At 40.9% G+C, this 144,179-nt stretch overlaps 2 protein-coding genes and 1 pseudogene across 5 annotated transcripts; all 3 read right to left on the bottom strand.

The window, feature by feature from the left end:
• Window positions 1–4,513: 4,513 nt before the first annotated feature.
• Window positions 4,514–16,346, bottom strand: PSMG1 (proteasome assembly chaperone 1). Of its 2 annotated transcripts, none has more exons than XM_045084496.1 (7): window positions 16,154–16,346; window positions 14,783–14,889; window positions 12,045–12,196; window positions 10,276–10,338; window positions 7,928–8,129; window positions 6,568–6,704; window positions 4,514–4,730 (listed from the first exon to the last, which is right to left on the bottom strand). In XM_045084496.1, the coding sequence occupies exons 1-7, from the start codon at window positions 16,339–16,341 to the stop codon at window positions 4,656–4,658; spliced, it is 924 nt and encodes a 307-aa protein (XP_044940431.1). In that variant the 5' UTR covers window positions 16,342–16,346; the 3' UTR covers window positions 4,514–4,655. The 2 variants fall into 2 exon arrangements, with proteins under 2 accessions (XP_044940431.1, XP_004762229.1); XM_004762172.3 differs by having other exon boundaries at window positions 7,931–8,129; window positions 16,154–16,345.
• Window positions 16,347–26,103: 9,757 nt separating this feature from the next.
• Window positions 26,104–131,309, bottom strand: BRWD1 (bromodomain and WD repeat domain containing 1). Of its 3 annotated transcripts, none has more exons than XM_045084493.1 (41): window positions 131,127–131,308; window positions 130,971–131,029; window positions 130,798–130,827; window positions 130,572–130,631; window positions 110,189–110,339; window positions 108,049–108,147; window positions 107,521–107,681; window positions 106,100–106,321; window positions 101,770–101,870; window positions 100,419–100,489; window positions 98,336–98,436; window positions 97,544–97,584; window positions 96,595–96,693; window positions 93,702–93,852; window positions 93,300–93,434; window positions 89,065–89,193; window positions 88,425–88,650; window positions 82,351–82,536; window positions 80,097–80,280; window positions 76,146–76,239; window positions 72,146–72,277; window positions 65,008–65,102; window positions 63,102–63,291; window positions 60,506–60,631; window positions 60,303–60,410; window positions 57,968–58,092; window positions 57,214–57,296; window positions 53,807–53,918; window positions 53,107–53,168; window positions 52,225–52,380; window positions 51,880–52,000; window positions 49,984–50,109; window positions 48,475–48,547; window positions 47,532–47,570; window positions 45,636–45,782; window positions 44,912–45,064; window positions 41,518–41,684; window positions 36,727–36,950; window positions 35,079–35,243; window positions 32,018–32,929; window positions 26,104–31,105 (listed from the first exon to the last, which is right to left on the bottom strand). In XM_045084493.1, exons 1-41 carry the CDS (start codon window positions 131,173–131,175, stop codon window positions 30,015–30,017), a joined length of 6,756 nt encoding a protein of 2,251 aa, XP_044940428.1. In that variant the 5' UTR covers window positions 131,176–131,308; the 3' UTR covers window positions 26,104–30,014. The 3 variants fall into 3 exon arrangements, with proteins under 3 accessions (XP_044940428.1, XP_044940429.1, XP_044940430.1); XM_045084494.1 differs by having other exon boundaries at window positions 72,146–72,250; XM_045084495.1 differs by lacking the exon at window positions 35,079–35,243 and having other exon boundaries at window positions 131,127–131,309.
• On the bottom strand, window positions 117,359–120,493 carry LOC106006771 (annotated as a pseudogene).
• Window positions 131,310–144,179: the final 12,870 nt, after the last annotated feature.

Genomic DNA, 144,179 nt, shown 5'->3' with positions numbered 1-144,179 from the left:
GAAGAGGCGAGCGGCCCCGGCAGCAGCTGGACCTGGTGCTCTGGGACGCCGGATCGGGCAGCCACAGCCTGGCGTTCCGGGAGCGCCGGAGGCCAGACGACCAGAGATGGGAAGGAGGATGGCTCCACCTCCTTATTCAGCAGGACTGAAAGAAGGTTCTAGAACATGGGGGAAGCAGGCATGGTTGTTGATGGAAATAGAGCGTCCTAGGGAGACAAACAGAATGAAAGTCTAATAAAAAACCTAAGCAGATCGTGAGTCAAAAACAGAAATGCTTTTGTGGTTACAACTAAAAATGTTAAAATAAAAAAAAAAAAAGGAGCCTCATTATCTTGAAAGTCCAAAGATTTCTGTGAACTTGCAATAATAATCGCGTGACTTTTTATCCGTTCCTCAAGACACCTGTAAAGTTCACTGCAGCGAGAAGATTCACCGTAAATCATTCTGTTTCCTTTGAAATAAATACACTCTGGGCTATTTTGGTATGGGGTCATGTTTAATTTAATCATGGTTTCACAATGTGTAGACATGAATACACGAACCATCTCACATTTGATATTACGAGATTGAGCAGACGGCCAAGTTACTAATATGTGATTTAAATCCACACTGGCCTTCTGAGAACCTGAGGCGGAATTTCTGAGCAATCGCCAGCAATGTGCACGGCCTGGCAGCCACAAGGCAACCCAAACACAGGTTGTTTTGTGATAAACATCAAAGGCCCACATTTGACCCAGTGGAGATCCCTGGGGTTCAAAGCGCTGGCAGAGCAACGCAGAGCTGCATGGGGTCCAGAGGCCAGCCACACGGCCTTGAGGGGTGCCATGGACCCCGCTGCAGGCCTGCAGGTCATGGACACGACAGGCTGGGGTGTCCTGTCATTCTGGGGCTATCTCTTGAAGTTGGAGGCATTCTGGGACTGGAGAGAGAGCCCTCGCCTCCCTGGGACAGGCCTGGAAAGCAGCAGAGACTGAGGCTGGCTGGCATCGAGCGTTTGCTCTCAGGCCTATGGGCCAGGCCTGGCAGGTCATGCTGTCTGGACTCTGACTCTGTGCCCTGGGATGGCCACCCTGGCACTGCAGCAGCTCCTGGCCAGGCCACCCCAGGCTCAGCCAGAGGAGCTGACATTCCCAGAAGATGCTTCCAGTACCATTTTGTGTCTAGAGTACAGTTCTGCCACCAATTCTTGGGTTTCTGGTGTGTTACCCTGCACTAAGTGCCTGCTGAGATCCTCTGCCCGGCAGCTCTCTGTGCAGTGGTCTACACGCCCTCTGATTTCCTTGCCAGTGTGACTTCCCTTAGGGACTCAGCTCTGCTCTCCTAGCCTCCTGCCCGCAGCACTCCGACGGGCACAACAGGAAACAGGTTCCGGGCAGAGACTTGAACTCGGCTAAGGGGGCAAAGTGTGAGGGGAGCCGGGTCTGCAGCCAAGTCCACACTGTCCCCAGGAGCCTGGCCTGGGACAGACCCCAGGCGCAGCAGCTCCACCCGACGTCATTCTGCTCTGTGCCCAGGGCCACCAGCTGGGGTTTGAGATGTGGTTCAGACCCAGTCCTGTCCCTGGGAGGCTCTTTGCTCATCGGGTTTTTGGTCTTCTGGATGGTTCCAGCCATGAGGCCCTGGAACCCTTCATCCCCAGCCTCAGGCAGGCAGTTTTGCAGGAACGCTGAGCCTGGTGCAACAGAGCTGGGCTGAAATCTACACCTCATGGGGGTCTGACCCTGTGGGACTCAAGGCTCTCCCTCGGCCTGTTTCAAGGACCATGTCAGACACCAACCATAAACCCGTCTAGACGTCAAGTGCGGCACAGTCCCCTTCTCTGTGGTCAGTCAATCACAGTAGCTCCTTTCCAGGATGCAGTCTGGGTCAAAGGGGACTAAGAGCATCTCCCAATGGCATTGGGGCCGGAGAAGGGACAGCAAGGGCTACTTCACACTTCTGTCCTTCTCCTGAGTAAGTGCACCGACATTCACACGGGTGAGTACGCTGTCCCAGCTTCCGCGCCCCTCCCCAGATCTGCCACAGTGAAACCAGACAACACAGGTACATCTGCAGGCAGCTCGGGCTCACCTTTGTGAGATGCGCTACCAACAATCAATATGATTTGATCTTCATCGCCTCCTTTCCTTGCCCCAAACACTAATGCAGAGTGACACTGCCTGGGATTCCAGGAGACAAAAAGAACTTGCCGAGAACAGGAAGACAAGGCTTCTGGGCGTGGCCGTGACGGAGTTTGTTCCAGCAGCACCAGAGAGCTAAGCAAAACACCAGAAAGAGGTGGCTGCTCTTCACCCAGAATGTCTGGGGTGGCCATGTATAATGTCAGGGGTGGAGCACGGAGGGGACACGGGTCGAGCTAGCCTGAGGTCAGATAATGAAATCAAGAAGCCACACAGCAGGGGCAGGCAGGCCAACAGTCCCTCCTGTCACCGAGGGCTCCTGTCCTGGCCTCCTTGAACTCGTCTGGAGAGCCACACACCTGGAGAGCCTCAGGGTGGTATCACGCAGACTGCCTACCCCCACCTCCCCAAACAAGCGGGACTGCAGGCAGCCTCGTGCACACCCTCTCTCTCCATCCCCCCTGCACACCCTCCTCCTCCTGCCCCTCTCCCCAGCCCAAATGAAGATCTCCAGGCTTGAATGCAGTTCACAAACGAGTGTCCGTTGGCATTAGAGAGACGTCAGCATTGTAGGTAGCCACCTGTGTTCATTCTGATTGCTTTTCTCCAGGAACCATCACGATTCAAATTGGTGGCTTATCTGCCTCAATGTAATTCCAGATTTTATGACTGTTGTCACTGTCAATGGATCTCAGTGCGAAGGAACATCCGACACACTCACCAACCCGCCACACTGATGAACCCACTCAGCGTCCCCCTCAGCGACTCCACTACTGGCCTTTATACTGCCAAGAACTGCGGTTCTTGAATGTGGCATGGAGTGTGGAGAAGGAAGGCAGGACGATGCCTGCGCCGTGAGGTCGTGTACACGGGGGTGGTACGTGGAAATACCCTCTATGTCCATCAGAAGCATTTTTGCATATTTATACTTCCAGCCACCCAACCACATAAGCAGATCGGTTCTTCTTTACTAAGCAGATGAAAAATGGAACCGGAGGGAAGAAACATTTACTGCACACTTCTATTAATCCAGTAATTTTCCTTTTCCTACCTCCAATTTACAGATGAGGAAACTGGCACGCCAGGGACCACCTGCCCTGTAAGGGTTGGCCTGAGAGTGGCTCTTTTCCGAGGTCGCGCTTCCTCTGTGATCAACGTACCCTCGGTGTGAGAGAAGGCTCCGGCTCCAGACTGGACCCCACAGTCACCACAGGGCTCCGCACACACATTCCTGAATGGACATAGACATTTCTATAACAAGAACGCTTCAACTTCTCTTCTCAAAGCATGTTCCCACACGCTGTGCCTGAGACTTCGGACACTCGAAAGGGGAGTGCAGAATATCCTCACCCCACCTCCAAACCCTGTCGAGAACAGGAAGCAAAATGAATCTAGAAGATACGAGTATGTTGTTACCATCTGTAATATACAGGTGGGTGGGGGATGGGCTCGATGGGGGACGGGCACTCAGGAGGGCCCTTGTGATAAGCACGAAGTGTTGCATGTAAATGATGAACCACTGGACTCTACTCTTGAGACCAATACTGAACTGTATGTCAACCAACTAGAATTTAAACAAAATAACGGTAACAACAAATCTGTAATATACAATGATTCCATAACTTATAAAGAGACCAACATTCCTCAACTTCACCACTGTAAAACTTATCTCCACTGACAGAGCGTAGCGTGTGGTTTCCTGCAGCAGGGCAGCTACTTCGAGCTCACGCCTCGGTCACGTTCTAGCAACAGCAGCCTGCCGTAGCCGAGTTGGTCCCGCCAAGACAGTTAACCCTGCACCAGGGCCCGGGAAAGTCTGCACAAAGAGCCTGCCTGGCAGATAGTACTGAGAAGTGATGAAATACACATTTCTTTTTATTTCATTTTAAGGAAATATCTAACTTTGTTACCTGATCCGTTTCTACCCACAAAAAAACCTGAAGAACCTATAAAATATAAACTTCACATATTAAGAATCACCAACAGGTACACCTCGGTGGCTCAGTCAGTTAAATATCTGCCTTTGGCTCAGGTCATGATCCAGGAGTCCTGGGATGGAGCCCTGGGGTTGGGATCCCTGCTCCCAGGCCTCCCTGCTCGGTGGGGAGCTTGCTTCTCCCCCTCCCCTCTTCTCCCAGCTCATGCTCTATCTCTTATAAATAAAATAATCATCATTAACAAATCAACTTTCAGATATCACACAGAACTACTGCACTAAAGTAACTCTACTTACATTTTACTAAACCTGTTGTTATCTGTAGGTTTTTAAAATTTTAACTAAATTAGTAGTACTAAATACTCAAAACAATACTCCCACCTAGTGGCTAGAGAAAAACTTCTGGCTTATCTTAGTCATCAAGAGTACCGCCATAAAAAAGGAACTAAAACTACAATGAATTTAAAATAAGTTTATTCTGTTTGTACATCCACAAAATACCCCCTTGGGGGAAAAAAAAATAATAACCAACAAACCCATACACCCTGCTCCCCTTGAAGGAATGGATGGTAATACACTTTACAAAACTATCTCCGGAATCATGTATAAATGTTACTCTGAATTTCATTTGTTGTCATCAATTTCTTCAGTATCTCTGTGCTCTGAGGAATATTCTGGAAGAAGAAAAAAACAGTCATCAATACAGTGTGATGGAGAACCCAGTTAGAAACAACAGGCACACTCCAGCCCTACACTCTGAGGATGGAAACAGGAAGGCTCACAAAGAAACGGACCCTGCCCCGAATCTCCACTTTCAGGAGGTAACACATCCGAGCGTCTCAGAGCTTCAGGAATTTGAAGTATTTAAGTAAATGAAACCCCTAAGCCCAAAGCTTTATGGTGACGCCTTGCGGCCTCCACAGGCTGTCCGAGCCCTCTAGTGGAAGATGACCCTCCCGGCCGGCCTCTCCCCGACAGGAGCTCTCGCAGCCCCGCTGCACCCACCGCCACGCGCCCTGGCTCTAAGCCTGCCCTTGTCCATGCTCCCGGCTTCCGTCTCGGATCCAGCTGCAGTGCCAGCCTCTCCTCAGACGGCCCCCACCCCGCTGTGGCAGGCCCGCGGGGGGTGCTCTCCTCCGGCCAGCGGGCACGACGGTGGCCTGTGCCACCTCCAGGCTGTGGCACTCACGTGGCTCCAGAGACGCTCAGGAGAATTCCACACGTCACTGACCCCACGCCCCCCTCAGACCAACTGAGACTATGAACAAACTCAGGACGACCACATCTGCTCACGTCTGAGAGACAACCGCCCTCCACAAACAGCCACTGTACCCGCCGCCATCATTACGTTTACAGGAAGAAATGAACAGGTTGCGAGAAGTTATCTCACTTTCCCCTTCAAAGAATACTCCTGAAAGCGGCAGGCGGACTTAGACTCCATGCAACGACGTCCAGTTCCCAGCGCGTGAGCGGAGCGCTGTGCCGCACCAGAACAAGACTGCTGCAGGTCTGCTCTCGCGCCGCCGCGGGAAGGGCCCTCAGTTAACCACACAAGCAAACCCAGCGGTTAGTTATGTCCTCTGAAAGCACCGCTACCGATAAAACTCAGCTGGTCAAAAAGCTTACCCATGACTCCAGCTGATATAAAATCATGCTTGAATTATACGAACTTAGTCTTAAGTTCTACTAATTCAACAAATGGCTGGGAAAGCATTCTCCTATCTTCCAGGTGCCTGACGACTGGGGGGCACCAAAATGGGAAAACGTGGTCCATCCCCACGGAGCCAACCGTCTAGCAAGCACACTAATTTAATGAGACAAGTACAATGAGCTAACTCTAAAAGAACTTGCCAGAAAAGATTTCCTAACATCAATGGTCATTCTACAATAAAACAGGACTCCCACTGTGGAACACTATTGTTGTCTCTTCCCTGTACGAGAGAAAATCTTACCCAGGGCACATACACTTTCAGCCAATCTCCTAGGGAAAGGACAGGACCTCCTAAACTACCTGAAACCACAGGCAAAACTTTTGGTGTACATGTTCCGATAGGAGTTTTTCCAGGGAAAGAGCCCAGGGATATACACACAAAGAGCAGGTTTATCTTGCCTTCACATAGCCAGGCCCATGCAAAATTAAGTGAATACACGATGATAATTTAATTCATGCTGTGCTCAAAAATTCCTTCTTAAATATTACAACCTTCCAAGTGAATTAGTTACAGAAACTTCCTGAAAAGTCAAACCATCCCTCTACACAGCCATCTGGGATTTGTATCAATGCACTGCACTGGTCTACCATGAAAAAGCTTAAATAAAACATCTCTCCAGTTACAGAAGTACATCTAAAAGAAAGGGCAGCAATCCAATTCAAAGTGCCAGATCAGAAAGCTTTACTTGGAGGAAAAAAGATCTCTAAGCATTCCTTAAGTTTTAAACCAGTACCATAAATTTACCATTGTTATTAAGTTTGTTGTAACTCGGTATTAAGTCAATGAGCTAAAACCTTACCTTAACCAAACCTTTCAAGCTTCTGGAAGAAAGGATAGGCTTAAAAGCTTCAACTGTGATTAGGTCTAACTTCATCACATCAGTGTAACACAAATACAGAACTGCAGGAATCCTCCACACTTGACAGTAACTCAGAACTGTGAATAACACAAGGGAATAAAGCACTTAAGTCTTCTACCGTATGATTTTTAAACTAAACACCTCTAAATAAAAAAGGCTACTTCTGGGTGCCTGGGTGGCTAAGTTGGTTAAGCAACTGCCTTCGGCTCAAGTCATGATCCTGGAGTCCCAGGATCGAGTCCCACATCAGGTTCCCTGCTCAGTGGGGAGTCTGCTTCTCCCTCTGACCCTCCCCCCCATGCCCTCTCTCTCAGATAAATAAATAAAATCTTTAAAAAAAAAAAGGCTACTCTTTTTTTTTCTTTTTTTTTAATTTTTTATTTTTTATAAACATATACTTTTATCCTCAGGGGTACAGATCTGTGAATCGCCAGGTTTACACACTTCACAGCACTCACCAAAGCACATACCCTCCCCAATGTCCATAACCCCACCCCCTTCTCCCAACCCCTCTCCCCGCAGCAACCCTCAGTTTGTTTTGTGAGATTAAGAGTCACTTATGGTTTGTCTCCCTCCCAATCCCATCTTGTTTCATTGATTCTTCTCCTACCCACTTAAGCCCCCATGTTGCATCACTACTTCAAAAGGCTACTCTTAAAAGTAGTTCTCTGTTGTTTTACTTAAAGTGTCTACTGTCATATCAAACCACTTATAATGTATATTTTCTTTCAAAGCCAATTTATTTTCGCTAAATAATTTCTTGCTTTTGTAAATATTGCTTATTTTACATTTCCTGAATATACTGAGACACATCATAGGTAACTACAAGATTAAAATTTTGCTGAATATAATAAAACAGATTAGCCACTTACTCCAGTAAACTTCACATTTAAGGGGAAAAAAACCTACTTACTCACAAATAGTAATTATATTAGCTACCAAAGAGTAAGTAACAATCTCACATTTGATGTGATGTTAGGGTATAATCAGTAACAGGAATAAAAAATAAAATATTCAAGAAACTTCAGTATCAGAACTAGAGCAACTCTGCCAGGCTGCAAAGTTAAGAACTCAGTTAAGAATTCTGAGCTGCTCTCACATGGTAACTGCGTGTGTGGACAATGTTAAAATTCAAAATACACACAACATACTAGCAACAAGAGACATTAAAGCAATACATTGGTATTGCTAATCATCATTAGCAAACTACTTTAAAAAAAGTCCCCTAATAATTACAGTAGTAACTAATAACCAATAAAGCATTAACAAGACACACGGTAAATGTCACAAATTTTAACACCACCTGCTGCAGGAAGGTCGTGTACGATATTTGGTTGTTCCAGCAGTGAACAGCATGGAGGCTCTTTGAAATTCTGTGTTTTCAGGGCTTTCAGGAAAGGAGAATGAAGGCTGCTAGTAGATTCTGAAGTTTTATAGTCAGTAACATGCCGACATGTGAGAATCGTCACTTGCATATTCTTCCTTGCACAAGAGCCAAAGACCTAAGGCAAAATTGACCTCAAATTAAAATACAAACATAATTTTGTTACAGAACAGAAACATTCCTCTAGCTGTTTATCTAACATCGTTTACAGTAATATTCCCCTTGAGAGGTGGACGTGTCCAATGGAAAAGAGAACACATCTGTTGTCCCCTTACCCAGGTTTGATCTTGATTCTGTCCCTTTCTGGTTTGCTGACCTTTTCTAAGTCACTTTCCTCAGCTGTGAACAGAGGACAGTGCTGCCCACCTGAGGGGGCTGCCGTGTGCAGTCAGTGAAGTCAGGAAGAAACACGGCTGGCACAGCTGTGCTAACACCAGGACAGGCTTCCAGGGTAAAGGAGCTGCTCAACTATGAGATCTATTCCAATACAGATATTTCTAAAAACAGCACATTACTTGCAAGCGACATTCAGACTAACAGTATATCGGCAAAAGGAAGTGATCCCCCTCCACTAATCCGTGTGTTCCTGCGTTCAGTAACACTTTAATAAAGATGTTTCTAAGCTGCAACCGTGCACTCACAATAGTGTTGTATCACTGCAATATTCCGTAAATGCATTTTTAAGTCTTTTGCTTATAGGCAAGTTTTAATCACTCTAGACCTTTATTTTCTCCTAAGCATGTATTTTGTGAAGTTCCAAGGACCCCTTCCAGCTTTTAAAATCTATGGTCTTGTAAACAAAAAAAAAAGCAGCTTTTTGGGTTTTTTGGGGTTTTTTAAGAACAAAAAGTAAACTTTAGGCCACCCTACCTTGTCTGAAGTATTTTACAAAAAAAAAGAAAATGGTGGGGCGCCTGGGTGGCTCAGTGGGTTAGGCTGCTACCTTCGGCTCAGGTCATGATCTCAGGGTCCTGGGATTGAGTCCCGCATCGGGCTCTCTGCTCAGCAGGGAGCCTGCTTCCTCCTCTCTCTCTGCCTGCCTCTCTGCCTACTTGTGATCTCTCTCTGTCAAGTGAATAGATAAAATCTTTAAAAAAAAAAAAAAAAAAAAAAAAAAAAAAAGAAAATGGCTATTTTTTTTTTTCTTTTTAAAGATTATTTATTTATTTGACAGACGGAGATCACAAGTAGGCAGAGAGGCAGGCAGAGAGAGAGAGGAGGAAGCAGGCTTCCTGCTGAGCAGAGAGCCCGATGCGGGGCTCGATCCCAGGACCCTGAGATCATGACCTGAGCCAAAGGCAGAGGCCTTAACCCACTGAGCCACCTAAGTGCCCCAAAAATGGCTATTTCTAATAATAACAACGGAACTACAAATTTTACACATCATTAATGATTTCTAAGACTAACTTCATCATCTCACAGCTTAGTAAATAAACACAAAATAGCTAACATCAGCAGGTACATCCCATTTAAAAAAACACATTACTCACTAGTCCTAATTTATTAACCTCCCTACAACACTCATACTCTGAATTCACACTTGACTACTCTGTTAGACTGTGTGTGTTTATCAGGATTTTGTGGCTGACATGAGCCAAACGGTAGGGGGATGCAGATTGTCCCTGAGGAAAAAAAAAATACTGATGAAAAAATCTGAAGTTCTGGAAAAGTTGTCCCATAGTACAAAAATAATAAAATATTCTTGACATAACAATCATGCTACTTAAATTGAAGGAACACAAATTGGGGTGCCTGGGTGGCTCGGCCAGTTAAGCATCTGCCTTTGGTTAAGGTCAGGATCCCAGGATCAGATCACTGGGATTCAGTCCTGCATCCGGCTCCCTGCTCAGCGGGGAGTCTGCTTCTCCCTCTCCCTGCAGTTCCCCCTGCTTGTGTGCGCATGCTCTCTCTCTCTCTCAAATAAATAAATTAAATATTTATTTATTTGTTTGTTTGTTTGTTTGTTTGTTTATTTAGAGAGATAGCTGGGCGCCTGGTTGGCTTTCTTTCAAACGTAACAATACAGCAGATGAAAAGGATCCAACTGTTTTATGCTTCTTTGGCCTATAATCTTCAGCACATTTGTTAAATGAGTTATTTTATTCTTTATATTCCATAACAAATTCCTATGATACTTAATTTCCTATGATAATTTTAAGAAAAAAAAACAAATACTTCCCTGTTTTGCATGTGACTGTGTAGGCTCAAGTGTTAAGACACGGAGCCCTTAAAAAAGGGAGCTCACCCGTCTTCATTTCTCTTACCTTTTCCAGCCACTGATACTGCTGATCTTCAGCTACGTAGCAGCTGCACTGACAGAGGACAACCTGGAAAATCACATCCAAGTGTTTCGTCAGGTCAAATGAATTTGACACACTCCGAACTACCACCATATACACATCATTTGAATCCTAATATAACCTTTAGGTAGTACTTGCTTTCTTAATTTGCTATTGGTTTATTTATTCGAATCAAACCACTACTGGCAGTTAACATGAGAATAAAGTACACATGAACGGAGTGACCACAAGAGTTTGCATAGGAGACACTGAAGACACTACCAATAAATGCTACCAGAATCTTCTTTATGACACAAGAATGATACCAGTCCTGCTTGCCCTTCTAGGGGTCATACACTGGGAAGGCCAAACACAAAACAAATGTAAACGCTATTAACATAAGCATTATACAAACTCTAGGTGCTATCAGAGTGAATGGCAGCCAGACAGCATCTCAACCCAAATGGCACTGTGAAACTGTACTGATGCCTCTGAAGACATGGTCTTATTTTAGAAAACAAGTTCTAACCCACGTACTCAAAGCAAAATAATCTGTAATGCCACAATGCTGTAAAAGGTTGGGTTCCTGATTATTAATGCTCATGGAATGATATTATCCACAGAACTCAACATCTACTAAAACATTGCCAGAAATGCTAACACTTAATTACCCAAAGGAAGCAAAGAAGGCAAAAAAAGTACAGTGGGATGGGGGACAAGAAAAAGACTGGACATAAACTACACACGTAGGTTATGCTTAATCAAGAAATATCTCATGAATGTACGACTAGAAAAGGTGATGGAAATTTCTCCTACTGGACCTTCACAATCTGTTCTAAAGTACAATCTTCTCAAAGATGAGATCAAAAACATGCTTACTTTATACATTATTTCCTATAAATGCTAGATGTGCATAAAAATCCTTATGCAATCTTAAATAACTTTGGATAGCATGTTAAAAAACAAACTAGAAGTATTAAAAGATCAAACTTTACAGTTTTCAAGGCTAACATTGGGTCTTTACCTTTTGAAATAAGCCCCATTACAGTATTAGGGACTCAGCAGCTTCTTTCACTGTTTAAACCCCTGTGCTGGCCCATGTTCAACAGCTCAGCAGCTGGGGAACAGTGCTCTGTCAGACAAGCAGGTGGGGAGACACAGCACCTGCCTGGCCACCTCTTTTGCCTGACTCTCAAATCGCCCCGTATGCTGTGCTCTCTGAAAGGACCCAAGATTAGGATCTGAACGCATAGGACACAAGGAAATCACTCGGTGTCAACTACAGAATGACTTTCAGGGCTTAAAAAATCAGGTTAGGGTAAAAGATTAAAGTCAAGAGAATTATGCTCAGAACGCATAAAGCATTCATTTGTTCAATCAACACTACCAGAGTTTCTAGCATGTACCAGGCATTTGCTAAATCCTGGGTATCCTGCCACAAAAGAGAACTCCCTGCTTTCACAGAGTGAACACATTTTTGCACATTCAGAGTTACCAGCTGAAATAATTTTTTGAATGAGAGCAAGGTGTGAATGTCTGCTGTCTATGGTTTTTCCTAACAAAGTTATTTCAGAATTTCCTAGGACTTTATCAACACACTGTGTTCGCCACACTAATATTTATATAAGTAACAGCACTGCCTACAGGTGCAATTCGTCAGCCCAGAAGCAGATATAAAGGAACACAAAATTCAAATGAACACCACACGAATGATGCCTAAACAGCTCCCTCTGAAGCATCCAAGTCCCACATACCGAGGGACTCGATTTCAGATGATAAAATACACAAAAGGCCTCTGCGGGGGACAGATGTGTCGTGTCCGTTGTTCTACACCATTCATTCCAGAGGTTAGCACAGCCAACTTCTTCCCAGACTCCTGAATTCATTACAAATGACGACAAAAACGCTGTGAAAAACAATTCACATCAGTTAGTGCCATGTCTGCAAGCTGAATTTTCTAGAATCAAAAACGATTTCAAGTTACTCTAGAATTTGAGACCTACAAGAGCCATTAAGACCACTAACCGTACACAGCCATTTTACAGAAAAGGAAACTGGGGACTCAAGAAGTTAAACAACCTCAGTACAGATGGTATCAGAGGCAAGAATTCAGAACACAGGTTTACTGCCAGGCTGTACCACACTGTCACAAGGTAAGACTTGCAGGGAAACTGTCGGCCAGGAGAACTTCATATAAATGAGTCAACAGTTACTTACCACTTACTTACTATGTCCTGCAAGCAAGGGCTACCTGACAGGGCAAAATCGACTTCCTAGAGGCTCCTAGGGCTCACCCCCAGAGCCTGTGCACCAGCCAGAATCACACAAGTCTGCGCACCTACATCCATCTGCTGTCCTAGCTGGACCCTGCACTGTTAGCCTACCAAATGGAGTCATACATGTACAGATCTCCAAACTTGAGTGCTCAAAAATGTTAGGGACCATCACTGGTATTTTTAGAGTTCTCATCCTGTTCTCAAAGGATCCTGTTACTTCAAAAACATTTAAGAACCACTGCTCCAAAGGGGCCATGTACACACGCCACCTTGGTCGCTCTGAGTCTGGCCCAAACAGTACCAGGACTCTGAGGACATGTGGATACCTGGACACACTATAAACTCAGTTCCTGTGATTTACAACTTCCTTAACCAAAGCACACGTCCTTTAAATCTTAATTTTTAAAAGTCTGTCAAAAAGACGGTTATCAACCATACACAAAGATAAACTCGAAATGGATAAAAGACCTCAACGTGAGACAGGAATCCACCAGAATCCTAGAAAAGAACATAGGCAGTAACCTCTTCGATACCAGCCACAGCAACTTCTTGCAAGATATGTCTCTAAAGGCAAAGGAAACAAAAGCCAAAATAAACTTTTGGGACTTCATCAAAATCAAAAGCTTCTGCACAGCAAAGGAAACAGTCAAGAAAACGAAGAGGCAACCCACGGAATGGGAGAAAATATTTGCAAATGACAGTACAGACAAAAGGTTGATATCCAGGATCTATAATGAACTCCTCAAACTCAACACACACGAAACAGGCAAACATATCATAAAATGGGAAGAAGATATGAACAGACACTTCTCCAATCAAGACATACAAATGGCTATCAGACACATGAAAAAATGTTCATCATCACTAGCCCTCAGGGAGATTCAAATTAAAACTGCATTGAGATATCACCTTACACCAGTTAGAATGGCCAAAATTAACAAAACAGGAAACAACATGTGTTGGAGGGGATGTGGAGAAAGGGGAACCCTCTTACACTGTTGGAGGGAATGCAAGTTGGTGCAGCCTCTTTGGAGAACAGTGTGGAGATTCCTCAAGAAATTAAAAGTAGAGCTTCCCTATGACCCTGCAATTGCACTCCTGGGTATTTACCCCAAAAATACAGATGGAGTGAAAAGAAGGGCCATCTGTACCCCAATGTTTATAGCAGCAATGGCCACGGTCGCCAACTGTGGAAAGAACCAAGATGCCCTTCAACGGACAAATGGATAAGGAAGATGTGGTCCATATACACTATGGAGTATGATGCCTCCATACGAAAGGACGAATACCTAACTTTTGTAGCAACATGGACGGGACTGGAAGAGATGATGCTGAGTGAAATAAGTCAAGCAGAGAGAGTCAATTATCATATGGTTTCTCTTATTCGTGGAGCACAACAAATAACATGGAAGATATGGGGAGATGGAGAGGAAAAGGGAGTTGAGGGAAATTGGAGGGGGAGGTGAACCATGAGAGACTATGGACTCTGAAAAACAATCTGAGGGTTTTGAAGGGGCGGGGGGTGGGAGGTTGGGGGAACCAGGTGGTGGGTATTAGGGAGGGCACAGATTACATGGAGCACTAGGTCTGGTGCAAAAACAATGAATACTGTTATGCTGAAAAGAAATTTAAAAAAATAAATAAATAAAGACGGTTATCATTTGAGCAGGCACAGATTTTACTCAGATACAAAGTTACCCTGCTACGACTTTTTCTAAAAAAGTAACAGACATTTGAAGTACCAGGATAAGAAGTAAGTAACAGGGATTTTGGTTTTTCTTGTTTAAATTCTTTATTTAAATTCAATCAATTAGGGGCACCTAGGTAACTCAGTAGGTTATAGCCTCTCTCTTCAGCTCAGGTCATGATCCCAGCATCCTGGGATGGAGCCCCACATCAGGCTCTCTGCTCAGCAGGGAGCCTGCTTCCCCATCTCTCTCTCTCTGCCTGCCTCTCTGCTTACTTGTGATCTGTCAAATAAATAAAATCTTTGAAAAAATAAAAGAATAAAAATAATAAATTCAATGAATTAACATACAATGCATTACTAGTTTCAGAGGTAGAGTACAGGGACTGATCAGTTGCATACAACACCCAGGGCTCAGTACATCACATGCCCTCCTTAATGCCTATCACCCAGTTACCCCATTCCCCACCCACCTCCCACGGATTTTGTTCTTTCAACAAAACGACCATTCTAACACATTTCTACTCACCTACTGCATTATTTCCTATAGCAATTATGAATTTGGAGCAAGGATATTTTTCCAGCAGAGAAACTTCCAAAGATGTTTTTGTCTGTCTTCGAAAGAGCCGCACCTCCCTAACACAAGAAACAAAAGACAAAACTAAAGCAACTTAAACATAATTAGTACCTATTATGAGGAAAACGATACTAGAGGCATGATTCTGTAATCGGCAATATGCAGGCTTTAATTTCATAAAGAATGTAATTACCACCTAAGGGAAACAACAGAGTCAGGCAACAATAACTAACAGATAAAACCATCTGATGCAGGGGTGCCTGGGTGGCTCCGTGGGGTAAAGCCTCTTCTTTTGGCTCAGGTCATGAGCCCGGGGTCCTGAGAGCTCTATGCACAGCGGGGAGCCTGCCTCCCCCCCCCCCTCTCTGCCTGCCTCTCTGCCTACTTGTGATCTCTGTCAAATAAATAAATAAAATCTTAAAAAAAAAAAAAAATCTGATGCAAAATTCATGGAGAACTCCAAAACAGAAATCAGGCTGTCCGCCTGACCCAGTGATCAACCTCAGCATCCCCCAGAGTGGCACAATCGCGTACAGTGTGCAACAAGAAATGGGAAGCACCACCGTCCCGCCAGCAGAGTACTGAGCTTGCACCACGCGTCCAAGAGGAACATCCATCCACAGAGAATGCAGGGAGAGAACGAACAGGATAAATCAGACAAATTCAGGGTGTGGGACACCCTACCCAACAACTACCTCGGCAGGGGTGAGGAGGAGGGGCTGCTCTAAATGACCGGCAGCTCGAGAGAGACAGAACGTCGAAAAGTAACGCGTGGACCTCGTCCGGGTTCTGACTTGGAGGAGTTCACCGAAACACCCGGCGTCTGACACTCCGGCGCGAGTCTGGTCCTGCGCCGGTACTACACGGTGTCAGACGACTACCTTCGGCAGGAGCTGTTCGCGCACACTCGGGAAAACGCCTCCGCCGTTCGAGGCGCATCGGAAAAGCGGGGACGTGCAAGGCCGCGGTCACTGGGACTCCGAGGTGGGGGGATGAAATACAGGCGGCGACGCCGTCACCACTGTCCAATCTACGTGCATGGGTTGGGGCGGAGGGTCATTCTGTATTTTCTTTGCTCTTTGTAAAGAGGCGGGTTTTCCACCTGGTACGGACACCGAGGCTAACGAAGAGCGGAGGATAGAAAGGCTTTGAGAGAGCTGCCTTACGTCCACGGACCACGAACCCCCAACGACGGCCTCCCGGGAACCCGCTTCGAGCGCGCACGGCGGCCCCCGAGGCCCCGCAAAGGAAGCCCCGGCGGTACGCACGCCGCGGAGGCCGCCGCAGGCCAGCGCCACCCCGCGCCCGACCCCCGGACCTCACCTCTTCCGCGCCAGCTGCCGCCGGACCTCCCTGTCCTCGGCCGTCTCCCTCTTCCCCTCCTCCTCCTCCTCCTCCTCGTCCTCGGTCCCAGCGCGGCACGGCGCCCTCACCACCTCGCCGAAGAACGTGGCCGCCATGGCAGCCGCGCCAGCGTCCGGGCCCGTCCGCGGCGCCCCAGAACGGCGCATGCGCCCCGCCCTCAGCCGCGGCCCGCCACGCCCCGTGCTCCGCCTCCGCACCCGAGCCACGCCCTCACACCACGCCCCCGCGCACGCGCGCGTTCCCCGCGGCCGCGCCAGTCTCTAGCTTCTTATTCTAGAGCCGGAGCGCGCGGCAACCGAGAGGTAGGAAGACTCCGGGCTAGAGAGGCCAGCGCGGGGCGGGGGCGCGTCCTGTCCCGGCAGGTGGCGCCCGGGAGACAGGACCCCGGCTCGGCCGGCGGCGCGCGGGAGAAGCCCGCCCCGCTCCCCCGCCTTCCTGCCCGCGGCGCCCGTTCCCCTTCTCCGCCGGGGCGGCGCTGCGGGCCGAGGGGGGAAGAAATACGGCGCTCCGTGGGGGGGTCAAACGCGGGTTTTACTCCGCGCTGAGAGTTCACAGGTCGGGGCTGGCGGTCCAGCCCGTCTCCGTCTACGCGAACGCGAGCATAGTTCGCTTCTCCCCGGAGCGCGGCCGCGTCCCGTCCCGGCGGCACTTGGCCGTCGGTGGCCTCCCGTGACGGAGCGGGGCGAGCGGGTTCGCGGAGCCCGAGGCCGAGGCCGAGGGGCGGCCGCGCCGGGTCAGAGGTGGGGCGGTGCCCGGCGCTGCCGTGAGACCCGGTCGGCTGCCCTGCGTCACTGCGCTGGAGACCGGGACCGGCGCGCAGTGTGAAGGCCGCCGGCGACGCCCGCAGCTGCTGCTGGGTCAGGCACGGCCTCCTGTTTCCCAGGCTCAGCCGCCGCGAGTACCTTGTCTTGACACGTGGAGAACCAGTATCAACAGCGGCATGTGCGTCAAATCCGTCTTGGCGAACGGAACCCAAACCGAAGTCTGAGTTTTGAAGCAAAATTGGGAACATTTAGAGCTAACAGTGTGACCAGATTGCTGTCCAGTGCGAGCGAGGGGCCCTTGCGCGTGCTCAGCAAGCTGACCAAGGTGGTGTGGTTAAGGGGCACGGATTCCCGGGCTGCTCTGGAATGGCTGGATTGCAGAAGAAAGAGGAAGGTTCGCTATCCCTGTGCCTAAGTCCTTTTTGTCGAATAAAGTAACTTGTCATTTTTACCAGGAAAATTTACTGCGATTTGATTTCACAATTACATTAGGAAGAAATCATTTCTAGAAAGCTGACTGAAACTCTGAGTAGGGTAATCATACATTTGGCAGTGATTTAAATTCTGTGTACATTTCACAGTTTTACGATAATGTTAAGTTTTTAAACAAATGCTTATTCCATGCACTTACAGTAAATTTAGGCCGAGCACTTCAAGAAAAGGCAAATAGATGTTCAATTTAAATACTAAACCAGCAGAGATCGCGTTATGAAAGAAGGCTGGTGGCACCTCAAGACCTGACGGAAAATAACCCCATCACAGAACATTGTCAATTCAAAACAAATTCTTTGATTACACGGAAGTTGACAAATTGTGTGAGAGTCTTAACTGAGACTTAAATATTTTCATTTTATGGTATTTGTTGAGGATATAGCAGCCCCAGTGAGAAATTTCTGTAGAATTAAGGGTCAATATGGGAATGGAAATAGATTTATACATTTTAGCAATCAAAAATCAAACCCCGTGTGCCTAAAAATATTAGCAGTTTATTAGGAATTCTTCCTTTTTTCACCTGTACTAGTAACAAGATACTGGTATCAGTATTTCAGATGAAAGTATACTATAAACAGAACAAAGGACACAGACTTTGTACGTTAGAAATATTCTGGCTTATGCCAAGGGAAAAAAAAAAAAAGACGACAAAAAGCCTTTTTTTTTTTTTAAGCAGACATGCAACCACAAACAAATTTCTTAAGTAATCTAGACATTTGGGTCTAGCTGTGTAACCAAAATATATGCATTACATTAGTTTGTTAATGAAAAAGGAATAGAAACTCTCAGGTTTCTGTATTTTACTTTTTCAGATTTACACATGCAAATCATATATTAATATTCACAGATATTTTTTAATGGGAAAACAACTTGTTTCTAACAATTCATTTTTCCAATAACATGTTACTATGTTAAAAAGATTCAACAGTGCATTCATTTAATCTGGTGATCTTCCTTTCAACAAATACCTGTTAAATTAAACCTCACTGCAAAGAATTCTTTATAGTATCAAGATTTCTAATCCTAGCAAAGGCCACAGTGAAAGAGCCCACACATGCTGCCGTTTAAGTTTGTTGTGATGAGATTATAATTAATTTGCTCAAAGCATTCATAAAGTACTAATTTTGTCTCACCCCAAAATATGACTGTTTTAATCTTCATCTATACCTTTTATTTTCTAACTGGTTAAAACTAAGACCTTGCCTCATAATGAGGCACATTTTGGCAACTCTGTAAATGCTGTTATGTGCAAATAAAAATGAGGAAAAGTTGTTGCAATAGTCACATTCATAGCCTTCATAGAAAAATATATATTCCCTGAATTAGTCTTATCAAGTGGTCACCATTCCATTTGAATTCCAGTATTATAAACAAAGTAAGACATTTAATGGGTTTTTGCTAATTGCCTGTTTGCCACTCTGCTTCAGAACTCGATTATCAGCATCCCCATCATTGAATCCCCAGGTCCTTCTAGTTTAATTGTTTTTGACTTTTAAGGTGGTGAATTCCAGGGACTGGATCTTATGAAAGGATTTGCTTTGCTCAAAAGCCAGGTAAGCTTTGTGGCACTTCTCTTGAAATGTGCCTACTTCCCCCCCCCCCTCTTACTGCAGTAATGACACACCATAGCTGCGCCCGTCTGAACCCTTAAAATTAGCATCAGTTTGCAATTTTGACATTTTTTTTCAGCCCTTGAAGTTTTTGCTACAGACCCTGTACACTTCCCATTATTTTCTTCCTCTAAGGAATCATGGGGTTTCTTCAAGGCCCTTCCTTTCTGAAGAGGAACAATCTTAGGACAGATTACTTGCCTCTGCTTTCTACCTCTCCACTCCAGCTCCACTGTCTAATTTCCCCCTCATCATCTCTGTAGGTGGGTGTCTGTACCAGGGCTCACTGTGACCCGCTCCATTATGGCTTTTAGAAAATTCCTCAAAAAAGGTGCCAACAAGGGATTAACTTTAGAGCTTGGAGCAGAACACAACTGCCGGTTTACTTGTGGTCCCCGATCCCCCTTCTACGTTTCCATAGTCACTATTGTGCTTTTGCTTTCCAGGATCTGAACTGCCTGAAAAAAAAAGTGCTTTGCTATTAATATCTTCTAGCTCTTTTTCACTGTCAGAATTTATGGTTGTATCATCCTCTTTATAAACACTCAGTCATTTTTTCTTAGCCACAGAAGCAGTTCGATGCGGCAGCTTTCTGCTGTTTTTCCTAAAACACACATTTTCTGGTCTTGAAATCGCATCATGAGATTGCTCATTATTTTTATCTTATTTGCAGCCACAGCGGCGTATCTGCTGAGAACTTTGTCAGGCACCATGCTTGCTTTCGGAGTTTCACTAGGCACTTACACTGCAGCCCTCTCATTATGCATATATGTTCTCATTTTTGTATTGGGTTCTCTGTCCCTAGGAACAGATTCTGAAAAACGAGTGAAAGTTCGTGTAAATGCAAAAACCTTGTAACACAAGTTTTTACTACTACTTACAATTCCTCAGTTACACATTTCCTAAACAATAAATTTAAAAATTACTCACATTGCTAAATAAGTAAAAAACGTACATGATTTCTCATCAGTGATACTACATGTTCTTAACATCGGTAGAACCTCCCATTTCCTTATCAACAAAAGAAGCCTTGAGTAGTAGGCCACCTGGCACGCTTTCTAATCTGCAAAGACAACTGCCACTTCGAACAGGAGCAGACTTGTGAGACTGTATCTTCAGCATCATAAAGCACTAAATTCTTGGTATCGTTTCGGATATTCTACGTTGAACTATTTAGGATATTCAACAGCAGTTCTGAAATGATTTCCCTAGAACCTCCAAGAGAAGGCAGTACCATCATGACTCGATGTGGCATCAGCTCTGCCTCAAGAAGGTCCTTGAAGTTTGAATTCCAACACCTTTAGTCAAAACAAACATGAACCAGTAGATAAAAAGGAATTGCCTGTTCGTTTTATCTAACTAAAATATGGTCTTAACCCTAGGTCCACTTTTTTAAAAATATTTGAGCATTTTTACATAACTGGAATTATTAAATCCTGGTTCCATTATTATTTAAATAATAATTTTCTGAGCTAGGTATATGCCGGCCATCCAGAGGATCAGGATAAAGATTCTAAAACACTAATTCTATACATATTAACTCTAATTATTCTAAGAACTAAGAGGTGTAGGGCGACTGTGAAAACCACATTCTAGAAACCAGAGTCACGGGGTAAGGAAAGCTTCCTTTGAGGACTGTTACTGTAGCTGAGAGCTAGGAACTGTGGAGGAATCAAACAGGCAGAAAGCACTGGCCTGAGATCCATCCCAGCTGTGCTGAGGATCCCATGATGTTGCACCCACTGCTCCATGATCACCAACCGGTGGGCTCAAATCAGTGTTAATTCTGCCAATGTCTCAAAGCCAGATTTTCACATTTCAAATATAGGATTAATTAATGCACTCCTAGGCTTTTGGAAAGTTCACATTATGCCGCTTCGTTTTTTACAACCTACCTGATTTTGCTAGCCAAAAGAAATCAAAGAGGATCTCACTTTTATTTATTTATTTTTTTTTTTTTTTAAAAAAGGGGCACCTGTGTGGCTCAGTCAGTTAAGCATCTTATCTGCTTTTGGCTCAGGTTATGATCCGAGCCCCATACCAGACTCCCCCTGCTCAGCACAGAGCCTGCTTCTTCTCCCTCTGCCTGCGGATCCCTCTGCTTGTGGTCTCTAATAAATAAAGTCTTAAAAAAAAAAAAAAAAAGTTGGGGGCCAAAAGCGCAAACAGGGTTTAGTGTTGGTTTTGCTGAGAACCTCTAGAGAGGCAGCAAACACCCTGAGCCGAAGAGGGGCCCACCGAGCTCCTCCCCCTGCTGCCAGAGCTCTTGTACTGTCTGAGCACCTGGGCTTGAGCCACACTGATTTTGTGCATCCGTTAGTAAGACATGTCCTAAGATACCAGAGAAGCCTGAGAGGTGATTTTTCAGAGTCTGCAAATGCCTTCAATTTTTTCCATCTATATTAATGGTAGCTGCATCTTTATTTTATCCCATATTTGGGCTTATGAAAGGTGATCACAGGAATGCCTTACTTTCAGAGAGCAGGCAAAATCTGTACCTTGATAAAAATGCACCTGAACTTCAGCTGCTGAGGGTTTGGTTTTATCTGTTGGCACTCTAGCCTTGCAGCCGTTAAATCAAGCTATCTAAAACTGTTTTAAAGGTACACAAGCCTTGCTGGGGGGTGAGTTTGGGGACCCCACCTCATTTGCAGACATTCAACAGTTGGTAAGAACAGGCTAGAGACCACCGAAACGATGGAGTCCACATCTGGGCTCTCCCACTCTATCCTTTTCACCACTAAGGATGAGAAAATAAGGACTCATTTTGCCAGCTCTCAAGTAATGCTATTCATTCTACCACAGTGAAACTCCCAACGATCAACAACCTTCCTGGTTTTTCCTTTATGAACAGAGAGGTTTGCCCTTCTGTCACCGAGCACAAATGAGTACAGGTGAAAATGGGCTACTGTTGGTTGATAATGTTCATTAAGAGTGAGAACTGAGGAAGTCTTCTGCTCTCAAAAGCTCTTCCAATTTTACCCTCAGTCTGTGAAACTAACTTTAAAGATGTGCTTACGCTTTCTCAAAGACCCAGCATAGGTTAGAATTCCTGTACTAAAAGCAACCCCCCCAAAAAATGCATCAAACCTTTTGCCAACTATGGGACTTCTATACTTTTCCAGTGAAATTCTATTTCTAAAGGTAACTCGTTTTATTCATTCTACGTCTCCAGGCATTGCAAAAATGGCCTTTTCACAGCTGAGTTCATCCTCAGACTGCTGGGCAGCACAGCCTCCCCTGCCTGGCTGGGCTGTGTGCGGTCACTCACACAAGCAGCAGAGACCATGAGAAAGCTCGCGTTTTCACTACGAAGGGCCTTTTCTGAGGAATGTTTAAAATTACCAACTAATGTCTCTGCAAAGCAACCCTAGATCCAAAGTCAATCTTCAGCACATAAAATCAATGTTAGCCAATACTAGTATGTGAATTAGTATGCTACAACAGACAAACGCTCTTAGAAACAGGTAACAAAATGAAGGTTAAATCTGACCTACACAGGATGAGGGCAACCAGCATCGCTCAACTATTTCCATTTGCATGTTGAAACCACATCAAAAGTAGATAGCCAGTTCACTCCCAACAATATAGCCACCTGATAGTATAGAGAAAACCCTAGCACACTAACCACTTCTGTGGGACAAAAGGACTTAAGTGGCAGCAACTAATTCCTTTTTGATGTACTGATGCAATTTAGGAGCCCAGTAAATATGAGCTCATTTTAACAAATGGTTACTTGTAATCCAAAATAAGGGAAAACAGTTAAGATTCTACAAAAGAAACTCTAAGTAGGTTTTTTAAAGTGCTTTAAGAAAAGCTGCACTTCAAATATGTAACTATGGGGGGTAACGGAGTCAATTCTACTTGTGTACAGCCACTCCAACCTGATGAAGCTGGAACTCGAGTCTTAGACCTAAAATGGGAAGGTCACAGAATAAAGATAAAAGCACTCTGAGAAAGACAGAAGAGTGACAGTGTGGGAAACTAAAAAAAAAAAAAAAGCATACATGTAAGTCAGTGTTCATTTTATTACTAAGAACTTGGTAAATTATAAAGTGCTTTATTTGCCTTGAGAGAACTACAAACAGTTTTTAGAAATATATACAGGATCATGCAGGGCTAGAGAGGAATCCAGTTTATGTGTTAGGGTACAAGCTTATAACTTTTGGAGGACACTGCTCTAACAATACATCTGTGATTGTGTCCCTTAATACTAACCAGTACAATCCCCAAGTCCTCCTGTCCCAGATGGTGTTGGTCAGGTGATTTGGAGGAGTTACTGAGCGCTTGAGGGATTGCTGCTTTCCTATAAATGATTCCCCATTTGGATTTGGCAAAAACCTCATCCACAGAGTAAAAATTTACATCTGTAATAGGACCCATCACAGTTCACCTGTATAACCACTTGAAATTGTATCACTGTGTGTTCTAAGATGGTCTGTGGTGAATAGAAATTTGGATGTAGACATTATACTTTTGATTCAAAGCAATTATCTCTAGTTTCTCTCTTTTAAGGACTAGTCCTATTCCAATTACGATACTTAATACAAAACTGTTTTCCTAGATCCAAAATAAACTTCACATTGCTGTAGAAGCATGAACATTTTTAATCTCATCAGCATTTTAATTGTGGAATATTAAAAACAAATTTGAAAATGGAAAAAAGATGAAAGCATGTCTGAATTAGAATGAACATGTACTAGCCTATTTCACATATTTTTGAAGTACTGGACATTACTGGTGGTAAATCCAGAGCGGAAACCTTGTTTGCATATCAACGTAACCTCTCGAGCAAGGCTTTCATCAGAACTAGTTTGAGATGCCTTCTTTCTTGTCTGCCCTTTGGGGCGTCTGGGTGGCTCAGTGGTTTAAGCCTCGGCCTTTGGCTCACGTCGTAATCTTGGGGTCCTGGGATTGAGCCCCACATTGGGCTCTCTGCTCAGCGGGGAGCCTGCTTCCCCTTCCCCCTGCCTGCCTCTCTGCCTACTTGTGATCTGTCAAATAAATTTTAAAAATCTTAAAAAAAAAAAAAAAATTCCTTGTCTGCCCTTCACTGAAAAGCAATGAAATGATCAAAATCTCAAGGCACAAATAGCATTTATCATGGATATTCATTCCTTCCAAAGCACAGGTTCCAAAAAAGACCCCATACACTGGAAAGCCTCTTTATGTGTTTTCTGTAACTCCCTGAGCTGAGCACTTTCCTGTTTTCTGGGGGAGCTGTTAACACTGCAAAGTCAGCTTCTACAGTACGGCCACATCAGGTCAGGAGATTGTCAGAAATGACTCCAGAATCAAGAGCTGTTCTTCACTAGCTTGGTCACTTTTACAGTTGAACAGATGAATAAATGCATCTATCAAGTCTTCAACACACTCCGTGATAGGAACCACAGAATTCTGTTTGGCTCTGACGGGTAACGTAGCTCATCACTCTGGCTTTCTCGCATCCCCAGAAAACTAGTTGTTAACCAGCAACTGTCCAAGACTTGTGATAGCTACTGCCATTTTTTTCCCCCTAAAAATCTGATAAAAGCTCTGTGAACTATCAATTGAGAGATCCTGTACCTGTCTAATGAAGTTTTTAACTTTTAAATTTTGTTGACGTACAGTGCAATACTGGTTTCTGGGTTTAATAAACTTCTTGAAAAAGATCTCAGAGCATTTTTTTAAAAAGATTTTATTTATTTGACAGAGAGAAAGAGCACGAGTAGGCAGAGAGGCAGGCAGAGAGGGGGTAGGGAAGCAGGCTCCCTGCAAGCAGAGAGCCCAGTGCGGGGCTCGATCCCAGGACCCTGAGATCATGACCTGAGCCGAAGGCAGAGGTTTAACCTGCTGGGCCACCCAGGTGCCCCAAGAGATCTGAGAGCATTTTAAACTGTTGGGCAGGATAAGGTATCAGGCATTAACCCTGGTTTTCAATCTACTTTATTACTTCCCTAATGAAAAGCAGCAGGGCACAAACAATCCAAGGACAACCCCTTTGGGGCCCATCTTTCAACCCCCTCCCCTGACCCCCAGCTCCTATGACAGGGTGGCCCTGCATTCTGCCCGAGAAAGCAATCACAAGAGGACAGAGGTTTGAGAGAAAAAATAGAGCTGTTCAAGAGTAAAGATGAGTTGCAAGGTAAATCGACTGCCTACTGCAGACCTTATAGAATTAATCAGCTAGAAGGCTCGAAGTTGTTTAAGATGGTAAGATAACAACATTAAATTTATTATACTCTTTTAGTTAGTAATTGACTTTTAAAAAGGTAAAGAAAACTGGTTCCTAGATGATAACTGAGTCGTGAGCTGTGACAATGAGTTAATTTTAAAAAGTCTGAGACCTTGTGTGGGAGTGAAAAAACAGGGATTTTTTTCATCCGGCTCCAGTGAAAATGGTCAGAATTTCACAGGTGAACTGAATGTGTGCCTACCGTCCGAGGACTAAGTATGGATTGACACTTCGAAAATTACCTTCAGTATATTAAAAATGAGATTGTTTCATGATGTAACTACTGATCAAAAAAGGTAGTAACTTTTAAATACTACTCCTGGAGGCCAGGCCGGCTGCTGCAGTCCAGGCAAACTGTAACTGGTTGTCCTGTTTCATTTAGGTCAATCAGAATCCCATTAAAGGTTTTCATAAATGATAAAACTTACCTTAAAAACTAAAGCATGACCAGAAAATATGCTCAAACACTGATAATTAAATTCAATGAAACAGTCAGTTGGTCGGACAAATAGATACATATTCTACAGTTACTTACATGCTGCCAGAGACAGACCTGCAGATTTGTAAGACCCCAATGTTGTAACTGGCTCCCATCCAAACTCCCTACATCAGATCCATACAAGCAAAGCTTAAGGAGACACCAGGTAAAGTCTTGATATTTTCCCACCAAATTCACAGTGTATTAAGGAACTAGCTTGGCAGGTTATTAGTGACTAGTAAAAACCTTCCAACTTTTGAGAATCCCCACGGACTGTTTGGCAACATCTATAATTTAAGAAAACAGCTACAAAAACCTCAATTAGAAAGTGAGAAAGGACAACACAGCCCTTACCATTAAGGTCTTTACACTTTAATCTCCATTCATTCACAACTTTTGAGCTACCAAGTGGTATTAGCACTTACTAATCTAGTTTGGACTAGATTTTCCCACAATGTTCCATTTTCTCCCTAGTGTTGACAATTTTACTTGGTTTGGTCTTTGCTCCCAAATACTAGAATTAGAGACAGTCTTTAAACAGTGACGTTGCAAATTTCTTAAGGTTTCTCCTTTATTCCATCCTGTTATCCACAGCAGGAGTTGAGAGATGGACTTACATAATAACGGAGAGTTCTCCCGCAGGGAGGGGGACTACATCACACCAGAAAATAACTCAACTACAATTTCCATACAACGTAAGACACTGAAGTGTTTGTGGACTACTCCAAGATGCCGAATCAAGGAAATATGCTGACTTAACACGGATGAAAAGGATGGAGCTGGTATTTCAGCTACAAAGGGCAAGGCAAACAGACCTGTTCTAGCCATTTAGAAGTTACTCAAAAAAACCCAACGCAATTGAGTAGAAAGGAAAAACCAAAAATACTGTAAGCACTGTGAACAACATTCTTGCATTGTAGTGATACACAAACCTCATTTTTCTCAGGTGGCACAATCAAATTCAATGTGCACTGATGAGAGATTGAAGTCCTTTCAATATAGTTTTTAAAATGATACAATTAAATTAACAAATTGTGTTCTGATTATTCTAAAGAAAAGAAGGCTAGAAGGACAGGGAATGTAGTATGAACCCAAGGCAGTCCTCAGAACTCTTATCTAAGACGTCAGCAACAAATGGAGTGTGAAGATTTAGTGAGAAGTCTTATTCTTATTTTTGGACGATAATACCTTAAAGATGGCATTTTTATTAGCTTCATACCTTCTCATTTGCAATTCTAGGTTTTGAAGTGCCTTTTCCCCAAACATAAGTTCTTTCTCCCCATTTTTGTGTACTATTTAAAAGAAACTTTTGTGTTGTAACTTAGAAGCTGTGAGTAAATGCTTTATCATTCTTTCCAAATAATTACTAAATTGAGAACGAATGTCATCAGAGATTTTTCCCCTAAAATAAAAAAGGGAGAATGACCGCCCTAAGAATTATCTGAAAATGGGATACACTTTCCCTTTTATTCAAAACTTACTACACATTGTTGGTATACCTTTTAAAGTAAGTCTGATTTAAAAAAAAAAAAAAAATGTTTTTAAACCTCACCTATTTCTTAAATGTTTGACATCTTTTTTCTTAATAGTCTTTCAAATGAATCAAAACTCAAATCTAAATACCTCAGCCCTTTTTTTCAACCATATATGAATAAACTCATAGGACCCTGAACATATACAACCACAGCAGTTTTTGTTGTTGCTCATATACACCATTAAGTGACTTCAAGTGCAATGAAAAACTATAGCACTTACTTCCGGATCAGTTCACATTCAGTCTGCAAGCTTTTGTCTTTTTTCATAAGTATATACAAACTGATCCCAAACACATTAAAGTACATCCGTGCATTAAATCCCTGCGCATTTCGCATAAAGAGAAGTAGAAAAAAAGTCAAACATGTTCTAGTGCTCAATGTAAACATTTTGAACTATTAATTATTTATTAATTTTCCTTAAAGTACTTAGGAGTGTGTGTCACATATTCAAAGTTAACCTTAGGAATAGCACCATGACCAAAAAAACCCATAAAAGTGATTCTCACTACAATCCCTTAGTTTTACTTCAGAACTTGAGAAGCTACCACTGTCAACCATATCTTCAAAGTCATGAGGCCAAATTCTTGGTTTGTTTTTTTTCCAGGTGAAACCCAAATACTGCTTTCTATACACAAAGGTCTAACAGTTTAAGACAAAAAGAAAAATTAGTAATTGGTTGACCAGCCAATCTATGACCAATTAATTCAGTCCAAAAGATAAGAATAGTTCTACTGATGAAGGCTAATGATCAAAGTCTCATTCTACCAAAAGAATTTATGTATTTATGAACATATTCTATATTTGTATTTATGGATTTTTTTGGTACCTTTTTGCAGATGATGGTAAACATGGAGTTATAACCCTGAGAATAGATATAAAACTGAGAAGCTTTAGAAGAGTTTAAATAAATTAATGGATAGGACATCTATCACCATTGCTTAAAACTAGGGAAGTAAAGAACATTCCATTAATGTTTTCAGGTCAAGAGTCAAGGCCAATTCTCCTGAATCACTCTCTCTACCATATACTCAACATGAACTCTAATAAGAAGAGCTTCATAGTTTTGAAGTAATCACAGCTCTCTCAACAACAAAGGATGGGTAGGTCTATCCCACCTACCGCAACTGGGTAATGTCCAAAAATATCCTTCCCCTTACATCAAAGTACCTTCTACCATGTCGAATGAACAGATAACTGAAAAGTAACAACACTTAAGAACATTCTCTAACACTGAACCAGAGTCTGATGCTTTTCCATACCTGCCACCTTTAGGATACACAGGAGAAAAACGTTAATTTTGTCTGGAACCAAACACAGGGCCAATAAATAACAAAGGTGGGAGTACTGTAACATACTCCTTCGCTACAAAATATGTAAACCATTTGAATCAAGTCCATCTTCAGGCACAAACAAGCTAGGAATGGCCACCGACACTGTATGGAGTAGCACAACCTATCAAGCAAAAATATTTGGCTCGAAAATAAGTGTACTTATTTATGTATTTGATGATGTGATAGAAGTTTCACTTTAAATGGATTTCAAAATTATTTTCCCACAACACATGACAGTTTCTTAGATTTAAACTAGAGGTCACTAGTAAAGATACACTTAGTTGCCCCCGCAAAGAACACCTGGGATTGCACATGGCAGCAGTAAGCTAAAACAAAGAGACAGAGAATGACGTTTAACTGTTTTCCTATATAAATGAGATTTGTGATTGCACTCTTAACAAAACAACTCTACAATCTCAGTGGAAAGGAGGGGAAACTACATATAATTTAAATACTCTCTTGGCCCTGTACACTCTATTAAAGAACACACTTTTCCTAAATCTAAGGCACACAAACTCCTCTATTTCACAGAGTAAGACTATGGAAGACCAAGATTTTGGTTAAATCCCTTACACAGAAACCAGGAGATCTTGAAAAGACAAATTATATAGCATTCTGTTAGTGCACAATTGAAAAGAAAATGCTAGGACTATGGTCTGGGCCTTAGAGGTTTAAAATATACAATCAAAACATTTTAAAAAATAATTTACCAGCACTTTATAAATTCAAGTTTATAAAATAAAAGTGATGACGTTTTCCTTAAAAATAAAGAAAAAGAGAAAAAAGACCCAACAGCATTTGGAAAGAAACCATTTCAATGAAAATGACCAAATCTAGTATAATGCATTCTGCTCAAGTAGCCAGGGGAAGGGGGGGGGGGGAGGAGGAGTGGTAGGTACCTCGCCTACTAATCATGGTTACACCTCCCATGATTATAATGTCAGTATGCACATAATATGTATGAAGAATCTGTAAACATTGGCCACGTGAAACTGTTCGACTACAACAGGAAAGGGGTTAGAAACTACCACCTCTTGACGGATTCAGGAAGTAACTGCGTGACACTTGCTACCATGAAAGTAATGCTTATCGGTTTCGATAACCAGGATGTCTAGTGTTGAACAGAGTTCAAATTCTTGCTATCTGTAGTTAAATACTGTCAAAGTAGATCTGCCCCCAAAATGAAGCATATTTTGGCACCTGTGCTGAGCGCTGCTACAAAGGCAAGCAAGTGCAAATAAAGATAACAGTCATGATTTAGTCACATTCATAACTTTTCATAGAAAAATATAAATATATTCCCTGAATTGTAGGACAAAAAATAATTTCAACAACCAACTTTCACCATAAATTCCAGTCCATTTCCTCTTTCAATGAACTGGCTTTCTGTCAAGGTCATAAGGTGCAATCATCCAAATCCAACACATTTTCTAAGCTTCTGTCATCATCCCCATCATGGTATCTCACGGTCCTTCTGCCCTGATTTCTCGTTTTGATTTTCGAACGTCGAAGACCTCTTTTCGATTGTGCATAGTCCAAGTCCTCCCAGTCGTTATCGTCCACACTCAGCCTAGGCCGTTTGCTCTGTCTCTGCCGCCTCGCGCCTCGAGCTGCGGCCGCGGCACAAGCTTTACCTTTTCTCGCCGCTTTTGCTTTTCCTCTCGTTTTCCTCTTTTTGGCTTTCGCGTCACCGGCACAGTCCACGTCGGATTCAGTCACAGACGCCAACTCGGAGTCGGACCCGGGGCCGCCTCCGGGCGCCGCCGCCGGCGGGCCGCGGTCGGGCTCGGGCCGCAGCCTCTTCCTCTGCGCGTCGGCCTCGGCCGCTGCCTGCGCCGCCCGCAGCGCCTTGGTCGAGCTGCACGGCGCCTTCCCGTAGGTCCGGAGCCGCCGGCCGTTCCACCGGCGCAGCCCGTAGTTCAGGTCGTCCTCAAAGGCGTTCTCGGCGCTCGCCTTCTGCGCCAGAGCGGCCCCCGCGCGGCCCGGCGCACCCGCCTCTCCCCCGGGCACGTGGCTTGGCCACGGCTCCGCCGAAGCCCCGGCCGAGCAACTCCCGGCGTGCGAGGGCGCAGCGTCGGCCCCGGGGCTCCCGCGCCTGCTCCTGGGCTCGGCGCTCGGCAGCCCGTCGGAGCCCGAGTCGCCGCGGGGAGACGGACGGTCGCCGGCGCGCGGCTCGCTGGGCCCCGGCCGGCCGCCGTCTCCCTCGGAGCCGCTCGCCGTCTTCCCAGCGGGCGCGCGGGCGGCAGCGAGGGGCTTTCTCCGGCCGTTTCTGCTCCTGGGGCGCGCGCCGTCTACGCGGACGTCCTCCGCGTCACTCCCGAGCTTGGTCTTACCGGCAGCGGCGGGCGCCCGTCTTCGCCGAGTCCTGAGGAGACCCGTTTTGGCTTTTGAGGCCTTCTTAGCCTTCGAACGGCTGTCCGAGTCACTGGAACAGACCCTTTTCCTGGAAGCCTTCCTGCTTTGCCCATGGTCCTGCGACGCGGGATCTACGAATTAAAAACGAAGAGCATCCTGTGAATCCGCAGGGGCGCGTGCGCAGGGATCCCTGCCCGTCACTCCAGGCCAGCGGAGCTGGCATTCCCCGGCCGCAGCACCCGCAGCACCGGTCACGGGCCCAGCGCGCTGCCAGCGCCGCCGCCCCGGGCCCTGCGACACACAGACACAACACACCGCACACAGACGTTTTATTTACACGAATACACACTAACTTCTCCGCACTCGTGCCCTAGCGAACGCAAACTCATCACTGACCCTCGGCCTCCCTGAAACTTTTCCACTTCACAACACTGAAGTCACGCCAACACCCTTAATCTTCGCTTTGGCCGCCACCTGCCAAGAATACACCCTTAAATCAACAGGCGGTCCCCCCCATGCTCCAGAGTTCTTCTGAGGCAAGTGGACAAGAATGACAGCCAGGCTCACAGAAAACATGCAGACCCAACGAGCCGCTACACGTCAAGCTCGGAGAGCAATTTCCTGACCCACAGGCCAGCTGGGGGGGCACTCTGCTGGGGGCTGCTGCTGTCATTCTTACGCATCCCTTCCAAGCAAACAGTCCTACCCTTTTCTTTCCTCCTCTTAAACTGACACCACAGCTTATAAATGTGCTTGCCTCTGCTTTCCTGAAACCCACAGCCAATACAAGAAGTGAAATCTCACCAGAAACAGCTGTTAAGGTCAAGACTGCCTGTTATGTGAATAAAACTAAACATGTTTGGCAACCAGTTATGCGTGCACACAGAACATCAGGGATGCACAGAACAGACGGAGAACGCATGCGATGGACAGAAAATCACCGGTGAAGAGAAGTTTCATGGGGGGAACAAAAAAACAAAGCTCTAAGGAGAGAAGAACAGTGAGAACACGCCAGTAAGCCAAGATTACATATTATGAATTACCTTTCATAAAATTGTTTGGTTTTCCTTTTGTATTGTCATCATCTGAATCCAAATCAGTCTCAGATACATGATCTGAGAAACACTGGGACCCGGCAGTGGGTTCACACTTCGAACCCCCTCTAACCAGGTTCATTTCCATTCTGTGGTAGCTGCCACCTTCTCGATCTTGCTCTTCAGATTCCGAGTCCTCTGAATCACTGAAGATCTTTGCTTTTTTAAGGAAAGTAAGATTCTTGCGACCTGTGTTGTATTTCCTACCAGCATACTTTCTTGGTTCAGAATCTGCTTCCTCCTCTTCCTCTGAGATGCTCTCTGCCTTAAGTTTCTGCCCAGAGGTGGATGGACCAGCAGTTCTATTATGTACATTATCGGAATCATGACTTTTAGAGTCTTCATCAGAAGACTCTATTTTCAGGAATTTAGTTTTAGAAGTTGCTGGAGCATGCGACTTATACCCATTAGCATGCCAATTCTTGCGGGCTACTCGCAAATCACTTTCTGACTCTGAATCCCCATTTTCAGACTCATTCACAGTATTCTGGGCAGCATGAGAACTGAACAGTGGTAATGGCTGATTTCGGTCTTTTAGTTCCTCTTCTTCAATTTCAGACTTTAAGCTCTGATCATCTTCGGAATTATGTAGTAATTTTTTTCTAGCCACAGCAGAAGCATTACGGTGAGGCAACTTACGGCCAGAACAGACACTTTCAGAGCTAGAGTTCTCCTCTACATCACTCATGAGCTTTATCTTATTGGCAGCCACGGCAGCACACTTTCGTAGCACTTTTCGGTTATTTCCAGCCTTGGCTTTTAGACTTTCACGGGTCTCCACTGAATTGTTATCAGAGTCACTTAAATAGACTCTCTTTCGAGTGGCTTTCCTGCCACATCCGTTCTCTAAAGAAACTGGACCTAGAAATAAAGTAGCAATAAGATTAGGAAAGTCTTCCTTATTTCAACATTTTTTTAAAAAATTTATTATTTTAGAACAGATGTTCCCTACCTTTTAATGCCAAAACAGATTTCCCGTCTATATCTAAAAAGCCCTAAGGATGGGGGTGCCTGGGTGTATCAAGTTAACTGTCTGACTCTTGATTTCAGCCCAGGTCATGATCTCAGGGTTGAGAGACCCAGCCCTGCCTTGTGCTGGGTGTGGAGCCTGCTTAAGATTCTCTCCCTCTCACCCTCGATCATGCATCCTCCACTCCCAAAAAAACCCCAAACCACAACAAAATAAAAAACAGAAACAAAAAAACAGCCCTAAGGATGAAACAGAAGAGAGCCCAGAATAAACCCACACCTACACAGTCAATTAATTTACAAGAGAAGAGGCAAGAATATACAACGAAGGACAGTCTCTTGAACAAACAGTGCTGGGGAAACCCAGCAGCCGACCAGCAAAAACATGAAATGAGATTACTATCTTACACATACACAAAAAATTAACATAAAAATGGATTAAAGACTTGAATGTAAGATCTGAAACCATAAACTCTCCTAAAAGAAAACACAGGGTTGGTCTAAGCTCCTTAACACTGATCTTGCCAATGATGGTTTTTTTTTTGATCTGACACCAAAAGTAAAGGCAATAAACCCAAGAATTAACAAGTGGGACTACATCAAACTAAAAGCTTCTGCACAGCAAAAGAAATCATCAACAAAATAAAAAGGCAACCTACTGATACATGCAAATCATGTATATGATAAGGAGTTAACTGTTCAAAATATTTAAAGACCTCATACAGTTCATCAGCAAAAAACAATCTGATTAAAAAATGCAGAGACATTTTTTAAAATGCAATCTGATTAAAAAATGAGTAGACATTTTTCAAAATATGGCTCACAAATAATGGGCAAAAGAATGCGAAAAGATATTCAACACCACCAATAAGGGAAATGCAAATCAAAACCACAGTGAGATGTCATCTCACACCTGTCAGAACAGATAAAATTACACAGGAACAACAGATGTTGGCGAGAATGCAGAGAAAGGGGAACCCTCATGCACTGCTCCTGGGAATGCTAGCTGAGGCAGGCACTGTGGAAAAAAGTACAGAGGGTCCTCAGAAGGTTAAAACTGTAACTGCCCTATGATCCCACAACTGCACTACTAGGTACTTATCTAAAGAAAATGAACCACTAACTTAAAAAGGTATCCACACCCCAATTTCACTACAGCATTATTTACAAAAGCCAAGATAAGGAAACAACCAAGGCACCCAATGGCGGATGAATGGAAGAGATAATGTGGTGTATCTCTACAACAGAGTTTTATTCGGTCATTAAAAAATGGAATATTTGTGACAACAAGGATAGACCTTGAAGGTATTCATACTAAGCAAAGTAAGTCGACAGAGATAGACAAATACTGTATAATTGCACTTGTATGTGGAACCTAACACACAAAATAACCAAAACTAAGAACCAAGCTCACTGATCAGAGAGCAGATCTGGTGGGGGAGGAGTGGTGAAGGAGATCAAAGACACGAACTTCCAGTTATAAGACACAGGGATGCAATGTACAGCATGATGACCACAGCTAGTGCTCCTGCATATCTGACAGCTTCTAAGAGTGAATCTTAAAAGTCCTCTTCACCAGAAATAAAGAAAAACTTTAACTATGTATAATAACTGACTGTAACTGTATTATTGTGATCATTCTGCAGTACATACAAATACCAAATCATTATGTTGTACCCCAGAAATATAATGTTGTATGTGTCAATTCTATCACAATTTTTAGAAAAATCTAAAATGGTGGGACACCTGGGTGGCTCAGCAAGTTTAAGCATGTGCCTTCAGTTCAGGTCATGATCTCAGGGTCTTGGGATCGAGTCCCTCATCAGGCTTATTGCTCGACAAGGAGCCTGCTTCTCCCCTTGCTTATGCTCGCTCTCTTCCTTTCTCTCTCTGGCAAATAAATAAAATCTTAAAAAAAAAAATCTAAAAAAGACCTTTAACCATATGTGTAGATACATTAAAACAATAAACCATTCTATGCTTAACTTAGGGATTCCCTTGATAAACACTCCTCCAAAGTACCAACCACTGAGTGTCTTACCACTTTTCCTCTGAGCAGCTCTGGTTCTTGTCACCCTGAGACTACTGCTTCTGGCCAGCCCACTACGTAAGGAAGCTTCACGCGGTCTTGACCTCTCTTTGCTTTCCTCTGAACTATTAGAAGCTGAAGATGAAGAGGTACCTAAGGAATCTTCCATTTCACTTTCTAAGAAAAAATAAAGCATCACCAGTTCGTCACACATATTCTCTCTGTTTCATAACAACAAGCTAAAAGCAGATTCTCAAAATACTTAGAGGAGATTATGTTTTTAAAAACTGTTTCAAAGAACAGGTCATAAAATTCTGGCATTAAAAAGTATGTCATCAGCATTCCAAATTCAGTTTTTTCTCTGCAAGGACCATATTGAATCCTGGATTGGATTCAGTAAATACAGTTTACGTATTCCTTAAACTTCCATTTAGAAATGTAATTAGCCCCCATCCACTTCTGTCCTGAGACCGGTATTTCCTTCAGGATAGACAACTGCTGTGTAGTCCCATGTCAGTGGACACACTGTGTGGACAGTGGACAGTGTGTCCACCGACAGGCCTTGTGCTAGTAGTAAACCCTGTAAGAGCACAGTGGAACCACACGTGCTTTCAGCTCAAGAGCCATTTCGACCTGTTCCACTGCAAAGGGGGAGGGAAGGACAGAAACAAACAAGATAAATGACTTGAAGAGTACATGTCACTTGTCCCCATCGACCTCACTGAGTGAGTGCGCGCTCCAGTGCAAACACGGCCCAGAGAAGCTTCCCGCTTTCGTCTACTCCATCCTTACAAACGTATCACAGAGCAAAAGTTTCATCAAAGTGAGTGGGAGCATGTTGCTAAAAGATAAAATTTTGCTCCACAAATACAACCCCAACTCTGTGTTAAAGTGGCTGCGTTAGGACACGAGTCACCAAGTTGTGTTTCTGTCTCTGAAACTGCTCTGCCATTTGCCATTCTGCCTGTCCCTATTCTATTCCGGTCCACTTCCCAGCACACTGACTAGGTTTCTAGATTCTTCCCTTTCCCTGCATATTACTGCCAAACTGACTGATCTTCCTGAAACAGAATTCATCATGTGATTCCCTTACTCATCCAGGGACCCAAATAAGTAATCCAAATTCTTCTGCAAGGCTTGCCACTCTACACTGCATTCTACCTCTTTGGTCCTATTATTTTAAGTCATAGTAATAAGTCATCAAAATCACTCAGAGCAACAGGGAAGTATACACCCACCACAGCCTCATTCCCACAGTGCTAAAAAAGGTTTAGGATTAGCTTTGGTTACACTACCAAAGAGCCAAGAACCATAAGCAGCTTGGAATTTACTAGGCTAACATGATGATGATAATGATGTGTTTTTTTAAAAAAAGAAGAAAAAAAAGCATCTTATTTTGTATATTAAGTGTGATATTTATATCCCATTATTTAAAATAGAGAAGATTCAAGTTTGCATAGAATGCAACTGCACCATTTGCAAAGACTAGCACTTATCAAACATATAGTAACTGCTGCAATTTTATTACTTTTGACTCTTTTGAATACAATTTCCTCAACTGTTAGGACAGTCTTATTTATTCCTTCCTCTGAAGGCACAGTAACTGGCAGTGCTACACACAGGAGTGATGGACAGTTAATTAACAATGCTCCCGTCTCACCAGATAACGTGGAGCCATCATGCAGAGTGACAGGCCTACTTCTCCTTCTTTCTGACGATCCTGTTGAATCCGAGGAGTCACCAGACGTCACCCCTGAAGAGACACTAACACTTGTCCTGTGGCTCGCAGAGTAAGCAGCCCTACTGGAGGTAGACTGGGTAGGAGAACCTACCAATTCAGGAATTACTTTTGTCTGAGATTTTAACCGCTTCTGCTTGATATTTCTGGTCAAAGACGGGAACAAAGAAAACAAAATTTAATTAAACCAAGACTTACTTAATCTGAGAATAATTTTATGATTGAAACACTGAAATATTCATTGTTAACATCTTATTCCGACATGGATTACTACGAATATTCTTATTCTAAATTGTACATAATTTTATTCCAAACTGGAGTAATGAACAAATGATCCAAGTAGCAGAGTTATGAACAGAGAATCAGACTAAATGTCAAAGTTCTTTGGAATAAAAGCCAATGTTCATGTAATACAGGCATTCATTCATAATACAAAACTGAGTATCAGTAAAACACAATTTTCTCTCTTGTCTATCTGTTCCTAAACTACAGCATAAGATTAAGAAGAGAAAGCAACAAAACCTAAACAGTAAGAACAGAGGCAAAAAAAAAAAAAAGATCAGAACAAGATAGTTTTTTCTAACACCAATCCACTCACTTCTAAGTACCAACGAGTTCACTATGCTGCGTACCTGAGCCATGGATTATGAAGAAAAAGTAGAAGTTTAGGACAATACAGTCTTTGGTTTTTAAATTACAGATCCGGGTTTAATATTCATCTTGAATAATCCTATTTTTGTTTAAAACAAGACAGAGCAGCTTTTAAGAATATCTAATCTGAGCTTAAAAATAACCACAAGGTTCTTTTTTTTTTTTTTTTAAGATTTTATTTATTTGACAGACAGAGATGACAAGCAGGCAGAGAGAGAGAGAAGCAGGCTCCTTGCTGAGCAGAGTGTCTGATGCGGGGCTGGATCCTAGGACCCCGAGATCATGACCTGAGCTGAAGGCAGAGGCTTAACCCACTGAGCCACCCAGGTGCCTCAACCACAAGGTTCTTTAAAGCAGCAGCTGTTTTGGGCCACCTGGGTGGCTCAATGCATTAAAGTCTCTGCCTTCAGCGCAGGTCATGATCCTGGGGTCCTGGGATCCAGCCCCACATCAGGCTCTCTGCTCAGCAGGGAGCCTGCTTCCTCCTCTCTCTGCCTGTCTCTCTGCCTACTTGTGATCTCTGTCTGCCAAATAAATAAATCTTAAAAAAAAAAAAAAAAAAAAAAAGCAGCAGCTGTTTTGTCATCATCAGGAAATTTCAAGCTTCTTATGTCAAAATATTAAACTTCCATTACTATCAACTGAGGGACAGACCAATAAATATAAAAAGAAATAGTTACATGCTCATACTCATCATACACTTCATTTTAAAACAGAAAACAAAGTGATAAATACCTACGGATTAAGACTGCTTCCTTTTCATCCTGACTTTTCATTGGTTCAAAAAGAAAGGATTTTTTTTTAAATTAAACTCCTACAATAACCGAAAAACCCAAACTGAGGTTCATTTTATAAAATAAATGGCCCATACTCTCCAAAAATGTCAATTAAGAAGACAAAGGATGAAATTAAAATTCCTGATTAAGACTAAAGAGGGGCACCTGGCTGGCCCAGTCAGTGGACCCTAGGACTTTTGATCTCAGGGATGTGAATCTGAACCCTTCATTGCATGTAGAAATTTACTTAAAAAAACAAAAACAAAAACAAACCTGAAAATAGGATCACGTGAGGATTAAATGAGTTAGTATTCTTTTAAACAACAGACTAAGAAACATATGTATCCATATATATGCAATGCAAGATCCTCCTTTGGGTCTAGATTGGAAAAAAAAAAATTTGCCCTAAGGACGTTATTGGGTCAATGGTAGAGATGCAATAAGGTATGGTTAGAACCTTATTTATGTATTTATTTTTTAGCAAATCCACACTAAGTATTTAGGAGTAAAGGAATAGGATGTCAGAAACATTTTTTTGAACAATTTAGAAAAAAAAAAAAAAACCTCACAACAAGATAAAGCAATGATAAAGCAAATGTGACATACTATGAAAAACTGGGGAGTCCAAGCAAGGGGTATAAAGGAGTTCTTTCGATTATTCTTCAGCTTTTCTGTAATTCTAAAATTATTTCAAAATTAAGAGTTGGGGGACGGGTCGGGGGGGGGGCAGGGAGGACTCACACCGTCCACTTCGTAATGCACATCCCGGAATGACAGGCTGCAACGCAGCTCAACAGGCCAAACCCACTCACTGAAGGAGCACGCGTTTCCCTGTTTCAAGGCAGCCGTCAGCCTAAACGAGGGGGCAGGGATGCAAGGGAGACTCTGGCAAACCCTCTCACCCAAAAAGCAAAGATAAAACTGGCAAATCATCCGAAAAAGTCATTTCACAACTCTGGAAGGTAATCACAGGCACTTAACAAATTAAAAAGCATTTATTCAAGAAAACCTTCTGAATCTAAGAAAAAAACTGACTGGAGTTTTGTGTGTGAACACAAATTTTTGACCACTGAGCTATGCTAAGTCAGAGGAGACATCCAGGAAGACACCCCACCCCCATCCAATTTCTTTTTTAATTTTTAAAAAGCAGATTTCAGGGGTGCCTGGGTGGCTCAGTGAGTTAAGCATCTGCCTTGGGGTCAGCTCATGATCCTAGGTTCCTGGGATGGAGTCCTGCATCCGGCTCCTTGCTCAGCAGGGGGCCTGCTTCTCCCTTTGCCTGCCATTTCCCCTGCTTGTGCTCACTCGCTCTCATTCTCTCTGGCAAATAAATAAATAAAAATTTTAAAAATAATAATAAGCGGATTTCAGTGGCTTAACACCAGAAAAGACAGACTACAGAACTGGTTTAGGCAACTCACTAAATAAAACCAGCAACAAGCACCATCAGTGAGGGAGAAGGATCAGAATCCAGAGTTTCTATAATACATGAACAAACAGCAACAAGAAAACCCAAAGAGATGGTATTTCCAGAATGGCAACATTATTTTATTAAGTATGTACTGTGTCCAACAAAACAGTACAAGGCCTATCAAGAGTCAAGGAAGTTCGCCCACACAGAGGTAAAAAAGCAGGCAACAGAAACAGTCTCTGAAAGGACCCAGAGGTTGAACTAAAGGTATTTAAATGAAATAATGTTTACAGAATAAAAGCAAGATGACAAGAATATCGATGAAGACATAGAAATTACAAAAAAACAAACATTCTGGAGTTGAAAAGCACAATAAACTAAAACAGATATTCAGAAGACAGGCTCAGCTGTGTCTGTGAGCTGGTACAGGAATCGGAGACCTTGGTAGGTGCGTGCTATCCCATCTGAAGAACAGGAAGAGAAGGGAAAATGGAGAGAACCTCAGAGGCCTGTGGGACACCATCCACCATATCCGCATATGTACAGTAGGAGTCCCCAGATGAGAGGGGAAAGGCAGGAGATATTTGAGTAATGGCCAGAAACCACCCAGATTTGATGAAAAACATTCCTCTAGAAAGCTGGAAAAATGCCTACAAACAACGATAGTCGGGTGCAAAACGAAGACAGAATTTTGAAAGCAGCAAGAGAAAAACCCTTCCGTGTGTACCAGGGAGGGACCGTCAGTAGCGGGATTAGAGCGGACCTCTCATGGGAAACAGACAGAGGTCAGCAGGCAGTGGAAGGCGATACTCCAAATGCGGGGGTGGCGGGGAACAAGCACCGACAACTAGGAATTCTACATCCAGCCAAACTAGTGTCAAACAAAAACCGGTCAGAATGAACTGCTAGCACACCCACCTTAGAAAGACACACTAAAGGACATCGGGCTGCAAAGAAAGGACACCAGAGGGTACTCACTCCACACAAAAAATAAAAACTACTGGGAAAGGTAATCACATAGGTAAATATAATTAACAGTATCAATGATTTCTTTTCTTTTCTTAAGCAATTTTAAAGAAAACTAGCTAAGCCATAGCATGTAAGGATGTAAACTGACAATAACAACACAAAAAAGGGAGGGAGGGAGCTAAACTAGAACACACTTCTTAAGAGAACGGTATGAATCTGAAGGAGGCAGTTCCGAACGGAGATGCAGAGTGCCAGCCCTGAACTCGCAGGAAGACCCCAGCCGTGCATCAGTGCGGATTCCAAAGATGCCCGGATACACACTAAACACGGAATTACTCCGTTTTCACACTGCAACACTCTCAAAGATTCTGAAAATATTAATGTAAGCTAAACAGTCAAAGAAGACAGAACATAGTATCGAATTCCTGATAGAAAATAATTTATAAAAATAAAAAATAAAAAAAATAAAAATAGATAAAATAAATTTTAAAATAACAATAAAATAAATATAATAAAATATAAATTTTGTATTTCTTTACAACTATTCCTCAGAAAAAAATAGGGTGCATAAAGTTTCAATGATATTTCTTTTCCCTTACTCAATCAAATGCTCAAGGATCACACAAAGTAATCACTTAACTCTGCATTAAAAGAAAAGGGTTCTTATGTAATAAATAAAACTTCAATCCTAAGATTTTTTAAATCTGCAGTGTTCATTAAATGCTTTAAAATTAACCTACTTACGAATTCTATAGTAGCTGTATTTATGCAGTGCTTTCAAGTCATAAAAAAACAAATCTTTCTGAATATACTATACTCCTAACCATTTTAGCATAATAAAATTAAAGAAGCATCACCACCTCAAATTTGTCTAATTGCACACAAAGCCTCCAATAACCAATTCACCTGATACTTTTGTTAGCCTGATTGACACGGTTACAATTTTGCCGTCTCTTGAACCTCTGGCTTCTTCGAAGTTTTTCATTGAACTTTTGACCAATTTTAAAATCAGAGGAGATTTTCTTCATTTTTTCTTCAAATAAGGCAGACAATCTCAAGGTCATACTGTAAATCTGCAAGGATATGAAAGCAAAACTAGAACTACAACATACCTTTCAAAATACTTTCACAAAAAAAAATGTGTAACACATTGGCTACGTGCAGTCTCTTCTATCACTATTCTAGAAAACGTATGTTCCTTTACCCAATCCCCCCCTTCCTTCAGAGACACAACAACAAACAGGCACCATCAAACATACACCTCTCAGACAAAAAGAAAGTCATTTTAAATCAAGCAATTCTCTGTAATCTAGGACTGATGTCTACATGTCTGTGGTTCTCATTTGGCTCTTCCCGTTTTCCCATTTACATGTACAAATCCAAAAAAAAAAAGGCCCCCTCTCCCAAAGTTAGATGTGAAGCTGGTGGGTTCTAGGATTGCTATTTAGACAGCAAAAGAGCACTGTCTCCTTGGGATGAGAAAACAAAGGCACTTTCACCCTCATCTCCAACTTGCAAAGTGACTGCCTTTGATGCCACCTAAATTACAGACGGAAGGCTATCATGCCCCGGGAGAAGAAAACACACCCTAAAACTTTAACGTGAAAGACTGTGTTCTAACAATTTTTACATTTAAATAGTATCAAATCTTTCACAGAATTCTGCAGTGTGATGTTAAGTGCTACTATAAATAACTGGTATAACTATGTGTTTACAGGAAGTATTCTCAACTCATTCACAATCATTCTTGGAAAATAAGCGAAAAAGTCTAATGTTCAAAAGCTGTGTATCAGTAACTCGGATGCACTTGGCAGAAAAGGTGGAGAGGCTACCATTATAGAATATTTAAAAAAAAAAAAAAAGTGTGTGGGATACATCAATTTCCTATACACTTTTAAACAAACATGAACATATATGACTTTAAATGTATATTTAAAATATATTTGTATTTAAATATATATATTTAAAATATATTTGAAAATATATGCACACACATGCATATACACAATGTATGTGAAATTCAAAATCCCACTTCATGTTTGACTATTATTTCCAGTATTTTGTGTAACTTGAATTTATTCTTTTCCTTCGCATCTGAATTCTAGTGCAAGTCACCAGTTTCAACAGGTGATGTTTTTTTAATCGTATTTAAGTTCAAAACCTGATTGTCTTAAAAACCATTACTTTCCTATTACCTGTCTTCTCATTAGATTTTACACAAACCTGTAATACATTTGCATTGAACACAAACATTTATCAAAAATAGATATTAATAGCTCTCCAAAATTTTTCATACATGAAAAAAACCACAGAGGTGCCTGGGTGGCTCAGTGGATTGAGCCTCTGCCTTCGGCTCGGGTCATGGTCTCAGGGTCCTGGGATCGGGCCCCGCATCAGGCTCTCTACTCAAAGAGCCTGCTCTCCCCGCCCCGCCTGCTTGTGATCTCTCTCTCTCTGACAAATGAGTAAATTTTAAAAATTTAAAAAATAAAAAAAAACACAGTTACAATCATACACAATGGTGAAAGACGGAAAATCATTCCCCAAAATGAGCAATGAGAAAATACTGCGGGCTTTTACCACTGCACTTTAAATTCTAGCCAGGCTAATTAGGTAAAAAGAGAAATAAAGATCATCCGGATGGTAAAGCTAGAACTGAAACTATCGCTCTTTGCAGATGACATGCTCCATATTCATGGCAACATTCCTCCTAATAGCCAAAAAACAGAAACTATTCAACTGTCCAACAGGAAATGAACAGACAAACAAAATGTGATATAGCCATATGATAGAGTTTTTAGTATTTATTCAGGCATAAAAAGGAATAAAGTTCTCATACGGGATACAACACAGATGAACCTCTCAGATGTCCTGCTGAATGAAAGAAACCCGACACAAAAGACAAATGCTGTGTGACTCCACATACATGAAACATCTAGAATAGGCAGATGCATAGTGACAAAGGACAGGAGACATTACTACCAAGGGCTGAGAGAGGGAGAGAGCACAGAGTTTGCGGAGTACTGCTTGGCAATTAGGGCTTCTGTTTGCATTGACCAAAGAGTTTTGGAAATAGTAGTGATGGTTAAGCAACACTGAATATAATGCCAATACCCTTAAAAGTGGTTAAGACACCCTGGGGATAAAAATACATGTTTATAAAAAATAAAAAAATTTTTTAAAAAAAGGTGGTTAAGACAATAAAGTTAGTTTATATGTATAACCACAACTTTGAAACTCTGATAATACACAAAAATCCAATAAATTGTACACTTTAAATGGGTGAGATGTATGATGTATCTTCAAATATATATTTTTTAATTAAAGGGGGAAAGAAGCATGAATGAGATTTGTTCTCTCTCTGGAAAGAAAGTGTCTCACTAATGATGAATACGGACAGTAACACAAGCTTGGGAAAAAGTCAGACTTGACATTAAAGTGATGTTTAAAAATTGATGTTAAATCAATGTTAAATTTGCACACTGAATGCAAGGAAAGAGTTCTCAAATTAAGAATTAAACAGGAGAGTCTGATAAATAATGAAGAGAAAGTGAATTTAAGGCAAAACAGTTAATTAGCAGTGATAATCGCTGATCAGAGATAAGGTGCTACAACATTAATAAGCAAGTGCTTTAGTTTAAGATCTTCTCAAATCATTGTCTTTTTTTAATTACCCAATATACACTGGCTACAAGGGTTTGTGCTATTTGTGAAAATTCGCTGAGTATATGTACCCTCCCTTTTGTACATTTATTATGCTTCAACAAATTTTGAAAAGTTATCCAATGTGTATCCAATGTATCCAACGTGTAACATTTTTATAATACTTCAGGGATGTCCTCTCTATTAGTACTCTAATAAATAAATAAAGAGTAAGAGAGCTCATGTGCCTCCTCTCTGCATCCAAAATACCGGTGTGGCGTCAGGAGTCCCACCCCTACTTCCAACCGTTCTTCACTCACTTGCAATATGCTCCCAGCCTCTCTCAGTAAATTTCTAATCCACTTTTCAAGATTCCTACATGTATGAAACACCGGATTTTCTCGTTCTATATATCAATTTCACTGGCAGCCTCACTCCCCCCAATTCCTATTTGTTTATATGACTTCAGGTAAAGTAAACACGAATTGCTGAAGGTACCAACACAGACATTCAGGCTGCAGCAGGGCACTATTCTTACCAGCGGTTGTCTCTCTTCCCACGTATCTGCAACATTCCAACACTGACTGACCAGCAAGTAGAAAATAACCATCAACATAGATTATGCATTTTTTTCTCTGACGACCACTTTTAAAATTACCTTTGATCTTTTGTTTGGTGTATACGCTTTTGCATTGCTAAATATCAACCGGATGTCTTTGCAAAATTCCAAAGGGCTGTCATAATTTCCTGCTTCTAAAGTTTCCCTTACTGTTCCAAAATCCATTGGAGTATCTATAATATCTCGGTAGTCCTAGGTTTTAAAAACAATAATTAGTTCAAAGATTTGATAGCTACTTTTAGAAATCCAAGTGCAACAGATCTCTAAAATATTCAAAAGGTCAGAAGGACACCTTAAGAATCATCCTTAACTTTAAAGAGACCAGATAGACAAAATAAAAAATATACCAAAATGATATACTTGGTAGGATGTGGAATGATTTTTTTTTTTCCTTCTTTACACTCTCATGTAATTGTCAACCTTCCTACAGTAAATTTGTCTATTTTTTTAAAAGGTCATTTCCCACTCCCGTATTGGAGAAATGAATACAGATGCTTTTATCCAAGTTAGTTTTCCCGGGGCTGGCCCCATGTAGGATCTTCCCATTATGATGTAGCAGTGATTAGCTAGGTCTCAGCCCAAGTTACAAGGGTGTCTATAGAGTCAAGAATAACTATGTAATACAACTCTTCCATTCAATGGTAAGAGACAAAGTTAACACGAAGCTAAGACATCGTACTCATTAAAGTTTACTTTAAATACCTTCACCCCAATCTCTATACAAAACAAGAAAAGGCCCAAACATTCAACATTGACAACTTACTGGATATTCAACCAAATCAACAGGTTGTCTAAATGGTTCAGAATCTTCACACTGAAAAATTAAGTTCACTAGTTCCTTACACTGTTTCTTCCAGTTACTTTCAACATAGTTGGTCGCTTTGATGCTCCTTTTTTTCCAATCATGGACCTAAAAACACATAGTATTAGAAATTTTTTCAGTTTTAGAAATGTAACAGTGTAGTTTGACATAGTATGGTGATAAAAATGCAAGTGAACTGTCTCTGTACTGTAACAATGTGGTTACTCTTTTTTCTTTTCTATTCTTTTTTTGAAGATTTTATTTATTTGTCTGACAGAGAGATCACAGGTAGGCAGAAAAGCAGGCAGAGAGAGAGAGGAGGGAATGCAGGCTCCCTGCCGAGCACAGAGCCTGATGCAGGGCTCGATCCCAGGACCCTATGATCATGACCTGAGCTGCCACCCAGGTGCCCCATATTGTGGCTACTCTTATTTTCTACCTACTTGGAAGAAACCCACTTTTCTGTAAAAACCAAGAGCATCCATCACTCTGAAAATATTGTTCATCCCACCACCTATCTTCCAAGTATAGAGAATATTTTCACAGAATATGAAGCATCACCTGGGATAAACTGGTAGGCTAAATAATGGCCCCAAAGATGCCCATACCCTAATCCAAGAACTCACGACTGTCACTTTACATGGCAGACTTGACTAACGGCATGGATCTTGACATGGGAAGACTGCCCTGGATTATCAGGATGGACCCAATGTAATCACAAAGGTCCTTTTAAGAGTGAGGCAAAAAAGGGGTGCCTGGGTGGTTCAGTCAGTTAAGCATCTGACTCTTAGTTTCGGCTCAGGTCAGGATCTCAGGGTCGTGAGACTGAGCCCTGCGCTGGACTCTGCACACAGAACGGAGTCCATTTGGGATTCTCCCTCTCTGGCCCCTCCCACTCGGGCTCTAAAATAAATAAATAATTCCCCCCCCCCTTTAAAAAGGGGAGGGGGGGCAGAAGAGTCAGAAGCCAGAGACTTCAAGCTGCTGGCATAAAGATAAAAGAGGTGACAAGAAGCTCTAGAAGGTGGAAAAATGCAAGGAAAGGAATCCTAACCCTAGAGCTTCCAGAAAGGAACACAGGAATGACACGCTGGTTTTAGCTCACTGAGACCCATGTCCAACTGCTGATCTACATAAGTACAAGACCATTTTTCTTCCCTTTTTTTTTTTTTTTAAATTTTATTTATTTAACGGAGAGCGAGAGCACAAACGGGAGGAATGGCAGGCAGAGGGAGAGAGAGAGAAACAGGCTCCCCACTGAGCAGGGAGCCCAATGTGGGGCTCAATGCCAGGGTACCAGGATCATGAACTGAGCCAAAGGCAGATGCTTAACTGAACCACTCAGGCACCCCAACACTATTTTGTTTTTAATTGTTTAAGCCACTAGATTTGTAATCTGCTACAGCAGTCATAGCAAGCAAATACTACAGAGATACTGAACACTTAGAGGAGTCTGTTTAAAAATGAAATTATATGAAAATGACAATAATTCAAGTTTAACTTTCTCAATGTTATTTGGGCCAAGCATATTAGGTAAATTACTATAATAAAAAACTGAGATTTAAGCAGCAAGCATCTGGGTAACACTTAAAATGTTAAGCATTTTTCTGAGAGAGAGAGCACGTACATGCTCACAGAGTCAGGGTAGGATGGGGCAATAGAGAAAGGATCTTAAAAGCAGGCACCACGGCTCAGCACAGAGCCCCACTCAGGGCTCAATCTCATGACCCTGAGATCATGACCTGGTCCTAAATCAAGAGTCAGATGCTTAACCAACCATGCCACCCAAACACCCCCTTAGATTGATTTTAAAACACAGAATAAGTAAACAAAGGTCAATCAGGAAGATTAACTTACTCTCCTTCCAGAAGATGTTTTAGGAAGATCACTATCATCCTAGGAATAAAAATCAGAGCAGCTTAAGTGTTAATATTCTCACTTGAAATATAATAATCTAAAAGCATATCAAAGACATTATGTTTGCCTTGTTTACAAAAATCTAAAAAGGCAGACCTTATCAGATGACCTTTGTGGCACCCAGACTCCAACCGACCATTCTTAATAATCCCTTACATCCCTTAAGAACATGCAATAATTCCAAGAGCTATAAAAAGTTGCTTTGTGCATGACCTAAATAGAACTTGCATAAGCAACTTTAAATTGGTTTTACCTCGATCCATAAGACCCTCGAAACCATCTCCTACATTTCCTGAATTTCCTACTCTACACATTTTCTTATTCTCTAAATCAGTATCTGTATCCCCATTTTTATTCCAAGATAAATCAGCATGAAAATCAGTGAATCACAATAAGGACTTATGTAGAATTTTACATTCCACTGACATGGGTGGTGTTTTAAAAGAATATCCTTCCTACAATTTCTGCAACTTCCTGTTTGATTCTGTATAGACTAAAATATTCAATACCACTGACATGTGCCTTAAACTTCAATACCATCTTGAGTGAAGAACCTGTGGGTACTGTGCACATAAGAAAGTTCATGAATTTTTACTTAGAATTAAATCCAACTCTCAGATATTGGTTTCAGCAAAAGTAGAGAACATACTCCACAGCTATGTTATTCATATAGATATACTTTGCTTATTTGGTATCAATTACTGGTTAAAACTAACAATTACCTCACTGAACCATCTAGATAGTTAAGAAATATACTTTTACCAAAATAGTTTTAATAGTTCACTAGACTATAATGAGAATTGATATTTTCTACTTCACTCAATATTTTTAAGTTACCATTTGAAATTAACAAAAATCATTATAAAATTGACAAACTTCATACCAAATCCTCAGCATTTTGCTCATCATTTTCAGAAGTGTTAGAAAGTTCTGAGATATTTGTACAGTCTTGATTCCTAAAAAACAATTTTTCACGTTTTTAAGAGTATGTAGATACAGTTATCGCTGTTGTCAAAAATTCAAACTGTAGGTTAAGATATAAATAGTCCCCCAAGTATGCATGCCTAATTTCAAGCAGAGGAATATCAGGGTTTTTTAATCTATCCTCTGCGGGAAAAACATACCATCTTAGAATATTAAAAGCAAGCTTCCCCCCCACCAGCTAGGTATGTATAAAAATTAAGCTGGTAATCCAGAAATAATACATACATGAGCTCAACTGGATGAACATCCAGATGAGTTTTCCTACACATCATCACTAGTAATACTCATACAAGTAACAAGAACATGGTTGATTGAGATAAAAGGGGGGAAAGTAGAAATCAAAGCAAATTATATTTTCACACACAGAAGAAAGAATGCGAAAGTAGGAACGTCCAGGCACAAGGAAGATGAAAATGGTGTATGATTTTCCGAAGCAGAAAGAAATGAAAATTCTGGAGAAGTGTTGGTAAGTCCAAGTTGTCTGGGCAAGAGGTAGAGTAACCCAGCCAAGTGAGCTAGAGGAGAACCAGTAATTTCCCAGGCTGTAGCCTAATGGCGCAAATGATGGCACAGTTTATCAACCGTGTTCTCCAATACATAATTCTTTCCGACAATTCATACGGCTATGGCAGAAAAAGGCATTAAGATCATAGAGCAAAACTCATTAATTTTGAAGGAAACAGGCTGAGTAATTTGTCCAAAGTGACAAAGAATGTTCACTCGAACAGATTAAAACTCAGATCTCACTTTCCAAGTCAGTTTCCTTCCTACTCTTCCAAACTTATCTCTCAGTGCAAGCATGTGCAAAGCCACACACAAACACGCTCATGTGATACAGTCCCAGAGATCAAAACCAATCTAATCATGACAACACATCTCTCAAACCCAAACTCAATACTCTCCACAAAATAAGAGGTGAGAAAAAATGATAAGGTCAGTAAAGAAGGGAAAGGCCAGGCAACAGAGGGAAAGGACACAGTGACATCAGACACATGAAAGCCACGGGGGTCTGAACTGGGTCCTGAGACAGAGCAAGGCTACTGGTGGAAGAACTAAGGAATTTTACAGGCAATCTGGACTACAGTCATTACACCAAGGACCATTTCTTATTGTTTCATGAGGACATCACAGGTACAAAAAATGTTACCCTAAGGGGACATCGGGTGAAGGGTATCTATAGGGCAACTCTCTGGAAAATTAGTTCAAAGTTTTAAAAAGCAGAAAATTTGTTCAATTTCTCATGCCTTTACTGAAATTACATTCACAATATATATGTAAAGAAGTGTCACTGAATGTAGCACATTAAAAGGGTATAATTCAGAGAGGAGAAATTATGAACTGGCTGGTTTCAAGAGGTACAACATGAAATGACATTTTCCCACAACATCTCTGATAGGAGGTAACTTACTTTATAAATTTTAAAAGTTGGTCAGTTATCTTCTTAGCTGATCTTGCAATTACACTCTCAGGTTCATTAAATGTCCTGGCATTGTGTTCTATGTATCTGACTTCCCAAACTAATGCAGATAGCCTCCTTCAAAACAAAAAGTAAGCAATTTAGGACATAGAAAATGAAAAGACAGAAACCAAGAAAAAAAAATTAAGCCAGCATATATTTATATATTAAATGTAAATGCAAAAGTTATAACAAATAATAACCTCCTAACACTATCAACCTGATCACAGTCACAAGCAATTATACCGGAAGCTAAACCGCAGAGAATACATGTAAACACCAAAAATCTTAACAGTTCACTTAATCACATCCAGAAAAAAAACCAGAGCAACCCTCCCTTTCACCTTGTCTAGATATACAACTGAAGCTACTAAGACTCAAAGAAAACGTGTTAAATACCATTAATCCTATGAGAGTAACCACGCAAAGCAGTTTCTGAACAAAAGCACATTCACTAAAACACCAAGGAGAGGGGCACCTGGGTGGCTCAGTGGGTTAAAGCCTCTGCCTTCGGCTCGGGTTGTGATCCCGGGCTCCTGGAATTGAGCCCCGCATCAGGCTCTCTGCCTGGCAGGGAGCCTGCTTACTCCTCTCTCTCTGCCTACTTGTGATAACTGTCAAATAAATAAATAAAACCTTAAAAAAAAAATACCAAGGAGAGATTAGTAAGGGCCACAGCAGAGGAGCTGGCCATATTTGGTGTTGGAGCTCACGTCCGGCTGTGGATACAGTGGGGTGGTGTCAGGGCAGGCTTTGTGGGCAGGGGATAGGCCATGAAGGATAGGACAGGGACACCAGTAGGGCTGGGGAGAAGGGCACAGATAAGTGCACAGGAAGTGGAGAAAGCACAAGGTGACCCTGAAGACCAGGAAGAGGAATGTGGGAGACCAAGGGTTGAGGGACTTAGGGTGGGACCGGCAGGTAGAAGCCCTATCACTGAAGGCCTAAGGCATGGGAATAAGGAGATTAAACTTCACCTCCAATGACAGTGCTCAGCACTGCACTTTGCTCACAATAGACCCTCATTAATGCCATGAAGCAAAATGTAGGAAGGCATTTGGCTTCACAAATGATGTTAAGAAGCCAGTTTTTTGTATTGGTAATTTCTTGAAGTAGATGAATTATTAAAAAAATACCATAAATTACTTAAAAAAATATATCACCAAGACCACGAAATTTTATTATCAGTGCTTTAGAAGCCAAATATAAAAAGCTGGTGACTCTGGGGAATTAATCTTTCAAAGGCCAATCTTTAACCAAGTTAAGTTTTATCTTTAAATTGAGCTGCTGATAAGAAATAACACGGAGGACATGGGGAGATGGAGAGGAGAAGGGAGTTGAGGGAAATTGGGAGGGGGAGGTGAACCATGAGAGACCGTGGACTCTGAAAAACAATCTGAGGGTTTTGGAGGGGTGGGGGGTGGGAGGTTGGGTGAGCCTGGTGGTGGGTATTCAGGAGGGCACGGATTGCATGGAGCACCGGGTGTGGTACATAAACAATGAATTCTGGTACACTGAAATAAATTAAATTTTAAAAAAATGAAATCTTAAATAAATAAATTGAGCTGCTAAACAGGAATGTTAACATGCAAATAAAAACAAATAAGGATGTCTAACTACTTAACATAATTCATAAGAAAAACAGACTACAGAAGATTGAGGAGTGAAACATGGTATTTGTCATCTGAACATCAAACATGTCTTACACATAAGACCACAAATTACCATAATGAAAGAAGAGAATGAAACAGAAAGTAATGCTGATCAGCTCCCACTGCACCACCATTCACTCTGGTCAGGATGACCAAAGACCCTTTCAGATTATTTTTAAAGGAGGTTTCTACCGACCTGTAAAATCGATTAACGAGTCTCATCCGAATGGTGTAAAGATCGGTTGGATAAGCTACTACAGTACAGTACTTGGGGTATGTACACAGATCGACTGGCCCTGCAAAAGCTGCCGCTATGTCTGTGGAGGCAGACAGAAGAAACCTTCATCAAAAAATTCGTTATTTTTAAGAGGTTACTTCTCTACAAATGATTAAAAATAGAGCTACGTTTAACACCACAGGCCCAACCAAAAGGTAGCAAACAGAAATTGTAGGGAAGAACACAACCACGGCTTGTTACTGTTTTTAAATACTTCTATAGAAAGGAAAACTTGAACATGAAACTTCACACTAAAACACTTACCAAGATTCAAAAGTTGATCGATGCCACTAATAATTCGTTCACACTCTTCATCTCTTGATTTCTGACCCCATTCACCATCTTGTGGTTTGTAGAGCAATTTCTCTAGCTCATCTGAAGTGACAGAAATACTAGCTCCTAATTCTTCAGGTGGATCAACTATGAATCCCATTAGAAAGAACAAAAAGAAAAATAATCAACCAAATATATATTACATTTAAGTTGTCAAAACTAATAAACAAGACACAACAAAGGAAAACATAGCTGCTTTATAGTGGAGAAACCTGGCAGACACCATCTTAATCACAAGATGAAGGTTAACATCTTCAGTAGTAAAACAAATGGATACCATGTGCCTCCAGGACTCACTGAGGACCACATACCACTTCTCTAACACTAGTGCCAAAAATGCAAACCCTGGATGATGAGTAAATGTGAATCAAGCCTACACTGAGGGAAATTCTGCAAAATAACTAGCCAGGATTATATGAGAAATGATCATGAGGCTACTAAGGTGCACTCAGCGTCAAGCTGGAAGCCTATGCTAAGAATTAATGAGCCGGGGTGCCTGGGTGGCTCACTCGTTAAGTGTCTGCCTTCAGTTCAAGTCATGATCCCAGGGTCCTGGGATCAAGTCCTGCTGGGCTCCCTGCTCCACGGGAAGCCTGCTTCTCCCTCTCCCACTCCCCCTGCTTGTGTTCCCTCTTTTACTCTCTGTCAAATAAATAAATAAAGTCTTAAAAAAAAAAAAAAAAAAAAGAATGAGCCAGACATGCATTAATTCTCTTGAGTTTTAGTAAACCTCACAGTTACCATAATAATTTAAAAACGTTTCTCAAACTGAAAACATAGGTAAAATATTTTCATCATTTAAAAATTATATACCATTATCAGGAATTGGTTCCATGTCCCATGGGCTAAGTTTTTCAATTTCAGTGTTGTCCCACCTGTTAAAAAAACAAAGTCATTAGCCTGTCATAAAAATGACTTGTGGCTAATAACTAGGTAGCCACTACAAAAGTAAAGAGAAAGAAAATATGAAAACCTCGTTGTAGCAATACAAATTTAAATATTAATAGTTAAAATTTTTTTAGGAAGATATATAATGAAAAGAGAAAGTATAAAAAAGTACGCCGGGTTCAAAGACAAAGCCAGAAATCCTGTGTGGCTTGTACCACAATGTAGGTCTAAGGAAAAAAAATACTCAAAGACACCATGGAGCCTTGAACGCACACTTCAGAATGGGACTTTATTCCACAGTCAATGGAAAAGCAGCACCGACTTCCATAAACAAGGGAAATGATGTAATATGTGCTCCTAAACAAGAATCCTGCAGTATTACACTGAGAAAACACCAGGCGGCTATAGAAATGGTCCCAAGGGTAGAAAGCAGAGCCCGCCTCCAGGGGGTACTGGTGAACAGGAAGCAGCAAGGGCATCCTAGAGATACCGCACAGGGGAGACAGACTCAATGAAAGACTAAATCGTGTCTTTAGTTAAAGACTAAATCGTCTTTAACCTGAACCTAATAGTTCTTCATAAAACCACCCACCAGTGGAGGATTAATTTTCCACTGCATACAGACCTAACGATGTAGCACTGGAAATGACTATCAGGGTACTGTGGCTGATACGGCTCTTGACTTAGCACTGTCCCGAACCACCAAGCATCATCAATGATGGAGCGGAACCTGTCACCTGTAAGAGAAGACCAAGTCTGAGACACCAATTTGCCAAGATTAACATTTTTAATTTATAAAATACAATGATACAGATAAAAATTATTTCTTGATCTTAAAATTAGCCACCTTTCCCCACTTTTCAGCAATCTTCAGTGATAAAGTCAATGTAAAAAAGATACAATGTTACAGGGGGCAGTTTACTGAAAGCATATAACCAAACCGTATAACAGATTAAATATTATGACTAGATGCTGTTGTTTGGTGCATCCAAACACCCACCCCCAAATAAGATGCATTACGTTTTACTACAAAAAACCAAGTTTAATAAAACTCAAAAACCATTTGTAACGATACGTACTATCAATAAATACTTGTTTAATAAGTATATTAAATATATACAGCTCTGAAATATATATTTCTTAAAGAATAAAACAGATTATAAAAGTTATGATGTGAATTTAATCCATGATTGTTCCAAAGTTGTTCCTATATAATGCCACATAAAACTGTCTTAATTGTTATGATTTCACAATAAGAATCAGTTCTAGATGCACCCTTGGAAATGCTTACATATCGATTATTTAAAATGTTAGGAGCCTGGGTGGCTCAGTCAGTTGAGCATCTGACTCTTCGTTTTGATTCAGATCATGATCTCAGAGTCGTGAAACTGAGCCTCACCTCAGGCATGGAGTTTGCTTAGGATTCTCCCTCCTTCTCCCTCTGCCCCTCCCAACTCCCTCTCTTAAAAAAAAAAAAAAAAAAGAAGAAGAAGAAGAAGAAATAATTAAACATCCAAACACTCCTTTATCTTGGCAGGATAAATAAAAGCAGGCAAGTAGGTATTAGGAGGACTCTACTACAAACCCAAATAACTGCAGAAAGTGCTCCAACCAACTTCAGTCATTTTGGGAATGATTTCTAAGAATGCGTCTAGAGGAACATGCTGTATGTGAGCTACTTCACATATGTTACAAAAGAAACACAGACCACTGTAATAACCCCACCTTTCTTTCCCATGTTCTTCACCATTCTCAAAACAAAATCACTGACCAAAAAAAAGTCACATATCTATCCTTGCTAGATTGGCAGTTCTTTCTTCAAGGAAATTTTTAAGGAAATGGTAGCAATCAAAATTAAAGTTACATCTCACCCCAAAGAAAGAGAATATTCATGTAAGAAAATACCCACAAATAATATTAACTAAACAAAGTATGCTTAAAACTAAATTCTATAAAACTGAAAAAAACAGCAATATCGCAATTATCAGATCTACTCGTTTTGAGGGATTTTGTTTTGTTTTGTTTTTTTAATTTGTCAAACAGAGAGAAAGTACAAGCAAGGGAAGCAACAGGCAGAGGGAAAAGTAGGCTCCCGGCTGAGCAAAGAGCCCAACGTAGCACTCGATGCCAGGACTCTTGGGATCATGACCTGAGCCGAGGGCAGACGCTTAACTGACTGAGTCACCCAGGCATCCCAGTTTTGAGGTTCTTAATATATTTTCAAATTCACGTAAACATGACTTTTTATGTATATTTCATATTTTTCCACATTATAAGAAGCCCTTAATTCCTTCACCCCTCTACCCATTTCCCTGCCATTTCATTATATAAATATTCTAAAACATAACTTCAACTTTAGAAAAAAATCTTGGTTAGTTCTAATTTTTTTTTTGAGTATTTATTTATTTTTTTGATAGAAAGAGACACAGTGAAAAAGGGAGTACATGCAGGAGGAGTGGGAGAGGGAGAAGCAGGCTTCCTGCGGGGCAGGAAGCCCGATGTAGGGCTCAATCCCAGGACCCTGGGATGATGACCTGAGCCGAAGGTAGACACCCAACAACTGAGCCTCCCAGGCGCCCCAAGTTCTCCTAACTTTTTAAATGAAAGGCATATATTAAAAATCTGATGGAACACCCTGGTTTTCATCTAATTATGTAATGAATTAACTTTATAATTTTTTTTATTTATCTAAAACTAGAAGATCCTTTCAGTTTGAACAAAAGGTTTTTTTCAGTGTAAGATAACACTTTTAATGAAAAGGAGCCTTAAGAAATCACTTTTCTGTGGGCACCTAGCTGACTCAGTCAGAAGAACATGCAACTCTTTAACCTCAGGGTCATGAGTTAGAGCCCCATGTTTGCTACAGAGATTACTTAAATAAATTTTTAAAAGTCACTTTTCTGAAGGTAAAACCTGGCTTTTCCTTAAGCACAAACACAAAAAAGGGACCTGTTTTTGCCTATACAAGAGTAGGATAAACTTGAGTCAAGAGTATGGTAGAACTTGAGTAAAGTTTTCAGAATCAAAATCAAGCAGCTTCTTTTAATAGCACTCCCCAAACTTCAAGAAAACAGGAAGATTTCATGGGGGAACAAAACTGAATTAATTAGAAGATCTGGTACATTCACTTCTCAACCACAAAAATAAAACAAACCCACTAAATTGTGAGAGGTGAGTAGGAATCCATCTCTAGAGCTGAGCTACAGAAAACTTCGTTTAAAATAATTTTTGGATGCACATGTTGGTGGAACGAAAGGACAGCTTCCAACAAAGACATCGTAGAGGTTGGATAAACATAATAGATGGGAAACTTCCAAATCTGGCTATAGAACTTGTTAACTCCCATACATTCCAGACGACTCAAGTTTGCTTTTGTTGTTTCTGTGTGTGGCTAGATGTGTTTTTCTTCAAGAAAAATTTCCTTTCCTCTAGTTCCAAAATAATGCTGACTACTTAAATGGATGTTACCATTAAAAATAGTCCAATAAGGTAATTTTATTTTTTTGTCCAGCCAAATGTCTCAGGGTTATAAACTGTAAATGTTCTATGAATTTATTTTTTAAAGGAACGGTTTCCTCAAGTCAACCTTTTTAAGACTGCGTGGATATGACATTAAAATATTCTGATATACCAGAATATTATGTTTGAAATCTGCATTATTTTTCAACTTTGATTGTTATATGTCATAAAATAATTTTGTGAATTATTAAAAAGACAGAAAAAAAATGCAATGTGGCGAAGTCTGAAAGTAAAGAAAAGGTCAACCCTAGCAAACAGTCAATGAGTAAGAAATAATCCCTTCAAAAAGTCAGGTACTATCCGAATACAAGAAATGGTGCTTGGCTAAAAACGATATTAAGGAGATGTAAATACCAAGCCCTAAGCAAAATATACTCCAGTTGCTTGTATCTTTCCACAACTTACGTGTTCGCATCCTCCATAAAAAGCAGCACCAGAACCACAAAAATAGACCAATAAAATAAAAAACATCATTTTTTAAAGGCATATAAAATTCAGTAAGGATGGACTTACAAGACTGCCAATTCCTCTGTCTTGCTTCATCATAAAATTGACGCAATACAAGAAAGTCAATAACATCTGGCATATCATGGTATCTAAACAGGAATATAAAAAATTGTTAAACTCCCTTAGTAGGTGGTTATAGTTTAGAGCAACAATGTCTAAAAGAAACAGGATGGGAGCTGCACTTGGGAGTTTTTATTTTTCAACTAGCCTTATTAAAAATAAGTAAAAAGAAGCTAATAAAATTCATTTTAAGAGTGTATTTTATTTAACCCTAGATACCTTAAATCCTGCTTCACATTGTTTTAAGTATAAAATAATGAGATATTTTATATAATCTTTTTCTTTGTATCAAGTCTTCAAAATCTAGCGTGTATACCTAACATCACACCCAACTGAAATCTGCCACACTCTAAGTGCTCAAGAGCCACTGTGACTAAGAGCTACCGTAACAGACAACACCGGCTTAACAGATTATTTACTCTAACATTTTCTCAAAAATAAAGACAGAAGAAATGTGCCCCCAGTCCAGAATTCTCCACACATTTAATTGGCACAGAGAAAGGTATACAACACGCCAACACGTAACTGTTGTTCTAACACATGATCTTTACTTCTAGCAGGCTCCCATCCACCAGAACCTCAACTCACAGGCTGTCCGCGGCGCTCTACTATTTACCCTACAGCTAGGGAAAGAACCTGCTCATCAGCAAGAGGAAAAATCTAAACTTAAATAGTTCCATAAAAAAATAGTAACACATACCTAATAGAGAAAGATTTGTCCATTAGTCTTCCAGTTGCAGGATCTATAAATGCAAGTTTGAGGCAACAGAGTGTAGGGGGCCCAACCTCATATCGTATTCCAACTATTTTGACCAATTCTTGATCCTTTTAACAGATTTTTTTTTAAAAAAGTGTTTAAAAATGGTTAAAACAGAGCAATTCCTCAAGACCATAATTCTCCACATACTGCCACATTAAGTAAACTCACAATTTAGCTTCCAATTTAACATTAATTATAATCATTTTTGCTATCATTTCATGACACAGCAATTATTAACTGCAATCATTTTGCTTCACATCTTTTTTTAGGACAGACACTTAACACTGTTTCTCACATAAGGAATATAGTCAACTTTAGAAAATATACCACAAGCAGAAGAAGGAACATGTAAGTCACTGACCAGCTCAATATCTAAAGATAACTGCTGTGAATTATCTGAATTTCTTTGCAGCTTTGTTCTCTTCTTAGAGATACACAATCCTGTTCTGTGTGTTTCTGTGTAAAGACACTTCATCTAATACATTGATTCATTAGCACTGAACACACAGCCCAAAGTAGTATAACTCACATCTCAACGAAGTTTATCTAACACACATTTTTCCCCATAAAGCACATGATCACTTTCTTGTGCTAACACAGGAGAGCACTTTAAGCACTACACTTGCGGGTTCTTTTATACAGCAAGTCACCAACAAAAAGCAAAAAAAGCATAAAAACAGTCTTTACTACTGCATTAAACAGACTCTGAAAAGGACCCTTATTTATGAGATGAGGCTCAAATAAGAAGGCATCACATCGCTCACTCTCAGTTGTAAACATGCTGGTCATGCAAATCAAATTTTCTGCCACTCTGTGAATGTTTGCAAGTGACCAGAAAGCATCATGAGCATTGATTTTGGGTTACAAATAACGTACACCAAAAGGCAAATTCAAATATGCAATCTGTGAATAATGAGGATCAGCTGTACTCAGAGACTCAGTAATAAGTGAGAAAGGTGTACATAAATCAGAACATAACCCAAGCCGAGTTCAAGAAGGACAGCCACTAAGTTGAAGAGTATTTAAGAACAGCTGTCTTTGCTAACACAGCTATTCTCATCATCTAATAGTTACTGAAAGTATCAGAAACATAAAAGCATAAAGAATAAAAAAAAATCAACTGTAATGCTATTCCACATATAATCACTATTGACTTTTTGATGTTTTTTGTTAAGACATGCATCTGTAAATTTTTATCATTACCACGAATATTTCACATCCTACTTTTCCTTAGTAATAAATTATAAAAAGTCAATAGTCATTCAAAAACAAGTATTTTAAAAGCCTCAATTACACAGTGGGCTCTACATAGTAGTTAATTCTGTGAATGTACCATGATTCGATTCCTTCAACACTATAAGATATTTGGAAATTTTTTGTTTTTATAAACAGTGAAATGAAATTGCCTTGCTCAAAAATTCACATGCATTTCCAGTTGTTTCCTAAATTACTGGAAGTAAAATCATAGAATTAAAACATCTAAATAGATATATATTTTTCAAAGATTTTATTTATTTATTTGATAGAGAGAGAGTGAGATAAGGAATATAAGCAAGGGGAGTAGGAGAGGGAGAAGCAGGTTTCCCATGGAGCAGGGAGCCCAATGCTGGACTCCATCCCAGGATCCTCAGATCATGACTTGAGCCAAAGGCAGATGCTTAATGGATGAGCCACTCAGACGCCCCAAAACATCTAAATATCTTTCATTTTGATTCCAACCATTAAAATAGCCTCCAGAAAGCCTAGGCTTTTTCATGGACCCTGTCCCCAATGTGAATAACTGGTAACAAACCAAAACCTTTGTTACCTGCTAAAATGTGGTAGTTTCTTTGTCAAAATGTTATTTTTTCAAAAAAATTATAAAACTGGTTAAGTACAGGGGTATTCTGTATTGTTTTCAGCAATCTAGTTTATTATGCATGGGGTCCAACCTTTTTTCCAATTTGTATTTCCTCTCTTGAAAAGTTGTACTTCTTTTGAACATGTATCCTAATACATGCATCTTAAGATCAATAATACATACCGCCAAGCTGCCTTCCTGAAAGACTCTGACACACTTAGTTTTGAATGCCAGTCAGCAATACACGAAGACCACCCACTGACAAACATGTCTTCCTGCTGGATCGTAAGTCTTAAAAGGTGATAGCAGAAAGCAGGAAACCAGTGGAAAGATAGTAAAGAAATATGCCTCTACTGGTTTATTTTTAATGGATTTGTAAATATTTTACTACCCATGTGCTAACTGTTTAATGACGTAATGACACCGTCCTCTTACCCTGAGATCCATTTTTCTCCACGGCTCCTTGTTGGGCTTCAGCTCATAGATGTTACTCCTTCTGACAGCCTCAATATAAGCTTCATGACCCTGTCGAAAATATATTACCTGCAAAAAGCATACATTTAAAAATTAAAACCTAACAGTAAAATATTTTGTCTTATGGTGTCCATATTCACGTTTTTAAAATTTATTACTCTCACCTCATCACCCATTTGAGGAACAAAAGGAGACTTTCGAAGTGTGGTGTCAGTTATCCAAACTGGAGGATGAAATTCATATAAATGTTCCATATTTGCAAGCTCTACCGCAGTCATCCTCCGCAAGCTCTGCCAAGGGGAACAGAACAAAGTTTAGTGCAACAGAAAGGGCATGCGTACACTGTTTAACTGAAAAACAGGGGGCGCCTGGGGGGGGGGGGCTCAGTCAGTTACGCAGCTGCCTTCGGCTCAGGTCATGATTCCTGGAATCGAGCGCCGCGTCGGGCTCCCTGCTCACTGGTGACCTGCTCCCCCTGCCTGTGTGCTACCACTCTTTCTCTGTGATAAATAAAATCTTAAAAATAAATAAATAAATAAACAGACAACAAAAGAAACTTCACCACTGAGAATGCCTATTTATGGGCACGTCACCTAATGATTAGTTTTTAAACGGCATACATATTTGGTTCCTTAACATATACAGGAACGTATCACTTGTGAAAGCATTGCAGATTTACCTAGCATTTTTCAAGCATCTCCTGAATTTCTAAGGTTCTTTGTAACACTTTATATCCTACAGAAGAGACCTAATTTCCAACCCAAATCCTCTTCAACAGAGCCTGCCCTACCGACACACCATTCTGAATTCTACCAGGGACTAATCAGCACAGTCTCCTCTTGACTGAGGTTTTTAAACTGGTAATTTTAAAACACGGCCACAAACTCTTTGATTCTCCTCCTCGCCTCTTCGAGAGATGCAGCCACATCTCCACTTGAGGGTGGGCTGGAACTGCTTCTAACAAACAGAATGAAACAGAAGTGACGAGAGGCTTTGAAGACTAGGCTGTCATAGGGATTCCGGGTCACCTCTTGCTTACACTTCAGGATCACTTGCTCGGGGAAAACCAGCCACCATGTCCCACAGATACCCACACAGCACTGCAGAGGGGCCCTGTGGTAGGAACTGAGTCCAGTGAGTAAGCTTCAGAGAAGATCAAACCTTCAGACAGCTGCCAACTCCAGCCACTGTGTGCAACCTTGTGAGCCACAAATCACCTAGCCAATCAGCCCTCTGAGTCCCAATCCATCAGAACATGAATACAAGTTCACTGTTTTTTGGGGTTCTTTTTTTTTTTTGACATTTACAATGAATAAGGAAATGTTTATTATACACAAAATCTTTCTTAGTACTGATAGCATGAATTCTTACCTGAATGTTAACACAGAACTTCCCTATTATTTTAACTAAAACAAATACCTGTAATATAGGGGACATGAAAGATCTGTTTTATTTTTGCTTTAGTTTGTTTGTTTTTTTATTTATTTATTTATTTATTTTTAATTATTATTATTATTTTTTATAAACATGTATTTTTATCCCCAGGGGTATAGGTCTGTCAATCGCCAGGTTTACACACTTCACAGCACTCACCAAAGCACATACCCTCCCCATTTTTGGGTTTTTTAAAGATGTTATTTATTTATTTAACAGACAGAGATCACAAGCAGGCAGAGAGGCAGGCAGAGAGGGAGGAAGGGAAGCAGGCTCCCCACCAAGCAGAGAGCCCGATGCGGGGCTCGATCCGAGGACCCCGGGACCACGACCCAAGCTGAAGGCAGAGGCTTTAACCCACTGAGCCACCCAGGAGCCCCACAAGTTCGCTGTTTTAAGGAGCTAAGTTTCAGGGTGATCTGTTACACAGCAACAGAAAACGAGTACAAAGATGGGGCATCTTTAAATAATGGCCACCACTGGCACTACACGAACCCTGTGCATATGGTAAGGAACAGGAACAGCATAGTTAAGAGCGTGAAGATGCCAAACGAAGGAGAACATGCCAGATGTGTCTGGGACACATGGCAGTAACAGATGAGAGAAGATGAAATTGCCCCAAAATGTCCTGAAGCGTATTTCTGGTGTTGATTAACAGGAGAAAATAAAGAGTTATTGTGGGATTTTGAGCAAACAGAGCTCCTCCTTTAGGTGTCAAACTGGGGAAGGAGTCAGTGCCAAGGCCAATCTGGGGCAGATTCAACAGAGAAGGCTTCACAACAGAGCAGCTTTTCCAAATATAAATTCCATTTTACATTTGAGTTGTGCTAACATTGTCAAAAGAATATAAAAGTTCCAATTTCCTAAAGATTTTTTTTTTTAATTTTTATTTATTTGACAGAGGGAGAGACAGCACGAGAGGGAGGAGCTGCAGGCAGAGGGAGAGGGAGAAGCAGGCTCCCCGTCAAGCAGGGAGCCTGATGTGGGGCTTGATCCCAGGACCCTGGAATCACGACCTGAGCTGAAGGCATACACTCAACCGAGTCAACACGCCAGGTGCCCCCAAGACTTTTAATTTTTTTTTTTTAAGATTTTACTTATTTATTTGACAGACAGAGATAAGATATGGGGCTCCCTGCTGAGCAGAGAGCCCAATGCAGGGCTTGATCGCAGGGCTTGATCCCAGGACCCTGAGATCATGATTTGAGCTGAAGGCAGAGACTTAACCCACTTGAGCCACCCAGGTGCCCCTTAATTTCCAAATATGGACAGAAACACCTCTATAAAAAGTGTAAAAAGATGTTTTTAAAGAAATACTTCTCTCACCTCTTTTTTAGGCTTATTTTCTTTCTTTCTCTTTCGTCTCCGCTTTGGAGGAGATAAATTTTCAGCAGACATTTCATCCTCTGAACTACTGCAAAAGCGGGTAATGCGCCGACGTGATGACGTCCGCAGAGGTGGCTGCAGATTGATGCCTGCATCAGCAGTCCAATCAGAATATCGAGATGACGAGTCACTGGAAAAGGAAAAATGTGTAAGTTGCAGGGAACCAGAATCTAAGCCCTGACAGCAAACCAGTCACATAACACTAAGAGAAGAGATGAAGTGGGAAGGAAGGAAGGATCATGGGAAAATTTAACTCGAACACTCTGCCTTCACCATCAGCGACTACTGAAATAACCAGGGATCATGCGAAAGAGAGAAACCTGCACTGATGCTGGAAATTAGGAAAGGATGTAAGCCTGAGGAATTATTTTAAAGTATAATACAGAGGAGACACTGTGGAACACAACATTTAGAGCCAACCATCGATCCCCTTTCAGAAGATGGAGTGTAGTTATGAAAACAGGAGAGATCACACAGAACTGTAAGAGCAGGCCCTCCTCCCACCCCAAGTGAGAGGGGGCTCAGGAATAGACTAGAAACTTTAACTGGAATGAAAAACCATCTGTGAACAGACCAAAAAGCCCAAGGAAAACATAACCACAACAAACAGAAAGCTGTAAGTGGTCAGAGCTTCTTGCCAAGAGGGGGACCATTACTTGATATGACAGAAGATTTGTGAGAGGAACTCGTAGCCCACCCCAGAGCAGAAGCAGAGTCCGACAGGAAACTAGATCCAGAAAATGAGCCCCTGCCCAGTGCTAGCTTCAGAAAATACAGAAAAGGATGACAAAGGACTCTATTGGGCCATCACTGGCCAACCACATACCTCTCAGGCTCAATAAAACATACTCACACTAACACACACATTTCTAAGAGCTGTTTATTATAAAAAGAGTTATTTAGAAAAAATTCAAGAGCACCTGCTTTGTATAATAAAATTTAAGAAAAGCTAAATTAAAAGATAATAATTATAGAGACAGAAAGCATAAGAGTGGTTGCCAGAGGACGGGGATGGGAGGTGGAGAATCACTGTTTAGTAGGTATGCAGTTACAGTTTTGCATCGAGCTCCAGAGAGTGTGTGCAAGACAGTATGAATGTACTTAACACTACTGAAACATACACTTAACGATAGTTAAGATAGTAAATTTTATTATGTCTGTTTCATAATTAAAAATGAATTTTAAAAAATAAAATAGACAAGTGTTCTAAAAATTACTCCAGCTCCTAATCATAATGGAATAAGAGAAGTCAAGAAAGAAAACGGAGTACAGTAAGGTGGTCTACACCAGGTGGTCTAAAACAGGACCAATGAAAATAGAAAGAAGATACTTTCAGTCCTATTTGGCAGAGGCACCTTCCTACATGTGGTGATGGATATGTTCATGAAAAGAAAAAGAGGTCCAGATTTCTGGCTTGAGCATCTGTCAAAGGTGAAGCTGACATTTATTTACCAAGAGAAGGAACAGATGTTAACATCTCGATCCAATGAAATTTCGATACCAAAACTAAACACAAGGTCAACACACGCATAACTAATACTAAACAGAATGATGGTGTTACCACACACACTTTGGATACTACTCGCTAGAAATGCAGCTCAAGACTGGACTGATTTGGAGTACACACACCCGACGTCCGGCCGGCTCAAATGTTTACAGTCAGAAATGCCTAAAATATTTTCTACAGATAAAGTTGTTAATCCGGTTTTCTTCTCCTTTTCAATGTACTAAAAAGTCAGTTGTCCCACAGATGTGAGCTCTTACGTCTCGAATGCCATCCGTGCCCCACTGCATCCATGCCTACGACTGAACTGCCGAAAAGATGGGAATAAGGAAAAGCAGATACCTTGAACTCTCGCTGTCACTCTCACTTCTTCGATCACTCCTCCATTCTTCCTCTTCAGAAGAACAAGAGCCTTCACTCTGATCACAGGAAGTCTCCTATTGGCCGAGGTCGGGGGGGGGGTGGCGGGGGGGGGAGAGATGTAGATAAAATAAAACTCCTGATTTTGGAGATTAAACAATACAAGTCAAGAAAAACTGTACTTTGTCCTGATCATCTTGGGCCATCGGGCAAGAAAAGAGTTAGATGGACTTAAAAAAACAAGAAATAAATGTTCTTACTATATTCTTTTTCTTATCAAGCATAAGGCATTAGAGTCTAAGACTTAACACTACTACTGTTGATACCGCCAGCCCTTCTGAGTGAAGCTCGTAAAAAGTCAATGTAGATGTCCTCAGCATTTTGTGGGACTTAGGCCACCGTGACAGGTATGCAACCGGCTCTCATCGTTCTACTGTCGCCCCCAGGACGGACGTTGTGCATCTTTCCATATGACCTATAGATATTCTTTGATGAGGGGTTAGGCATTTTGCTAATTCTTAAACTGGATTGTTTTCTTATGAATGTGTTTTAAGAATTCATGGTATGTTTTAAATACAAGTCCTTTATCAGATAGCAGTTCTACAAATATCTGCCCCCAGTCAATAGGACTGGGAGTCCTATTTTCATTGCATTTTCATTCTCTTAATGGTATCTTTCCCAGAGCAGATTTTAATTTCAATGAACTCTAGCCTGTCATGTTTTTCTCTATCAGATTGTGCTTCTGGTATTTTATCTAAAACGTCACTGCCATTGCCAACGTCCCCTATATTTTACTGTATGTTATCTTCTAGAAATTTCCATTTTGCATTACATTAAGTTTATGATCCATTTTGAGTTAATTTTTATGAGAAGTCTCAGTCTAGATTATTTTTTTTAGCATGTGGATATCCAGTCATTCCAACACCATTTGTTGAAACACTATGTTTTATCCACTGAGTGGTATTTGCTCCTTTGTCAAACGCTACTTGATGATCTGTGTATTAGTCTATTTCTCGGTTTCCCTATTCTGTTCCACTATTGTCTATGCTTTCACTGATCTCACATTGTTTTAAAAATTACAGATTTATACTAACTCTTAATGTCAGGTAGTGTCAGTCCTCCAACTACTTTCTTCAGTATCCTAGGTCTTTTACCTCTGCAAGTAAACTTTAGAATCACTCTGCCAACACCCACAAAATTAACTTGGGATTTTGATCGGGATGGTGTTGAATCTACCGATCAATCTGTGAACAAAAGACATCTAACAACAACAAACAGCAACAGGGTCTCTCCTTCATTGACTATGGAAATACAAAACACAACATGGGACTCGAGAAAGTCTGGAAGTCTCTTACAAAGCTGTCCAACAGGGCCTTATCATTTGATGCAATAAACATGCTCCTTGGTATTTACCCAAATGCATTAAAAATACTGTCCATACAAAACCGGAATGTGTAAGTTTGTAACAGCTTTATTCCTAACTGTCAAAACTTAGAAGCAGCCAGCATGTCCTTCAGTAGGTAAATATATAAACTGTGGTAAATTCAGACAACCGAATATTACTCAGTTCTAAAAAGAAATGAAACATCAAGCCACAAAAAGTTGTAGAGGAAACTTAAACCTCTTTTACTAGAAAGTAGCCAATCTGCAAAGGCTCCATACTATATAACCTAACTATACGGCATTCTGGAAAAGTCTATGGAAACAGTAAAAAGATTAATGGTTGCCAGTGGCTCAGGAGGAGGGAGAGAAGAGTTAAGTATAGCCCAGTGGGGTTTTAGGGCAGTGAAACTGTTCTGTCTGATGCTATTATGGGAGATACTGATATGGCAGACAATGCATTTGTCAAAACCCACAGAACTATACAACACACGGTTATCCCTAATGTAAACCAGGGAATTCACCTCACCAGTTAAAGCAAATCCACCGCACTAATTCAAGACATTACTAATAGAAAAGACTGTGTGAAGGGAAGAGAATATAGGAATTCACTGTACTCATTGTGTAATTTTTCTGTAAACCTAAAACTGCTCCAAAAGAGTCCTTTAAAAAAAAAAAATTTTTTTTTTATTTATTTGACAGCAATCACAAGTAGGCAGAGAGGCAGGCAGAAAGGCAGAGGGGGAAACAGGCTCCCTGTTGAGCAGAGAGCCTGATGTGGAGCTCAATCCCAAGACCTGAGCCAAAGGCAGAGGCTTTAACCCACTGAGCCACCCAGGTGTCCCCCCCACTTTTTTTAAAGGGAAGAGAGGGGAACAAACAACTTTTTGATCATCACAGCACCAATGGTTGTGATCCACTTTAAGTTCTGGCCATGAATCCCAGGCAGGTACTTTTAAACTGAGACAGGACCTTTTCCTGTAACAGCATTTACTTTAGGAGCTTTGATAACAGACCATGAAAATGTCAGTAAGATCCAAAACTCAAAAGGCAAAATATTAAGTTAATATCTACTTTTGGGGGCATCCAGGTGGCTCAGTTGGTTAAGCCTCTGCCTTTGGCTCAGGTCATGATCTCAGGGTCTGGGGATCAAGCTTTGCTCAGTAGGAGTCTGCTTCTCCCTCTGTGTTCTCCCCCTCTCTCAAATAAATAAAATCTTACCAAAAAAAAAAAAAAAAAAAACCTACTTTTGTTTACTTCATTTGAATAGGCAAAATGTAAAGTCAAAATATTCTACAAACTGTTTCTCAAAATGTCAGCCCTGTTTCTCAACACTATTCCAGGAGTACATTCTAGGCCTAGTACAACAGAACTACTAAATGGAATGTGCTTCACATGCTCAAATCAACTTTTTCTTAAAATCACAGTAATAATAACTCTTGAAAGCTATTACCTCGAAACCACACACCCTATGAAATGTCTTATATGTGTTATCCCAACTCTCCAAACACCTGTTAACATAGGCAGAATTAAGAACAAAGAAAATTAAATTAAGAACTAAGAAAATAAGAATTAAGAAAACTAACAACACTAAGTTTCAGAGATTCTGATTTAACTTGCCTATCAAGGTGGCATAATCTACTTGAAACTTTGAGGGACTTTTCTTTAAAAAAAAAAAAAAAAAAAAAAAAAAGTCCTAAGATTACACAAGCTTCAACCCCACACAACTTATATTCACCCTGCCTCTGAGTGTTTTGCTGTCTCCCAGACCCTATACATTACTAGCTCTTCATCTATAGGAACACCCAGGGATAAGAAAAGTAAAAGTAAATAACAAGCCTGGGGTCACAGGATGATAAGTACAGGAACTAGAATTAAAAATCTGGCTAACTTTCCTACCATGGGTGCTTTCCAAACCAAAATGGAATGGACCAACATGCATATACATAATGCCACAATCTCTATCCTACTGCCATACACATTACATACACACTCTCATCTCCACCCAGCCACAAGAGCCCCCACCCCCATTCCCCCTACAACAACATAAGTGAATGAATTCATATCGATGCAAGTAAAACCAAGGACACCAAACCACAAAATCATGATTTTAAAAGGTCAAGTGGTTTTAACATTCCACATTATCTATGCTTTCATTAGTTTAAAAAGTTCCTCATTACTTAAAAACACACCAAATTAATAAAGACAAAAATTCTAAGACTGATACCAGTGATGATTTAAAAAGCAAAAAAAAAAAATCTATAATCAATCCTGGTATTTCAAAAAGAATATAAGAAAATAAGCATTAGTTGATATCCCCTTAGCAAAAGACAGTATGTATGTATACTGTAGACACATAAAATAAAGCATCTTTCTTAACGTGACAGTGGTAGACTTGTGTCCACCAACAGGAATGCAGACCCATGTCTCTATAAGCACTCCGCGCTGCGCTGGAAGAACTGAGGAATGCCGTTAGACCAGAGAAATCCATAAGAGGCACAAAACTTAGGAGTGAAACTAGGTATCCGTGCAAAGGAGAAGAGATACCTGAAAACCTCAGAAAATTCAATGATAAAATTAACCCAAAAATTCAGGAACACATCAGAATGTGTAAAAAAATTAAATCTGCTGAAATCAGAAACCTTCATCTACGCCAAATAATAACTACTTAGAGGCCATAATGGCAGAAAACACCCAGCACCTTACAAATTACAGATAACTATATATCCCTAGTTATAAAGAACTTTTTTTTAAGATTTTATTTTTATTTCTTTATCTGACAGAGAGAGGGACAGCGAAGAGAGAGAGCATAAGCAGGGGGAACAGCAGAGGGAGAGGAAGAAGCAGATTCTCCACGGAGCAGGCAGCCTGAGGCAGGGCTCGATCCCAGGACCCCAGGATCATGACCGGAGTCAAAGGCAAGAGCTTAACGACTGAGCCACCCAGGTGCCCCAGTTATAAAGAACTTTTAAAAATTAAGGCAGGGAAATGTGCTTGGGTGGCTCAGTTGGTTAACCGTCTGACTCTTGACTCTTGATTTCGGCTCAGGTCACGGTCTTAGGGTTTTGAGACCAAGCCCTGCATTAGGCTCCATACTGGGCAAGGAGCCTGCTTAAGATTCGTTATCTCCCTCTGTCTCGCCCCCCGCCCCCCAAAAAAATAAAAATTAAGGTTCAGGGCAGGGTGAGGAGAGGCCAAAAACATGATAGAGAAATGACCAAAAGACATAAATACACGGAGCATGAAGATTTAAAAAAAACCACCCTAAATATATGAAGAAATGTTCAACAACTTCACGCATATTATGAGAAAGTCAAAATAAAACTTTCTGTGAAATAAACCAAAGACAAAAGAACAAATATTGCACAATTACACTTACAGAAGTCCCTAGAATAGGCAAATTTATAGAGAGAAAGTAGAAGGCAGGCTACCAGGGATGGAGAAGGGAAATAAGTCTCAGTGGTTAATGAATACAGAATGTCTAGGATGATGAGAGAGTGCTAGAAACATACAGTGGTAATGGCCGCACACATCATAAATGTAGTTAATGCCAATGAACTGTATGCAGAAAAATAGTTAAAATGATGAATTTTATATTTTACCAAACTGAAAGAACAGCCAAAACATAAAAATAAAACTATACTAGGACACCATCTCTCACCCACTAAATTGGTAAAAATTATCAAGTATAACATACTCTGTGGGCTAATGGATAGGGAAACAGGCACTCCTAGATGCCACTGGTAGAAATGCCAAGTTGGAACCCTCCTTCAGCAGGAGTTTTTTTCTATCACTCTCTCATACACCTCACAGACATCTATCTTTGGACCTGGCAATCCCATTCCCAGAAATGTACTTCCAAATTGCATCTCCGACAGGACAAAACTACATACAAAGACAAAAAGATTATTCACTGTAACACTATTTATGACAAAAACACCGGAAATGTCCTAAATGCCCATACGTGAGAAAGTGGTAAACTGTTACAAGCCCACAATCACGTGTGATGCAACTCTTAAAAAACAGGGAGAAGATATTTAAGAACCGATATGGAATGGGTTCAAGAATATTTTAAGTGAAAAAACTCAAGAGCAAAAGGGCATCTAAAGTATGCTCTATCTTGTGTACAAAAGGAGAAACAATAAAATGCACAGGTATGAAAAACACAGTAAGCATAAACCAGAAACTAGTGAGGATAGGTGGGCATGTTTATCGTAACTGTCCAAAACTATTAAGAAAGGGTTAAAACATGTTCAATTCACTATAAGAAACTAATGTAAAAACAGTCTCATCGCATAAAACAACGTCAGATCAATTAAAAGGCTGGTGATAAGAGCAGCTAGCATGACTGGATATTAGACACTATTTTAAACACTTCACAATCAAGTAAGTTCTCACATCTTTGAGGAATGCATGCTAACACTGACTGCTTTTACAGATCTGGCCAGAGCACATAAAAGGTTAAACAACTTGTCTGAGTGGAAGAATTTAGATTTAATATCTCCAACACTAACTAAACTACTACTGTAATGCTTTGTAACAGAATTAAATGAATAGTCTGTCCATCCATATGGAACACTTCAAACCTCAAAACGTTTACTGTTTAGAAAATATTAACATCCAATTATTAAATTTTAAAGACTCTACAAAAATATTGGCTTCCCCCCAAAAAATAAAAAAAAAGACCACTAATTCTACAGCATTCCTCAAAGTCAAGCAAAAGGGCTAAAGAAAAGCTTAGCTATGACAGCAAAAGCACCAGCAACTACGTTAGAAAAAATATCAACTGGATATTCTCAAACTTCATAAAACTTTTGTGCTTCAAAGGAAACCAACCATCCAATAAGTGAGACGTCAGCACTCTGAATGGAATATGTATATACCCTCTTATCTGCAAGGACTCCCATCCAGAATAAAAACCTTTTATGGCAATAACAAAAAAAGACAACCAAACTGAAAAACAGGCAACATATTTGCACAGACAAGAAATAAGCACATGTTCCACATCACTAATCATTAGGGAAATGCAAATCAAAACCAGTGAGCTAGCCCTTCACTCCCGCCGCTAGGATGGCTAAAACCAACAGTACAGACAATGCCAAGTGCTGATAAGGATGTGGTGAGACTGGAACCCTCACACATTACTGATGGAAATATAAAACAGTACAGCTGCTTTGGAAAACATTTTAGCAATTCCTCAAAAGATAAAAACATAGAGTTACCACATGACCCAGCAAACAGACTCCTAGATACCAAATGAAATGAAAGCCTATATTCAATCAAAAACCTGTCTGTTAGTAAGCTGCATTATTCATAACAGCCAAAAACAAGGATGGATACATGCCACGCAGGGATCAACCTTGGAAACCTTATGCTAAGTGAAAAAAGCCAGTTACAAAATCATATTGTATGATTCCATTCATATAAAATGCCCAGAATAGGCCAATCAATCCATATAGACAGAAAGTGGTTGCCCAGAGCTGAGTGAGGTGGGCTGGGAAGTAACTGCAAATGAGTGTAAGATTTCGTTTTAGAGGCAATGAAAATATTTTGAAGTTAAATAGTAGTGACGATAGCACAATTCTGTTAATACACTAGAGATACTAGATTATACAACACTGGTATGGTAAGTATCTCAGCAAAACTGTTAAAAATTCTTAGACTCTTGGCAGATACAACGGAAAGAATTAAGACAAATTACTGAACATTATTTTATATAATTTAAAGTTACAAAACTCACATGTCTCATAGAGCTTGAAGATTCATTTCCAGAAGATAAGTCAAGCCGGCCAAGATTTCTTCTACCGTAATTTGGGTATTTGCGCCTGCACGTCCTCTGCCTAGACTGTGACAGCAAAACCACCGAGTCAGACTGAAACATAAACATGCAAATGGAAATCAACACCCAAATGAGTACAAGCATCAGTAAGATGGGCATTCTTTCAAATTCCAAGAGGAATTTAAGGCAAAAATAAAAAATAATAACACTTCAAATACACACACACACACACAGTTAAATTAAAACTTGGCATTTTTACTTAGAAGACATAGTTTGCCATTAAGAATGTAACAACAACAATAACCCAAAACAGATACCTCTTAAAATACGTATCTTAGAAGTGAAAATATATATTCGTATATTATCATGCTGTCACCAACATTAAAGAACACAAGTATAGAGAAATATCTGAAATAATCCTCAAATATTAACCCTGCTTATTTCCAGATTTTAAATTTTTAGAGGACTTTTTTTCAGTACTTTTCAGCTCTGCTTGAATTTTTGAAATGTCATATTTTGTCAAAACAAAATAATTAAATAATCTTTAAAAATCATCCAAATAAAATAGACTGATTTAAAGGGTGGAGGGAGCCTGCTATTCCTCAAACACCCAAGTTGTATGAGAAATCACTCAAAACACATTTTCCTTGACTGATAAATTAGTTTTCACATTAGTGCCTTCTGTGTGATAATGACTGGTGTCTTATCATTTCAATACATCACTGGCTAACTTTTTTTTTTTTTTAAGATTTTATTTATTTATCTGATAGAGAGAGAGACAGCAAGAGAGGGAACACAAGAGGGAGAAGCAGGTTCCCATTGAGCAGGGAGCCCAATGTGGGGCCTGATCCCAGGACCCCGGGATCATGACCTGACCTGAAAGCAGACGCTTAATGACTGAGCCATCCAGGGGCCCCCAAAATATATAGGGAATCTACCTAAAACCCTACAAAGAAGTGTAGGAAAAAGAGAATGCAAGCAACAAAAGAAAACCCTAGAATTTCACTCAGGAAGAGAAAGCTGAAGGGTCGAAAGATAGGCAAAACACTGACAGACTAAACTAATTAAATTAGGCTCACAGAAAATTGCAATTCAGAGCCTTCTATGTGTGGGAGAACTCTCCAGGCTTTGGCTATTCGATCAAAGGGTACTGCCAAGCCCTATCAGTAAACCATATTAGAAGAGTAATCCAAAGTAACTACAGCCCCATCCTTGCTTGGATTAAGGCAATACAGGCTTGACAGTGGCCCTAGCAGTTTACCAAAAGCAAACATAAATCTTCTCTAGGGGAAAAAATATCCTAGACTTCAAATAATCTCTAACATTTAACATTCAATCAAACCACAGATAACAAAGAAAATGCAATGGTGAAAAATGAGAAAAAAAAAAATCAACAAGCAATGGAAACAGGGGAACAAGATATTAAAATAATGAAATTATCAGACATGGATTTTTAAAGTAAGTATGGCTGATTTTTAAGAAATTAAAATAATGAGAACTTTAGCAGAAAACTGGAAGCTCTAAAAAGGGACTGTATAAAAATTCTGAACTGAGAAAAACAATAACTAAAACTAAGAACTTACACAATGGGTTTAACACCAGATTACACATAGCTAAACAGAACTAACAAAAGTAAAACAGAGGTCAGGAAAAAAGTTCAGAAAAGCAGCAGCCTAACTGAAGAGAATCAAGGAGTAAAAGTTTAGTACACATGTAACTCAATGTCACGAGGAGGGAAACATATGCTATGCAAGCACTAGCCAAAGGAAAGCTAGCAGAGCTGTATTAAGAATCTGGAGAATAAAGCATTACTAGAAATAAGGGGTGAAAATTCACAATGAGAAAAGGTTCAATTCAGTAAGGAAAAAGGAAATTCTAAAGGTGTATGCACCAAATAATAGAGCGGCAAACCACATAAAGAAAAACAAGTAGAAAGAGAGAAATGTACAAACATAATGAATTTTCACACATACCTCACTACAGGTAGAAGCACACTCACTCTGAAATGCCACAGGGCATAAACTACCAAATGGAAGATACACATATCCTATAATCCAAAAATTTCACTCCAAGACATATACTTAAAAGAAATACACAGATACCAAGAGATATATACAAAATGTTGAAAGAAGAATTATGACTGATATTCAAACATGAAAACAACCCAAATGTCCTTCAAGAACAGACTAAATAATACCAGCATAGTCATCAAAGGAATACTATACAGCAATGAAAACAGAAGGACTTCACCTACTCACCACTATACAAGTAAATCTCATCTAGCCAAATGACTAACCCAGATCAAAAAGACTGCATACTGTAGGATTCCACTTAGTGTTTCTTGACATTTTTGCAACACTGTACCCCGTACAGGAAACTATGAACATTTTCCTAATTTGCTCCCCACTAAATGTAATGTCACAGATCTGTATGGTCAGTGTTTACACACTGTATCTAAGCACGCTTAGTAAGTAAGATGGTTAACTTATAAAGCTTAGACCTTTTACTCAATATAGGATTAAGAATCATTATTTTTGAATTAGAGATTAAACTGAAAATTTTAAAGCACTTCACATTTAACCATTTCTTAAATTTTAATATATTTTAATTGCACAGACTATATCAATATAACCAAATTAGAAAATTATAAATACACAAGGAACAGCAATGTAATCAAATTTTTAAAAATCTTCCGAAACTTACTCTTCCAGCAAAAGTATAACTGAAAAAATTTATTAGTTTCTTTTTTTTTTTTTTTTAAAGAAATTTTAATTTTATTTATTTGACAGAGAGAAATCACAAGTAGATGGAGAGGCAGGCAGAGAGAGAGAGAGAGGGAAGCAGGCTCCCTGCTGAGCAGAGAGCCCGATGCGGGCCTCGATCCCACGACCCTGAGATCATGACCTGAGCTGAAGGCAGCGGCTTAACCCACTGAGCCACCCAGGTGCCCTTATTAGTTTCTTTAAAATGATTTTAGTGAATTTAACTTTCAAATTTTTTCATGAGAAAACATCCTAACTCAGGCCAAAGATACTCATTCAGTCAACGCTTTTTCTTTTCAGTCTGACGCTCTCCCAACTGACCTATTCCGGCCGCCCAACACTTTTTCTTTTCAATATTCGACATAGTTAAATCACTTTTAAGTTAAAGACAAAAACTATTTTTACTTCATTCTCAAAGCCAAGTCATACAAAATTATCAAGGATCAAGCTGAAACAAGGCAGGTCATGGCAGCCAGACCTGCACAGGCCATCGGTCATGACGTACCCTCAAGGCTGAGTGGTGAACTGAGAGCAAGTCCCGAAAACACAACCACTTTCCAACAAAGTTCTGTAGCACTGATCTTGCAAACACTGTGCATCTACCATGAATCAATGTTATTGCTGCTCATGTGATGTTCATGAAAATCAAAAGAGAAACTAAGAATGAGATTAACGAATGAGATTTTCTCCAGCAGGATGAGCACTTTGAAGGGTCACAAACCATTGTTAACATCTAAGGTTTCTTTTTTTAGTTTATCATCTGGATAAACTTCAGAAAGAGATAAGGCTAACCAGCAGTTTTAGAAGTCAAGCAGCTGGCTAGCTGTAGAAGTCAGTGAGTGGGAATGGACTTGAAATGTTTGCAATAAGCCTGTAACATTCTAGCTCACAACCAGAATGATTATCAAAGAGTAGTTCCTAGAATCCTTCAGGAATGTTAGGCAACTTCCTTCCCTCATTTCTCCTTTCCTAACAGCTGTACAACCTTATGTCTACTATTTTTAAATCGTCCTAACAGTTGTGCTCTTTCCTAACAGCTGTACAACCTCATGTCTACTATTTTAAAATCCTGAACAGAAGACCTTGAGCAAGAAATATCCTACATCAGGGAAAAGTTACTAATATTCTCACTGATCCCCCCCAAAAAAGGTATAAATTCAGTTTTATTTCTAGTTATTGGATTTAAGAATTTAAGTTACCTTTTGTGTGAGCTGGAGAGTCTTCCTTTTTCTTCCTATTATATAAAGATTTCTTTCTTCTTCACCTTTCTCTATTCTGAAATCTTCCAATTTCCTACAAATACAAGTATCCAGTATATTGGTTAGTGAACTGATAAAGTAAACGATATAAAGAGGAAAAAAATAATCATTATGATTTTGGTCATCATAAGGTTATATACTCTTGAAATTAATACAGAAAATTTCTAAAGTTATAAAATAAAATCAAGCTATACTTTGTTAGAAATTTAATATAAATTAGAAATTTAATATAAATATAATCTGAGAGGTAGCTAGGAGGTCCTAAGATTTTATTTATTTACTTGACGGAGAGGGCGAGCACAAGCGTGAGCACAAGGGAGCCTGGTGTGGGCCTCGATCCCAGGACCCTGGTATTATGACCTGAGCAGAAGGCAGATGCTTAAGGGACTGAGCCACCCAGGTACCCCCTATGTTTCATGTTTAAGACAGAAATAATTATTTATATTTTCATTGACCTAATACAGCCAACTCATACCGGATCTTTCATTATTAGCTACTCAAAATCTTAGTATGAATTTTCCAAGATTGCAATTCCTTACTCTAAAGAAATAAAAGAAGAATCCTCCTCTAAATTTATTCAAACTGCATGTTTTATAATTTGTAGAAAATCAGAATAGCACTGTTACTAGTACTTCTAATCATGTCTCTCTCTCAACTCATACCATACAGAAGATTATTCTGTGACCGATTTCAAAGCAAGGGACCTTCCACCATGAGAAAGGTACCAAAGTTCATTTTCCTTTTCTATGGTTAGAGAATTCAAGTGACTAAAAGTCCTTTTTCTCTAATTTGAACATTGTTGAAAACATATGGCTTTGTTTGTGTTCACTTTAAAACCCCACTTGGGCCAGTTTCACAACTGGCATATTGGCCATGCTCCAAAATGTAAGCAAATGCTCTGAAACAATATGCACAAATGCCCTAAGGTAAAAACTGATTTCTACAGAAACTGCATTTTCCTCAGGGTACATCTGCAGCCCACGCTCAGTATACAGCAGAGCAACACTCTATCTATAGAGCAACTCTAAATCAGACTCAGTCCTTCAAAAGCTGTCTGTTTCACCAATTTCATGTGTATTTAAGAACTATATACGGTTTTTCACTCACAGCCAAATGGAATTCTACTCCATTGCTTCCCTTTGTTTTGAAAATGAAATACTACATACACTTCATTCTCAATCAATAATAAAGCAAAGGAACATTCTAGGCCTTCCTGAGTATCATCTTCAACTCTGTACAATTCCACGGTTAAAGTAGATGGTCCATTAAGAAAAAAGATAAAGATGACAAGATGGACAGAATTAGCATGAAAAAAATGAGAAGAGTTTCTACTATAACTGAATTAAGACAAATTACGTGCCTGAGTTCCAGCTCCCACCAGAACCGTGTCTAGTGCAAAGCAATACTATGCGCTCATCGTTCTGCACACCGGGGCCATTAACTGTCTTATGCTTTCACCTATTACCTAAATTTTTCACAACGGACACATACTACTTTTATAGTTGGAAAACAAAACTTTAATTTTTTTTGATCCGCATTAAATGCCACCCAAAGTGAAGTTATGTAAAATTCTCATTGCTCCCGCTAGAAGGACTATTCTCGAGAGCACTGGCCACTACTCCATCAATCAGCATCTCCTTTACAAAATCGCACGTGTGTTTTAGAACACAGTACTACAGTAAGCTGCACTCTTCCTTGGGAAAATTTCATTATAGCAGACAGCTAACTGATGCAAAAACTCCATTCTCCTTTTCTTCCTTCAAAACAGAATCTGTTTTGGGTGCCTGGGTGGCTCAGTGGGTTAAAGCCTCTGCCTTCGGCTCAGGTCATGATCTCAGGGTCCTGGGATCGAGTCCCGCATCGGGCTCTCTGCTCAGCAGGGAGCCTGCTTCCTCCTCTCTCCCTCTGCCTGCCTCTCTGCCTACTTGTGATCTCTGTCAAATAAATAAATAAAAATCTTTAAAAAAAAAAATTGCCATTTAAGAAAAAAAAAAGAATGTTTTTATTGTGACTCTTTGTTGTTCTAAATACAAACTATCACCTAGCCTCCTCCGTAGCTAAGTATGTCCAAATGACAACATTCTTATCAATGAGTTATGAACAGAAAAATGAGATGTGCGACCATTAAGGCTGCTTAAATGAAGTTCCTCAATAAGGAAAGTCCTTTTTGTCTCTTTCTTCTTTATTCTGGCCTATATCTCCACCACCATCACAAGTGCAGGTATGTGATGGCTACTATAGAAGTCCAGCTATCTTGGACTTTGAGGTGACTTTAAGCCTGGAAGCCATACTGTAAGATGGAGATCAGAAACAGCCTGAGTCCCTGATTAACCAGGGAACCATGGTTCCATCTCAAAACTATTTCCAGTCTTCAATGTTAAGAGAATAAATATATGCCTGTTTAAGGATTATTCTTCAGGTCTTTCAATCCTGGTACCTGTCTGCTTCCCTTATTTATGACAACAAAAAGTATCCCAAAATGACATTTTTGGTTCTGATGACTATGCAACTCAGACACAATTTTAAGGCTTAATTAGAGCATAGTACATACATGATAGTGATTTTCTGTATTTCTCATCCCAATTCTAGATTTTGCTTTTCATTATTTTACTGTATATTTGTAGACATTCTTATTTACCATACAATATGTAAGTACTACATTCCTCCACCAATCACTGAAACTCTTCTGCCTAAACACATGAAGCACATACCTTTACAAAATTATCTTCTAAGTATTAGTTATTAGGAGACATAAGAGAATACTGAACATTTCAGATTATCGGTGAAAAGGAACATTTGCTACCTCTGTTTCATTAACTCAAAAACTCAGCAAGTCACCTCAGTAGCAAAAAAAGACCCTAATGCCCAGACTATAATTATAAAATTATTTCCCACTATAAAAAAAACCAGGCTACTTCAAGAATGACTCCACATCCAGGATGAGAAATTTACATGATGAACCTATAACACCTTGCCAGGCCTGAGAGCAAGGGTGCTACAGAAGGGTGTTATCATCATTCAAAAAGGACTCAGGAGGCACCTTGAAGAGACTCCTCCTGGCCAGAGACAGAGAAACTTAATAAAAGGTTATCAGAAATGAGCTAAATCATAGCAGTGTGATTTTTACAGTGAAGAACACAAGCACAAATTGGTCATTCCTGGGGGTAGAAGGGAGTAAATCTTCAGTTTGAAGGTAAATAAAGCAAAATAAGCATATATCTTGTCTTTTTTATACAAACTTTCCCACTAGATAATCAAACAGTACATTTGGGTAAATTTCTTTTTTAGATATACCCACTGTAACAAATAAAGATTTAACAGAGTTGAGCCATCACTGTTTTATGGCCCCAGTGAGTTAATGAACCTAGCCACTGAGCACCAATGCCTGCCATCATCACAGAAAGAGTATACACATATGTGTCTTTTGACAAAATTACTGAAGAAACAGTCTTGCAAAAAACTGAAAACATGACATCAAACAAATGGAAATTTAAATGCTGACTGGACATTTGGTTCTACCAAGGTATTGTTTTATAAAGGTACCATAATGGCCCTGCAGTATCTGAAGACAATTCCTTATCTTTTAGAATTACAGAGACGTAGTTATAAACAAAAATATACGCCTGGCATTTACTTCAAAATAACACTGAACGGATAAAAGTGGGTATTTGTAAAGATGGAACAGGAATAGTTAAGAAAAAATATACCACGGTAAAAACTTAGAAAACAATTTCAACATTTTCCTACCACAATTAAAATAGATTCCAATCCATTACTAAAATATATTTATATGATTATTTATACCACTAATGCAGTACAAAAACCTGTAAATAACCATATAGATATATTTTTGTAGAGAGAAACAATATTAATAGATATCCTAAAACAAACCTAAATATGCCTAGTGGTACCTCTGGTACAACCACTCTTCGCTTCCAAGCCTGCAGGTCACGTTCTGTAGCAATCTGACTGCGAGGAGCGTTCTGATGCATCTGACGAACACCTTCAACTTGTCCGCTACGACGCAGACCAATATTTGGAGGGGACTGGATGTCTAAGCTCAGTCTTCTAAAACCTGCAGGAAAATTGTCAAAACTGATTCCAAAACAAATTTTAATCTAATATGTATTTTACACAAAACAGGCATATAGATACAGTCCTCCTAATAGCATACAAACCAAAAACACAAATCCAAAAACTTTGGAAAAAGAATCAAAATGTTAACTGAGATCAAAATACAGAATACAGAACAAACATTAACTTCAACTTCCATTTTTACCAGACTTCTTAAAATCTTTTATGGTATTTTCTACTATAATGCCGTATTTGCCATCCTAAAGGCTCTGCCTTCTTCAAAACTGTACACTAAAAACACATCTTTTTGGAAAATTTAGCATTGCAGCATAGTCTCCTCAAACTGTAGCGGCTTTATAACAAGAGCTCAAACACTAACATTACTTGTGACCTTAAGAGATAATCTGAGCCACTCAGGCAGGTAAGGTAAGCTGCCAGAGTGGCTATGAAAACTTCACAAAATGCAGAGTGGGGAAAGCTGGCAGCACTTGAACTGGAGCTGAGAGAGTGGAGGACAGGACAATGCAGACAGCAGCGAGCCCTAAGCCTGTGCAGAGCTGATCAGGTGGGCAGAGGAGACAGGGCAACCCCTCGTGAGTGGAGGTTAGCAAGATGAAGAATGGAGACCAACGTGGTGGCAGGTGTCACAGATCAAGTGCCTGTTCTCTTAAAATCCCAGAAGAAGGGGCTTCTGCTATTAACGCTACAGAGAAACTGGGGCTATATCCTTGTCTGCAGGAGGCTATAAAATTCTACTCCAACTCTGCCAGCTTTTCTGGGCCAGGGCAGAGTTGTGACTGAACACAAACCCCGAGTCCTTCTAGGTACAGCATTCTGTTTACCAATCAAATGTGAACCAACTTGCACTGCACCACACTTCATCTACTGAAGAGAACGTTCTATAACTCTATTTTTTTTTTTTTTTTTAAGCAGGCTCCATATCCAGTATGGAGCCCAACGTGGGGCTTGAACTCACAACCCTGAGACCAAGACCCAAGCTGGTATCAAGAGTTGGGACGCTTAACCGACTGAGCACCCTCAAGACCCCTAAAAGGTCCCTATTAATCCAAATATCTGTATTAAAATATACCGATATTTAAGAAACACATTTTGAATTAAGAACCAAGAATAAATTCTAAATTTAACTGCTCAAGTTATAGTATCAATCTCCAACAATGTGAAGAAACAGGTTATTTGTATCACTTGTAAATACCAAGTCTGAGAAATAGCTCAAATCGTCATAAACAGATTAGTCATAAAGAACAGTTATTCCACACACTAGAGTACTATGAAGCCATAAAAAAGGATGAGGAAGTGCTGTGAATGAATATGGACTGATTGCTAGAATATATTGTCAAGGTGGAAAAAAAGGGCACAGAAGAACACAGCAGCAACTTGCAGTATTCCTGCCCAAAATACTTAACCCATCTGTTGGGAGAATTTGCTTTTTCTTTTCTGTAGACACGTGGAAACACGGGTCAAGGACAGATACAGAAATTCGGGGACAAGTACCCTGCACAGTATGACATGGCAGGGATGACCTCTGTGGCACCTGCGGCTTCCCTCCTCTTCCACAGGCACTTACTTTCCCCATCGAGCTTCCATTGGCATAATCACGGTCAGCACCCCTCCATTACTCCCACTACTGAGGTAACTAATACTATATTCTAAGGTCAAGAACCTCACCCTGACAACTCACTTCAAGCCTTCTGGTTCCATAAGAAACATATCATGCTCTACGCAACTAATTTTTTTTTTTTTTTTTTAATTAAAAGCATTTAAAGGGAAACCTAGAATTGTATCCTTTAAAAAAAAAAAATTTCTTTACTCATTTAATACAATTTTGTAAATACTCTTGTTTTAGAGCAAAAAAGTTTTAACAGTCTTTCAAAGTACTTGAAAATCAAGTGTCCATTTGTCAGTACATCAACTTCATGCCTAATGAAGTTACCTTAAGGTTCCTAAAGTTAGAAAAATACACATAATTTTTCACACCTCATGTACCTAAAAATGACTTTGTTTACTCTTTGATTTCAGCATATTAAGACAAAACACTTCTCATACATCTTACCTCTTCGGGGTGTTTCTTCTCCACTTGGAAGTCCACCTGGAAGAGCGTCCTGATCTGCCCCCATTCTCTGATCCTGCTGCTGCTGCAACTGTCTAATCATTCCATCAAGAACACTGGGCTCTGGGCTCCGTTCACCATTATCATTGGTTTGCAGGCTTATAATCTGTTCAATTACCTCTCCATCACCTGTACAATCACAGCCGTAACACAAAATTATAATAAACATGAACAGGAAAACAAACCTTCAGTAGACTAAAATTAAAATTATATTAGCAATAATCAAATTTCTTTAAAAAAACATAAATGATTGGGGTGCTTGAGTGGCTCAGCTGGTTGAGCAGCTGCCTTCAGCTCAGGTCCTGATCCCGGGGTCCTGGGATCAAGCCCCACATCAGACTCCCAGCTCAGCACAGAGCCAGCTTCTCCCTCTCCCCTCAGCTCATGAGTGAGCGTGTGCTTGCAAATAAATAAAATCTTTAAAAAAATGAATAAGCAATAAAAAAATATCCTATATATTCATAAATAATTGGATCAGAGAAAAGATTCAAAGCAAACAAAACTCTTCCTATATACCAACCACCACAAAAACCTCAAGAGCCTCTGAAGTGAGCACATGGGAACATGTGAGAGTTTCAGTGGAAGCTTTATTTTGCTGCTTCACACTAACACTCCCCTTGCCTCACCTAAGATATATTTCATTAACTCTTTTTAAAGATTTTATTTATTTATCAGAGAGAGAGAGGGAGAGAGAGCGAGCGCAGGCAGACAGAATGGCAGGCAGAGGAAGAAGCAGGCTCCCTGCTAAGCAAGGAGCCCGATGTGGGACCCAATCCCAGGACGCTGGGATCATGACCTGAGCCGAAGGCAGCTGCCTAACCAACTGAGCCACCCAGGTGTCCCTATATTTCATTAACTCTTATTTCTCAAAGTCTCTGACAAGACCAGAGCAACAATGTATGATTTCTGATGTAGAGAAAAGCAGAGGTATTTCTCCTCTATTCTCTTAAGAAATAAACAAAAGTGTAATACTCTTCAACCAACTACAGCTGTAGCTCTTACCATCCAAGGGTCTTGAGGCAGGTATGCACACATACCTCTCCCATTAAGCTTTAAGTTACTCTGTTTCTTAGGTATGCTTTTAGCCTAGCCAGTACCCAAAGTACAAAATCAGATTTTTTTTTAAGTGCCTTTGCTTCTTCATTTTAGAAATAACAGGTTCGACCAACATTAATGGATAAAAAGTGTTAGATGGTTGTGGGGTCTGGAAAGTTATCTCAATGCTAACTTTTTCGGGGCGCCTGGGTGGCTCAGTGGGTTCAAGCCTCTGCCTTCGGCTCAGGTCATGATCCCAGGGTCCTGGGATCGAGCCCCTTATCAGGCTCTGTGCTTAGCGGGAAGCCTGCTTCCTCCTCTCTCTCTGCCTGCCTCTCTGCCTACTTGTGATCTCTGTCCATCAAATAAATAAAGAAAATCTTTAAATGAATAAATAAATAAATAAATGCTAACTTTTTCATGCAAACAATTCCTGACATAGCCTCCCATATAAAATGCATCTTCTTTGAACATAACATAGGATATAGACCATACCCCCAGCAACTTACAAAGAGAACCCTAACAGACTGAAATTGATAGGGTATTAGTCAAAAGAATGCAAAATATAAACTAGCCTCCACAGTAACAGATACAGAAACTAAAAAATGCCATGTACTAATTTCAGGAAAAAAATATTTGCATTCTACTATCTGAGTTAAATTCCCTTGTATCTATGGATAACATCTCCATTTTACCATGGCAATCAGTGAAGAACTTACAAGAGCTAAATATCCTAACCTATCTTAAAATCACGAATTTTTTTTGTAATTTTCAAAAAATGAGCTAAGAAAGCAAAAAGTGGAGCCCTAATCTAAAATGTTAAGAAGGTTTTAATTAGAACTGGGAATAAAAAAAGATTCCTAAGACCACAAATGGAACCTAGGGAAAAGAGTAGAAAAGGACACCTCTAGTCCTCCCCATCCCTGCATGATCCCAGGGTCCTAGAGTCGAGCCTCGGGCTCCCTGCACAGTGGAAAGCCTGCTTTTCCCTCATCCACTCCCCCTGCTTAAGTGTTCCTTCTCTCACTGTGTCTTTCTCTGCCAAATCAATAAATAAAATCTAAAATAAATAAAATGCAGGACTGAACATCATAGAAGACTGAATTGCACAGAAATCTCAAGAGATACACACTAAAGTTGAATTGATTCTTTGACTAAATAATGGTATGTGCACACACTGGGTGAAACTCCACCATACTAAGGAGAAAAAACATGAAAAGGCAGTTTCCCAAAAAATTTCCAGCGCTCTCACAGAAGTGGAAATAGTCCGCGTTCACACTAGCCAGAACAGATAAACTTTGGAATATACAGCAGAATTGTTCAATGCATACTTCCAATTCTAAAACTCAGAACAGTTAAAAATATGTGTTTAATGCAATGAAGAATGCAATGACTGCTAGTGGTGTGGTGCCAGAAGTTCCATCCACCACTGCTTCTGTAACACCAGTGCAATTGTCAACACTTTTAAAAAAGTAAATAATATTTCCATATTATTACAAAAATAGTTATGACCTTAAAGACTCCATAAAAAAGGTCATGGATAAAACCACAGATCTGCAAACCCACACACTGAAAATTCCTGTCCTGCCATTAGAAATAAGTAAGACAAACAGAAGACATTAGAAGAGATAATATGAAATACTAAAAGGTAATCAATTTCACACAAGGCAGGAAAAAAAAGGACAGAAAAGGATAAAGAGAAAAAAAGAGCAAAATGGTAGAGAATTAACCCTGATGATACTAATAATTTTATTAACTGCAAATGGTCTCCATTTTCCAATTAACAAATAGGTTGTTGAACTGGATTGGTGCCTACACGAAATTTGTTTTAATATGAAGACACAAATCGGTTACAAAAACTGAGAAGCTACACCATGACAATACTCATCAAAACTGGGTGGACTGGCACATCAATACAAAATAAAGAAAAAGTCTTCAAAAGAAAAAATAATACCAAGAAAAAAGAGGAAAAATTCATAATGATAGAAGAATTCACCCAGAGGGCAATCTGAAATGGGTCTGCACCTAAAAACAGAACTTTAAGTGATGTCTGGGTGGCTGAGTTGGTTAAGCGGCTGCCTTTGGCTCAGGTCAGGATCCAAGGGTCCTGGGATCAAGCCCTGCCTCAGGTTCCCTGTTCAGTGGACAGCCTGCTTCTCCCTCTCCCTCTGTCTGATGCTCTGCCTATTGTACTATCTAGCAAACAAATAGACAAAATCTTTTTTTTTTTTTAAGATTTTATTTATTTGTTTGACAGAGATCACAAGTAGGCAGAAAGGCCGGCGAGAGAGGAAAGGGAAGCAGGCCCCCGCTGAGCAGAGAGCCTGACTCAGGGCTCGATCCCAGTACCCTGGGATCATGACCCAAGCTGAAAGCAGAGACGTTAACCCACTGAACCACCCAGGCACAAATAAACAAAATCTTAAAAAAATAAAAAATTTTAAAAAACTTTAAAATAGGGGCGCCTGGGTGGCTCAGTGGGTTAAGGCCTCTCCCTTCGGCTCAGGTCATGATCTCAGGGTCCTGGGATCGAGCCCCGTATCGGGCTCTCTGCTCAGCGAGGAGCCTGCTTCCTCCTCTCTTCTCTGCCTGCCTCTCTGCCTACTTGTGATCACGGTCTGTCAAATTAAAAAAAAAAAAAAAAAACTTTAAAATACATAAAGCAAAAACTAATAGAACCAAAGAAGGACATAAGATAAACCCACATGTAGTCTGGGGTTATTATAAGGAATGATGAAGTATCAGAGTGGGAAAAAGCCAACTGTCCTTCAGCCGTTAATGAATGAATAAATACGGGTATACACATACCATAGTTCACTAACAAACAGGAAAAAAAACAACTGATTTGTCCAACAAAAATGAATCTCCAAAGCACCATGCTAAGAAACCAGACACTAAAGATTTAGTATTATACAATTCCATTTATACAAAATTCCTCAAAGAGACAAAATAAAAGTGACAAAACAGAATAGTCATTACAAGTGACCCGGAGAAGATTCCAAAAAGGCCTAACAGAACCTGCGCCCCAAGGTATACAGCAGTGACGTCCACAACAGCCAAACTATGCAAAAAGCCCAGATGTCCATCAACAGATGAATGGATAAGCAGATGGTGGGTGTGTGTGTGTGTGTGTACACATGGTGGAATCTTACTCGGCCATCAAAAAATTGAAATCTTGCCATTTGCAACAACGTGGATGGAACTAGAGGATATTATGCTGAGAGAAGTCAGTCAGAGAAAGACAATTATCCTATGATGTCACGCACATTTGGAATTTGAGAAACAAAACAAAGGGTCACAAGGGAAGAGGGAAAGGATAAAGACAAAATCAGAGAGGAAGGTAAACCATAAGACTCAATCACAGGAAACAAACAGGGCTGCTGGAGGGGGCGGGGGAGTCGGGGGATGAGGTGACTGGGCGATGGCCATCAAGGAGGGCTTGTGAGGTAAAGAGCACTGGGTGTTGTGTATATATAAGACTGATGAATCACTGGCTTCTACCTCTGAAGCTAATACACTGTATGTTAATAATTGAGTGTAAATCAAAATAAAAAATTAATTAATTTTGCTTTAAAAGGCCCAAGAAAACTTTTGAGGGCACTGGAAACATTCTATACCTTGACTATGGTGGTGGTTATGTGATTGTTTAACAGCTGCCAAACTCATGTGACCTGTACAGTTAAAATTCATGAATTTTATTTTATGTAAGCTATACTTCAATTAAGCTAATAAAAAATTAAACACTTAAAACAGTAAACACATAGTGATAACTGGTGATTAACTTTTAGTAAAATAAACCTCATCCAACAAAACAAGCATTTTTTTTCTTTGCTTAATAACATCTGTATGGAGAAACACTACACTGCTAGGAACAAATACAAAACATAAACTCTGCCCTTGACTAGGACCAAGAGCAAGATGGGACTCAAACATCTTGTGTCAGAAAGGAAAAAGTGTTCAAGGGACTCAGAAAAGGGAACAGTCAGCCTTTAGAGACTCTCACACTCAAATCTAAAACTAGTATGAGCAACAAATAATGACCATTATGGATTATAACCCCTTATATAACAATCCCTAAATCTGAACTACATAAACATATAAACTAATAAAATGCACATGGAATGACAACAGAGCTGGAAAACAACCATTCTGCAACCTTTAGAACTGATTCAGGCAAAAATCATCAATGGATCCTAAAACTTGAAGGTAAAGTTTGGTAAGAAACAGGTTATTTACATCGTATCTCCCCACAAATTTCTAATCAATTACAAAGAGGAAAATAACTCTGTACTGGAAAACTTGGCGGGCACCTCAACCAAGTTTGCAAAGACAACATCACCAACATTTGGACAAAGCACAATCCTCAGCACACTGACCTGACGCTCCAGGAAGGCGACATCATCATTTACACTGTATTCTATCAAAAACTGTACAACCTGGGGGTGCGCCTTGCTAGCTCAGTCAAAAGAGCACATGATTCTTCACCTTGGGGTCATGACTTTGAGCCCCACACTAGGTGTAGAGATTATATAAAAATAAATAAATAAAACTTTTTTTTTAAAAAAAGCACAACCTGAACTCCACCAAGGATAAATTTAAGGGGCAGTGCCCAACTGAGATCCACATCAGGGAAGAACAATAAAGTCTTAACAGGCACAGAGTAACAGACAAAATTTGATCACAGACCATGGACTTAGCAACAGTATTACATCAGTGTTAAATGATGGTAACTGCTTATGGTTACGTAAGAGAATACCTTTTTCTTAGAAAACACATATGAAGTATTTAGGGATAAATGATCATGCAGTCGAGAACTTATCACTCAAATGGTTAAAAACAATTATATGTATCTAGAGAGAGAATGATAAAACAAATACCGCAAACTATTAACATCTGGTAAGTCTAAAAGTATGTGAGTTCTGTATATTATTTTTTAACATTTTTCAAATAAGAAGTGAAAGAAAAAAATTTTTTTCACTTACTTGTTGCCACATAGCCTAGCTGTGGAACCAAATGTTCATCTGCAGAATTTTCTCGACCTGGTACTAATCTCTGATACTTAGTCGGGTGAGGATTTCCATCTACATCTACCAAGAATGGTGGAGGCATAAGGTGAGGAGCCTGCTGAGTTTGCTCATCTAAGACGTAATTATTAGAATCTCTAATCAGTGGTCGATAGTCAGTATGGAAGAACATCTGATCAGGAATCTGAAAAAAAGGTGTTTACAAATTGACATTTTGAGGTTTGTACATGTTAAAGAATACAAATATTAAAGTTACTTATAATTTGAAAAAACAATGAAACCAAATCAGTACACCTATTTTTAAAACATCCTTCATAACTACTTATTCTACTACTATAAAAAAGTACTAAGAATGACCTTTTCCAGACAAACCAAAAAACAGACTCCTACTATAGACAACAGATGGTTACCAGAAGGAGGTGGGCAGGGAGATGGGTGAAACAGATGAATGAGATTAAGAGTACACTTATCTTGATGAGCACGGAGTAATACACAATTGCTGAATCACTATGAAGCTAATATAACACTGTCTGTTAAACTACACTGGAATTAAAACTTTTTAAGAGTGGTTAAAATGCCACAAAAAAATTAAAAAGACCTTTTCATATGGCTTGCTGCATCCAAAACCAAATATCAGAAGGTGTCCATGAGAATCTGTACAGGCAAAATGCTGTCCATCCTGTGAAAACTTACAGTCAAAGACAGCTCCATGTCCTTGTCCTTCAATCTAGGAAAAGGAAGGAAAAGTTAAAACCAATTCTACATGAGTGCTTTTGCTTTATCAAAATTTAACAAACAGGGGCGCCTGGGTGGCTCAGTGGGTTAAAGCCTCTGCCTTCGGCTCAGGTCACAATCCCGGGGTCCTGGGATCGAGCCCCGCATCAGGCTCTCTGCTCGGCAGGGAGTCTGCTTCCCTTCCTCTCTCTCTGCCTGCCTCTCTGCCTATTTGCGGTCTCTGTTTGTCAAATAAATAATAAATAAAATCTTTAAAAATAAAAAAAATTTAACAAAATTTTTTGTTTTCATGTCACTATAAATACTACTTTTTTTTTCAATGAGTTCAATGAGGGGCTTGAACTCATGCAGGCTTGAGCTGAGATCAAGAGTCAGACACTTAACCAACTGAGGCACCAAGGTGTCCCCAAATGTATCACTTCTGAAAGAAAATATTTAAAAAGAACTTTTGCATTATGCACATGGTAATATTTTCAGAAAATAAAATTCATTTCAGATACCACTAGACTAGAAAAAATCTTGAAAGGTAGTCTAAGAATGGGTTCTCACAACCACAGAATGAAAGATCATAAGCCAATCCAAAGCAAAGGCTTTCTTCACTTCTTAGAAGTAAATGACAAGCAATTTCATAAACTTCTGTTTTAATGTATAGCAAAAGGCTATTGACTAACAACCCACAAGATAAAGGATTATAGATCAGTAAGTGTGGTATTCATGAACTAAAATCAGTACTTTTCCAGAATTTAAACTTTCCGCAAAGAGGACTGACCACTGTGCAAGGTGGAATGCTGCCAAGTCACATGGTGTGCAGAAATGCCTGCACCTACCTTACCGCAAACCACCGCAGACTCAGGAAGGACGCGCCAATTACATCGTGACTGCTGCCTTACCTGGATTGCTCTTCAGCTCTATTCTTGCTCTTAAACTGAAATTATGTGAATTTAGCACTACCAACTTATAGTTAAGTGAGCTGTTTCACTAACAGCTTAAAGCTATGCCTATTTGTTGTCTGAGCCTGTAACTGTGCAAAAACTAAACTTTAGGCAAGTTTGATCAATGCTGGAAAGTGAATCCTCCACTCACTCACTGCCCAAACAAACTCACGCCATGCCCAAACATCTGCTTGAAAAGCAACACTTCACACACAAGCAGCTACCAATTAACAAACTTAGAAATTAAGTTACTGGGATATTTAAGGCACTTCTCTATTTTGTGCACACACAGCATGTATATAAACTTGTATTCTCTAACATAAAAAGGCATAAATGGTATACATATCTTTCTTCCAATTTTTTTGTTAAAACACAGGAACACAGATCCACCACACAGTCCTTTGAGGTGCCATCTCCACCACAGCCCACCCCATGTCCCGGCACCACTTGGCACCCCTTGGGAACCTCCACTCCAAGGAAAGCAGAGGCGGGGCCCAGATCATTGGCTGGTAAGTCAAAGATGGTGGCAGCTCCTCTGCTGTCACTCACATGGACCTAAGTGCACCAAAAGTGTTGCTAAAGAACCTAGAGAGAAGGAAATTTTCCTGAGTAGGCTCTCACAGAGCAAGTCCAACTTGGGTTTCTATGTGTAGTTTGAAGAGTCCTCCACAATGATTCCTGACAAAATGCAACCTGCAACTGTTGCTTACAGAACTCGACATCACACTGAAAATTATGATGTATTTAACAAAATACTGTAATGTTAGTAATTTATAACCCTATGTAATCTCTCTAACAGAAAACTGGGAGCCTCTCAGCTGAGCAGTAAAATTAAGAACTCAATTCAGGGCAGCTCGGCTCGCTCAGACAGCTGAGCATCTGAGTCTTGATTTCAGCTCAGGTCATGATCTTAGGGTGGTGAGACTGAGCCCTGCATCAGGCTCTGTACTCAATGGGGAGTCTGCTTGAGATATCTCTCTCTCCCTCTGCCCCCCACCCACACAACCGGCTTGCATGCATATATGTGCTCTTTAAAATAAATAATATTTTTAAAAAAAATAAAAGAAGGAAAGGACGAACCCAGTACACACAGTGAAGTTTACATGTCTCACTGGAAGTAAGAGCACTAATGCCTACTTGAGACTTCTTTGGCTCAGAAATTGTTCAGCTTATATTATGCTTAAAGCCCAAATTAATGCAGTTTTCTGTTTTGCTAAGTTAAATTCAGGACATAATGTTCTTAAAGAATTCTAAAAGATAATTAAGAAGATGGAGATACCTATAAATTTTAACACCACAAAAAACTTGCTGAAAAAGGCTTTTTTCCAATAATTTGATGCCTCGTTACACATGTGCAATTCGGCCATGTTATTTGAGTTGTCAGTGCATTTTATGGTAATAAACAGAATACTGCATTTTAAAATGTTTTTCAAGAGGTGTCCAAAATAAGCATACTGAAATAAAAATTTTAAGGTTAAAAAAGAAACCATGGAACACATGGACTCAGATGGCCTTCAACAAAAAGGTCTAAGAACCACTCATCTACACCCTGCAACTAGACTGGCTCCAAAATGAATTACTCTTTGAACTGGAACTCAGTATAAACTGTACAGTAATTTTATAAAACATCTCATATGCATATCAAACATCAGTCTGGACAACACAGAAATCCTTTTATACAGTAACTCCCTCAGAATTTATCCTGGGAAATGATTACAGATCTACACAACAGCCGTGTACCTGGACATTCAAAGTGGTCCTGCTGTGCATACTTAAGAAACCACTGACAAAGTAACAACTTTAAGTTAACTAGGTATGTAACCTTCTGAGAAAGGCTGAATTGACAGTCAAAAATCTAACTGCAAATTCTTAAAAATATATGTAAGATTTTGGAAAACATTCTATACATAAGATGAAAAAGACATTACAAAACTGTGTGAGAATGCTAACTAAAAACTATGGAAAGAATGATGCCACTAAAAACCTTCAATGGATGCTAATGTTTTTGAGTTAAAGTTCAATGAGGAATAGGGTATTTACAGAGTCTCAAAATACCTCCTGAAAAAATTGGCTTAAAAGTTACAAAGAGGGGGAAAAAAAACAGTTACAAAGAGGAAAAACAACTATTTTATTGTGGGGGAAACCTGGCAAGTGCCATCTTACCAAATATTTTAAATTACCACCAAAAGGATACCCTGGGTGGTTCAGTCAGTTAAGTGTCTGACTCTTGATTTCAGTTCAGATCATGATCTCAGGATCTTGAGAAACAGCCCCGTGTATAGCTCCGCGCTGGCTGTACAGCCCGCCTGGGATTCTCTCTCTCCCCCTTCACCTCTCCAACCCACTCACACACTCGCAAGTTCTCTCTCCAAAAACAAAGTTATAAAAAATAATCACCACCAAAGAAGGTGTAACAGAATCAAATCATGATGTTCTGCAGACAAAACAGAGATATTCTGTAACGTTATTTGTCTGCACTCATCAAAAAAGTTAAAAGGTGAGAAACAGGGGAAAAAAGGATTGCTGAAGATTAAAGAAACCTAGAAATATACAGCCACTTAACATAGCATAATCCTGAATTAAATACTGCTCCAAGGGCCAAATATAACTAAAAAGGCATTACCAGAACTGACAAAATTTGAATATAAAGCTGATTATATAATGCTACTTTATCAACGTTAAATTTGCTGATTTTGTAACTAGCTTTGTGGTTATATATGAGAAATTCTAAAAATATGCACCAGGATCCCAATTTGGTTTTAGAATATTACATATGCAAAAAGAAAAAAGGCTGGAAAAACAAAATGATGTTTCTGATTCCCTAGATGACTTTACTGAATATTATGTTTTATTACCAAATATTTTAATAAATTTAGTGAGAATGTAATTACCATAATTTTACCAATTTATGCAAATTCAAACACATTCACACATATACAGGGGGCTAAATAAGTGACTTTTGAAAACTCCTTCCCTCATGTGACTCAGTTACACCCAGAATTTTATGAGCGTATATAAATATGGCTGTCAGATATTTATTAGGCTTTCAGTATCCTGATTTCTAGGAATATAAACTGCCAAAACATGCAGATCGGTTTCTGGCTTAACTTCACAATCCAAATACTTGAAACCAACGTAAGCATACAGGAAGGTACACCTCACTTACCATATTAAAATAATGTTTCATCTTGGTGCCCTTTGTAATATCCCATATAAATATGCTGCCATCATGTCCTGCCGATAACATAATTCTGGAATCAAAGGGATGTGTCTCCAAAACAAATACTTCATCAGCATGTCCCTTTATTCAACAAAGTCATAAGAGTCATAAGAGTTAAGGAGGGTGTGCAAGTTATTAAGTTTAAAAAAATTAAAAAGCCATATTGTCACAGTGTACAAGGGCTTTCAAAATGTATTAATGACAGTGACTGAACATTAGTATACCTACAAATTTCTAATCATTTGATCAACCAGTGGATGAAACATGGCTAATACGTTAATTTTATAGTTTCAAAAATCAAATTATAGTTCAAAAAAAATCTTGATTTATTATATGAAAACCACCTACCAATAAATTATGAAGCAGTTGTCCTGTGTAAGAATTCCACACTTTAAGGACATGATCATTCACAGCTGTGACAACAATGCTATCATTCTGATTCCAAGCGATCATTGTTACTTTGGGTTTCATAAACCTTTCCTCTTCCAAAGATAAGTCCCTAAGAAAAACATAAGCAATTCAAATTCATTTGAAAAGTACAATCAACACAAAAATAACTGAAGTAATGCAGTTCATGTCCATACATGATTATGTATCTAATATACATCTGACTCATAACAGATTATCTCTAAACAGATTTTGGCAAATACTGGGAAGGGGAGGGGATAATTATAGAAGCAGTTTGGGGGATGCCTGGGTGGCTCAGATGGTTAAGCATCTGCCTTCAGCTCAGGTCATGATCCAAGGATCCTGGGATTGAGCCCCACATCAGGCTCCCTGGAGCCTACTTTTCCCTCTGCCTACCACTCCTCCTGCTTGTATTCTGACAAAATAGATAAATAAAATCTTTAAAAACAACAGCAACAAAAACAGTTCAGGGATCTGGGACGCAGGGTGGCTCAGTTGGTTAAGCATCTACCTTTGGCTCAGGTCATAATCCCAGGGTCCTGGGATTCAGTCCCACATCAGGCTCCCTGCTCAGCAAGGAGCCTGCTTCTCCCTCTGCCTGACACTCCCCCTGCTTGCTTGCGCACGTGCACTCTTCTCCCGCTAACAAGTAAAATTTTTGAAACAAACAAACACTTCAGGGGTGCCCGGGTAGTTCCGTTGGTTAAGCATGTGACTGTTGATTTCAGCTCAGGTCATGAGCTCGGGAGTTCTGAGACTGACCCACGTATAAAACACTGGGCATGGAGTCTGCTTAAGTTTCTCTCTCCCTCCCGCTCTGTACCTCCCCCTGCTTATGTATGCTCTCTCTAATTTAATTAGTTTAATTAATTTAACTTATTATTTATTTGTTAATAAATAAAATCTTTTTTTAAAAAAGTTTGGTTTGAATAAAGGCATGTAGTAGGACATCACCACTGCTCATAAAAGCGAAGTTTTTTCTCTCTACCCCTTTTCTATTATTCCCTTCCCTTGACCCCAAGCCCTAACAGCAATAATTTTGTGCGTTCTCTCTCCAGGGAAGATGACAAGAAATTTTAGGAAGACAGAAAGAAGCTAATGCACCCTCACATCCCCCCGTGTCTAGAAAAGTAAACTGACACACAGAGAGTCAATCTTTTGAACTTTAAATAAAACTGTACTCATCTCTTCACACTCCTATACAGAGTGATACTATGGGGTCTCCTGGCAAGAATGGCCTTGGATACAAATGTCTACAATACTTTGCAGCTTTTATGAACATGAAGTGCAAAGTTTCTCTGTAAAATATAGTAGTCAGTAAAACACAGAGAAAAGGCAAAGCCCAACTGCTTTTGAAATCAGAGAATATATCTTAAGAGATTGTAACATAAAATAAACATATATTTTAATTAAAGAAAAAAGCTGTTAAGAATATAGAATAAGTGCCATGTAACACCTATCCATATAAGCATAATGGAAGCACTGGTCCGGTAAAAGTTTAACAGAAGAGGGGTGCCTGGGTGGCTCAGTCAGTTAAGAAGCTGCTTCACCTCAGGTCATGATCCCAGGATCCTGGAATAGAGCCCCACATCGGGCTGCCTACTCGGCTAGAAGCCTGCTTCTCCCTCTCCCACTTCCCCGGCTTGTGTTCCCTCTCTGTCAAATAAATAAAATCTTTAAAAAAAAAAAAAGTTATAACAGAAGAGACAAAATGGGGAGTAAAGGCTAAGATGCCATGCTTCATTTTAAACTAAAAGGCATCACCTGTTAGTAACTTTGAAGAAATAGACGTTGTTTTACTTCATCAAGTTGATCCCTCAAGATGAGAACACTAAAACAAATATACTCACTGATTTTTTTTTTTTTTTAAAGATTTTATTTATTAGCCAGAGAGAGGGAGATAGCACACAAGCAGGGGAACCAGCAGGCAGAGGGAGAAGGCTCCCCACTAAGCAGGGATTTCCCCATGCAGGGCTCAATCCCAGGACCCCAAGGATCATGACCTGAGCTGAGGGCAGAGAGTTAACCTACTGGGCCACCCAGGTGTCCCCCCATGAGTTCTTATATACAGAAAACTCTACTTCACAAGACTGGAAAGATGTAGAACTTTAAATGAGAAAAGAATTATTTCCACCTCTGGAAGGAATTACAGCCAGAGCACTCCACGGCAGTAAGAAAACAGCAGTTTCCAGCCTCGGTAAAAATGTTTGATTTAAGGTTTTTACACTGATATTCCTATTTTGCTTAATAAAATAATTGTTCACAGGTAAATGTGATTTCAAATTATCCTCTTAATAATGAATTAACCTTCATTATTTCAACCAGTCAAGGAGTGACGACAGCATTCATTCTCACACTAAGATGCTTTTGAGTATCTAGATAGAGCATTTTTAAATAAGAGTAGAGTTGTGATTTGTGAACAAGGATTATCAGATTTCTAGTATATATTCTCTCTACCACATTCCCGACCACAGATCATTTCACAATTTATTTTGATACCAAATAAAACTGTTTGAGTCACAGCAGAGGAGTTAATTTCCCCTGCAATTATTAAAGGATTTTCGAAGAACTAAATGTGAAAAACTGGTAAGAACTTTGATATGGTGCTACCCTAGACCAGGCAGTGTCCTAGAAACATAAACATAAGGATAAATTCTTTGGGATATATGAGATTTACATATCAACGTATCAGATATGTAGGAAGTAGCCACTCATTTAGATCACTGCTTTGTAATAGGAGGTGGTTCAAATCCCCTGACAAAGCTGTCAACCACCGGAGAGAAAGACCACATAACTATGATGCACCCGCTTCCTATAAACCATCTCCACTCACCCTGAGACTCGGGTTGCCATATCCAATAAAATGCTTCTCCACTCCAACTGCTCAAATCTCCAAATCCGTGCCGTTCCATCTCTGCTACCACTTAAGAACCTTAAAAAATTCAGAAAAAGATCTTATACTCACATACATGACAAAAAGTACAGTCAAAATCACAAGCAAAAAGCATTCTCAATGTAGCCATCCCGACCGCAGGGAAACGTACAGGTATTAATTCAAAAGACAGGGATTTAGAGCAAATCTGATGAGGAAAAAAATCTGGTTTGCTCTAATTTGCCTGGCCCTCTGCAGTTAAAGCACTTTTCAAACTCAACCAACAGCCTGTCAAATAGACTTGAGTTTTGAGAAGACAATGTACAAGTAGTACATGGAGGGGAAAACAAACAGGAATAATTAAAAGATGTGTGGGAAGATCAGTAAGAGCAAAATTCCATTGTAAGCATCTTCATTCTAAAGTCAAATTCAACTTGTAACAAAGGATGAACTCGACAAAGGATAAACTCAAACAAATACATCTTTTAACAAAGGAAAGTGTTAAAAACTGCAATTTAGGAAAGGCACCTAAAAAAAACTGGAGACCAAGAGAGTATATAATTAAAGTGACAATTCTGTCACATGACACAACATGGTGGCTGCTAGAAGAGATTTTTTTTACTTAAACAAGGAACTTCATTAGCTTTACACCTAATAGTTGAGCTCCTATTGGTCATAGGACCTGGTAGAAGCTACAATTGTAAACACCTGTGCTTAACGTGTTCCCCCCACTGCAGACACTTTTCATTCAGTTAATACACTTACTACTAAAGTGCCTGCAGTACATACAGCCATGTATCAGCTGTACTAGTATGAACCAGAGCGGATCGGCCTCAAAGCACATTCACACTGACGCGCTCACTCGCTCTCGCGCGCGCTCTCTCTCTCTCTCTCACACACACACACTTACCGATCACCATTGTTACAAAACTGGATACTATCAACTTTATCCTAAGGGGTGTGGGACGGGGCAGAAAACAAACACAAAGGTGATCACTCTCATTTGTAAATAAAACAACAACAAAAAAACCCACTCCATTTTTAGAACTGGAAGCACGGTTGAGAGTAAGAATGTGCACTTGTGCTGCTTAGCACCATCGTTCCTACATTTACACGCAAAAAACCTAACTATAACACGACTATAAAAAGAGAAGCTTTCCTTCTAAGTTTAAAACTGTATGTATGTGCTCGCTTCAGCAGCACATATACTAAAACTGTATTTACAAAGAACTACATTTGTTAAGAATTCACATGTAGAAAGTAATTAAAGCATAAAGTAGCTGAAAACAAGGCATTACTTTGATAATTATTTACATATTTTGGAACTATTAATTTCATAGAACTTCCTATGGGAAAAAAGACAACCTGACTACCAAGCAGTATTCCAGAATCCTAAGAGTTAACTACCTTACTATACATTAACAGCATTCTGATTTCATGAGTGTGATTAAAATGAGTAAGTCCCCTGAAACTAAACCCACCCAAATAAATTGTCATAATCAAGATTTTCAACTTAAAGCTGAAATAACCACAAAATACTAGCACAGTCATATACTTAGTCGTCAATAATAACCTTCACCTTTATATATGCAATCCCTCCTGCATTTAAAATTAGAATAACAATTTTGTTAGCAATATTTGACTATGGACCAAGAGGAATATTAATGATTAGTTTATAGAATTTTATAACATGAATACTTACAGTGTGGCTTTCAAGTTCTGCGATTTTTTCAGGTGCTTCAAAACCCAAAAAATACATTCTGATTACATGATCAGTACTACCTGTGGCTAAAAACATACCACCTGAAATAAAAATGTTAAGGTTTAAAAATTCAGTGTGTAACAAATATCTGAACCGAATTTCTATATCAAATTAAGATATTTTATTCCAAAATTACATTTATCTCAATAGATCCATTTTCTAACACACTATATAAAGACCTTTTAAAATTAATATAATACAGAGTGATGTAATTTATAACAAAAAATATATATGCATTTGGTCTTCATTCCTGTTTCTGGCACAGAGTTCCTAAAACCCTTGGGATTTCCCAAGCAACAACATTGATGAAAGTATCTTGATATTCAAAACAAATCCATTTCACCCATACCGGAGTTTATGTTAATAAAGTGACTCTTGGGGCGCCTGGGTGGCTTAGTGGGTTAAAGCCGCTGCCTTTGGCTCAGGCCATGATCTCAGGGTCCTGGGATCGAGCCCTGCATCAGGCTCTCCCTTCAACAGGGAACCTGCTTCCTTCTCTCTCTCTGACTGCCTCTCTGACTACTTGTGGTTTCTGTCAAATAAATAAATATAGTCTTATAAATAAATAAGTAAATAGGGAGAGCACCTAAGAATGGGGGTGCTGACTGCGAGAAGTACCAACCATGTTGAGAAGGTTGGAACTTCTGGTCCCACTTTTCTGACCTCTGAGGAGGAGGAGAAGAAGGGAAGTGAATCAATCACCAATGATTTAATCAACTGTTTCTATGTAACAGAACTCCATAAAAACCTAAAGGACAGTGTTCAGAAAGCTTCCAGGCTGGTGACCATGTGGAGATTTGGGAAGACCGGCATGTCTAGAGAGTCCATACACTTTATCCTCTGCATCCCTTCCACATGGCTGTCACCCAGTTATATCCTTTTATAATAAGCTGGAAATCTGGTAAAATGTCTGAGTTCTGTGAGCGGTTCGAGCAAAATAATCAAACCCAAGGAGGGAGTCATGGAACCTCTGGTCTTTAGCCAGTCGGTCAGAAGCACAGCTGACAACTGGGTCTGACCAGGGTGGGGGGTGGGGGTCTTGGAGGACTGAACTCTTAACCTGTGGGATCACACACTGTTCTTTAGAGAAAGGGTCTCAGAACAGAGCTGAACTGTAGGACACCCAGCTGGTGCTGAAGAATTGCTGGATGGTGTTGAGAAAAAAAAAAAAAAAAAAGAACCAAATACATATACATCAGATGGAACTTTAATTAAAAGTGTACTTCAGGGGCGCCTGGGTGGCTCAGTGGATTAAGCCGCTGCCTTCGGCTCAGGTCATGATCTCAGGGTCCTGGGATCGAGTCCCGCATCGGGCTCTCTGCTCAGCGGGGAGCCTGCTTCCCTCTCTCTCTCTCTCTCTGGCTTCCTCTCTGTCTACTTGTGATTGCTCTCTGTCAAATAAATAAATCTTTAAAAAAAAAAAAAAAAGTGTACTTCAATCTGGAAATGTTCACTATCTCCCACTGCTTTATTAATTGTGGCAATGACCATATGTGCTGCTTAAGATGCTTGACAAAAGAGGCCCTGCTTTCTAAATAACTTCACGTACCTAAACTTAGCTTCAGAATACAAAATTCACTCATTCAAGTTTTTAGACTTTTATGTAAAGGGGAAAATCTCTGACTTCCCCTAAAAAGAAAGATTACCACACAAGCTCACTGTACAAGAAAAGAAAATGTACAATAACTTCACCCAAAATGAGTGGAAAACAAATTTAAACTATAAAAATCTGCAGTTCAGCCTATTCAAGAAAAGCAGAGTTTGGGTAGTGCCGCACACAGGGGCTCCCGTGGATACCGCAAGCCGCCTTTCACCGACTCTGATTACCAAGAGAATCAGAGACTGGGACAATGAGGGAGTGAAAGACAAGGGGAAAAGCTAATGAAATAAACATCTTGGATTAAACCTAATGAAATGGGCGTAAGTGATTTACCATCCATCTGACAAATACTCTTAGCAATAACACGATCATTCAATAAATACTAAATAAAACTAAGAAGAAAAATTACTGAAGTTATCTTACCAACACTAAAAGAAGAACAAAGCATCTGAACACCCGGTCTAGGCTTTTCCGTGAACTTCAGAGGACGTGGACTTTAAAAGAAGTTGTTTTAAAACTCATTAGTTCAACACATTAACAGGGTTTATAATGTCGGCTTTAATCTAGCGTGGTTAGAAGTCATCACCTTATTATACAGTAGCTCACAGGCATTTCTGCATACGCTGTTAGAGCTGGACGGAGTCCAAAGGCTCTGCCCCATCCCGGTATACCCAAGAGCCTGACCCCACAGCAATGGCTTCACCCACCAACCCCATCTTGTAACTGAGGAAGACTAAAACTCACACTGCAAGTGAACCCACTATGCAGGCTGTAGAGCAGGGTACACAGCCATGAGGAACAGCACTGCTCAACAGAAACAATGCAAGCCACACATGTAACTTTAAATTTTTATAGTAGCCACATTAAATGTAGAAAGATAAAATCAGTTTTATTTCATTTAACCTAATATATCCAAAATATCATATGAATATGAATAAAATATTAATGAGAACTTCAGATACTTTTCATTCTCTATCTTGGAAATCTTCCAGAATATACTAGATACATACTACACCTTAATTTGAACCCTTTTCATCAAAGATAATTTATCTGTATTTAGGTTTCCTAAAACTCACAGCTGAGAAACTAAATTCACATAGTCTATTTGAAATACACTTACAGGTTTTGTGGTTCCTGAGTCAAGTATCAGTTTTTAAGATGAAACTAATAATTAAGTTCTTCCAATGCACCACCCACATCCAAGATGCTCGACAGTCCCATGTGGCTGGTGGCTACTGTCTGGGACAGCATAGGTCTACAACCTGTCTTCTGATTCTTAAGTAATCCTGCCTAAATTTCTGAGTATACATCTCTAACATTTTTCAAAACACTTCACATACATACAATCTCACTTTTTTCTCCCCATGAGATGTGTCCACTAAGAATAGCTATGCTTCTTTCACACACCTAAACAGTGCATTGTAGGGGCGCCTGGGTAGCTCAGAGGTTAGGTACATCAACTCTTGATTTCAGCTCAGGTCATGATCTCAGCATCATGAGATCAAGTCCCACATGCGGGTCCTCACTAAGTGTGTAGTCCGCTTGAGATTCTCTCTCTCTCCCTCTGCCCCTCCCCCTGAGCACACTCTCTAAAATAAATAAATCTTTGTAAATAAACAACACACTGTAAAAAGTCAATAGGCAGTAATGCTGTATATAATAGAAAAGTGAAAAGGCAATCACAATACAGAACTTCCTTTTATAATCAGACTTCATCTCATTAGACTAAATTAAACATTAAAGAAAGAGAAATCACACAATTACAGCCACTTACCTGAATTTCAGAGATTCTAAGTCCCACTGCCAGAAACAAACTGTTCCATCAGCACCAGTAGAGACCATGTATCTCTGGGAGCCTTTGGCCATAGGGCTAAACTAAAATGCAACAAGACGGACAATTCAGTTCCCTGAGCTTCTACTGAGGTCATAGTTCAATGGCTTTCCAAAGTTAACCTCAACTGACACACTTAAGTAAAACTTAAGAATTACAAAATACAGGCAATAGCATAGTGAAAATAAAAGGAAAAAAAAGGTCTAACTCTAATTTATAAATGTAATGTGATCTCAGTAAAAGACTACTTTCAAAACTAATAACCAAGAATAGCCAGAAAAGCTTTTAACAGAGAGAAAGTGAAGACCTGATCTTACCAATATGAAAGCATTATCACAAAGCCTCAGTAAGTAAAATTCAGGGGAATGGTAGGTACAGTGACAGAATGACCAATGGGAAAGCACACTCTGAAGTCCAAACTGGACCTTGACGTAAGAGCTAAGATGAATGTGCCCTCTCAAATCGTTTGGGAAACAATGGATCACTGCATAAAATGATTTACCAACTGTGCAGCAATCTGGAAGCTGTTCTCTGGACTGTACACCAGGATAAATCCCAAGGAGATCAACAACTCAGATATTTAAAAAAGAGAACTATAAGTGTAGTCTAAAAAAAACCACAAGAATTATACTGTAACTTCAGAATTGAGCTAGCATTTATGTTTAACAAAGTTCAACTGTATTCCACAACAAGCTAGACAACGTAAGACCAATTTGGACCAGGAGATACCCAAGAGGGCTTAATGGACAAAGAGGAAAATACAAAGAAAACAAGAAAAACACACTAGGCAAAAGAATATGAACAGAAGTACCAGAGTGAGAAGGAATATGGTATGTGATAGCAACAGAAATATCTATGTGACTGAAGTGCTCATTTTGCAAGTGGTGGAGGAATGGGTTAAATGGGTAGAGAATCTGGACCGAATAAGATCAAGAAGTAACTGCAGTCCTCAAGTAAAACCCTAAAATGTGTCGGACAGCAGTCCATCACAGTTATGAAAAGGAAACATAAGAAAAACAACTAAGAATCAATCCAGTTAATCTAAGAAGCTTAACTGGAAGGAAGTACTCCCTTCCTTTGCCCAGAATCGGGAGGAAAGCCACGGAGAACGCCAGGTCGTGCGGACTCAGGAGGCATTCGAGACAAAGGAGGTCAGCAAACAAAGACCAGTGAAAAAGGAAGAGCTGCGAAGAAAGTTTTTAGGTTATTTACATAATTGTTTACCATTACAGCATCGCAGAGAGATACAGTATATTATCTGATTTATTATTTTTCTCAGGATTATGCACTTGGTAAGGGAGGTAGATCTGCACCTAATAATTTTTCAAAGAAGCTTCTTCCAAGTTCCTGCTCTTCACTACAGGAAATGAAGTACTTTTTAAATGCCAAAAGTGATTACTTATATCAAAGCAGATGTGTTCCAGAATATGGACTAAAACTGAGTTTTGGAGGATATCCCATTAAAAGTAGTAACCGAAGGTACTTAATAATCAAGTATTTTTGTTAATTAAAATTCCACCATGAATCTGTACATCTGCTAAAGTACTTGAAGAATTCTAAACCTGAATTTCTGTGGAAAAGTAACTATTTTAAGTGACCTATGTTTTAATTAAATCCAATTCTTAGATACACAAATGGTGTTGCTCTCTATTCTGCCCCTAGCTCAACACCATACTGTTTTCTCTGTAATACCTCTAAAGAATTTTTATACCGAATACGGAAAAAGTTAAGGTCTCTTTTTTTTTTTTAATTTTTTTTTTTAAGATTTTATTTTATTTTATTTTATTTTTTTGATAGAGAGAGATCACAAGTAGGCACAGAGGCAGGCAGAGAGAAAAGGGGAAGCAGGCTCCCCACTGAGCAGAGAGCCCGATGGGGGCCTCGATCCCAGGACCCTGAGATCATGACCTGAGCCGAAGGCAGCGGCTTAAACCACTGAGCCACCCAGGCGCCCTGTAAGGTCTCTTTTGATGAGGGGTTTTTTGGGAGGGGGCAGGAGAAGGGCTCTATGTGTTTGTCTTCTTCTAAATGAACTTGATGGCATGCTGAACTCCATTCAAACAAAGCACCTGGGATTTCAAACATAAACACACTAACTTTCTACCAAGACTTGGAAAGATATGCTATCCTTACATCATTGAATCTTCTGATTCAGGAGTATACTAGACGTTTTAACTAATACAGATTATTCCCTCCCCCCTCCTCCGACCACAGACCCCAAGGCTCTGTCATTATTTTTAAGACCTTTCTTCATATAGACTTTTCCCATTTCCTGATAAATGTGTTTGCAGGCTTTTGTTGCTACTGTGAATTATGTTCTTACTCCATTATATCAGTGGTTTATAGTGAAGTTTTGATTTTAGGACACAGGTCCTATATCCATCCAGTTTACTAAGATCTCAGCAATTCTAGTAAGTTTTAATAGAATTCACCAGTGAGTCCTCTGAGCTTGGAGTTTTCTTTTTAAATTTTTTTTTTCTTTTTTTAAGTGCCCAACAGGAATTTTTAACCTTTCAAGCCTGTCCTTTACTGTTTGTAAGTAGCACCACTCCTCAAATGCAGAATCACTGACAGCCAGCCATGTTCCATTAATTAACCTCAAAGCTACTCATCAGTGACCATAATATGGATTTTTGGATATTAAAAATTAAGAGTCTCACTTTTCCAAGATGGTTTAGGCAAGTTCTGCATAAAGGAAAAGAGTAAGAAGTATGATCTCTCATAGTCGCTGGTGGCTTCGTGATTCTGTTCAACAATCTCACACGGCTACTTCCAAAGTCAAAATAGTTTTCTTGAAATCTATACATTTTGAGTAACTATTCAGCACAGAACATACACCTGGATGCATAATAAGTTCTACTTTTACAACTTGTTTAGTGGCAAAATAAGGACTTTTTAATGTATGCTGATCCTCTGTTTTGCTATTAAATAATCAAGTATTCAAAGGTAGTTTAGCCCTATTAACAGCTAAATGCACATGTTTCCTGTGTCTTTATTACATGTACATTCTAGACAAAGCTGTGGAGGGGCAATTTGTACAACATAAAACTCACCATTTTAGCTATTTTAAAATGTACAAGTCACAGAGCACCTGGGTGGCTCAGTCCGTTAAGCATCTGACTCGATTTTGGCTCAGGTCATAATCTCAGGATCCTGAGATCCAGCTCCAAGGTGGGCTCCACAGTGGGCTCCCCGCTTAGCATGGAGTTGCTTAAGATTCTCTCTCTCCCCTTCCCCCCCACCCCTCCTCCCTTCTCATCCTTTTTTTCCTCCTGTCTAAACTAAATAAAAATAATTAAAACGTACAGTTCACAACAGCACCTAGTAGATTTTCTCATTGGCTGCTATACTGGCCTGGAAGTTTGTATCAAATAACACAATGTCAACTGTGGAACACACAGTGAAGATCTGAATAAATGTTCAAACTATGAAAACTTCTAGAGAATTTCTTGCCTTAAAATAAACAGGCACAGCAATAAACTTGCTTAAAGTTTCAAAATATAACACTATCTCAATTATGTTTGTCTTCATTCAAAAATATATCTGTTATCTTTATTCTTCAAGAAAACTGACCAGAAGAGTTGAGAAAAGTGTCTCTAGTCACAGGACTACACACATCTATTTAGAGACAACTAAACATACAGCCTGGGTACAGTGGAACCACTCCCACAGTTTTATCCAAAATCAAATCGGAGGCACCAGTGTACCTTACAAATCAGTATTTTCCTAACAAAACATTCATTTTCAAAAAACAGACTGAATAGCACCATTTTCAGTTCTGAATGAACTAATGGCTCGAAGACTAGGATTTGCTTTAGATACAACAGGAGATGAACAGAGCAAAAAAAGACTGGCCATGAGTTAATGGGCATCTAGGGGTTCTTTATACTATTCTACTTTGTGTATACATAAAATTATCCTCCACAATAAAGTGAAGATTTTTTAAATATACTTCAGCAAACTTAATCAACTTAGAAAAATCCACAGGTTTTAAAGTAGAAAAATCATGAACCTATCCTGCTTCTAACAGACACTCCCCCAGCTCAACTATAAGCCAAATTAGGAAACAGTTAAGTTATCCATCAGGCCTTCATGTAAAGCCCTAAGTGCAATGGACAACATTACTTCACCTTTCCAAGATCCATGGAGGTATGATTAATTACATTTTCTCTTGATTAGTAAAGCAGACCACATAATTACTATTTCTCATCCCTAAGGAGGGAGTTTTAAAGGAAATGATCATACACAAATGTGCACACTAAAGCTAGTTTACCTGTAAAGATGTGATTGACCCCGTGTGTCCTTGGAGCACAGCAACTGGGGCACAAGTTCTCAAGCACCACACTCTAATTATCTTATCACAGCTCCCTGCAGCAATCATTGTATTCTCATAGTTTACTGCCATATCTGAAATTTCTGCAGAATGACCTCTTAATGTGGATAATAGGCGGCCATTGTGTGTTGACCAAATCTTCACCAAACAATCATCTGAACCCTGAGAAGAAATACACCCAAAGACAAATATTAAAACAGCAAATCTTTTCTAGCATTTTTTTTTTCATGTTTACAGCAGCTTTATTCACAAATGCTAATACTCAGAAGTAACCAAGATGTTCTAGCATTTTTAAAAATAACATTTCCAGGTCACTCAAATTAAGTATAACTCTTCTCTTTCCAACTGTATGATACTCTGTAAATTATGACTCATACAGTCAGAACACTTACGGAGCAATAGGATTTTTTTTTTCTTCAAATCAAGTAACATCTATATAAAGATACTATGGAAAAAAAAAGATACTATGAAGTTTTCATTTCTGTGGATCAGACCACATTACAAATACTAATTTCCCAAAATCCCCCATCAAGTAATGAGTTCAACTAAAAATTCATTGCTCACCTATTTCAATTAACAATGGTTAAATGTCACTTTAGCTCACATCAAGCTAAATAATTTGATACGCATCAGGACAGACCTACAGTTCACAAGGTAAGTGAGTGGCAACCTCAAAAACAACTAAAAAATAATGGGATTAGCATCCTCATTTTAAATAACCGAACAACACAGTCTCAAACTCATAGCCACCAGCCAGCATCCACCTAACTCAGAAAATTTTTTAGTATTTACTCTGAATCTCACAACTGAAAAAGGGAACTTAAACTTCTGACCCATTGTAATCGTCCCTAAAAATATTAAAATGTTAGATTATAAATTTTTACATATAGTTTCACAATAATAATAAAATAATCTTTCACTGTTCAAGTAATCAATTCCCTGGATCAATGAGTAAGCAATATGAATATGAATCGCCTGCAGAGATCTGGATTTTTATGGAAGCTTTTCCGGTCTGTTTTGGTTACTGAACATACTAGAAATTACCCTCAGCAGTAGGTCTAGAATGGGCTGGAAGTGAAATACCAGGCATGCGTATTTTTAAGATCCTTGATGATCATGCCCATGAACCACTCTCTAAGTCAGTGTCTCACAAACACTACACAAGGCCTGGCTATCTGCATCTGAATCACTTGGGATACTTAATAAAAATGCAAATTCATGGGCCCCACACTAGATCAATGAAGTCAAAATCCCTGAGAATGGGAACCACAGAATCTACATGTTTTATAAGATCTCCTACATGATTCTAATGTACACAATGCTCTAGATGATACCAAATTGAGTTTAAAACATTAACTCACGGTAAAGATTCTATGTCCTGTCCTGTCAAATGCTACACAGTAAACAGCAGACAGATGTCCGAGAATCCTTCTGTGCATTTTTATATGTTGATACATAGTTCCTGGAAATGCTGTGCTAAAAGTGGAACACCCTGTGAGTTGTTTTCCTCGATGTATCTCCACTAGGAAATAAAAACAATGAAAATGGTTAAGGAAAGAGCCAATATGTAAAAAATGAAGAAAAACTCCAAAACAATTTCTAGAGGGTCACAGAATCTACGTTCATGATATGCTAAGGACACAAGTTTCTCCCCAACTCTGTTCTACTATAACCACCATTATGAGCCTCTCGTTAACGTAAGATTATCTCTCATTAATTTTTATTACATTTAGTAATAACTTTAAAAAATATTAAGTCTGAAAATTGGTACTTATTACTACTGAAACAACACTACCAGTATTTCCCTTTAAATTTTAATATAGCCATTACAAAGTTAGGCAAGAAATTAAAAACATGGTTTCGGGCATCTGCCAAGCACACTCACTCACCAAGACTGGGTGGGGAACCATAATTCACTGGCATTTCTGGAGGTCTTCCTCTGTGAAGAGCAGCAAAGGCAGAGCCCTTCCAAACTGTGTGCCTGCAGTCTTTAAAACGAATTTTAGATACACATAAAATCTTGAAAGTTAACCCCAAGAAAGATTTTATAGAATACTTACGTATATTGTAACAAACTGTTTATTCAAAGTTTTACCAACTAATAAACTTTAACAGAAAAGCCCTAGAGGTTTATTAGACTACTTCTGAAGGGGAAAAAAAAATAAGACATCTCAGATACAACAACAGCTAACATGAGTATAGCACTTTACAATGTACAAAGTGCTTTCCACGTACATCATCTCATTGAATCCTCACAACAACCCTGTGAGGTAGGTGTGATCGCCAATGCACAAGTGAGGTAACTGAGGCTCAAAGGTTCTGGGACCTTTCAAGAGACCCACTGCCAATGACCAAGTCCAGACGGACCATAAAACCAAATCTTTTGACTCCCAAGTCCTAGTCAATGCCGAGTAAGTTTTTATTTATCAATGCAGAATTACACCACACAATATGAATGGTAAGAGATCTTAGTCACAACGGATCCAGCTTTCCCAAAATGGAAATTTTTGTAAGAAAAATTTTATTTGACTTATAGGAAAATCCTTAAAATGTTAATGGAGTTTTAAAATTAATTTTCGCCAATATTACCATGACTTTAATCTCCTTAGGAAATATTGACAAAATTAAATGGCTTTCCTCTTGTTTTAGGATCATGGATAAGCCTTTACCCAAGAGCACATACACAGGATCTGTGAGTGTGAACACTAATTCTCGAGTTCCGTCCCTCTTTGAACTATCAACAAATACACTAAGAAGAAACATCTGCCCCCTCTAGAGGAGACAGCAGGGAACACAGGTTATGCTGTGCCAGGAATTAGCTTCTTCACAAATGAAAGAGGAAGGGAAGGAAGGCATCATATAAACCTCTACTGAGCCTCGGGTGCCCCAACCTAACACGCATGTTACTTTTTACATGAACGGATTCATTACCACTATCATGACCGAAGAGCAGTTACAAGGCATCCTCTCTTGACACCAGTACAAAACAGAGAAATATGGGCCCCTACCCTAGAGCAGCTGGCTCAAGTCTCTTCTAAGGTCTGCCAGTTCTAAAGCAGTGCTCATCACAAAACGACACGGAGCTTGACACAAGTAAAGAAAACAGAGGAAAACAGGCCACTCAGGCAACTACTACATAACAACCTAAAATAGAATAATTACAAGGTGAATAGGGACACAGAGAAGGGAGAGGAAGAACAGTTTCCTGACCCAAGCCACAGTGTGGCAGGGCCACAGAGCACTAAGAAGTAACTAAAGCTGACAAACCAGTCTGGCATGGAACCAAGAAGGAGGGTTGTTCTTTCTCAGTCAAGCTTTATATGCTGCTGGCGCACCTAAGAGGCAGCACCGTATCAGCAATGGATCTTAAAGAAAATCACGGGTATACTCAGGATCAGAAGAGCCAACATTCTTGCCCATTAGCAGTTAAGCCACGTCATATACATAGATCGTATCACATACATATACTTAGTCTAAGTGATTTATACCAAGCTAACAGAAAAAGAACAGCAATTCCAAACATTTTGCTACCACATAACTTTGCAAAAAAATTAAAATCGATGAAAAAGAACCATGCAATTGTACATTTTTGGTGCTTGTTTCAAACTGCTACCAATTTAGAAAATCACTTCCCCTTATTACAAAGGGCTTTCAGAATCTAAATACCAAATAAAATACTTCTAGCATTTAAAGAGTTTATTAGACACATACAATTACATTCAATGAAGTTATAAGTGAGCTACAAAATGGAAAATTAAGAACTCACATCGGTAAAACCTCAAACACATCTCAGAATAAATTCAAGCTTTTTCACTTAACATCTAAACCTTAATCATTTTTTTTAAATGCAGAAGGACCCATTAAACACTTATGTAGTAAAATTCAATGTCTATGCTAAATGCAGAGAATTTTATAGTCCACAGCATGGTTTATAGTTACATATCGCCTTTCTTCCACAACGCTTACATTACTTCACAATTATAATTATTATTAAGCTACAAAGCAGAACACTTCTTCAAATTAAGGTACCTTTTGCTGTACGTAGCAAAGACTGCCTTCCTGCACCAAGTAAAGAAGTGACTCTTGAAATACTGGGTGGAATTTCTTTATCCAACATGGGACCAATGCGTTGGCAGATTTGCAACAGATGATCAGGAGCCACATGCTTATTGGACAAGACCTAAGTTGGAGAACAAGTTGTAAAAACATTATTTACAATATTATTCAATAAATATTAAACCTTTAGGGATAAGTCTGACAAAACATGAGAAAAACATGTACAATGAAAACTACAAATCATTGATGAAAGAAATTACAGAAAATCCAATGAACAGCCAGCTGAGACACCTGGGTGGTACAGTCACTGGGCATCTGCCTTTGGCTCATGTCATGATCCTGGGGTTGTGGAATTGAGCCCCACATCAGGCTCTCTGCTCAGCAGGAAGCCTCCCCACTACTGCCCTTGTGTTTCCTCTCTGTCTCTCTGTCAAATACATAAATAAAATCTTCAAAAATAAATAAACATGGGGGCACCTGGGTGGCTCAGTGGGTTAAGCCTCTGCCTTCGGCTCAGGTCATGATCCCAGGGTCCTGGGATGGAGCCGCCATCAGGCTGCAGGGAGCCCGCTTCCCCCTCTCTCTTTGCTTGCCTCTCTGCATACTTGTGATCTCTCTGTCAAATAAATCAATAAAACTTCTTAAAATAAATAAATAAACATCAAACTGATCTATAGGTTGAAAGCCATCCCAATCAAAATCCAAGCAGGCTTTTTTGCAGAAATTGACAATTTTACTCCAAAATTCATATTCAAATGCAAGTGGCCTACAAAAGCCAAAGCAGTTTTTTTTAAAAACAAAATTGATGTATGAAAATAATACCAACGTACAGGAATCATTACGTAAGGACAACTGATTTTTAACAAAAGCACAAAAAACAAAAGATAATCTTTTCAACAAACAGCTAGAACAACTGGATATCCATTTGCCAAAAAAAAATTTTTAAACTAGCTTCGATCCATACCTCACTCCATAAACAAAAATTATCTCAAGGCAGATCACATATCTAAATGCACAATCTAAAACTGCAAAACTTATCACAGAAATCACTAGAGAAATCTTTTAAGACCTGGTGTTAGACAAAGGTCTCTGAAGACAACAAAAATACAATCCACACAACAACCAACAGACAGACTTCATCAAAACTAACAGCTTCTGGTTTTTTTAAAGGCACTGTTCAAAGCATGAAAAGAGAACCCACAGACTGAAAGAAAGTGTCAACAAAGCTTATCTCTGCTAAATTACTTGTATCTAGAATATAAAAAACTCTCAAAACTCAATTATTTAAAAAAACTTAATTTTTAAAAACAGGCAAAGATTTGAACAGACATGTCTCTCTCTCTCTCACACACACACACACACACACACACACACACACACACACACACAGGAATACTACTCAGCCATCAAAAATAACTAAATCTTGCCATTTGCACTGACATGGATAGAACTAGAGGGTGTTATGCCAAGTGAAGTAAGTCAGAGAAAGACAAATACCATTTGATTTCACTCATATGTAAAATTTAAGAAACAAAACCGATGAACATAGGGGAAGAGAAGGAAAAATAAAATTAAGACCAAAACAGAGAGAGAGGCAAACCAGAAGAGATGCTAAACTCTAGGAAATAAACAGGGCTGCTGGAGGGGGAGTGGGTGGGTGGAGCGCGTAACGGGGTGATGGGCATTAAGGAGGGCATGTGACGGAATGAGCCCTGGGTGTTGTATGCAGTTGATGAATCACTGAACTCTACCTCCTAAACTAATGATACACTACAGGTTAATTATACTGAATTTAAATTTTAAGAAATTTTTAAATGAACCATTAATAACACACAAGGAGATGAAATCTCAAAATAATTACGCTGAAAGACCCAGAAAAAAAGCACACCCTCTATGATTTTATTTAACATAAAACTCTAGAAAGTGCACATTAATATATCATGACAGAAAGCAGATCTCCCTGGGAACGGGGAGAAAAGAAAAGCAGGAGAGATTACAGAGGGGAAGACGACATTCTGGGGTGTGACAGAAATGTTCACTATCTTCATTGTGATGGGTTCATCAGCATTAACACACATGCAAATTCATCAACATGAACCTTTATAAATATGCATGCAGTTTATTTCAGGTCATATATATTTCAAAAAATTAAAAACACAGAGGTACTGTGTAAGTTCAACTTCTAAAGATGCCTAATGTTACCTGATTTGAATTTTAATGCTGTGTTAAGGTTTCTCAATCATGAGATGAGGTCTCTCAATGGGGACATTACCAACATTTGAGGAAAGACAAAAATCATCACTGCACAGGACTGTCTGTACAGGCAAGGCACACTGCACCCCAGCTCCCTTCCATCACTGCCAACAGTATTCTCCATGCCGCTCTGACACCAACAGTGCCCCACACACTTTTTCAAACTCCCTGAGAAACCCTGCTCCAGAGAAAATGTGAAACAAACTTCAAGATCTCACTTTTGATGCTTATACATTAATTCAAATATAAAATAAGCCTGGATTCAATATAATGTTGTTGTGGGGTACCCGGGTGGTTCAGTCAGTTGAATGTCCGACTCTTGATTTCAGCTCAGTTCATGATTTTTTTTTTTTTAGCATAACAGTATTCGTTATTTTTGCACCACACCCAGTGCTCCATACAATCGTGCTCTCCCTAATACCCACCACCTGGTACCCCGACCTCCCACCCTCAGTTCATGATCTTAGGGTTGTGAGATCGAGCCCCACATAGGACTCTATGCGCAATATGGAGTCTGCTTGAGATTCTCTCCCCCTCTCTCTGACCTTCCCACTTCCTCCACTCTTTTTCTCTCAAGTAAATAGAATATTTAAAATTTTTGTTTGTAAGCCCTTGTGACAGAAGAGGCTAAATAAAAGATCTTCAACTTTTCAACCTGACTTTTGTTTCCTACACTGACAGATTATCCCACAGCAAAACTCCAAAAGGCCTATCAAAGCTCAGATAGACATCAAAGTGTTCCTTAATACTAATTAGCACTCTGTGCTTCAAAGTATCGCATGTGAAAGCCCAAAAACTTGTAGATAATGAGCTCATCACAGGAGGGAAGAGACAGGCGGAACTAGAAGGCAATTACAACAGGGCCAAGAATATTACAGATCTAAGAATTTGTCAGTGAGGCAATCTGAAAACAAAACCCCCACTGAAGTAACTTGCACTGATCCACCTAAATAACCTATCTAAAAAGCTTAAAAAAGACAAAAGGACTTTGGGCAATGGCAACATAGCTTCTGTAAGGCAGAAAATCACTCTAATAGTTGTAAGATTTCTACTATCCAGGTGGGATAGATAAGATATACTTGGCTTCAAGTTTTGGGGTTACACAACCAAGCCTGTGTCCTGAGTGGAGATAAGACAAGCTATGAGAGACAAGGCTAAAAACAAATTCTCTAACAGAAAAGGTACAGACAGAAAATTTTAAACAGAGTGCTTCCAAGTGCTAGACATGGTCTTATTTTATCTCTTAAATGATCGAGAAGGGGAACTTTCTAGATTATACCCGCTGCCTGAATTGAAGCAGCAATAAAACAGTTCATTAAAGTAATAGGAGCCTTCGACATAGGCATGTGTACTTAGACCAAGTCCAGGTGTTGTAGGAACATGGATCTCATGCAACAGCTGTAATCCCATAAAGAAAATTAGACTCGTTGCATTTCTGAGGATTCCAGCATAATCATCAAAGATTGAGGGGGAGGAGGTTTGTTAACCTATTTTTGTATAAAACAAGCTATTTCTGGAAAGTATGGTGGTTCTAGTCCTAATACAAACAACAAAAATGAACAGAGAAGGGTCCTGAGTATGAGCCTCACACCGGGCATAGAGACTGCTTAAAGAGAAAAGCTCAAAACACAAAAACAAGGGGCACCTGGGCATCTCAGTCAGTTAAGCATTAACTGACTCCTGACTTCTGCTCAGGTCAGGATCTCAGCCTGGTGAGATCTAGCCCCACGCTGGGTTCCACACTCAGCATGAAGTCTGCTTTAGATTTTTTTTTCCCTCTCCCTCTTCCCCACCCCCTGCTTGTGTGCACATGCACTCTCACTCTCAAATTATGTTTTTAAAAAAGAAAATGGTTCTTGATTATTATTAAAACTTAGTATCATAATGACCAACGATAAATAATGTTCCATCAGTGTTTTCAAATCCTCCACAGGCTGGTAATAGTCTCTACCAGCGACTTCAATGAGTAAGGCAGTTTTACAACGTTCTCAGAATTAAGTTCCTTCCAACATCAAGTATTTCTTGTAGCCACAGTCAGTATCATCTTATTTTTGTAGCCAGTCAGTCTCAAAGAGTTCGTAAGCCATAATCCTAGGACCACTGTGTTACTGTCACTGGCACCAAATCAAACTGTGAGCACAAGTCTCTTCAAGCCCAGGGCAGCAGCTGTAACGTGGAAGCAGAGTCTAGATAACAGGTCAAACTGGAAAGCTATGGGAGAGAGCAGCTTTTTCTGTTAAGTTTGGGATACCATAATCAGGTCTAGAATGAATGGTTAGTATCTTTAATATGTACATAATCTAACCTTTAGCTTTCCCTCCATTAAACTACATCTAGAAACCTTACAAGGAAAAATGTGAACTACCACATCACATCACAACTCCTATATATTTTTTTTTTAAAGATTTTATTTATTTATTTGACAGAGAGAGATCACAGTAGGAGAGAGGAAGGGAAGAGATCAGAGAGAGAGAGGAAGGGAAGCAGGCCCCCTGCTGAGCAGAGAGCCCGATGTGGGACTCGATCCCAGGACCCTGAGATCATGACCTGAGCCGAAGGCAGCGGCTTAACCCACTGAGCCACCCAGGCGCCCTCACAACTCCTATATAACGGGCACACAGTACCACAATGAAACAAGATGTGACAACAAAGTCTTTGATACAGAATAAAAAAATGGATGCCTTCCATAAGTAATTCTCCTCAGCCTCTGATGCCACAGAAGTTCTTGGCTTCTTTTCTAAGCTTTATCAAGAAATGCAAGTTTAGTCAATGGCAAGATAAATATTGCTATAGATGTAAGAGGGGAAAAGAACTTAACCCTTAGTTTATACAAAAGGACATAGGCAGAGAAATGGTCTAGTGTTGGCACGAAGATCCTTCACTCAAAAGCACTGCTTTTAATTCAGGAAAGACACCTAGTTTTAGCTTCCTGGAGACCAGCTTTGCTCACCCTATAGCCACTGTCTCCCCCACTTGGAAAGGATGCTCTTTTGTAACCAGGAGGCCATGTGAGGTGTCCTGCCCAAAGAAATGGAGAAGAAACTTTCTGGGGCAAGGGAATGTTCCTGAAAAAGTCTCCTCCCTAAAAAAACCCTTCCCTCCCAGCATTTCTAGGATAGCAACCCCTGCCCCAGAAAGTCTCTTCTCCTAATAAAAGAACCCTTTCCTCCCATCATTTCTAGGATATGACAGCAACCGTAAAAGTTTGAGAAAAAAACCAAAACATCAATGTGCCCAATCAAAAAGATAGAGACTAAGGCCTTAATGACACCATTAAATCTTTGTATCAATTCCCCTACAGACTTATAAGATCTCTTTATAACTTTATTATTTAGGCCGCTGCTTCTAAGCAAGGAAAGCATCCCATAAGCCTTCTATCATGTGCTACGCAATCACAACAATCCTACCAGTGCTGCCCACCAACCTGAAAATCTGAGGATAAGTCATCCACCAGCCATCCCATAAGGTGAGGCTTGGAAATAGCTTGGAAAATGCTATTCATGTTTCAGCCAATACTAAACGAGGACATAAAGCCTTAGTTAGTATTTCTGTGTAACCCATTAATATCATTTTCCTTTTCCCTTACTTAGCAAAACAGTGAGCCCTATTTCTAGTCTATAAAAGCTTTTCCAAATTACAAATTACTCATAAGAAGAGTATCTAAGATTTCCGATATTCCTGATAGGGAGTTCTGACTGATCATCACAATAGCAAGGAAGATCATCAGAAAGGAATAAAATACAAAAGGCAAACTAATCAGGGGCTTTATCCATAAATCAGCTGACTTCTGAAAAGACACCACTAAACTTGAGATTATTCTGTTGTAACATATGAAAATAATCAAATTTTCTAAGCAAAACCTAATTAAAATGAACCTGTGTGAAGACTAATCAAAGTCTGGGTTCTACACGGAACTTAATGAAGAGACAAATATGCCCTAAAAAGTCAACCCTCTTTTTTTATTTCACAAGATGTATTAAAGCAGAAGAGGCAGGACATTTCAAAATATAGGAGTTTTAAACACGCTACGGACTACAGAAAATACGAGCTAGTGATGTGCCAGTCAAGTAATAACTTCAGCCACATGAACAAAGATCATAGTTTTCAGTATTAGTATCTTCTAGCCAGACTTAGTTTATCACTTCATCAAGAAGTCTGCCATATTCCAAAAGACCAACAGAAATAAAACCTATTCATCTTAGCTATGTCTTTTTTTTTTTTTTTAAGATTTATTTGTTTGACAGAGAGAAATCACAAGTAGACAGAGAGGCAGCCAGAGAGAGAGAGAGAGGGAAGCAGGCTCCCTGCTGAGCAGAGAGCCCGATGTGGGACTCGATCCCAGGATCCTGAGATCATGACCTGAGCCGAAGGCAGCGGCTTAATCCACTGAGCCACCCAGGCGCCCCGATCTTAGCTATGTCTTGAAACCAAATTCATGAAACTCAACACAAAACAAGCTTACAGAGTCAAATAAAAGCCCTGCACCTAATGAGATTCCAGGTTTGGCTACAGAATCCTGCAGTGTAGGAAACAATTCTTAATACAGTTAAGGCTCTATTCAGAATAGAAGTATTAGTCCCCAAACGAGTAACAAGCCAGAAAGGATCCAGAGCTGCACAACTACTGGTTCAACTCATAGTTCAGAACCAATCCCTTCCTAACTGGCTGAAAGCAGAACACTGTGTATTTAAGGATCATCTTCTTTTTGAGCTAAAATCCTGAGCAAAAGGAATTTGATAAACCATTTTAATAAGAAATGTATCATAAATCTGATCACTAACATAGTATACAATGTTACAAGAATGGAGAAGAAAGTCTAGAAGAAAATCAGCAAAGGGCACTTGGGTGGTTTACACGGTTAAGAGTCCGCCTTCGGCTCAGGACATGATCCCAGGATCCTGGGACTAAGCCCCACATCAGGCTCCATGCTCCATGCTCCATGCTCCCTCTCCCTCTGCTACTGCTCCCCCGCATGTGCGCACGCTGTGCGTGTGATCTCTCTCTGTCAAACAAATACATAAAACCTAAAAAAAAAAGTCAGCAAGAATATAGTACATGATGATGACCACAGTCCCTGTACAGAAAGGACAGAAGACTCGAATGGTACATGCAAACTGACAGTTTGGAAAAAGCTGGATTCATACCTCACACTAACCATATGTTCCAACCAAACGAACATGAAGACATTACAAAGGAATTACAAATGGACTAGAAAAGATAACAATGAATAGATACATAATACCAACTTTTATAATATTAATCTTTGGGTGCAGAAATGCTTTAAGGACAACCCTAAACACAAAATAAAGATTAACATGGTTATCAAACTCTTAAACCTGTTTTTGTTTTTGTTTTTAAAAAAAAAAAAAAAAGTTCCAAATAAGGCTCCCAACAAAAGTAAAAGCAGCCTGCAAGCTGGGACAGGGACCTACAATACACGGCTGACTAAAGGAACCTAGAGAGATGAAGAATTCTTACAAAATGGTAAGACAGAAGTAGGAAAGCAGGTAAGATATAAAAAGGCATTTCAGAAAAGATAAATTATCAACAGCTGCAGAACAAACTTCCTTAAAAAAAAGTCTAAAGCATGTTAACTGCTGGGTCACTATCCTTATGAAGAATTTTGTCTTGTTTTTTTTTACTTCTACGATGGCTTAATTGCCAACTAGGAAGGATTACTGATTTAAGAAAAAGCCCCATATTAGCACTTTTATTACATCTTTACATCTTTAAAATATCATAAGTAAGGCTGGAAAATCATCTGGTATCTTCTGTTTCTGTAGCTAGACAACTTAAATCTTATTCATCAGCCTGCTCAACTGTTCCTTTTTCAGAAACACAGATACCAGCCGAAAATGCTCTGATATCCTTGTTTTTACAGGCTGTGGCTTGCTCAATCACTTGCTGAATCAAAGCAACTGAGTTTGATACAAGGTCAATGTCCTTTCCTTCAAGAATTAACTCCTCTTCCTTGGCTTGAAATACAGAACAAGCAATACCTGGCCATATCCAAACCCACAAGATGGGTGTATTTTTCACTCAAGAAACTTCCGATTTCCACCAGAGAACTGTTTTTCTGAATCATAACGCTGCCGGGGAAGGGAGCATACACAGACGTCATCTTGTAACGGAAGCGCAGTGTAATGATGCCCTTGATCACCTCGTGCGCAGAACTACGGACAGCAAGGACAGTGCGCAGCTCTGCTCTCCTTCCCGCCAGTCAACTCGGAGCCTTTTCTCCTTCCAAGGAGACTGAGTTCTATATTGATGTGACCCAACTCTTTTCTCAGGGTTCCCCTGGAGCCCTTCATAGTAACACTGTGTCAACTAGAGTGTCAACAGTCTGCCTGCGGACAATGGTCTTCATTCCCGCAGTAGACGTGGCAAAGAGCTCTGCAGGCTTTAAGACTGGCGGCCGCCGCTCCTTCCTTTGATCCTCTCACGGCTTCACGTCCTTCTTCATCCTTCAAGCCACAGGTCACCCCAAGGACAAAAGCTGTCCCCCCCCCCACCCTTCCCAATCCTTTCACCTACGTGAATTTGTATTACAGTAACTTGCCTGCTACTTCTAGTTCCCCCTAGAGTGTAAAGCCCCAGGAAACCAGGAGCTTTGTCCATCTCATCCACACTGGTCTCCCTGGAATCTTGAATACAACAGGCTTTCCTGTACTGAATAAATGCATCCCACATTCCTGAATGACTATCACACAAAGTGGGCTCGCTGCTGGGTCCACCCCTTACAAATACTACCTCACTGAAGTGACTTATCCCTTCCAGCTTCACCTCAAACAAGAATTCACAATACAGACAAGGTAACAGGATTGCTAAAAGTAAATGAAATTATACAGTGAACCTCAACTTTTGAGTAGTACTTGGCAAAAAATGACTCAAACATTAACTACTGAGGGACACCTGGCTGGCTCAGTCAGAAGAGCTTGGGACTCTAGGTCTCCCAGTCATGAGTTCGTGCCCCACCGTGGTCGTGTAGAGCTCATATTTACATATAAATAAACAAACAAAAAAAAAAATTTTTACTCAATGGTTAAGTTTCTAAAGATTTATGACAAGTGACAATTATAGAAGATGTAAATAAACGCACAGATCTTACTTTGGTATGCATAGAATCACTAACAGATAAAAACCTAGAAAACAACCAAATGCCCAACAAACAAAAGGTCAGATAGAATTATCTAGAGAAATGGAAAGGAATTCTCAAAATATTATCTTTTTAAAGATCCTATTTTGGGGGGCGCCGGGATGGTTGAGTAGGTAAAGCATCTGCCTGCAGCTCAGGTCAAGATGCAAGGTCCCAGGACAGAGCATCCCCTATACCCCGTAGGGCCCGGCTCCCTGCTCAGTGAGCAAGGAGCCTGCTTCTCCCTCTCCTTCTGCCCCACCCCACCTCTTGCCCTCATGTGCTCTCAAAAAAAAAAAAAAGACTCTATTTTTGTTAGAGTATATGCATGAAGAAAAATGATCACCTCTCATTTTCATGATTTTTCTATTTTTTCTTTGCTTTTTGCATTTTCTAAATATCCTACAATAAAAAGCTATTTTTATTTAGTATTAGAACACTTTTGGTCAGATTACATAGAAAAGACTAATAAACAAATTACATCGATTTTCAGATACCCCCGCCCCAATAAAGACCACTACCAACACCAAGATCCTCAAACATTTTACATGTAAATATGGGCAAAATTTAATATCGGCAAAATGTAGGCTTTACATTGGGGCTCTACCACAAGGTCTTTCTCCAACAAGTTTCTCAATGTGGAATCCAGCCTGAAATATACAAATGGTAGTTTAACTAGCAGGTACTTGAGTAAGGGGGTAGTAGACTCTTCCTGACCCTCAGGCAACGTGGTTAAAAGTACAAGCTTGCTCCACCTAACTAGTTATGGGACCCTGGACAAGGTACTTTCTAGAACTTCAGATTCCACATTCACAAAAATAGGTAATACTGCACATTTACAGGGGTGGGGGGGCGTGTGGGTGGCTCAGCCATTAATCGGCGGGGCTCAGGTCATGATCCCAGGGTCCTGGGACCAAGCCCCGAATAGGGGCTCCTTGCTCGGCGGGAAGCCTGCTTCTCCCTCTCCCACTCCCCCTGCTTGTGTTCCCTCTCTTGCTCTGCTATGTCTCTCTGTCAAATAAATAAATAAAATCTTAAAAAAAAAAAAGCTGTACACTTACAATGTACAAGGTACACATCTAAGTCTTTTAAGGTTTTGACTAATTTAATTCTTCACTACCTTAATGATAATAGCTAACATGTACATGATGATTTCTACCTGACACTGTTCTAAGTACTTCACACACACAGACTAACTTCCTTTATCCCCAAACTACTCATCTGCATTTTACAGATGAGAAAACGTAGGCACGGGCATTAAATAACTTGCCCAGAAGCAAAGATCTAAGAAATGGCAAAGCTAAAAATAAGAACCCTGGCTGTCTAGTTCACAATTCTCCAGCATCTCTGGGTCCCTGCAATCGGCTCTACTGCATCCAAATAAAAATGCCAAGTAACAACATAATCAAGGAATGTCTGAAGAGGTTTAAAGCCAAAGTGGCCCCTAGAAGTTTTTAAAGCCAAATACATGCAGACGGATTAAAATCAACACAGAGAATTTCTTCTATGTAGTTAAGATCCTCCCATCCAAATCTCGTTCACCTACCCCATCACAATAACAAGCAAAGTCTCCGCCAAATCCTGAATACTACACTCAGAATTCATCCTGTGCTATGGTTATTACCTAACTGTAACACAAAAGTTTTGTGTTCAAAATGTCACTTTCACATACTACATAACAAAGGAAAGAGTGTCAATATCACTGAAAGATTCTACTTCGTACCTTCCTAATGAAATGGCCTAAGGAACTTTAAAAAAGGGGAGGGGGGATGTACAACTTTCATGTCTCTCACAGCCATTCCAGTGCTGAACGCTGCTCTGACCTACAAATGAAGCACACGACTCAGAGAGATTTTAAGAAATCAAAGATCATAGAAAAAAATCACTTAATAACCAAACTGGTGATGACTGGTTCTCAACAGGAAAACATACTAAGCATTAAGCCACCCACATTAATTCTTCCAATGAAGAGAGAGCCAACTATGTGCCAGGAAGTACAAGTGAAGTGTACCCACAGAGGACTGCAGACAGTTACATGTCCCACATAATTCTGTTAAGTTGAAAGTAGTCATTTATTTCAACTATTAAAAGGAGAGAGTACATGAGGCTAGCACTCTCACTTTAACAATGAGAACAGGTTGGTCTAGCTTGAAAATAATTTTTACCCATCACAGAGCTGAGAAAACAAGTTGACATCAACTACACCCCAGAAACTGGTGAGCCCGTCTGTGACCAGAAAGATTCACAGCTGCTTTCACCCCTAGCAGGGAGGCAGGAAAAACTGACCACAGATGAGAACAAGGAAAAACCTGCCAAGCTTTTAAACTTCACAGTCACCTATGGGCTAGCATGTCTGTTGCCTGATGAGAATGCTGATGGCCCTAAGTCAGGGAGTGTCGACACCACCCCAATTCTACCCACGGGCCTTCACCAACTGCACAGGCCCCAAAACGGGATGCAGAGCAGCTGGGGAAGACGCAGTCCACTACAAGGGCACTCCAGAGGCCCTCTGAAGGCTCGGGTAGGAAAACAGAGTAGAAAGCCAAAGGCCCAACTGGAGAGCAAAGAGATCTTGGCAACCAAAAAGCTGGCAACTGAGCTAGAAAACAGAGCAAGCTCTTTCAAGGTTTGGGGAAGCTGGTAGCCAGGCTACAAAACATAGGCTTCGGGGTGTTCCCACCCTGTGCTGAGCTCCGTGCTGAATGCAAAGCCTACTTAAAAAAAGAGCTAGAGGGCTCACTCGCTCACTAAGGAATCTCACCGGGGCCCAAACCCCAAACTCTGCTGGAAGGTAAAGTCCTGATCCAGTCCTTAAGCTACATGAAGCTAGGGCTGAAGCGAACCAACTACGGTTCAGCAGAACCCAAAAAAACAGAACAGGACACAAATTAGATGCACCCAGCTCCTCACATTAAGAACATGAGAGAAAAAGGGTGCATCCTTTACTGGGGCTAACTGTATTACCTCAGCCTCTACTCTTTAATACAAAACGGCCCAGCATAATTCAAAAGATGATGGGATACACAAAGCCAAATGGACCCATGATCAAGAGAGGCAGTAGTCAACAGTGGACCCAGAGAAAGCCCAGAGGTTGAAAATGCTCAGCCATTATCTCTTCAAAATATTTCTATCCCATTCTTCCATTCTTTCCATTTAGGATTTTAATTACACATTAGACAATAGATTCAAGAGGCTTGAACAACCTCAAGAAGAATAAATACAAAGAAATCTATTCATTTAGGTGCATGTAGTAGGCAACTTCTGATGTGGCCTCCAATGATCCCCAAATACTGGTTATTGACAACCTGGTGAAATCCCAAATCCCTTCCCCTTGAGTAAGTTACTTCTAACCAACAGAAAACACTCAACACTGAGGGGATACCCATGTCCATTATTAGATTACAAAAGACTGTGATTTCTGTCTTGCTAGCAGACTATTATTCCCTAGTCAGCTTTCAGCTCTTGATGATGCCAGCTGCGTTGTTGGATAGACAAGTGGCAAGGAACTTCGGGCAGCCAACAGACAACTAGAATCGAGACTCCTCCATCCCACAACCTGAGTACTAAATCTAGCCAAAAACCGGGTAACACTGCAAACAGACCCTTCTAAGTCAAGTCTTCTGCTGCAGACCTGGCCAACACCTGGACTGCAACCTTGCTATCAGCTCGGCTGCTCCTGAACTTCTAGTTTACAGAAACTCTGGAAGAATAATAAATCTGCATTGTTTGAACCACTAAGTTTTGAGGTAACCTGTCATAAAGGAATAGGTAACAACTATAACACATCACAGTAAAACTGCTGAATATCAAAAACAAAATGAAAATCTTAAGCCGTCAGAAAAAAAGCATCATCTTGAAAGGAGAAAACAGTAAGACTGCCAATTTTTCAATATTAATGTACTGAAAGGGAAGGGGAAAAAAAGAAAAAAGCACCAACCAGAATTTCACCTTTAAAACGACTTCTAAAAACAAAGACAAAACAAAAATGTTTCAAACCAAAAATAAAACAAAATAAAATAAACAAGAAAAAGGAAAACCAAAGCCATTGCCAACAAAACCTCATTAAAAGAAATAACGAAGTTGTCCAGACTGAAGGAAAATAATCACAAGATAAGATACATGGGAAGATAGGAAGGAACTAAAAATACCCAAAAAAGGTAAGACAGTGGGTAAACAAATGAGTATTCACTTTATTTTCTCTTTTAAGATTTTATTTATTTGACAGAGAGAGACACAGTGAGACAAGGAACATAAGCAGGGGGAGTGGGAGAAGCAGGCCTCCCGCCAAGGAGACACACCAATGTGGGGCTCGATCCCAGGACCCTGGGACTCTAACCTGAGCCAAAGGCAGACATTTAACAACTGAGCGACCCAGGCACCCCAAGTACTCACTTTAAAACAACAGCAGTAACATCTGGAAAGATTTATAACATATGTAGAAGTAAAATGTAATAATAGCCCAAAGGACAGGAGGGTAAGAATTAAGTTTTCATTTCATTTATTTCGGATGTGGTAAAGTAACTAACATAAATGGTCAACAATTATTTTAACTTCCAAGGCAACCACTAAAATAATAACAAAAGGATATAATACCTAAAAAGAAAGAACAGTATAAAAATTAATCCAAAATAGAAGAAAAATAAAGAGATAGGAACATATATTAAAGATACCTGGTAGACTTAACACAATTTTAAGTATTTATATTACTTAAAGACTCCAAGTAGGAGACTAAATAATAAAACTATATGCTGTTTAAAGGAGACATACTTAGAAAATGAGAACATGGAAAAATATTTGCTTTACTACAAGTCAAAGGACAGAAAAAATGCACTATGCCATCAGTAACAGAGAGAAAACAGGGTTGGCTGTACTAAGGCCAAGCCAGACTTTGAGGTGAGAAGTTATGAGAGAACATTTCCTAATTTGTAAAAAAAAAAAAAAGGTCAAATTCTGGAAAAGGTAAGACTATGCAAACAGTAAAAAGAACAGTGGCTAGGAGGGAGGGAAGGACAACCAGGCAGAGCACAGGCGTTTTAGGGCAGTGTCTATATGATACTGCATTAGTGGGTATGTCATTTGTCTAAACCCGCAAAACACACAACACCAAGAGAGCACAGTGTAAATGTAAGAGAACTCCAATGTAAACTATGGACTTGGGTGATTATGGTGGGTCAACACAGGTTATCCACCGCAGCAGATGTACCATTCTGGGGGATGCGGAAAATGAAACAGGCTGTGCACTAAAAGAGGACAAAGGGAGATGGGAAAGCTCTATCATCTGCTCAACTTTGCTATGAACCTAAAACTGAAAAGTTAATTTGCCAAATGGCAAAAATCTGCAAAGAATTAGACAATGTGAAAGGAAAAAAATTCACGTGACTTTTGTCCCATGCAAGTAACTGTCACGATTAGGAGAGCCTCTGAAAAAGTAATTAATAACTATCGTCTTTCAAAGCAGTACAGCTGGGGTGCCTGGCAAGCTCTCAGTAGAGCATGCTCTTGATGTCAGCAAACTGAATTCAAGCCCTACGCTTCATGGGGAGCTTATGTAAATAAAATAGCACCGTCAAGGCTAAATGACTCATAGGTAACAATACCACTATCATTATTCAGCATCCAGGCAGAGGGTACCACTAGAGTTCCCCATCCCACAACGTGTTCATCCATTAATGGGTAAATACCAGGTATCATTCATTCAGACCTAAGAGCCAACAGAGACCGTATTTTGTTACCTCATTTAGACCCTACAAATATAAATGAAGCAAAGGGAAAGTCTACCCAATGAGGACTTTTCATCCTGCCAATGTTGCTACTTGTTAGTGCTGATCATTACTGTGTGCCAGGCGTTGTAAGCCATTTTTTTTCCCATGTTTACAACAATGCTTTAATAAAATTACTATTATCTCTGGGGTGCCCGGGTGGCCCAGTTGGTTAAACATCTGCCTTCAGATCAGGTCATGATCTCCTGGTCCTGTGATCAAGCCCAGCGTTGGGCTTCTGGGTCACTGGGGAGTCTGCTTCTCCCTCTCCCCCTGCTCAGGCTCCGTATCTCTATCGAAGAAATAAATAAATAAAATCTGAAAAAATAAATTACTGTTATCTTTGTTACAAAGATCAAGAAACTCAGGTAGATGAGGCGCCTGAGTGGCTGAGGCATTAAGCGTCTGCCTTTGGCTCGGGTCAGGATCCCAGGGTCCTGGGATCAAGCCCCACATTGGGCTCTCTGCTTGGCAGGAGGCCTGCTGCTCTCTCTCCCACTCCCCCAGTGTGTATTTCCTCTCTCGCTGTCTCTGTCAAACAAATAAATAAATTTTTAAGAAAAAGAAAGGAAGAAAGAAACTCAGGTAGAGATTAGAACATCTAGAAAGCAGCACAAGTCAGGATTACAGCCCAGCTACCTGGCACAAAAATCCAAGTTTCTAATTTCTATACCACTATATTGCTGGACTGTAACTTGTCATCATACCGCCATGATCATTAAGGGGTCCCAAATTATCAATGAAATGCCTACAGAACAATAGATCTCTGTAGTCAACTACAAGGGAAATGCAGAATTCAGACAGAAAGAGATTAGCTGTGTCAGTATCCTACAATTAAAACAGTGGAGTCAGTTGCAATACAATTATCCAATACAAAGTTGTTTTTGCTTGAAATGGGTAAAGTAGCCTTGCTACAAAAAAAAGTTCAACTGAACCCTCAAGTCTAACAGTGCACCTAAATTCTGGATTCCTTAATATAGTAGGGAGCTCACAACAGTAATACTGCTCTCCCCCTTGGTTTGGGCAGTTAATTCATAACTGAGGGAGATGGACAAATAAGACACAAGAAACAGAAAAGTGCATTGATACATTTGTGCAAATTATTCTGATATAGTAAGAGGTTCTGTAATGACTAAACTATTTTTAATACTTGGTATTAAAAATTATGATATTATGATGAATTCAAAATATATTTACAAGTGTTAACTTTTAGGGGCTCCTGGGTGGCTCAGCCATTAAGTGTCTGCCTTTGGCTCAGGTCATGATCCCAGGGTCCTGGGATCTGAGCCCCACATCAGGCTCCCTGCACAGCTCTCACTGTGTCTCTCACTGTCAAATAAATAAAATCTTTTTAAAAAAAATGTTAACTTTTAGAAATATTACATTTAGATATGACGAAGTTTGCAATCTTGTGGTGGCTGAAATAATCATATATTTGTAGTAGAGTATGAAATACTGAAAGAAATTTAATTAAGACAATTAAGTGATATTAAATACCTTAAGATTAAATTCTTATCGCAAATAAAGTCAATAAAAAATAAAATATACTTGTTTCTAGAAATACTACTGAATCTATAAATTAAAAAATATACTTGTTTCTAGAAATACTACTGAATCTATAAAACTTGTAACGATATAAAGATTTAAGAAAAATGACTACTTACAACTCTAAAAAAATTTGTATTTCTATATAATAGCTTTAAGTCTTTTCTTTAAAGGCCTACTAAACATTTAAAGAAAAGGCATAATGACAATAAATTCTCTAACAATAGGCTCTAGTGTAAGGATTTTTTAATTTCATTTATTGGTTAAGGAAGACAGTGGCCTGCAATGGCGTGTTACTCAATTACTAAGTCTATCCAATCCCATTTGCCGTATTTAAACATGTTCCTCCTTTACAAATTAGGTCCTTCCTCACTCCTGTGCCCCATTCTACAGTTCCATTTCCTTCTTCCTCTTTCATGTTCACCACCTATAAATCATCAACACCCCAATCACATTTTACAAATTCACAGGCCCAACTGCTAATGCAGAAAAGTAGTCTCAATTCTTTCAAGAATTATCAAAAATACTCTTGCTTCCAAAATACATGTTGGGAGTGACGACACGGTCCAAGTCTAGGATAAACTGTAACTCTATAAGCAGTGACGCTGGAATCAACTAAGGTTTCAAAAACTAGCAATGTCCACTCCCAACAGAAAAATTCTGATTTAACTGGTGTGAGACATGGCCTGAGTATCCAGATTTTAAAAAGCTCCCCAGATGGCTCTGATCCAAAAATAAGGACTACTGAAAAAAAAAGGAATAAATTTAACAACACAAGGAAACAAACACCACAAGGGAACTATCAAACAAAACCCAAAAGTGAAACATTTTACAGACTGACCAACTCAAGTGTCTTCAGAAAATCAATGGTACAGGAGAAAAAATATATAAAGATAAAGAGATGGTGGGGCGCCTGGGTGGCTCAGTGGGTTGGGCCTCTGCCTTCAGCTCAGGTCATGTTTTCTGGGTCCTGGGATAGAGCCCTGCAACAGGCTCTCTGCTCGACGGAGAGCCTGCTTCCCCCGTCTGCCTGCCTCTCTGCTTACTTGTGATCTCTCTATCAAATAAATAAATAAATTATTTAAAAAAAAAAAAAAGAGATGGAAAATAATTTCAGTACAACACATGGACCTTGCCTGAAGCCCAGTTCAACCTAAATATAAAAAGAAATCCAAGCAACAAGAGGAGAAACAAATTTAGCCTAGATATATAAATAAATCTACATATGTATCACCAAAGATTAATATTATTCTTTGGTTTTTAAGGGTGACACTGCCACTGTGGTGGTTTAAGAAACAGCCATCAGTTTTTACGAGATACACTTGGAAGAACTGAGAGAAAAAATACAATATCTAGATTTACTTTAAAATACTTCAGCATAATAACCTGTAAAATAAAGGAACGTCTGGAATTTGCTTTAAAACAATACAGCCTGGGGTGCCTGGGCGGCTCAGTGGGTTAAAGCCTCTGCCTTCTGCTCAGGTCATGATCCCAGGGTCCTGGGATCGAGTCCCGCATCGCATCAGGCTCTCTGCTCAGCAGGGATCCTGCTCCCCCCCCCAACCCCCTGCCTGCCTCACTGCCTACTTGTGATCTCTGTCTGCCAAATAAATAAGTAAAATCTTGAAAAACAAACAAACAGACAATACAGCCTAAGGGAGGGAGCTAACAGATGCAACATTCTTTGCTAATCACTCAGGCTGATAAGGAGTACCTAGTGGATGGTTCCTTACTCTTTTTCTATGTTTGAAGATTTCCACTGGTATTTATTAAAAAAAAAAGTGATATTTCAAACAGCAGCCAAAATAAAGGTAACAAATTGGCAACGGGATTTATTATGTTATTATTGTGTATATCTGAAATACTGCTTAATTTTTTTAAAAAGTGGAGTTAGGGGGCGCCTGGGTGGCTCAGTGGGTTAAGCCGCTGCCTTCGGCTCAGGTCACGATCTCAGGGTCCTGGGATGGAGCCTGGCATCTGGCTCTCTGCTCAGCAGGGAGCCTGCTTCCCTTCCTCTCTCTCTCTGCCTGCCTCTCTGTCTGCTTGTGATCTCTGTCAAATAAATAAATAAAATCTTTAAAAAAAAAAAAAGTGGAGTTAGTTTGGAGAACTAGAAGCTACTCATACTCAGACAAAAGAATAACTCTCCTGTATACAAGAAGCTCATCTTCCATCAGTTCTAGGAGAGGGTAGAGGCCGGGGAAGGCAAAGGACAAAGATACACACCATACTCAACCAGGCAGATGATGAGACCACCTGGCTTACAGCAGATTTGGGGTAACTTTATGCAGAATTTTAAGTAGGATTTTAAGCAATTCTAACAAAATTGCTTAATTACAAAAATGTAATATTTTAAAAGTTTTCCAGTAGTTATGGTAGTTCAAAATTTGCATAATTATCTCCTCCACAGTACAACTGCACTGTCAATAATGCACCAGAAGGTGTAAAACAAATAGTTCTTCAAAACGTTTCCTAGACTTAAGAATTCAAAATAACAAATTCAATTCTGCTATGATGCAGAATTTTTAGAACTCACTTTCTTGGAAATACTATTCACTTTTAAGTGTTTCCTTCAAAAAACCACTACATCAATGAATATTAAAATTGATGACTGAAACAGAATCCTTTCTCCAGACTTTCTCAATAATACTTAACCGTTCATACACAGATGAAAAATCCCCTTGTTTATTTTTTGTCCTTTTGTTTAATCCAAGAACAGTGATCATATTCTACTACCAAATCCTATTACAGGTATTAGAACTGCGATAAAAGATCACGTAGGGGGTGTTTTGCTCCTACGAGATGCGGCTACAGCCTGGCAACTCAAAAATCCTTTCTCCTAACACACGAGTTGGCAAAAATATTTTCCTAAAGAATGTTTTAAGTCATAGGGCAATCCGGTGCACAAGACCGAATTCTAGAACTGTGAAAGCAACTCCAGAGTGGACAAGGGGCGATGCAAAGTGTACTCTACGCTAACGGTGCCCCTAAAGGAGAAGCGGCAGAGCTGGGGCCAGCGCTAAGCCTGGTACAGCAAGGTCAACACAAAAATTCATCCAAGTACGTTTTCTAAGGCACTCAACAAGTACTGTACAGTTTAGAGAGGCAAAAGTACTGGAGGAGTGGCATACTGTCACAGCAGCAGGACTTTTGCGACGCTGCAGAGGGGAAAGAAAAACACGCTAAACAGAGGAACATTTCTCCACCTTTCAGAAACCAACGATTCTATTCCTAGGGAACAAGTGGTTAGAGGAGCTGGGCGGGGCAAAAGAGGGAAGACCAATCAGAGGTCGAGTTACAAGTCGGGTACGAAAACAGAAGGATGAGAGCAGCTCGCTGAGTGGCTGGAGCCCCGCCCGCGCGCACGCGCGCCCCCCGGCACTCACCAAAGGCAGCCGCACCTGGGGACCCACCCCACCGCAAACCGGGGCGCAGGGTCGCCCCCACCTCCCGCCAGCCGCCAGCCCCCCACCCCCGCCCGGGCCGTTTCCTCCCAAAACAAACCCGGCCGCCCCAAAACAAAACAAAACCTGCCGAGGAGTCCCGCTCTCCCGGGGTCGCCCCCGAGCACAGCTCGGCCGCTTCGGCCCAAGAGCAGGAGCCCCGACGAGGGGGCGGAGAGCGGGTGCTCGGAAACACGGGATGGAAATGTCAAAAACCTCACCAATTCCTCGTAGCTCCTGTTGTGCTCGTTGCCCTCCCAGTCCAACCTCTTCGGCAGCAACTGCAAAGGCACGAGACGCACACGAGTGACCACCGCGCGGGGCCGGGCGGGGGGCCGGGCAGGGGGCGGCGGGGGGGGGGAGCTGGGCGAGCGGCCCCGGCGGGGTAGGGAGGGGGCACGAGGGGACGCGGCGGGGCGGGCGCGGCGGGCGCCACGAAGCACAGACCTGGTACTGCTCCAGCTCCTGCACCAGCACCTGCAGCCGACGAGACGCGCAGTTAGGGGGGCGGGGGGCACCCGGGTGCGCCCGGCGCCCTCCACCCGCGACCCCAGGCGGCGGCGGGGCCGGGCCGGGACGCGGCCGCCGCCGCCGCCGCCGCCCGCGGGGCCCGCACTCACCTGGGCGGCTCTCCGACACGGGCCGGCCGATAGGTACCGGGCGATGAGGAAGTACAGCTCTGCGGGAAGACGGGGAGTCGGGTCAAGAGCGGGCGGGGAGGGGGCCGCGGCCGAGGCCGGGGGCGGCGCGGGGAGGGCGCGGACGGCGCGTCTTACCCGACTCGATGAGGGGCACCGGACGTCGGGCGGGCGAGGGCTCCGCCATGGCCGGGCGCGGGGCACGGGGCGGGAGCGGGCGAGCGAAGCGTGTAGGCCGCGCCGAGGCCTGAGCGGGCCGGCGTCCCTCTACCTCTGGCGCGCCGCCGCCGCCGCCATGCCGTGCGCGCCGCCACGCCGATGCCTCCGCGAAGTAGTCCCTCCGCGGGAGAGAAAGTAGTCCCCGCGCGGCGACCGCCAGGCGACCCCGTCCGACCGTCGGCCGGGCCGCGACCAGGGCGGCTGGCTGCGCCTCTTTCTCCCCAGTGTCAGGGGCGCCGCGACGGGAACGTGGAGGGTGGACAGAAGGCCCGGGCCCGGGCAGGCGGCGGGTGGGGGCGGGGAGCGCGCGTGGCCGGGATCCCTGCGCGCGGTGAGGCGGCGCCCGGCCATTGTGAGGCGGCGGCGCGGCGGCCGGGCTCGCGGCGGGGCGGGCGCTGGGGCGGAGGTCGGGCGGCGCGCGGGGGCGGGGGCCTGGGGGGGCGCGGCGGGGGTGGGGGCAGGTTCCCGGGCCCCGGCCGGAGCCAAGCCGCTCCCCGGGGGTCCGGAACGCGCCGCGTGTCTGGCGGGGTCGCCCGCTTCGGGCTCTCGGAAGGGACGTTTCTCGGACAGTCGTCTGGGGCCGGTGTGCTCCCCCCCGCGCCCCACGAAAGATCGGTCGCTTGGAGGACGCGAGGCCCGTAAAACGGAGAGTCCACCGCCCGCAGAGCGGCGAACGTCGGCCCGCGAAGCTTTCCCCGGGGAGGGGGAGGGCGGATGCGGGGAAGCCACAGGTTGCGGGGAGGCCAGGGGTCCGCGGACAGGTCGGCGTCTCGCAGGGCACGGCAGCCGTCCCCTGGGACGGGGGCATGAGTAAGACGGAGCCGCCGGCCTGGGAGAGCCCAGCAGTCCAGCCGCAGAAAGGGTTAAGGAAAATGCGGCAACGTCGCCGAGGATGTAAACCTCCCCAGTCAGGGAAAGCAGCCTGGAGCCGGCGAGGACTTAGCCGGAGGGGAGGAAGCGGGCAGGACCGAGGGCAGCTGCCGGTTCGCAGGAAGAGAAGCAGCAAACTGGAGGGAACACACGAGGGGAGCCGTGTGTCCTTGGGATTCGGAGCTGGAGCAGTGGGCAAGGACTTGGCCCTCTCTTAATTGCTCTGCTAGTTTCTGGCCTAAGTGGGGTCGTCGCTCAGCGTGTCCAGAGCATCCTCTCTTGAGCCCAGAAGAACAGCGGTGAGCAAAGCAAAAAATCCCTACTCTCCACGGAGTGTACACCGTCGTTCTAATCCCTGCTCAGTGTGATAACCCCCACCGCCTGTGGAGGTTAAACGCCGTGGTTCAGCTCAGGTTCAGGGGGCACAGACCCTGGGTCTTGGGCCACGATTAGATGAATCACTTAGCCTCTGAGCCTCAGTTTCCCCTCACCTGTAAACTGTAAATCATATTTGTGCTTGCTTCGTGGGGTTATGAGCGTTCACAATCCTGTGGGTTAATATGTGTTCCCAGCGTCTATTAATAAGCACCACGTCAGTGCTAGTTTTTTATAATTATTTACACCAGGTTTAAAAAAGTTCTTACATATGTCTGTGAATGAACAACCCAAACATGTTCAGACAACTGCATCAGTAATGTGTTCTTAAATCTGTTAATTCAGCAGACATCAAGTGATGGAAACAAAAAAAGAAAGAATAAGCCACATCTTTGCCATCAAAAGACCTAAGTGTCTTTTAGGAGAAACAGATGTAAGCAGATAATGACAAAATACTGTGCAGAGAGAACATCAATCTGCCTATGGGAGGGAGAGTTGTTAGAGAGGTTTGAGCCTTCCCAACTTCTGTCTGGAACGCGATTCCAAGCATCTGAACGACAAAGGGCCAAGACATGAGTAACATTTCAAGTTTGAGGAACTGTAGTGTGACTATTTGGGGTGACTTTGGAGGTATGGATGGGACCCACTAAGAAGTTTAAAGGAAAAAAAGTTAAAATTGGGAGCAATCAAAAGGTTCTAAGCAAAGAAGGGACTTTTAATTTTAGGATTGATTTAAGAGTATTAGGACCAAGAAGCAGGAAAACTACTTAGATGACCATTTAAATAGGAAAGAAATGAAGAAGCATTAGGCCAACAGACATAAGGACAAAGACGCAGAGACAGGATCAGAAACATGGAGTTAAGTCAGCAAGTTAGGGTTGAGGTGGAATGACAAGAGTCACAAAAGTCACAAGTTTGGGGCTTAGTGGGTCAAGGTTGTGCCACCAATTAAGGACAGACAGGCTGTAGCTCATTTCTTAAAATGAGCACAACTTATTTTGAAGTTACAGTGCATATTTGTGGGACACTATGATCTGATGCTAAAGATTACCCAAGTTAGCAAGTGATAAAGACATAAGGGAAGATTTAAACTTTCAAAGGTTGACCCAGGAGTTGCCTATTTCAGTTTGGGTTTTTTGTTTACTTGTTTTTGAAAGATTTTCTCTTTAAGCAATCCCTATACCCAATGTGGGCCTCAAACTCAGAACACCAAGATCAAGAGTCCCGTGATCCACCAACTGAGCCAGTTAGGGGGCCTAACATATTTCACTTTGTCACAATATCATAAAAGCAGAAGATAGCTTCCAAAACATAAGAATTTATATCTCAAGTACTGGTCATTGTCCAAAACTACAATTCCAGTATGGGCAGCCCGGTAACCATTACAAGGCATCAGAAGTAAGGACAGTTTTCCTTTGCAAAAGCCCATCCAGTTAATCCCTTTACAACCTACTCAGAGGTCCCTGACAAGTACTGCTTGTAGATTTGAAAGAGAAACAAAGATTCTGACAAGAGGCAGAATATCTTCCCCATTCAACTCTCAAGTGACGGAGACCCAGATGTGATCCCCACTTCTGCTACCTGGAAAAGGAGATAGACTCTCTCGTTGGCAGCGCCACAGTGGGGGACAGCCAGGAGACTCCAAAGCATAAACCATGTATATATTCCCCCAACAGATGAACCAAAACCACTCCAAAAGCAAACAAAGTTTGCTTTGGGGTAAATGGAAATAACTTGAGTTGCACCACGGGCAAGCTATATGGAGAGCCAAATTCTAGAAAAGTTGCTAGATAAGCAGGGGCCAGAAGATCTTAACAGCAGGTGACATCATTGTAATGCTGTCAACCATCTCCACTAGAAGAGAACTAGAATGTGTTAGTCCTTGGCAGCCAACACCTCTCCTGGATAAGCATCACTTGATTCTTAGTCAGATGCCATTAATATGCTCACTTCCCAGCTGAAAAAGCTGAGGCTGGCCCTAGGGAAGCCCTAGGTGTGAATCGTGTGAAAAGCACATCTGGAAAATGGGGAGCAAACCAGAGTTAGGGGCAACTTTGAAATGAGATCTGTGAGCAGTGGACACCTTGCAAAGAAAACTGTATACAGAATTCGAATTCTAATAGCAGTATGTTTGCACAAATGTACAGTAACTGAATTTCGTCTCATCCAGGAAGCCCCGTTCATCCACACACAGTAGTAGCAGAGTTTTGAGGAATATAATAAAGTAGATGACATTGGACCTACAGACGGGCAATACCACAAAGCTAAATTAGGACACGGAAGTGAAATCGGGTGCACACAAAAACATCATTTCGTTCAACAAAAATTGTATTGGAAGCCTTCTCTAAGGCAGTATGTGGTAATCATGGGTTTCTGGGCTTCTGTGAGCTAAATCCCCTACGAGTAAAAGAGTTAGTATCTTGATAGGTTTCCAGAAGACTCTGGGGGGAGGGGGGGGAAGAATGAAGGTAACTGGCTTTTGGCAAGACCTCAGTCACCAGCAGACTTTGCCTCTGATTCCTGAGGCTCCTCCTCCACTTCCTACAGTGTCCTCTTTCCCTGAGGACCTTTCCTTCCCTTTCAAGCCAAACCAACCAGCTGTCCCCTTAATGCTACTTGTCCCTGCCACCTTCAGCAAATTGCTTCCACATTTACCCCTTCCCTCTGCAGTGCCTGCCTCTCCCTGTCACTGACTCCATTCCCTCCATGTCCCCACGTCACAGGCATTGGTCCGTGTCTGTGTCCAAGTCTCACCAGTTCTTTTGAAATTTTTCTCAGGGTGTTGGAGAGAACACCGTGACTGGACGAGAGAGACCTTGGGAACGTGGGAGCTGGAATCAGAATATGTCTGTCTTTGAATGCCACAAGTTAAGCAAACTCCCTGGCTCAGCATTCCTCCTTGGGTTTTGATCATCTTTCAGATAGGAATTAACTACGATAGATAACATTTGGGCAATATGTCTATATCGTAGACAGCACTAACCTATTTATTTATTTATTTATTTATTTATTTATGTTTTATTTAATGATGTGAGATAGCAAGAATGCATGAATTCCTCGTAAGCATTTCAGAGAGTGTCTATAAAGCTCTCTGAACAGTGCCCAGCTCTCAACATCATACTATTATGTAAAAATCATTTTTTTTCTCCATTCCCTCATTCACCAGCGAGTCTCCTCAAAGGTCTTGACTCCCTACCCAATTATTCCTATTACTACTTTTATACTTCCTCAAGTACAACTTAACTTAGTCTCCATTCAACCTGTCTCCTTCCCTATCACCTAGACCCAAACTCCAGGCTTCCTTTGTGAAGCTGGGTAGGATGGTCCGTTTCCCACCCTTTTCCCCTCAGGGCATCCGCAGGAACGCTGACTGCACCCTCCTGGGAGCTCCCGTGTCCTCTGGCTCCTAATGGGTCTTGCCCTAAGAGGCCCCAGCCGGAGATGGAGGAGGGCGAGGGTGGCTTCTGTTTTCCCAGCGTCTTTCCTGCCAAGCCACAGGTTGGTGGTGATTGCAGATTCTGGAACTAAAGCCACAGCTCACGTGGGACAGCCGTGTCTCCATACAGCGATCTTCTCTCGGTTTTCACAGCCGTCCTCCCCTGGCCCTTCAGGACTTGGGCTTCTCTTCTGAGTCAGATGGGAGCTGCTAGAGGGGGCCCAGCATGCTTTCGGGTCCCTAATGGATTTATTTTAACTCTGCCCATACCCTCATAAGCTGTGGCATCAGCTCTCCTTAGCTATCCCAGCGGAATATGCCTCTCTTTCCTTCCAGAGCTCTGGTCGGTACCCAAGCTCTCCTTGATGACGCCAGCACTCGAGCACAGTCCAGAGCAGGCCCTCCAGTTCTCCTCCCTCTGCTCCCCTCCCTCTTCCTTGTCTCCGTACATCTTGTCCTCTAGCTTGGAGACATCTACCTGGATCCCTAACTCCTTGCTTCACAAAACCCTTCCCAACTCATTATGGTCTTTGTTAATCTCTTTTCCGGTGGCCTCCAATTATCTCTTCACCACACACACAATCCATCAGTAAACCCGGATGAACCCACCTTCCAAATATATCTAGGATATAGCCACTTCTCACCTCAATAAGCACAACAACCTCTTAAGTGTCTTCCTGCTTCTCTGTTTATCCTGGAACAGCTGATTTTCAAGAGGCAGCTGGAGGGGTCCTGTTAAAACGTAGGGCAGGTCTGTCCTCTTTTCTCAAAACCCTCTGATGGTTCCATCTGACTCAGGAGAAGCCCAAGTCCTACAAGGCCTCCATCATCTGGCCTGTCCTGTGCTTCTGTGACCTCTCAATCCCCTATTGTTCCCTCTTCTCACTCTGTTCCAGCTGCGTTGGCCACCCTGATGGTCCTCAGACATTCCAGGCACGCCACTGCCTCAGGGCCTTTGTACTTGCTGTTCTTTCTGCCAGGAACATTCTTCCCCTAGAAAATCACACAGCTCAATTCCTCGCCTCACACAAGTCTTGGCTCAGAGGTTGCATTTTCAGTGAGACCCTCCCTGACTACCCTAAACACAGTACAACTCGCCCTCGCTCTGTGTCCCGGCTTCCCTTCGGTCCTGCCTGCTTCCCATTTCTCTGCAGCGCTTGACCTAACCGCTCTAAAAGGTGCTCGTCATTTGTGTTTAGTGCCCGTCTCCTCCCACTTCATGAAGGCAGGTCAAGAGATTTGTTGTGTTTTGCTCTCTGATGTATCTCTACAGCTACAGTAAAGCCTGATGTGTGGCAGGTACACACTAAATATATGTAGGATAGTTAAAAAAAAAAAAAAACTAAACAGTTCCTCAAATATGAGATGGTTATGCTCTCAACATTCCCTCATAAATCTTCATGGTTGGTGTGGTGGTTTAGTCTGAGGAGAGCCCACAGCAGCCTCTTGGCTCAGGACATTCCTGGAGACGGGCCCCTGAAGTCCAGGCCCGCAGCAATGGAGCTAACAAGACCAGAAATGCTTTCTTCCTCTCTACACCCCTCCCCCCCACACACACACATACACACAGTGGCCCCACAGAAGAAGGGCCTCCTGCATTCTCTCAAAGGCAGAGCCAAGTAACTAGAGCCTGGAGAGAGGAAGGGCGTGTGGAAGAGCTTGCTGGGAGGCAGGAAGGAAGGCTGCTTGAGGGAGATCGCCCGACCTCTGTGGGAATGGGACATCCTGTCCTGCCTTTCCTTTGGACATGGCGTGGCCTTTGCCTCCTCCCTGGACACACAGCGCCCCCATATCCTCGGTCGCCAGCCAGAGCCTCCACCTCTCCCTCCAGCAAGCACAGCCTGGGTCACGAAGAGGAGGAGGCCAAGAAAACTGGCCTTGCCTGAGGCGGGGAGGTGAGTCTGGGAGCTGCTGGGAGTGGAGGGAAACCCAGCAGGCCCAAGAGGAAGTCTCCAAGAGAGAACAAAGGATGGAGCGAAAGTCCAAGAAGGCGGGGCTGGGGAAGAAAGGAGCACTCCAAGGTCACTGGGTCATCTCACTGGGGCGATAGTCCCTGGTCACCAGTTACGCAATAGCTAAGTGCCTACCGCAAGGCCTTCCCATTCCTGGGATGACTTTTGACACCTAACTGCAGAAATAACCCCTGTGTGCAAGCTGGACAGAGCTTCCTGGTCCCTCTCTTTTATTTATGGGCAAGTCTGACCTAGAGCAGGGTGGGGCGGGGGGGTAACCCACAATTTAACACAAAATCATCAATTAAGAAAAAAAAAAAAAAAGGCCACCAAAGGTTTAAAATACGAATGTTGGTAATGAGGTGAAGTTCCAATGATGTTGGAGTTGAGAACTCGGAGTCCCGAACTTCCTAGCCAGCCACTTCTTCCCTCAAGGGCTCCAAGGAAGGAGGATCTTGGCTGCAAGCCATATTTGATTGACCCTGACCTTGTCCCCTACCGAGCTAGGCTAGATGCTATTTGTTCTGGCCAGCCAGTCTTGGGAGACTAATACAAAGGCACCACCCAGAAGTGCCTAAGCAAAGCTGGGGGAAGGAGTTCCAACAGCGAGAATGTGCACCCAAAGCTTGGAGAGCGCCTGCCAAGACTAGGACCCCTGGAGCTGGGAGTCGTGTGCCCAGCAGATCTTTCCAGCTAGGGAAGAGCAGAAGACGGGATCAACCCTGTACTCTGGAAGAACTGGACTTTGAGTGGGTTAGACACTGGCCCTTAAGGCAGCAGAAACCAGCCTACCAACCAGGCTCTGTACTCATTCTGCTCACACAGAGGACATAATGCAAAATTAACACAATCTCCAGGACCACAAGAATTATCACAAAGTGGGTATGTTCCTTAAAATTGTTGTGAGTGGCCTCATTTTGGGTAACAACAATGGCTTTTAAAGGATACAATTTCCTGCAACAAGCCCATAGTAGAAGCTATGCCAAAATCTAACCTCATAAAGGTCGCACGCACCACAGAATTTAATTATGAAGGCTTTGCACAGAGCGGAATGCGAGAGGAGAACATCTTGCACTTTGCAAGATGTTCTGGATAAATAAACTCAATTTTTTCATGAGGACAAGATAAATGAAATATGTAGTTTACCTTGAACCAGATCTTGGTCCCAATGGCTAATGCTTTCTAATTAGTAACTTTGGAACTGCTGGGATATACGTTCTTCAGCTTTCTCTTTTATCTTTATATATAGAGAGAAGAAAGTAATGACCAGTCACTTTGAATTCTCTCAATCTTACAACTGCCCAAGTATTGTAACTGCAGGGTAGTCTAATTAGGATGGCGATGGTTTGAGCCCATGGGTAAAAAGTTTACTCAATGGCAAATAACCCAGAAATAAATGTTGACAGGTGCATACAGCAGGAGACACATGGCTGGGGGACACCGGGGATCAAGGCCAGGGTCAGGAATGGCTTAAGAATAGGAGGAATCCATGAGGTGCCTGGCTGGTTCAGTAGGTAAGAGTATGCAACTCTGGATCTCAGGGTTGTGAGATTAAGCCCCACTCTGGGTGTAGAGATTACTTGAAAATAAAATCTTTAAAAAAAAAAAAAAAGAAGAATGGAAGGGATCTGTGTGGAGCAGGGTTGTGGCTTCCACACTTCCTGCTAAAGCTGACCATGTACGTACCCGGTGACCAAGCTGTCCCGCTTCTCAGCTGTACACTACAGAAATGAACACGTGTTCATCGAAAGATACATCTAAGAATGTTCATAACCGAGCCATCCATAATAACCCCAAACCGGAAACAACCAAGTGCTCATCAATTGCAGAATGTATAGATGAACTGGAATTCATTCATAATAATGATAAACTATAGGGAATGGGGATGAACGTACAACATAAGTGACTCATATATATAAGGGTTGAACAAAGAAGTCAGAAAAGAGTGCATACTGTATTATTGCAGTGATAAGTCATTCAAAACCAGGCAAATGGGCCTGTGGTATTCGAAGTCAGGATAATGGTCAGGGGCGCCTGGGTGGCTCAGCTGGTTAAGCATCTGCTTTTCGCTCAGGTCATGATCCCAGGGTCCTGGAACAGAGTCCAGTGTGGGGCTCCCTGCTCAGCAGAGGTCTGCTTCTCCCTCACCCTCTGTACCTCCCTATCCCCCCTCCACCTATGCTTTCTCTCTCTCTCAAATAAGTAAATAGAATCTTTAAACAAAAAGTGTTAGGATAGTGGTTAGTTACCTTAGGGTGGATACTGACTGGAGGGAAACTTCTGGAATTCAGATAAGTTCTCTTTCTTAACCTGGGATGTATTCACTTGGTGAAGAACTCATTGAGCCATATGCTTAGGGCCTATGTTATACTCCAATAAAAAGTTTATGTTAAAAGAAAAGAGGGGCACCTGGATGGCCCAGTTGGTTAAGCAACTGCCTTTGGCTTGAGTCATGATCCCAGAGCCTTGGGATCGAGTCCATATCGGGCTCCCAACTCCATGGGGAGTTTGCTTCTCTCTCTGACCTTCTCCCCCTCAAGCTCGCTCTTACTCTCTCTCAAATTAAAATAAACAAAATCACTGGTTGTGGTGCAAAAACAATGAATACTGTTATGCTGAAAATAAATAAAAATTTAAAAAAAAATAAAATAAATCTTTAAAAAGAGAGAGACAAAAGGAAAAATCTCATGGTGTCTGTGGTAGTTAGAATCAAGGCTTACCAGAGACCTCTGCATCCTAACCCTCAGAATTTGTGAATCTCCATTTGTGAATGGACTTTGCAGATGGGCTTTAGTTAAGGATCTCAAGATGGGAAGACTGTCCTGGACCAGTCAGTTTGCCCCATGGAATCACAAAGATTCTTATGAGAACAAAGAAACTTTGTACAAAATGTCTTTTGTAGCCCACCCCAGCTGATACATATAGGAGGAGAATTCTAGAAAATGCAGTTCAGCTCAGCAGGTTGGCACATTACAAAGTTCCTACTTGACTTAGGATTGTACCTAATTGTACATTGGGGACAATTCTTTCACTTCATCTGAAAAATTAAAATGATAATAATTACACTGGATTTGCATAAGAATTAAGTGAAATAATACATGTTCTAGGCACCATGCCTAGAATAAAAGACCTCACAGTTTTTGTTGAAATTGTTCATTGATCCCATTACTAACTGAGATGTTCTAAGAATGTGGTTTTGATTTAATTATATTTTACTCATAAAAATAATTAGCTCTCTGAAATGGTCTAAGGATTATTACATACAAACTTGATAACATCACAAATTTGGGCGCCCGGGTGGCTCGGCTGCCTTCGGCTCAGATCATGATCCCAGAGTCCTAGGATTGAGCCCCGTGTCAGGCTCCCTGCTTCTCCCTCTCCCACTCCCCCTGCTTGCATTCCCTCTCTCACTGTCTCTTTGTCAAGTAAATCTTTTATAAAAAATCATATTGTATCCATTTATTTATTTGACAGGGAAAGAGACAACGAGAGAAGGAACATAAGCAAGGGGAGTCGGAGAGGGAGAAGCAGGCTCTCTGCTGAGCAGGGACACCAGTGCAGGGCTTGAGCCCAGGGCCCCGGGGATCATGACCTGCGTTGAAGGCAGATGGTTAACAACTGAACCACCCAGGTGCCCCTTGACCTATTTTTTTAAAAAGTAGTTGATAAAACAATATTGCATGTATGTTTCCCTTTTTACAAAGAATTAAGCATTTTCTACAAAATCTCTGTGTGGTCAGAGGACAGGGACTTGACTGCGCCCCCGCCCCAAGGCTGGTCATTTGGGCAAGCCAAGTGAAAACGTGACTGGTCAAAGGTAAGAAGGGAGATGTTCGCCTACAGTCTTCATGAGCACCTACTGAGAAAACGTGGGTGGCTGCTTCAACCTGTACGTGGCACACATTTGCTCAGCACCATCGTCACTGTTGTTAATGCACAGAGAACAGCCTGGAAACATTTAAAGACCTATAGGCTAACCCGTGCGGCGGGACGTCTCGTTTCTTTTCTTTTTTTAATGTAGGCTCCTCACCCAGCTCGGGGCTGGAACTTACGACCCTGAGAGTATGATCTGAGCTGAAATCAAGAGTCGGACGCTCAATGGACTGAGCCACCCACGTGCCCCAAGAGTTACTTGTTTTCTTCTTTGAGCTTTTCTGTCTTTAGGATCATCAACAATGAACCCACACTTGATTCCTGAAGCCCCTCGTGGCCATAAAACCCTTTGTTTTCTCTTCCGAGCCATTTCTTTTGGCTCCATCCACACATCGTTCCGGGTTCTGCTCTTTAGTCCTTTCTGTGTCCCCAAGACCAAGCCAGCACCTCACTGTCTATATGGTTTTCCAGCACGATCCCGGATCGCTGGCCTCTGCACGCTCCTCCATTCCCGAAGAGTGACACCTTCCATCCTAACTCCTGTTAGGTAAGCAAGAAAGTCATCTCGAATAGTTGTACTGTAAGAGTCAAATATGACCAGCAGGGGCGGCTGGGTGGCTCAGTGGGTTAAGCCTCAGCCTTTAGCTCAGGTCATGATCCCAGCGTCCTGGGATCGAGCCCCACATGGGGCTTTCTGCTCAGCAGGGAGCCTGCTTCCCCCCTCTCTCTGCCTGCCTCTCTGCCTATTTGTGATCTCTGTCAAATAAATAAAATCTTAAAAAAAAAATATGACTAGCAGAAGAAAAATGTTTTCTTCTAGCCAGTAGTAGGAGAGGTATATCTTGGCAAACAAAATCATACCTTGTCAACGCCTGATTCAAGGGGCAAATATTCCTCCATGGTTACCCTGTAATCTAAATTTAGATGCCTCAGCAAAATTATCCACCACATTTTCAAAACATCTCTTTCAAGATTCCAAATACATGCAGTGCCAAGTTCAGCAGTGTCAAAACACAGGAATAGCTGTGTTTTATTAACCAAGTAATGTTCCTCTTCTTTTTCTGTTGTTTTGATTCGCCCCCACCTCAACTTCTTATTTTGAACATTCTCAAGCCTATAGAAAAGTTGGAAGAATGGTACCAAAATATTCAATTTACCCTCCTGTAGTTCATTAGTTGTTGGCTTTTTGCTGCATTGGCTTATTTTTAAGCATTTATTTTCCTGAGCCATTTGAGATGAAAATGCACACATCAGGGCTTAACACCACAAATAATTCAATATATATACAAAGGATAAGGACATTGTCCTACATGATCATAATACCATGACCACACCCAGGAAAATAAACACTCTGTCAAAGCTATCTACAAAGTAGTGTATATTCAAATTTCTCCAATTGCCTAAAATTGTCAAGTATAGCATATATATATATATGTATATATGTATATATTTAAGATTTTATTTTTAAGTAATCACTACACCCAACGTGGGGTTCAAACTCATAACCCTGAGATTAAAAGTCACAAGCTCTACCACCCAAGCAAGCCAGGAGCCCCAAGTATAGTGTGTGTATATGTGTGTATATAGATAGATAGATACATACATATATATATATATATATATATATATTTTTTTTTTTAATCTAGGATCCTGTCTTGTCTCATGTACTGCATTTGGTTTTATCTCTTTGGTCTTTAGAAGCATCTCCTCTCCCAGACCTTATGCACTGACTTTTTTTTTGAGATTTTATTTTATTTTATTATTTATTTATTTATATGAGAAAGAGAGAGCATGAGTAGGGGAAGGGGCAGAAAGAGAGGGAGAAGCAGACTCCCCGCTGAGCACGGAGCCCAATGCAGGATTCCATCCCAGGACCCCAAGATTATGACCTGATCTGAAGTCAGATGTTTAACTGACTGTGCCACCCAGGTGTCCCTTAGACATTGACTTTTCATAAGAGTCTTCTTTTGTGTTCTTACCTGTTTTATAATCTGAGTTTGTCGGATCATTCCTCATGACTAGATTCAGGTTGAACATTCTGGACAAGAATATCTTATAGGTGATGCCATTTAGTTTTCATTGCTTCACATTAGGAGGTGTACAATAGCAGTTTGGATCATTTTGGGTGATGCCAAATTTGATAACTTGGGTTTTTTTTTTTAATTTTGTTTTTTGCTTTTAATTTTATTTGTTTATTTGACAGAGAGGTCACACGTAGGCAGAGAGGCAGGCAGAGAGGTGGGGGTGGTGGTGAAGCAGGCTCCCTGCTGAGCAGAGAGCCCAATGCGGGGCTCGATCCCAGGACCCTGAGATCACGGCCGGGGCCAAAGGCAGAGGCTTAACCCACTGAGCCATGAAGGTGCCTCTGATAACTTGGTTTTTGTTTGTTTTTTTCAAAGATTTTATTTATTTACTTGACAGACAGAGATCACAAGTAGGCAGAAAGGCAGGCAGAGAGAGAGGGGG

This window comes from Mustela putorius, unplaced genomic scaffold (assembly GCF_011764305.1).
Source record: "Mustela putorius furo isolate JIRA1106 unplaced genomic scaffold, ASM1176430v1.1 tig00000765_pilon_pilon_pilon, whole genome shotgun sequence".
In the NCBI taxonomy this organism is placed as follows: Eukaryota; Metazoa; Chordata; class Mammalia; order Carnivora; family Mustelidae; genus Mustela; species Mustela putorius.
Note: the sequence above shows the minus strand (reverse complement) of the source record. Positions and strands in the feature narration are given on the sequence as shown.

Coding starts and splice junctions, on each gene's coding strand:
- PSMG1 (XM_045084496.1), bottom strand. CDS start 16,341: ATGCGCCGTTCTGGGGCGCCGCGGACGGGCCCGGACGCTGGCGCGGCT. Junction 14,890..16,153: donor CGGCAGCTGGCGCGGAAGAG/GTGAGGTCCGGG, acceptor TTCTTGTGTTAG/GGAGGTGCGGCTCTTTCGAA. Junction 6,705..7,927: donor CGACCTTCCTGCAGCAGGTG/GTGTTAAAATTT, acceptor TGTTATTCACAG/TTCTGAGTTACTGTCAAGTG.
- BRWD1 (XM_045084493.1), bottom strand. CDS start 131,175: ATGGCGGAGCCCTCGCCCGCCCGACGTCCGGTGCCCCTCATCGAGTCG. Junction 63,292..65,007: donor AGTGACAGCGAGAGTTCAAG/GTATCTGCTTTT, acceptor TTCCTTTTCCAG/TGACTCGTCATCTCGATATT. Junction 53,919..57,213: donor ACAGAGGAATTGGCAGTCTT/GTAAGTCCATCC, acceptor CTTCTCTTACAG/GTGACAGGTTCCGCTCCATC.